The sequence below is a fragment of the Lissotriton helveticus genome, chromosome 9 (assembly GCF_964261635.1).
Source record: "Lissotriton helveticus chromosome 9, aLisHel1.1, whole genome shotgun sequence".
Taxonomy (NCBI): domain Eukaryota; kingdom Metazoa; phylum Chordata; class Amphibia; order Caudata; family Salamandridae; genus Lissotriton; species Lissotriton helveticus.
Genome location: NC_136070.1, coordinates 652,907,536 through 653,051,714, shown reverse-complemented (window position 1 = coordinate 653,051,714; position 144,179 = coordinate 652,907,536). Strand labels below are relative to the sequence as shown.

Here is a 144,179-nt window from a genome sequence, read left to right as displayed (position 1 = left end):
TAAGTTAGCATGAGCTTATTAGCAGTTTAAACGCCATTTTACCTTTCTGCTGCTTCTGCACACAACACATAATTGTTACTTTAGCTTTGAGCCTAGTATAACCCCTTCCATGCTCATGACGAGCTCAGCTCGTCATGCAGTACAGTGCTCCTGTGCTCATGATGAGCTGAGCTCGTCATGACCACACCCGTTTTTATTGCTGTCCAGCACAGCAGGGGAATCGCTCTAGCAGCGATGCGGATAATGTTTTGCTTCACACAAGAATAATATGTTATTGCTCTGATAGCAGCTTTGCTTGGTGAGCTGTGTCTGTACAGTGAGTGTTGGAACCTTCAAGGATATCTCAACACAGTAGTTGTTATGAGGTCTGATCTTCGCACGTTCCTAGACATAACATACATGCAGCTGCAGCCAAATTCTGGCTTTAGGCGCGTTGTATATTGCTTAGCATAGAGCATACACACACACTTGATGGTGCTTTGCATGCAGAGAGCAGGTGGAAGATGATGTGATCCCTTACCACTAGGATCTGAGGTATGGGCCTGCCCTGCTAAAACCCAAAGAGACCTTCTTAGATATACTATAATATACTAGCTAGGGAGGATGAGAATTAGGTGTTGTTTAACCTTCTTCACTTTAGCATTTTAACATGCTTTCACCTTTTGTATTCTATGGACTAGTAACTATGCTGATTACTTTGTTCCTTATAATATGTTTGCTTGTATTATCTAAGATACTGCGTTTGAGAACACTGCATTAGAAAATAAACATTTCAAATGTGCACGCGTCCTGATTTACTCCTTGTTCTGGATTGAAATGATTGTATAACGAAAGAGTGTTCATGTGTTCCACGTTACCTGAGGTGTACTAAGTCCATGTTCTGGTTTGTCTAAACATTGGGAGTTTGTAATAACCAATGAGACACTGTAGCTAGTCTGATAGGGGATTTTGGGTACTAAGGTGAGTTTTGGCACACCCTAACTTACTGAGGTTCTAAGTCTCTATGCACAGTTCTGAAGGAGAACGGAATCATCCCTGCGACAGGAGTGCCAAGGTACATACATCAATGAGAGACAACTTCAAATGTGTCAGTCCACACAGGGACATCTATCACCAGATCATATAGTTGCTCGCACATAAGAACCACTGGATGCCATTTGAAGTGGACCACATATCCCAAATCTGGACAATACGTAAGGTAACGTGCCTGCAAATGTGTACTCCAAAACCATTGCTGCATCGTGGACACACTCTTATCCTAATGCTATTTTTCAACACCGTAGTGTGCACACCAAGACAAAACAGCTTGGCACCAGAAATAAAAACATGTGGTCAAAAATATTGAGGCACGATCAACTCTGGAAGCAAATGACATATCCTGTAAAGCCCCTAATGAGAGCACTGTCCACCATCACAGGGGAAGTGCCTATTTAAAAATTCTGCCACACAATTTGCATGCCAGAGGCAAAAACTGCCAAGCCCAAACAGGCCGGCCCATTACACCACTCCAGCACAACACCCACATCACTCAGTCAATGTGATTGATACAGCTCAAGAAGTGAGAACTCAGATTCAAGGTAACACAAACAGTGCAGCAACTTCACAAAAAGTACACCAAGGTCACCTTGTGGGGATGGCTATTCATATTAGTCACAACCCACCAACAACAGATTGTTGTGAATAGGCACACAGACACTGGCCAGTGTGATCATGCACAAGCCAAATCGTTTATCCATGGACATTGTGCACATGTACCTGACGCATGATAAATACAAACTATGCAAGGCACCAATGCCACAGACGCTGACCCATCCTGAACACACATTGAATGGCCACAGTGTTGGAGGACACACATTATTTGGATACCAGGGTGTCTCAGGGGACTGTAGTGGGTGCACAGATCCATGGGTCTAGAAATTGCTGACTGTCTCAGGATTACCCGTCATGACAATATGCATATCTCACAAATGATGTCTGAAAAGGCAACATGGGTCATGCAAGCTGCAAGGGTGTGCATTTTAAACCTCACACTCCTATGTTGAGACTCATTATCCGTGCAAACACATATGTAGTACAAACACAGTGCACAGGTCATGGCACAGGCAAGGTACCAACACATGTCACAGACGTCCATCACACATGATGCACTAAACAATGTGCATTCTAATTACCTTGCACCCTAGTGGAACATGAGCAAATGTGAAAACACACAGATCATGGGACACCTGTGGAGGAGGGGAAGGGATGAAAAAGAGCACCAGCTGAATATGGGGATTTGAAAATATAAAGCACAAACAGCCTGTCTGACCAGACACCCCAACTGTGGGAGTGTTTCCAGGATTCAGAGCACCTCAAGTAGCAGCTGACACACAACACTACAAACAGCCATGTACCTGGCCCCAACCAGTGATTATTTGTAGGGATTTGAATATACACCTAGAAGCGAATATAGATATTAGGGGGAATATGGGGTACTCTGGAAGGAAGTATCGGACTTTTAGGACACTGCGGGATTTAATAGTTGAGCATGGGCTTAAGGATGTTTGGAATGCATTGCATTCAGGAGTGCCTGGACATACTTTTGTTTCTGCCCCACATAAAAAATCGGTACGACTAGATTATTTTTTTGTTGCACAGCATTTGGTGGGGAAACTCAACATAGAAATTCTTCCTTTTTTGTTTTTGGTTTTCTTCCTATACCATTATTGGAAGTCTTGATGGGAAACTGGCTGTATCTCAGTGATTGGTCATCCTGATCCAGCCCTGATGTTATCGACCAATAACAGAGTTTTTGTCCTGCTCCCTCAAGTAGCCACTGCTTTCCCAATCCACTCCATTTCACACCGTAGTTAGACCCCGTGTTACTATTAAGGCAAGGGAACCGACAGGGCTCCAGATAAATCATGGGAATACCATTCACCTGTCTTGCCAAGCCACAAGGGGTGCCCAGATTCTTACAAGGCTTGTAGGGTCACATGTCATGTCAGATCTACTTGTAAAAATAATATGCTTTAAACAAGTGGAAAAAGTAGGGGGGATTGGATCCTTCCAGGCTCTACATATCTCACGCCTTACAAGAAGCATAACATAGAAAATGAATCTCGTGGATGGTTCATTTACATCATAATCCGAACCTAATCCGGAGAAAATAGTTCTTGTGGTGATTTCCAGGGATACTTGAAGGACCTCTTCCAAGAAGTCCTGGGTCTTAACCCAGTAGTCTTTTATCTCTCGGCAACCGGCAAACATATGGGTATCATCTGCCGAAGGGTGTCTGCATCTCGGGCAATGGTAATCTAAGTTGGAAAATGTAGTTCGTTTTTTAGGGGTTATATAGGCCCTATACATAGTGTAGAGATGATTCCTTTGTAAGGTGGCAGGCTTAACCACCACCTGCAGAATGGTAAACGAGTCATTCCATAGATCTTTAATGTTTTCTCTGTTCAAGTTTAAAACATTATCCCAGAGTTTTTGGAGCTCTGATTCCATAACACTCTCTACCTGCCCCTTCTAGATACTAAATCAAACTTTGGGTTAGGGTCGTTGGAATTCCAAGATCTAATCGACCACCATCCAGACAGCTGGTAATATTTGAATCTAGTAAGTGTTCCCCCCGTCAGATTGAAGAGAACCTCCCAACTTAAAAGCTGTGTGCCTTCCTGAAGATCCCCCCCAATATTCTAACCCTGCCACACTCAGAGGCCAAGACAGTTGATCATTAAGACAAGCTGGTGTCCCAGGAGAATCCCAAATCAGGGCCTGTACTGCATTGTATGGGATGTCCAGCCTTTTCCTGATGTATACCCAGTTTCTTAGTGCTGCCCCCAGGACCTTAAGTCTGACTTTGTATAAAAATTTCGGGTCCCCGAATTTATAGAGGAAGAAATCTTGTCCCTGTGGAACGTCTTGCAATAATGCTTTAAAAAGTATGCCTAGGAAGGATAAATCAATTTTATCATCCAATATTCTAAAGTTTTTGCAATGAAATGCGTGACAATATACAAATAGATCTGGAAAGGCTAGCCCTCCTGTTTTTAAACTTCTCCTAAGCTTTTTCCAGGAGATTCTTAAAGATTTTGAATTCCAAATAAAGGATCCTAATTTCCCTTGTAGTTTATTAATTGCTGGTGTGTAAAAAGATAGAGGAATAGAGTTGAATAGAAACGTTATTTTGGGCAGGATGATCATCTTAATTAAATTTACTCTCCCGAAGATGTTTAAGGGGAGAGATGACCATCGCTGGAGAAGGGCACAGACCTCCTTTGAGACTTTATCTAGATTAATTTTTTATATATCCTCAATCTTTTTGGCCAGGTGTACCCCCAGGTATCTCATTCTAGTCTTTGTTCCCACTGTCCCTGCTTCTTGGTTCCATTCCATGATCTCAGTTGTGTCTTTATTAATAGTATACCCTGAGATCTCTCCAAAAGCTTCCGCTGTTTCTATTAATTTTGGCAGTGCTTCAGCTGGATTTGAGGTGAACATAAGTAGATCATCAGCGTACAGTGCACGTTTTTATTCTAAATTGGAGATCTTAAAGGGCTTAATTAATAGGTCAGACCTGAGCAGACAAACAAAAGGCTCTATGTATAAATTAAACAAAAGGGGGGACAAAGGGCAGCCCTGTCTAGTACCACGGGCAATGGGTATCCAATCTGTGAGAGACCCATTGACTACAATATTTACACATGGAGAGCAGTAAAGAGACTTTATGGCTGTTATAAAATTATTTGGGAATCCAAAACCGGCCAGTGCTTTCCACAGATATGACCTGTGGTTCCCAAACTGTGCGCCGCGGCTCCCCGGTGCGCCGTTAATAGCAGCCAGGGGCGCCGTGCACGTCTTTGGAATGTGCTAAACACCTGTAAAATCCGGTGTCATGTTTTGGCCCAAGAGTGCACGGCCTTCCGCACGTACATGTTCACAAAGCCTCCTCATACACAGGATGACTGTCAAGAGTTATTGCTGGCTGTTTTGCCGCGCCTCTGGGGACCCTTTTCACAAGTTACTTGATTGAAGAACTGCAAAGACAAACTCGTAATCACTAAGCCCGTGTATTTTTAAAGAGGCAATTATATTTACTGCTTTCCAGGGGAGAAAAATTAAAAATGAAAATATGACAGGGTAAATATGTTAACTGTAAAAATATCCAAAATGTTGACCATATAATAAGGCTCTTATATTTCTCTACATTTGTTTTTAAGATGTACTTGTTATTTGGGCCAAAAGGCAGCGCAGTGTCTTGTCCTTTTCACCTGGTAAAAGTGGACATAACACGACCAGTCTTACTAGGTCTTGGTATGTTAACTTCTGCTAAAAGCTGAGCTCAAAGCTGACATATGCCTATTTTGTTTGAATGGTTAACATACAAGTGATATATAAAACGAGGAGGGCAAGGATGTTGATTCGGTATTTCCGCTCCAAAATAAAATAATTGTGTAATTTTTGGAAATACTGATATTTTGACATTGATCTTGAAAAATGGGGATTTACTTCAGGAATTGCTATTATTGCGGTGCACACATTTGTGTGGCAATTCTCCATTTTCATCCGATTTCTAACCCAGAGACTTCACCTTTTTTTGTGCGTAAAAATGCTCGGGGTGGGTAAACACCAACAGGAGATTATTCTGTGTAAATTGTAATCTCCATTCAGCCGGTAACTTGTGATGGCCGAATCCTGATTACCACAGCAGTGAAAAACAGGAGCGTCTTTTACCCCTCCATGTACTGACATGAAGACAGGCACAGCAGCCCCATCTCTGTAGCACTCTGAGCCCTCACCCACCCAGCACCTCTCTGGCGTTGCAGGATTTCATGCCCTTATTTGCCCAGGTTCTGTATGGGCCTCTGGGCTTGCAGCACTCCTAGCCCTCCTAGTCCTCGGCCCGGCGTGGCCCTGGTCTGATTGAAGCTATGGCACCCCTAGTTCTCACCCCAGCCATCATCTCTCTACCACTGGAGAAACCTAACCAGACCTAAAACCGGACCCTCAACATCTGTAGCACTGAAGAACCCCTGATAAAACACCCACACAGGCTGGCACCTCTTGCACTGCTATATCCTCACCTGAACTCTCAACCGGGCCAGGACTTCTCCAGCGCTGCAGTCCCCTAGAAATCATCTTGTGTGGCACCTCCCAGGCACTAAAGCACCCTTAACTTTCGCCCAAGCCAGCACCTCCCTATATCACTTTAGCAACCCTACTCATCACCTTATGCGGGTCCTCTCTAGCACTGCAGAACCCCAAACCCTCATCCGGGTCAGCAGTTCTCAGGCACTGCAGCATATACATAAATTGTAAATCCAGTACTTGTATAGCACACAAATCACCCCAGAAGGTGTCTCAAGGCGCTGGGGGCCGTTGGGAAGATTAAGCGAGCTATTGCCCAGAGTCGCATGGTGCTGGGCAGACCCCTGCCGCCTGAGCCGCCGGATCGAACCGTGTTCCCCAGCATCCAGCGTCAGTCGCCCTGGCCGTGGCGCCACACCTCTCCCCTCCCAAAACCCAAAACCGTCACCTAAGCCTGCACTGCTGTACACAGCTTCAGCACTCTGAGGTTCCGCCTAATCCAGCACAGCAGAATCTCTCTTCTCTAGTATTTCAGCAGCCATGGCCACCATCAAGGGTGGCACCTCTCTAGCTTGGCAGTATTCTGAGCTTCGACATCAACCACCCCTCTAGTGCCCCAGCACCTCTGGATACTGCCGCCCTTCTGGCAGAAAACTGGAAGTACTCCGGAGATCAAGCATACCCCCCACCGCCCCCCGCCCCCTCCCCCACTGGTAAAGAAAAAGTGTCATGATGGGGAGCCACGGTCAACTGGCTATTTTTTCAAGGGAGCCACAGGTCCAAAAAGTTTGGGAACCACTGGATATGACCAATTAACTTGGTCAAATGCCTTAGCGGCATCAACCGCTACCAGAGTCAGAGGGAGCTTTCTATCGATAGCGACATCGATTGCAGCAATGACTTGAAATGTTAGCTCATTAAGTTGTCTTCCGGGGATAAAACCCCTCTGATCACAAAGGATAATGGTTTTTACTACTTTACCCAGTCTCGCCGCCAACACTCCCGCAAATACCTTATAATCTGAATTTAATAAGGAAATCGGTCTGTAAGACTCAATTTTTGATGGGTCTTTGTTTGGCTTCAATATTAAACTAACAGTGGCCTCTGACCATGAATTAGGGGCCCACGCCCAATACTGGAGAATTTCATTGAACAATAACGTTAAAACAGATATTATCTGATCTAGAACTATCCTGTATAGGTCCACAGGAAGCCCATCTGGACCGGCGGCTTTCCCTTTGGCCATTTTCATAATCTAAGTTCTCACCTCGCATTCTCGGATGTCGGAGGTAAGAGAAGTTCTATCGTCTTCAGACAGGTTCGGGAGCTGTACTTTTCTTAACCAGCTTTCTACATTTTGTGTAGAGTGACAGGTGTTAACTTTATATAAGTTTTGCATGAAAGATTTGGCCTCTTCCCTGATTAGATCGTCATCATAGGTAATTTCACTTGAACCAGAGAGAGATAAACTATTGATCTGATTTCTAGTTTTATCTGCTCGGGTTTTCCATGCAAGAAGGCGACAGCATTTCTCTCCATATGAAAATGTTTGGAGCTTACTGGCATCCCATCTATCTTTTAGGACCTTGTCTAGACCTGCTTGATACTGTGCTCGTAGACCGTCCAACTCTCTTTGTAAGCGGAGTTTAGTATCTGACTGGTCAGCTGAAGCCCTCTGAAGTTCCTGTTCTTTCAATTTAAGCCTCAGGAGATGCTCTTCCTTGTTTTCTCTAATCTGTTTGTTTCTTCTTATCATCAAGGTACTCAAAGAGCCTCTGATAAAGGCTTTGAATGTCTCCCAAATCACCTGTTGACTCGTTGAGCCATTATTATGCCTAAAGAATTCTTCTGTTTGAGCCACTAAGTCTAAGCTCACCCCCTCTTGAAGTAGCAAGGCTCTATTTAGCGTCCACCTCCTCTGCTGTTCCTTCTGTTTGAGGTGGATTACGAGCTCAACTGTTGAGTGATCAGACAATATAGCCAGGATGTATGATATATGTTCTACCGCCGAGAAGAGCGATTGATCTAAAAGAAAAAAGTCGATTCTGGAATGGTGTCCATACCTTCGACTATAAAAGGAATAATCTCTTTTCGCACCATTTTTAGCCCTCCAGATATCTATAAGGTTGAGATCTTTCATGATGTTCTTAAGCTGCGTTCGGGATCTTGGGGGGGGGGGGGGGGGGGGGGGGGGTAAATCTAACCCTAGATGTACGGTCCAGTTTTTCATCAAAAATCAGATCGAAATCGCCACCTAATATGACAGGTCCAATGTTCTCAGCCAGGCTAGCATTTAACTTCATAAGAGACCCCGGGACATCTTGATTAGGCCCGTAGTAGACTGCACAAGTAAAGGGAGTATGACCTAATGTTAATGAGGCCACCAGCCATCTCCCGGAATGATCTGTCTCAGATTTCACCAGCCTGATCCCAGCATTTGATCTAATCACTATTGCCACCCCTCTTTTACTACCACTCTGGTCTGAACAGAGGATATTTTGAACCCACCCACGTTTACCAAACGCTAACTTACATTGTACAATCTCTAAATGGGTCTCCTCGAGAAGGCAAACATGAGCTACAGAATTATATAGATATTCATTAACCCTCTGCATCTTTCTCTTATCCCTCAAGCCATTACATTCCAACTAATGATTTTTATCTTACAGGTCATATTGGCCATGTCTACCTTACCTTAAATAAATCACTACTCATCCCCCATTCAAAAGCTCCATGTTTCTTCATGAATATATGAGGATTTTTTTTCCCTTTTTACCCCTACCCCCCAACTAACTGCCCACCTCCCATGAGGAACCCCCCATACCTGCTTTGGCGATCTTGTCGCCTCTTGGGGCCTCTAAGTCTGATCGTGATCTCCCCTCTTTTATAAAGTAAAGTAGGCAACTAAATGTGATCTCAGCTATTTATTTATTTATTTATTTATTTATTTTTTAAAGCTCTAGCTTCTATTTTTTATTTTAATTCGCCCGACACATTTGTTCTTTTTTTTTTTTTTCTTTTTTTCCCTTATGATCTTTATATATTTTGTGGAAAAAGAAAAACACATTCTGAACATCAGTTCTACAGTCCTACAATAGATCTCCTCTAACAATATAAGAGATAATCATTAGAAGAGGATTATAGGGAGGCAGACAACACTCTACTGAGAACTCTCTCTCATTAGAGTGAGAAACGAGTCAACTTCTTGAGGTGATAAAAAATTATCAGCCTGATTCATCAAGCTGATTTGCGCTCGCAAAGGGCCAGATTCTGAGAATCTGGCCCTTTGCGAGTGCGATTTTTGCATTTGGTATTCATCATCCCAAATGCAAAAATCACTATTAGCGAAATCGCATATTTGCGAGGAATTGGATTTGAGGAATCTCTAATAGAGATTCCTTAAATGCAATTCATCAACCAAATAGAAATAGCGAAATCGCTATATTTGGTCTCAATTTACCACCAGGTCTGACTTGGTGGTAAATTGCGTAAATAGTGTAAAAAACACTTTAGTGCATTTTTTTCTTTTGTATGTTACACACACACATGTCCTTTGGACATGTGTGTGCGCAACACCTGTTCAAATGTGCATTTTAGGGGTGCTACAGGTTGTCCTTTGGACACCCCTGGCACCCTTAAAATCGCTATCTGATTTGCGAGTAGCAAATTGCTACTCGCAAATAAGGGATACTCCCCATTCATTCCTATGGGCCTTTTGGCCCATAGGAATGAATGGGGAGTTATTCCTTTTTTTGCGAGTAGCAAATTGCTACTCGCAATTAGAGAACATGTAGGAATCGCTATTTATTTAGCAATTCCTACATGAATACCGTTTTGCGTGTCCTCAATAGCGAGTCGCTATGATTCGCTATTAGGGCCACGCAAAACGGCCCCTTGATGAATCAGGCTGTATGTGTTTTGTTCCTCCAAACCACTTTTAAGAATGCCGGAAATTTCATCTGGACCTGTGCGCCCATACTTCTCAGATCCGGCATCCTGCTCCCTAGCTCCCACTGCCTCTGTGCCGTAGCTTTCCCCACATCAGAACAAATAAGATATTTAGCTGAATCTATTCGAAGTGAAGTGTCTGACAATGTTCTTCCCAAAATTAGCTCTTTAATTGTGTAGGTGTGAAAATTCACCAAGATCTTCCTAGGGGTCTTCCTCTCAGTGTGCAATCTAAAAGGGTCTCTGTGTGCTCTCTGAATTTCAGATTCGGGATCAATGTCAGGGACAACGCCGCGAAGACTCACCTGCTGAAGGGTTGCCAGCCACTCGTTCTGCCACACACGTCTGGGGCCCTGACGCTGTCGGTCTTCCCTGCCGCCACCGCAAGTTCCATCGCGGGGCCACAGCGGGGGAAGACTACAGCTCCCAGACTCCTCGGCGGACACGCCCACTTCCGGCCAACAGCGCGCACGGAGGCGCATAAAGGCGAGGAGCTCCCACTGAGGAGCGGGGGACAACGCCGCGAAGCCTCATCTGCTGGAGGGTTGCCAGCCACTCGTTCTGCCACACACGTCTGGGGCCCTGACGCTGTTGGTCTTCCCTGCCGCCACCGCAAGTTCCATTGCGGGGCCGCAGCGGGGGAAGACTACAGCTCCCAGACTCCTCGGCGGACATGCCCACTTCCGGCCAACAGCACGCACGGAGGCGCATAAAGGCGAGGAGTTCCCACTGAGGAGCGGGGGACAACGCCGCGAAGACTCACCTGCTGGAGGGTTGCCAGCCACACACGTCTGGGGCCCTGACGCTGTCGGTCTTCCCTGCCGCCACCGCAAGTTCCATCGCGGGGCTGCAGCGGGGGAAGACTACAGCTCCCAGACTCCTCGGCGGACACGCCCACTTCCGGCCAACAGCCCGCACGGAGGCGCATAAAGGCGAGGAGCTCCCACTGAGGAGCGGGGGACAACGCCGCGAAGACTCACCTGCTGGAGGGTTGCCAGCCACTCGTTCTGCCACACACGTCTGGGGCCCTGACGCTGTCGGTCTTCCCTGCCGCCACCGCAAGTTCCATCGCGGGGCCGCAGCGGGGAAAGACTACAGCTCCCAGACTCCTCGGCGGGCACGACAACTTCCGGCCAACAGCGCCCACGGAGGCGCATAAAGGCGAGGAGCTCCCACTGAGGAGTGGGGGACAACGCCGCAAAGACTCACCTGCTGGAGGGTTGCCAGCCACTCGTTCTGCCACACACGTGTGGGGCCCTGATGCTGTCGGTCTTCCCTGCCGCCACCGCAAGTTCCATCGCGGGGCCGCAGCGGGGGAAGACTACAGCTCCCAGACTCCTCGGCGGACACGCCCACTTCCGGCCAACAGCCCGCACAGAGGCGCATAAAGGCGAGGAGCTCCCACTGAGGAGCGGGGGACAACGCCGCGAAGACTCACCTGCTGGAGGGTTGCCAGCCACTCGTTCTGCCACACACGTCTGGGGCCCTGACGCTGTCGGTCTTCCCCGCCACCACCGCAAGTTCCTTCGCGGGGCCGCAGCGGGGGAAGACTACAGCTCCCAGACTCCTCGGCGGACACACCCACTTCCAGCCAACAGCGCGCACGGAGGCGCATAAAGGCGAGGAGGTCCCACTGAGGAGCGGGGGACAACGCCGCGAAGACTCACCTGCTGGAGGGTTGCCAGCCACTCATTCTGCCACACACGTCTGGGGCCCTGACGCTGTCGGTCTTCCCTGCCGCCACCGCAAGTTCCATCGCGGGGCCGCAGTGGGGGAAGACTACAGCTCCCAGACTCCTTGGCGGACACGCCCACTTCCGGCCAACGGCGCGCACGGAGGCGCATAAAGGCGAGGTGCTCCCTCCGCGTCGCGGATGCGCGCGGGCGGCGCCGGGCTAAGCCCGGGCAAAGGGCGGGCCGTCAGTGGCCTTCCGGGGCAGGAGGAGGCAGGGCAGGGCTAGCCCTCTGACAACGAAAGATGGGTAAGCGTAAGAAAGTCACCGATGTAGAGGAGGGGGGAAGCAAAGCAAAGGTACCTAAACATTCGAACTCCATCCTGATGTACCTCTCCTCTGCTGTGGGGGCACTCACAAAGGAGATTGCGAATGCTGAACATGCTTGACATCTTCATCTTTACCCACTACCCCCAACACCCAGAATCCTGCTGAAGCTTCCCACATCCCCCTCGAACCGGAGGTGATCATCGCTAACCCCATTCCACCGGTTATTTCCAGTGTTGACTTACTCCCAGATTGCTCGGTCACGCTCCCCGCGTCCCCTAGCGTCCAGCAGCGCAAACCAACACTTAAGCGGAAACGGGGAAAACCCAAGAACGCCCCGGTTGTGCCACCTGGGGCATCAGATTCATTGGGAGACAAGATGGAGTCCCTTTTTACCGCCTGGATTGAGCCCCTACTTATAGGTATTTCAAAGGACATCGTGGACACATTGAATACCTGCCTGGAAGGACTTTTAAAGAAGTGCTCACTCCTGGATACACTTGTACACCATCACACTTTGCATTTAAAAGCGCACAATGTGGGGTTCAAAGGGAACGGTAATAGTCGTAATGAGGGGGCCAAAACAGGGGAATCGGGACCACTTTATAGTGAGGTGGTGCAAGCCAAAGCTAGCGACAGGACAAGGGACCCTATAACCACCCACACAGGTTTGGAGGAAACTTCACCATACCCCAATATTCCCGCCCGCCCAATTGAACAATCTAAGGTTCCCATTAACAAAAGGGTAAGACCTAGCCAGGTCAACTTGGATTTACCACCGGAAGCTGCCCCACTTGTTGCCATCTTTACCGGGGTTCCTCCACTTATTGAGGGAGAGCTTGAATCCGTCCCAGACCTCATGGCAACGGCTCGATCCTGGTGTGATGATGTTTGTAGTGGGGCTGTCATCTCCGACTGGATCATCTTTGCAAGGAGGGTGGGCTGGATAGGGAGGCGTGCGAAGACCGTCCAGGGGGGACTGTGTCTTAATTAACTGTGACAGGGCCAATTTGGCAGACAGACTGTTCTGGGACGGTTCTCATATCTCAGTAAAAGACCAGTTGAGACCTGTCCCCTTGGGTTACTTTTATCCCCCCCTAGTAAAGTCTCATGGTGACCTCCGACTATCCACACGGTGGTGGGAGTTAATCCCAGTATCGGGAGGGATATGTCCAGATGTGCATGAGCGCACCAATACCTTAAGGACAGACACTGTAACCCTGGTACCTGTTCCCCACTCAGTATCCGGCCCCGCTGTGGGTTGCGGGCCGGTCCTGAGCAATCGGTTTGCCCCCCTGTCGGGTCTAGAAGAAATCGATTGACTGGCGGATACGAGGCCTGCTCCCACGGTTGAGGCCCCCACTTCCGATGAGGGTTCAGCTTGTAAAATCCTTAGTTGGAACGTGGCTGGGGTTAGAGCAATAAGAGGAAATGACGCGTGGGTTAGCTTTATCATTAGCCACGACATTATAGCATTACAGGAAACATGGGACACCTTGCCTCGTTTTTGGTTGGACGGTTTTGTAAGCTTTGCCATTCCAGCAGTACTGGTAGAGCCAAGGGAGGTCTTATTCTCCTTTTTTCATTGAAACTTAAGGGGGCTTTAAAGATAATCAATAGTAGCTCACCAAATCTTTTAATTGTGGAAAGGGAGGTTTCCCCTAGCAGGAAAACCTTCTTTATCAATTTTTATAACTCTTGGAACAGGGAAAATGATAATGACCATATTGCCACCCTGGAATCCTTTTTATTTTCAGTCGGTCAAGATAAAAATACCAATGACGAGTGCGTCTTATTGGGCGATTTTAACATTCACCCCTGCCATAACATATGTAGCATAGGCGACCCCACGGGCCCCCCTAGCTCAGGGGCCACCCATTTTCAGCACACCAAGGCTGGAGAGGCACTGGAAGAGTTGCTGGCTAATTTTAACTTATCTGAACCTATGACCCCGGATGGGAAGATGAGACTTAATACCTACTCGGGTTCAGACCCTGGGTCCATCATAGACTACATTTCTGTGACCTCGGGGACTTTATATAGGGTTGTTTTCTATACCACAGTCGTTTCCCCGTTCAGTGATCATAATCCCGTCCTACTTGAAGTAAAATGGGGGGATTCCATGGGACCCATGTCACGCCCTGTTAAGATTAGGCCAGCGCTACGCCCCGTGGACCAGGGGAGAAGGATAAAGTGGGCAAACGTGGTCCCTGAAACCTTTTACGCAGACCTCCTCCCAAAAATCGAGGGTTATATGGCCACTTGTGGGGACCTGAGTGCAACAAACTATAAAATTATGGGGGCATTTGAATCCATATGCACACACATCTCCACAGATCTGACGGTCAAATCAAGGCAGGTAGTAAATAATCACCGTCGATGGTTCGACTCCAAGTGTTCAAAAACACATAGAGCACTTATGTCAGCCCTAAAACACAACCCGAGGGACAAGGCAGTAATTACAGTGCTAAGGAGAGAGTACAAGCAAGCTACTAAACAACGGAAGGACGATATCAAGGCAGCAGCTTGGGATAATTTACTCTCAGTAGACGTTCTTCGTAATAGCAGCAAATTTTGAACAATAATTAATGAGCCTTTTTTCTCGGATTCGGACAATTGTGCTATGGACTGTGTTATCCCTGATGACAAATGGCTGAGCCACTTTAGAGCAGTCTACGGTGACATGGACTCAGAAGCCTCAGGCTATATATGTACAGTCCCCGAGGCTGGACCAGTAACCTTCAACGAAGTAGAGGTGGAGCTAGCTATCTTAGAGTCAACTAAAAACAAAGCCTCTGGGCCGTATGGGGTGCCAGTGGATTTTTATAAACATTCCCGAAGCTTTGGGCCAGTATATTGTCTAATATCTGTAATGCTGCCAACGGCAATCTCTTGCCTGCCTCCTGGGCTACCTCAATCATAGTGCCGATCTTTAAAAAAGGCCGGCGCGACGACCCAGGGTGTTATAGACCCATTTCTCTCCTAGATTCTGCTATAAAGATCTTAGGCAGAGTCCTCCTGGTTAAGTTAAGGGACAGTATTGAGGGATGCAGTGGGCTATCAAACATCCAGTATGGGTTCAGGGAGAACAGAGGTACCCAGGAGCATTGCTCCAATCTGCACATGCTGATTGCCAAGTATACGGTAGCCAAGGAGGGGTCGCTGTTTTTGGCCTTTATGGACCTCTCCTCGGCCTTCGATTTGGTGAATAGGGCCAAACTATGGGCAATCCTCCTGGAATTTGGCATAGATGGGGCATTAGTTAAATTCATGGCATCCCTCCATCACGAGCTGTTCTCCCAAATCTGGGTCACAAATGAGGGAAGGTGCACTACCAGCTTTAAATCTATGCGTGGAGTGCGCCAGGGCTGTATCTTGGCCCCCCTCCTTTTTACCATCTACATCAACGGTCTGGGTCAACATCTGGAGGAGGTGGACGGGGACGTCCCGCGTATAGGAGATGCAAAGATCCCTGCTCTCCTATACGCGGATGACGCAGTCCTCATAGCCCGGACTGGTAATGGCCTGCAGCTCCTACTCGATGCATTTGGGGCATTTATGGACAGGCTGGACCTAAAGATAAATGCTAATAAATCTCATACCATGGTGGTCGGTTTTCATAGGAACAGGGGTAAATCAAAACTTTTTAAATGTAAGGGCGAGGTGGTTACTAGGGTAGCAGTGTTCCCATACCTGGGGGTGCTCTTTGATGAGAGGGGCTCTTGGGGCCCCCAGGTAAGAGCAAAGAGCCTATCCGTGGCTTGATCAACCACGGCTTTCATGGGTTTCACAAAAAGGTTGGGTGCAAGGCCCATGGAGGCCTTGCTTAAGGTCTATAATGCTAAATGCATTTCGATCGCGATGTATGGGTCGGCCCTATGGGGATATGTACACCTAGAGAATCCAGAGGGTCAGAAACAGGTTTTTGCGTTCCTTGTTGTCCGTGCCCCAGTCGACTCCGACTTTTTCGACTCATGCGGAGCTGGGCCTGAATTATGTCACTGACAGGCTTAACCTGGCACCGTTAACATTCTGGCTTAAGACCTGGCTCAACAAGGAACTAACCCTTAATCACGCGATCTTAGCAGACGTAATGTCCTTAGACCACTCCCACAAAGTGCCCTGGTAGGCGTATCCGAGAAAATCCTTTGAATATCTGGGACGCCCAGACCTTTTCCTGTCTCCATCCTGTATCAGGAAGGCGAATGAGAATTTGGTCAAAAGACTCTTTATGGAAAGGGCCAGACAAGCCAGGGAGGAAAGGGAAACGTTGAAACCCACTGTGCGATCCCACTATATGCTTTTAGGCTCTTTTTCACTTGAGCAATACCTTATAACTGTCACAAAGCCATTTCATAGGTTTTTATTGATAAAGTTTAGATTTAATTTTCAATTTGATTAATTTTTATTTGGGCAATTATCCTCCTCGGGTCAAACCAGATTTAGCCACCCCTTGCACTTGTGATCAATTTTCAACCCAAGACACAATGCACTTTGTAATGTTTTGCGGGCATTTCTCGGACATCAGAAAAAAATACCTGCGGCCTATTCTGAGGGAGGCTGGCTTTGCACAAGTGAGGCCGGCACTAGTTTTCCTTCAGTCTTTGAGCAGCATCCGCATTACATTCTGTGTGGCCAATTTTTTAGTGGCGGCTTCCAGGATCAAATTACATATTGCCCCACGGCCTGTGACATAATGAACTTTTAACCATGTCATTTGTGTGTTTTTATCCTTTTGACCCATTGTATTGCTTGAGTTGACTATGAAAATGTATCAAATTATTTTATATGTGTACAAAAAATGTTTTTATGCCTTTTATGATTTTATAAATCGAATAAAGAGTATTTGACTGACTGACTGACTCCCTCTCTAATGAGTTTTCAGATCAGTGCCTTAACGTCCCCATTTTCTACCCCCTCGGGAATCTTTAGAAATGTCTAATTATTTCTTCTGGACTGAATCTCTAGTCTCTCGATGTCCATCTGGAGAGTTCTATTCTGGGCCTTAAGGGTCTCTAAGCCCTTCTCGTGTCGCTGTCTAGCCCCCGAGAGCAAAGTTACGTCCTCTTCCAATATGGTAGTCCGTTTACAAACATCATCAAGTTTAGCCTCTAGATTGGAACATTTTTCGTGGATGCTTTTTTGGTTTGCTTCCGAGATTTCGAATTTAGATAGAATATCCTCTCTCAGGTTATGTAAAAATGCCTCCACCTGCGAGATGTTTCCATCTGAGCCAGCTAACACTCCCTCCTGGCAGCTACCACCACTATTCTCAGCTGCTTCAGCATCCATAGAAGCGGACAAATCATGCACTGTTGGTAGAGGGCTTTGATGAATTAATATCTCCTTTTCGGGCAGTGTTTGGTCCTCATCTTCTGGGCCACTTGTTAAAACAGTGTATCTGTTTTTCACGGGTACTGTAGCAGATACCGATACCGATTGTGGTGCCGTATCCAGAGTTATAGGTTGTTTAACAGGAGCAGAGGTAGAGGTAGAGGTAGAGGAGAGGGAGGGAGACTTAAGATCGGCCATCTTCTCCATGATTTTAAAATATGATTTTAATGAGGGAGTGGGTTTTGGTTGAGATAGAATAACATTTTGGCAACCCCGTTTTTTTGGCTCCCCTACTCTAGGAGTGAGAGCAACTACCTCTGGACCCACCGGGTTATTCAAAAGAAGTCCGTTTTTTTGTAGAACGAGATTGGACCGTAGTTGATATCTGTTCCTAGCAGATGATACTGTGGATGCCCCTTTATCACTCTCAGTGTCTGACGCCTCAATTACTTTAGGGCAAACTGATTGCGATGAGTTTGGGGCTAATTGAGTGGCTAAGTCCATTCCCCTGCGCCGCAATGGCCGGGTGGGGGCAAGGACAGAGTCAACCCCAAGTAATTCATAATGACAGCCTCCTAAATATTTATCGCCTTCCAATCTTCCAATATCAAACGTATACACAGCTCTTTCTGCGACCTGTGTAATGCAGCCCCGCTCTTCCCTGACTGACCGTAGAGAGTTGCAGTTATAACTGGAAGGTGCGCGGAGATTAATCCTAGCAAGCACCGACCTCGTCCTCCGCCATAAACTTGCCCGACATCCTCATTGACACAGCGGTTCCTCCCCAACGACGATTCTATTCACCGCCTCGACCTCCAGAGACTCCGGAACAAACGCCACTCCCATTGGGAGAGAGCAACACACCACAGGGTCCTAACGCCATGCACACTCGATCGCAGTTGCAGTAGCAGCGGGGAAAAGGTAAAAAAACTGGAAAAAGCATTAGAAATAAGCCGCTAAAGCCATAATGAAAGTTTCACGCATCCGCTCACCGATTAGTTGCCGTCATTGCACCGCGCTGAGATCGGGAATCCACAAACAGACCTGAGCTCCCCGCAGCCGGCGTCAGCCTGCCGCCATGTTCCTCCCGCTCGCAGTCTGTGTAGAAATTCTTCCTAAGCTGGTTTCAGACCACAACCCCTTAATATTGGAATTAACTCTTGGTATTCACACAATGGAGAAGAAACAATTATGGTCTTTTGAGAGGAATTTATTGATGGATGAAAAGTATTGCCAACACATCGTTAAAGTAATACAGGAATTTTTTTAATTTAATAAAAAGACCGCTTCGAATCAGATTGTATGGGACGCTTTTAAGGCGATAGTCAGGGGGGAGACCATTAGTTGTTCTAATGGTAGATGGAAGGAAAGGATAGCTAAGCATAAGGATGACTATGATTTGGTTATGGAGGCAGAACATAATTTATCTAAAGCCATTAGACTAGGCCAAGATATCGGTACCGCCCAGAGAGACCTAACAGTTAAAAGAGCTATTGCCTATTCTAATATTGCAGACCATTTGCCCTTAAATATAATCAATATAAGGAGCAAGCGTACGAATTTAGTGAAAATACGGGGAGAATTTTAGCAAAAAGGCTGCGGCAGAAAACAGTCTTCAAAGAGATTGAAAAAGTGGTGGATTCAAATGGTATTTTGCAAGACACAAAGGGAGGTGTTTTGGAAGCCTTCCATAAATTCTATCAAGATTTATATACAGCTTCCTTAGAAATGACTTCAGTTGGACCCCGGGTCACAAATTATTTGAGCAATTTGGAATCTACTAGACTTACAGAAACGGAAAGAGAACTGTTATCCACACCCATAACTTGGGATGAAATTGAAAAAGCTTTATTAGGTTTGTCCCTTGGTAAAGCTATGGGGCCGGATAACATTCCGCTTGAATTTTACCGTACTTTTAGAAAGTTACTTAATAAAGAGTTTCTTGAGGTATTTCAACAGGCATTTTAAAGTAATCCTCCAGACTCATGGTCTGAAGCGATTATTGTTATATTTAAAAAGAAGGGAAAGAAAGAAACTGAGATGGGGTCATATAGAACAATTTCACTTTTAAATGTGGACAGTAAAGTCTACTCAAAAGTGTTAGCTAATAGACTGAATACTATGATGTCAAATCTAGTTTCAAAAAGACAACATGGTTTTATATCTAAGTGTGACACCACAGATCATGTAAAAAGAATTATCTCTCTCCTCGATTGGTCTCAAGAAACTAACTCCCCTGTCGCGGTTGCCCTGCTAGACGCGGAAAAAGCCTTTGATAGGGTTTCTGGGTATTTTTTATGGCTTATCTTAGCTTGGAAGGGATTTTCAAGGGACTCTATCAAAGCAATTCAGGCGTTATACTCTAGACCGATGGCGTCAATTCGGATAGCTGGGGATCTCTCTAAGAATATTGTAACAAAACGAGGGACGAGGCAAGGGAGCCCTTGCTCCCCCTCCTATTTTCTTTATATATTGAACACTTTTTAAATAAGCTAGAGGCAGAAGTTGGAATTACTCCAGTTCAGATACATCGGGTAGAGTATAAAATATTCGTATACGCGGATGATATCGCCATAGTAACATCAGATATAAAAGCTTCACTACCAAAAATAGTGGAGGCAGCTGAGAAATTTGGTGAGTACTCTGGCTATAAATTAAATATCTCTAAAACGCAGCTAATTCATTCAGAAGCTGGTCGTCCAATTGATATGAGTTTTGCATCTGAAGCTCTTTATTTGGGCATTAAAATTTCTGCAAAAGTGGATGAAATAGTACGGCTAAATGTAGACCCTATTTTAGGCTCGGTGAATAAAATGCTGGAGAGGTTGAATAATCTTCATTTGTCGTTATGTGGCCAGAGTGATGTTTTAAAAATGTTAATTTTTCCTAAGTTTTAGTATTTATTTCGCACAATCCCTCTCTTCTTTCCCACATCTTTTTTTGTTAAGGCTGATAGAATGTGCTCAAGGTTTCTCTGGAGCTATCGTAGATCGAGGAGAGCGATGAAGTGGTGCATATTACCTAGAGAGAGAGGGGGATGAGGGATTCCTAGCTTCCGTTTGTATTACTGGGCAGCCTTACTAAAACATATGGGCATTCTGATTAATCAAGATATCATAATAGAAGAAGCAGTCAGGCCATCAATGTATGAAATGGTATTTGGTGAAGAGGCCAAGCAATGCTTGGTTCGAGAAATTGAGCCCAGCTATTATAAAAAGACAAAATTCAAAATTCTGTGGGCTGAATATGAAAACTGGAAGAAAATTAAAAGTAGGTTAGGTTTGAGTCTAAATTTGAATTATTATACACCTCTTAATAGTTGCCTCTTATTACCAAGTATTTTAAGGGATCAGGTAATGACCAGGTGGCGTATAGCAAGAATACGTATATTAGGAGACCTATTTCAGGGAAATCAGATGGTTTCTTTTTTGTATTTACAGCAGAACTATAATTTGGCAAGGACAGACTTTTTAAATATCTTCAACTAAGAAGTTTTCTGGATCAAAGGAAAATACAAAAGCAAATAATGATTGAAAAAGTTAGCATCATTGAAGCAATTAGAACAAAAACTAAAATTGATACAATCTATCAACTCCTTGTCAAAGAGTCAGATGATGATTTAGTTGTATGGGAGGATAAATGGCAAAGAAAATTGTCTATCGTAGGTTTGGACTTGGCAAGAGAAATTGAACTATCGAAAGTTTTATTTAATGGGCCTTTAAAAAGTCAGCACTTTATGTCATTATTTGACCTATATTATACGCCGGCGAAGCTGGCCAAATGGAAGTCTGTAAAAGGGGATAAAGGCAGCCGGTGTAGTCTTAGTGCTGCAGATTAGGCTCATATGGTTTTTTTGTGCCCTAAGCTGAATAAGTTCATTATTGATGTGGAATATTTTTTTAATGTCAGTTCGGGGATACAGGTTCAGTTATCAGTGGAATTGGTAATCATGGGTCGTCAGACAAACGTAACTAGAAATAGGACAGTAGCAGTGGAGGGATTTTTATTTATTTGTATGTCAATTTTCCGTTTGTGTGTTACAACTCAATGGTTAGATGTCGAACCGCCAATTTTTAGTAATTGGCAATCTAGGCTACTTTCTATATTTTATTTAGAGACTGCTGTATACAAAACAAAGGGAATAAGTAAAAAGCTATTCGGCCAGAAAGTATGGTCTCTTTTGGCCAATTGGCTGTGAATCTATGTATTAATGTATTTTGATGTACTCTTATCAAAGTGGGAATTTATGTTGTAAATGATGAGATTTGGCTGTCTGCTGACCTAAATAAAAAAATATTTAAAAAACAAAAAACAAACAGCCATGTACCTACCCCCTCCTTGCTGCTGTCCCTCCTGCACCTGCCTATGGAGGTCTGGAAAGACCACTGCCAGGACCCGGAGCATCTGGGGGGTGAGGTGGCCTCTTCCACCATGCCGGCGTGGTGCCTCCATCTTCAGTTGGACCCAGGCGATATGACGGGTCCAGCACCGGATGTCTTGCCACCTCTCCCGGATGTTCCTCAGCTTCCGGCGATGGCCCCCCGCACTATTGACAGCCCTGATGATCTCCATCCATATCTCTCCCTTCTCATAGGCAGATACCTGTCATGAAGACCAAGTGAAACAACATCAGTACACCTGCTCCATGTCCCAGAGACACACACTTGCACATCATTGACAATGTGAATAGGGCATAGGATCCTGACAGGACTTGCATCATTGTCCATGTGAATTAGGCATATGGGCAAACCCCAAACACAACATGCCTTTGAAAGGCAACATATGGGCTTTGTAGGATGGGGGAATCTGTTTTCTTGGTTCAAGGCTGCCCGTAAATACTGTATTTTGGGGGTTTATTTGGGATCTCCAAGTCAGTATCCAATGAGCTACTGACCTTAGGGTGACTACACCCTTGGTGTGCTCACCGCATGTGGGGGAGTGGGCACAATCCCTGATCCTGAATAGAGAATGCCTACCATCTACAAGATGACAGGAACTGAAGCTTGGACTTCACTTCAACTCCTCCAACTGAGGGGTGGAGTTGACATAGGTGTGCACACCCTCTGGACTGTTCTAATTTTTCCCACCTCTCTTACTGCCGAAAAGGCGGGGAGATTGAAAAGGCGGCCGGGCCTGCTACTGATAGCAGAATAGGCTGGTGGTCAAGTTACAAATGCGACTAGGCCTGTAAAGCTCTCCTGCCATGAATGGCTCTTCTTGACCTGGGGGAGGTGTGACCACCTCTGCCCAGGAAAGCCTTTGTTTCTGGGCTCTGTGGTCAAAGGCTCCCACCCCAGGGGTCCAGAAACACGTCTAGCAGTGGGAGGCTGGTGTTTACTAGGATGCCCTCTGAGTACATGGTATAATAAATTCCACACTGGCATCGGTGTGGGTTTTTATGCTATGAAGTTTGCTACCACACTTCCCAGAATTCAGTAAAGCCATTATGGTGCTGTGGAGTTCGTAACGAAAAACTACCAGCCCATATACTCTTTATGACTTTCCTGCACTTATAATGTCTAAGAATGGACTTAGACACTGTATGGGGTACAGTGCTCATGCAACTGTACCCTCACCAGTGTTATAGTGCACCCGCTAGAGGGGTGTCTGACCTATACCATAGGCAGTGGGTTGCCGGCATGGAACCCAGAAATGTGTGCCATGTCGACTCTTCACTTTCACCAAAACATGCAGCCTGCAATTTCAGTGTGTGTGTGTGTGTGTGTTAAGGTACAGGACCTCTAAGGATGGCACAATATGTGCTGCAGACCTTCGAAGTCTTTCCTGGTCATAGTGGCCTTAGTACCCATGGTTCCGTTAACAAGGAACTTACATTTGGCTGGAGAGGTGCCAATTGGGGGTACAAAGGTACGGTTTTGGAAAAGAACACAGGCCTTGGGAACCTGATTGGCAGTGACCCAGGGCACATCAAGTCAAAGTGCATCAGAAATCTGGCAACAAGTGAGAGGTTACTGCAACAGAAACCCAGCTTCTTACACAAGCCCCCACCTGCCCAAAGGCCAGGAGACTCAGCCAAACTGGGGAGAGTCTTCCCAGTCTTTTTTTCAGGCAAGGAAGAGTAGAGAAACCCAACTTCCTATAGTAGGAAAATGTATAAATTTTTTCTATACTCAAGAAAAAAAATAGTTTACAGAGTGCCACAGTAATGCCTACAAAGTACCATGGTACTTACCGGAAAAATAAAAAAATAAATATGTGAAAATAAAGAATACACAGGATTTTTCTTACACAATTTTTTAAATAAAATTCAGTAGTGCAGCACGTTATAAGTAGTATTGCAATGCTGAATTATTATTCTTTTTTGAAGTAAAAAAAGAAATGTTAATTGCACAACCAGTTTGGAACACTGTAAAATATAGTGTAGTACAGTGTATTTTTCAATTTTTTACATATGTATTTGTTTGTAATTTCTTTCAAGTTCCACTGTATTTCCAAGATGGTACCTTAGTACTCTGTGATTTTTTTTAAATATCCAGAAACGTATAATTTGCCATACCTAGTACCACTTTTTTAAACTGGTAGTAGATTACCCAGAACATCATGCAATCATATACTGCTTTGTCATTAACAAGTACCGCAAAATTACTGTGAAATTTAGTTGTGTTTCACGGCCTTATATATCACTAAGTTTAAATGATTTATAACTTTTAAAATGTATTCACTACTTACCTACAAACAAGTAAAAAGTGTATTGAAAAGGAATGTTTCAGGAAGAAACAGTTTTTGGACCCCCTGATTTCTTTGCACACCCTTGACCAAACAACATGAAACTGCATCATCTGCCAATGTAGAAAAAGCAATAGGTCTGCAAAGGTTCGTGGAGAATCATCAAAAAGGCATACATTTATTAATGCTCAAATATCTATGAAGTCCCTAACTCAGGGGATCCTAACTATAACTACAGGGTGTCTACCACCACTCTGTAATACATCTCATGAAATGTCGGTATTGAAAGTATTTCATGACAAAAGAAACAGTCCATGTGTGCACCAAAAAAGAGTGGACCAAAATGATAACAACACACAAAAAGAGTACAAATTGATAGCCCTAGTTAAGACTCATCAGACAGGTATAGCTTGGTTCCCATGACAAAGAGAATGTCCATGTCAGAAATGGGGTTACCAATTCTACAGGGGGTAGCATGGAGCAGAGCGGGCAGGCCAAACTTCAGAGGACACATGTGAAGCATCCACGCAGTACCCACAGACGACACACCAGGCACACTACAAAAGAGACACGACACTGCTTCTGGTTGGAAAAAGAATACGTTTTGTATTATCTCCAACCTGCAAAGGTAAACACAATAATAGCAGTAATCACAAAAGGGCGCTAACTGGCGCTAGGGCAATGAATGCAAGGGAGAATATTTACAAGGAAAAATGGGAGAAATAAGATAAAGGGTTCAGGAAGTCCATTAGTGTCCAGCTGAAATAAAAAGAATGTTATCAAATGCATAAAACATAGGGTCAATATTGCAGGGCAAACACAGGCCTTAATCCTTAGTAGTAGGCTTTTAGCATACAAGGAAACATTAGGCATAAACATAAACACAGCCGGCCTGGCATTAGCACCTCCTGCAAAAGAAAAATGCGACACCTAGCGTCAACATCAGGCCTCAACATGCCATAGACCCAAATCATGAGGCCGGGAACACTGCTCATAAAAATGGCATAGAACATCAGCAATATCACTGTGAGGGGAAGAAACACTAGGCATCAGCCTTTGGGCATGTCAGCATGAAATAAAACATTAGGCAGGAAGGCACATCATGCATGAATTCATTAGGCCAGTAACACTGTGCGTATAAACATAGCCTAAACACCTTGGGGCAGATTTATGAGGCACTTGCGCCACGTTTACGCCGCTGTTGCGTCACGCAAGGCGGCGTAAACGTGGCGCATCCCTACGAACGATTTACAACGTGACACATCTAGGCAGATGCGTCACGTTGTAAAGCCCTGCGCCACTTGTGGGCGTTCCGGCGCAGGGTGGGCGTTCCGGGGCAGGTGCGCCTCGCAAAAGTGGCTGAGTGAAATCTATAAGATTTCACTCAGTCACTTTCAGGCCAATGCTGCGTCAAAAGCCTGCGCCTGCTTGAAGCAGGCGTAGGTCTTGACGCAACATTGTGGAGATGGGGCACCCCCGAGCCTTGCTGGAGCTGCGTCGCGCTTGCGACGCAACTCCAGCAATGCGTCACCTTTACGGCACAGATGCGTCACGCATCTGTGCCGTTTTTGCCCCATGGTGCGCCGCATCATAAATGCGGCGCACCAAGGGTGGCGGAGCTGTGGCGCACTGTGGCGCATGTTAACTGGCGCATCCCTGGGGATGCGCCAGTTAACATAAATCTGCCCCCTTGGGCTTAAACTCATGCAGGTAAGTACACCAAAGGCCTAGAAATGTAAGAGGCATAAACTACACAGGTACGCAGTAGACTCAGGGACTGTAACATTTCCTAAATCCGTGCGCCAGAGACAACCTTTCCTATGCACCCGGTCAGCATCAACCACGTTTCCGGCTCAAGGACAGGCTGCAAAGAACACTCCCCTAGCCAGGGGTTAACTTTAGCACCAAAAGAAAATAGTATGAAGGACACCGGCCACTGCAGGGGGCTAAACAGAGCTTGTAGACGCTGGCTGTAAGAGACAGCAGTCCTGGCATAAGACAGTTCTTCCCAATAAAACAGTTCCTTCAGGCCAAGCAGCACTTCTGCCGCACAGCGCTTGGGGGCACAGTCCTCCTAATACAGCGCTTAGGAACCAACAGTTCAGGCAGTAACACTTCCAGCAGTGCAGCGCTTTGCAGGGCAACAGCGTCTTCACGGCACAGCGCTTTAGGGTTCTAGCGCTTAGAGTACACAGCAGCGCTCACAGCGCTTGTGCCAGCAGCAGTTCCCAGGGTAATACAGCGCTTCATAGGCCTTCACCATCCCCACTGCAGCGTGGCCCTCCTCCTACACAGCAGCCTGAACTCCTGGAGTGGGGCTTCCACTAGCCCTGGGGACAGTAGAGGGGTTCTAGATGGGTGCAGGGTCCAGCACACAGGCCCAAGTGGTGGTATCCCCTGGCAGCAGGTCCCCTCACATGTCCTTGCTCTGTCTCTGCCCATGACATCTCTACTGCTCTCCCTATACCAGAAAGGCTGGAAGCTTCTAGAAGGTCCCTCAAAATGCTGGGATTGCTGCGTACCAGACAACTAGACCGCTTACCCACCTCAGACAGGCAAACTAGTTCTAACTGGCTCAGGGGGAGAATTAGAGCACCCTGGGTGCAAGGCTTTCCCTCCAAATGCAGGGGTGGCTGGGTACCTAACAACTAGACTGCTAACCTCCTGCAGTCAGGTGGCACAACGCATAGCCTTGGCAGCCATTTTAAATGCAAAACACAAATGCAGCATTTCACCAGGGTACATGTTTACAATGGGGGAAAATAAATGTACACACCGTTGCATTGCATTTAATATTACACAGGGCTTCTCATACTTTACATGGCCTATTCAGTAACCTTTACCATGGGGGAGACATCCTACATGTTGGGGGGTGAAAGCGAATAATTTGGGGAAAAGGGCCAAGTCCAACAGTCCAGATATGGTTTCTATGACACTTTGTAACTGGAACAAATCTTTACCTGTATTGGAAAGCTTCTTGGCAGTCCCTTATTAAGGAACTATGACCTCTTCTGCATTTTATTTAAGGCTAATCCTGCTTCTTTTGTTTGTTGGAAATTCCCACACACCAGGATTCTCAACCTAGTCTTCCACCCCATACAGATTCTGTGTCTGTGACATCATCAGACATTGCCAGGTAGCAGAAATGGAAACATAACAAGCAGATGATTGTTTACAGTGTCATGATGGCTCCATTGCTGTTGCCTAGGAACTGGGGATGAGAGTTCTAGATCTCAGGCACAGTGGTCACTTTCCTTGGAAACTTGGAAAGAGGCGGTTGGAGCTGTGCTAGCTTGTGAGAACTGCAATTTCTTTCAACACTGACATTTATTAGTGTGTTTGGATACTACTACTACTGGTAAGTTCATTTGTGTATAGATTGTTTAACTGAGGGTCCTATTAAGAGTACATGGATTATATACTCAGTCAAAATGGGACAGATACTTCTTCCGCCATATTACATGTGCCTTAGACTACTATACACTTGGAATATGATGGCTGGGACTTCTGTTACATTTTGACTCTAAATCATTATGTTCATATTTAACTAAAATAGAATTTAGACACTGTTCTACTTCTGAAGGCCTATGTATTTTCAGAATCCATGCGCACTTACACACACACATACTGGGGACAAAAGATGAGACTTTATGTTAAAGTTCAGGGATGAGGGATTATGCAATAGGGGAATAGATGTGAGGGTATGGGGTTTGACATTTGTGGTTTTAGGTAATGGGTATAACAGTTAAGGTGCTGAGGTACAGGTTTAAATTGTAAGGGCTTTGGGTATAATGTTAAGGAGTTAAAGGGTAGGAGTTAGAGTGATGACAGTTACAGACGATACAGTTTGATATTGTTTGATGTATGGTATAATTATTGACAATTCTGGGTGTAGAGTTAGTGGGTTAAGGGAATAGAGTGAAAAAAATCGGAAAATTAGGTATAGGGACAGAAGTATGGCTTAAGTATTTAGGGGATCTTTTTAAGGTTATCAGGGAGAGGATTCAGGGTGTGGGTTACGGGATTAAAGAAACCCTGCTTTTATATTTCTTTAATAATAAAGATGGAAATGTTTTAGATATGAAGTACGCTATGAGTGTTTAGTGAATGTATTGCCCATCTGTAAGAAAAATATGCAGGTTCACTATTCACAAGTAACATTGCACTCAATTCATCTCAATGTGAAACACATGACTTTACTGGTAATTCAATTAGAAGTGTTGCAAAATAACTGGACCTATTTCGCAGTAAACAATGTGAATATCAAGGTACAAACACTCACACACACACCCCTTGAGTACAGAGTTTTATTGTTATCTAAAATAGTTTCTATGACAAATGTGTACGTCTCTCCAATCTTCTTCTTTCTCAGCTTTCAATTAAGTACCCAAAGATATTTGGGTACTTAATTATTAGATGATTTCTCACTTCGTAAAAAGATTATGATTTATGTTTCCATGTTTAATTTTGTGATTGATTATATATATTCTTTTGTATTTTTAAAACATCTAAACATGCATTAATTGAGCGTGAAGTGTTGTAAGTGTTAGGGGCTGAAGGCTGTAAATGGTATGCTTTACCTAATTTGGGAAATTCTTTTATCATCAAACATTCCCTTAGTGATTTAGAGTTGTTGTTTTTTTTTAAATGAAAACATATTTTTGGTGATTTATTGCCCACAAAATTCTATAGGCATCTATTCTTGCATTGCTATTGCACACATTTAGGTTTTCTGATTAGTTTTGTTTTTTGCTGCTCAGTTGGGCTGAATTGTTGTTAATAAACTCTGCTCCTCCTTCTGTTCATGTGAGTCTAGTCCTTGAGGACTCCCAAGTTGTACATACTTGGTATGAACCTGGGTAGTGTTACAGAACAAGAGGAAAACCTACAGGCTGTGGTGAAGTGGAAGAAGGATTACTTGTGTTCTGTTCAAATACTATTTACCATCTAGAGCTATCTAATAAATGGTTACAATAGGGCTGGGCTTGTATACCTATCAAAGAGAAAAAAAGAATAGATGCTTTTGAGGTATTTTTGCAGCTAATCAATGTCAGTGGTGATGGTTTCATATCTGTTCTTCAGCCTTACAACCTGCCAAAATATTAATATTCAGTGAGCCGGTAATATTTCTTCTAGATGTTATGACCAGGAACAGAATGAGGTGGTGTTCAACTTGGCCCTGTATGCAAGGTCAACCCAGATTTTTTCCTTCATTTGCTGAACCCGTTTTTTGTTAGATTTTAGGACTCTGCGCACTTTGCTCCTGCTAATCAGTGGTAAAGTGATTTTGCTCTCACATCAAAACAGGGTAAAACTGGCCTAAGCCTGATTAATTACATTTACTTTACATGTGGGACCCACGTTTATTGGACTAAATGTACACAGGGCTTGGATATTATATGCTACTAGTGGGCTGTAGAAGTTTTTGTGCCCCCCCACATCAAAAACATTTTTGGATAGGCAATGTTGATGTTGCCTCACCACGTTTTGTGCCCTTGCATGTCACGGGTACTTGGGCCTCCCACACAAGTGGGGAACGCTGGGTGGTAGGAAATATGTGTGAGCCCGGTGATGCCACCCGTTCCCACACAAAAATGTATGAACAAACTTTTTCAGCTAAAATTTGGGTTTGCAAGGGATTCTGGGTAAGGGAAGGCTGGGGGATCCACGCAAGCCATATCTTCTTGGAAGCCCCCGGGTGTCTACTTTTTAAAAAATATGTGGCTTGGTAGGTTTCCCTAGATGGCCGCAGAGCACGGGGCCAAAAGCCCCAGTGACCCCCTTTGCAAAAGCAGGTGTTTTTGAGATAGGCATTTTTGATGTCGTCTCACTACGTTTGGGGCCCTTGCCTCTCGCAGGTACTTGCGCCTTCCACAACAGTGAGGCACCATTTTTATTGGGAGACCTGGGGAAACACTGGGTGGTAGGAAATTTGTGTGAGCCTGGTGATGCCACACTTTCCCACACAAAAATGTGTGAAAAACAGTTTTTTTTTCAGCTAAAATTGAGGTTTGCAAGGGATTTTGGGTAAGGGAACGTTGGGGGATCCACGCAAGCTATACCTCCTTGGAAGCCCCCGGGTGTCTGGTTTTCAAAAATATGTGGGCATGGTAGGTTTCCCTAGATGGCCGCTGAGCACGGGGCCAAAAACCCAGGTGACCCCCCCTTACAAAACTAGGTGGTTTTGAAATAGGCAATTTTGATGTCGCCTCACTACGCTTGGGGCCCTTGCCTGTCACAGGTACTAGGGCCTCCCACACAAGTGAGGCACCATTTTTATCGGGAGACCTGGGGGAATGCTGGGTGGTAGGAGATTGGTGTGAGCCTGGTGATGTCACACTTTCTCACACAAAAATGTGTGAAAAGGCAGATGTTTTCAGCTAAAATTGAGGTTTGCAAGGGATTCTGGGTAAGGGAACATTGGGGGATCCACGCAAGCCATACCTCATTGGACTCCCCCGGGTGTCTAGTTATCAAACATTTTTGGGTTTGGTACTTTCCTAAGATGGCAGACGAGCCTGGAGGATTCAGGGTAGGAGAATGATGGGGACCCAGGCAAGCCGTACCTCGCTATACTCACCCGGGTGTCTAGTTTCAAGAAATGTGCGGGTTTGGTAGCTTTCCCTAGATTGCCACCGAGCCCTGGACCAAAAAATCATGGGACCCCCCCTTGCAAAACCAGGTTGGTTTGTGATAGGTAATTTTGATGTCGCCTCAATAGGTTTTGGACCCTTGCCTGTCGCGGGCACTAGGCCTGCCCACGCAAGTGGGTACCATTTTTCTCTGAAGACTTTGGAGAATGCAGGGTAGGTGGAGGTGGAATTTTGTGGACCCACGCAGATTCCAGTACTTTCCACCACAGAAATGTGAGGAAAATGTGTTTTTTTGACAAATGTTTAAGTTTTGCAAGGGATTCTGGGTAATAGAACCTGGTGGGAGCCAGTCAAGTCACCCCATCCTGGATTCCCCTGGGTGTCTACTTTTCAAAAATGTACACGTTTGCTAGGTTTCCATATGTGCCACTTGGGCCCAAAATCCACAGGTAGGCATATTGCTATAAACAACTAGTCGGCTTTCTGCTGCCCGGGAGGGGATATTGGGGGGGTTGCCCCATTATGCCCCCAAGGGTGGCAGAAAGACTGTGGATATTTTTTTTGGGGGGTGGGGGCATTGGTATGCCCATTCTGGGCAGCCACCACCCCCATGCACAAAAAAAGCCAGCATAATCGTTGGTGACTAGTGGCTTTTTGCCCCCTGCCCCCAGATGGGGCAAATTAGGGGCTAATGCCCCCATCTGCCCCCCCCCCCCAGGGGGGCAGAAAGCCTACTATATGCAAGGGATTTTTTCGGGCAAATTTTAATTAGGGTGGGGGCTGCCCAAAACAGCATGTGTGTTCAGTCGGCTTTCTGCCCAAAGGGGCAGATTAGAGGACAATGCCTGCCTCATCTGCCCCCCAGGGGGGCAGAAAGACTGTAATAATTGCGGGGGTGGGGGCATGGGCATGCCCATTTTGGGCAGCTCCACCCTTATTTTCACTTTCTAAAAAAAAAACTAGTGTCTAGTGGGCTTTCCGCCCCCCTTAATGGGTAGATTAGGGGCCAATACCCCATCTGCCCCCCGGGGGGCAGAAAGACTGTAATAATTGCAGGGTTGGGGGCATCGGCATGCCTGTTTTGGGCAGCCCCCACCCTAATTAAAATTTGCCCCAAAAAAATCCCTGGCGACTAGTGATCTTCCCCCCCGGGGGTGCAGAAAGCCTACTAGGCACCAGTGATTTTTTGGGGCAAATTTTAATTAGGGTGGGGTCTGTCCAAAACTGTATGCCAATGCCCCCACCCTAAAAAAAACTTCAAAAAACAAATCCCTAGTGTTTAGTGGGCTTTCTGCTTCCGCGAAGGGGCAGGTTAGGGGCTGATGCCCCATATGCCCCCCAGGGGGGGCAGAAAGACTGTAATAATTGTGGGGGTGGGGGCATGGGCATGCCTGTTTTGAGCAGCCCCCACCCTTATTTTAAATATATTTAAAAATCCCTGGTGTCCAGTGGGGCAGATTAGGGGCTCCTGCCACCCAGGGGGGGGGCAAAAAGACTCTGGGCCAGATGTAGGAGAGCAAATACCGGTCAGTAACGGCCGAATTCGGCCGTTACCGACCGGTATTTGGTGTTTGACATGTAGGGGCCATTATTTTACAGATTCGGTAAATTTACCGAATCGGTAAATTTACCGATTCTGTAAAATACCGAAACGGTATTTTTACCGATTCGATAAATCCACATGTAGGTGACACTCCTAAGAGTGCCACAGGCCCTTAAGAGTCGGTATTTTACCACCCAATCCTAATGGCTGGTAAAATACCGAATTCAGGTGTGCATGCACATCTGTGCATGCACACCTGTGCCATGTGACACACAGATATGCCCTTAGGGCATGTATGTGTGCCACATGTCACACCTGCCTGTACTTGGGGTGCTAGAGGGTGTCAAAGTGACACCCCCTGCACCCTTGCAGGATTCGGTATTTACCGATTGGGTAAATACCGAATCGGTATTTACCATTGATTCCTATGGGCTTCACAGCCCATAGGAATCAATGGGAAATACCGATTCGGTATTTACCGAATCGGTAAATACCGAATGTTACCGATTCGGTAAATCAAATTTAAAATTTACCTACATCTCCCACCTTCATATTTACCGATTCCTTAAATACCGAATCGGTAAAATTCGGTATTTATGAGTCGGTAAATTGAAGTTACCTACATCTGGCCCTTAATTGTGCCAAATAACATTGGGGGGAGCAAAGGCCCTTGCCCAAGGGGCCGCTCCCCCCTCCCTGGTGTCTAGTGGGTGGATTCCTGCTTTGGGATCGCACTCCTGTAGCAATCCCCAAGGAGGGATCCACTGGGGAGGGGTACCATTGGAAAGGGGAGATTCTCCCCTTTCCAGCGATACCTCTCCTGTCTTTCTACATTCTCAGTGGGCTGAGATAGCCCCCTGAGCACCTAGAAAGGGAAACTGAAACAAGCCTTTTGGCAAAAGGGTAGGTCTTGGTTCAGAAAGCGTGCTTTTTGTAAATGGTGTAAATCCGTTCAGTAGTTGCTGAGAAATTAAAAAAATTTGAATGTCGACACCTGAGCACGAGGAGTAATTGCGACTCCTCCCGAGCACAAGCTTCATTCTAATTGGCTGCCAACACTCCAAACCATGAAGTGTTGGTAGCCATCTTGTGACTCGGTAACTGAGACACAAGAAAACATTAAAAAAGGTAAAAAACAAGAAAAGGGGCTGGGTAGAAACACCTTAACCGCCTAGGCCTGCTCAGGGCGTCCAGGGCCAAAAAAAGCATTTTTTTAAATGAAATCGGCAGAATTCGCACTGGGTGCAGGAATCAGGCCGAAAATTTTAAAAAGTCATTTCAATTTCGGTTTCACTGAAATTACGTCAGCGTGATCGTCATTTCAGGGAAACCGGGGGAGCCTCGGGAGCTAGGGAAGCTCTTCCCCAGCTCCTGAGGCTTTGGGGGCTCTCCCCATGGTCCCCATCAAAGAGGCCATGCCCCAAGGGATGGAATCCCTGGGGCCATGGAAGGGGGGCCACACGGCCCCCCTCCCTTTTGTATCTCTTGCTTCTTTCTTCACCTCTCTTGCTAATTTCTGTACCCCTCTTGCCTCTTTCTGCACACCCGTTCCCTCTTTCTACACCCCTTTGCCTGTTTCTGCAACTCTCTTGCCTCTTTTTGCAGTTCTCTTGCCTCCTTCTGTACCTCACTTGCCTCTTTCTGCACATCTCTTACTCTTTCAGCACCTCTGTTGCTTCTTTCTGTACTTTTCTTCCTTCTTTCTGCACCCCTCCTGCCTCTTTCTGTATCTCTCCTGCCCCTTTGTGCACCTCTCTTCCCTTTTTCTGCACCCCTCTTGTATCCTTTTGCACCTCTGTTGGTTCTTTCTGCACTGCTGTTGCTTCTTTCTGTACCTCACTTGCATCTTTCTTTGTGATAGGTAATTTTGATGTTGCCTCAATAGGTTTTGGGCCCTTGTCTGTGGCCGGTACTTGACCCACACACACACGTGAGGTACCATTTTTCTCGGAAGTCTTTGGGGAATGCAGGGTGAGCGGAATTTTGTGGATCCACACACATTCCAGAACTTTCCACCACAGAAATGTGAGGAAAATGTATTTTTTGGTGCAAATTTTGAGGTTTGCAAGGGATTCTGGGTAACAGACCCTAGTGAGAGCCATACAAGTCACACCATCCTGAATTCCCTTGGGTTTCAATTTTTTCAAAAATGTATAGGTTTGCCTAGGTGCTGGCAGAGCTAGAGTTCAAAATCTACAGCTAGCAAAATCTTTGCAAAATAGTGTCAGCTTTCATTGGAAAATTTGCTGTGTCCACGTTACGTGTGGCCGTTTCCTGTTGCGGGCACTAGGCCTACCCACACAAGTGAGGTATAATTTTTCTCGTAAGACTTTAGGGAATGCGGGTAAGTGGACCCACCCACACAAGTGAGGTACCATTTCTCTCCGCAGACTTTGGGGAATGCGGGGTGGGTGGAATTTTATGGATCCACGCAGATTCCAGAACTTTCTACCACAGAAATGTTAGGAAAATGTGCTTTTTTTTAACCAAATTTTGGGGTTTGCAAGGGATTCAGGGTAACAGACCCAGGTGAGAGCTAGTCAAGTCACCCCATCCTGGATTCCCCTGGGTGTCTAGTTTTCAAAAATGTATAGGTTTGCTAGGTTTCCCTAGGTGCCGGCAGAGCTAGGTTCAAAATCTGCAGCTAGGCACTTTGCCAAAAAAGGGTCCATTTTCATTGGGAGAATGTGGAGTGTCCACGTTGCGTTTTGGGCCATTTCGTGCCGCGAGCACTAGGCCTACCCACACAAGTGAGATACCATTTTTCTTGGAAGACTTTAGGGAACGCATGGTGGGTGGAATTTTGTGGATCCACACAGATTCCAGAACTTTCCACCACAGAGCTGTGAGGAAAATGTGTTTTTTACAAAGTTTTAAGTTTGCAAGAGATTCTGCGTAATAGAACCTGGTGGGAGCCAATCAAGTTACTCCATCCTGGATTTCCCTGGGTGTCTAGTTTACAATAGATATAGGTTTTCTAGGTTTCCCTAGGTGCCCGCAGAGCTAGGTTTCAAAATCTACAGCTAGGCACTTTGCAAAAAAGGGTCAGTTTTCACTGTAAAAATAAAGCGTAAAAATAAAGTGTATCCACGTTGCGTTTAGAGTTGTTTCCTGTTGTGGGCACTAGGCCTACCCACACAAGTGAGGTATCATTTTTCTCAGGAGACCTAGGGTAACACAGAATTGTAGAGCGACTGCTATTACCTATTGACTTTCGATGCATTTCTGCCTTGAAATTTGAAAGACAATGTGTAAAAAATAAGTCATTTTGAAAAATGAGCTATAATTCTCATGCTGGTATGGGTACTCACAATTTCGAAAATGTGCAAATATCTACTGTTTCTAAACTCTATATTGTGTTCCAATTTCAGAAATTCATAGGTGTTTCTCATACTGATTTTTTAATGTATATATTTTCCCAAATTAATTGCCATATACCGGGTACATAATAAAAAACTATTGCAAGATGCTGCTCAGTTATTGGCTGTGGGTTCGTTGGGTTCTTGATGAACCTACAAGTCCCATATATCCCCACAACCAGAAAGGCCCAGCAGATGTAACAGCATATTGTTTTTAAACTGCTGTCATAATTAAAAGAAGTTACAAGTGAAAATGTTGACACAAATGGCTGTTTTTTTCAACTAATTTACAATTTTTCCGATATTCAACTGTAAAGAAACCTCAACTGATCTACACACATGACCCCTTGCTGAATTCAGATTGTTGTCTACTTTTCTAAAATATATAGCTTTCCAGGATCCATTATTGCTTTCATACCCATTTCTACCATTAACGGGAAGGAGGTTGAAAGCACAAAAATAGCAAAAATAGGCTATGTCCCAGAAAAATGCCAAAACTGTGTAAAAAATGTTGGTTTTCTGACAAAAGTCTGCTTGTGCCTGAAATCTGGGAAGATGGTGATTTCATCACCATGCCCCCTTTTTTGATACCATTTGCAGGGGAAAAAACAGACGCTTTCGTCTGTAGCCCTTTTTCCCATTTTTCCCCCCAAAAAAACAAATGTAGCTGTATTTGGCTAATTTCTGGGTCTCCTCCAAAGGAATCCACAAACCACGGGTACCTTTAGAATTGACATGCTGTTGGAAGAAAAGGACGCAAATTTGGCGTGTGTACCTTATGTGGTCAAAAAGTTACAGGGACCTAAGCGCAAACTATCCCAAATAGCCCAAAAAAGGCTTAGCATAGGGGAGGAAAAGGTCAAGCAGTAAAGGGATTAATGAATATGTATACATATATATATTTCTTGGCATTGCTTGTGTAGCAGCCACTGCAAACTCCTGACGGGAGGGCGCGTTGTCACGCCAGACCACCCAAGCTCGGTCCGTATTCATGAAATTTACACTCCTCTGCAAACAAGGATTGACGACAGGCTAGTGTCCAATCAGCCAACAAATAAAACCTTATATTTGTCAAAACATGGCAATGTCAATCCTTGTTTGCAGAGCAGTGTAAATTTCATACATATAAATATATATATATATATATATATATATATATATATATATATATATATATATATATATATATATATATATATATATATATTTACATATATATACATTATATATGTATATATATGTGTGTGTGTGTGTGTGTGTGTGTGTGTGTGTGTATATATATTACCTACTGGTGGTCACCAGTAGGTAGTTATAGTTAGGACCTAGTTTCCATAGGAAATTCGCAACATTCTATTTGGAATAATTAGGCGCCGGTTGATGAATCTTCACGAAATTCTCAAAGAAGATGGGGCGCTCTGCTCCTTCCCTGAAAGTTTCGGGGTGATTCGTGAAGCGGGGACCGAGAAAAAAGGGGGTCCCAAAACGTGTTTTACCCATGCCATTTTCCCATAGGGTTCTTTAAGTGTGGCTACAGCCCGAACTACTGAACGGAATTACACCAAATTTGGCAAAAAGGTAGAGTTTGGTTCGCAGGTTATGCTTTTTGTTAAATGGTGTAAATCCATTCAATAGTTCCTTAGAAAATCAAAAGTAAAATCATAGATATAGCTATAGATGAAGTACCGTACGTGTACCATCCGAGGACAGTACGCGTACCATTACGAGCACGAGCTGCATGCTAATTGGCTAAAAACTGTCTGTCAACACTCCAAACCAGGAAGTGTTGGCAGCCATCTTGTGCCTCTGTAGAACCGAGGCACAAGAAAACAGAAAAAGAAACACGAAAAGGGGGCAGTGTAGAAACACCCTGACCCTCTAGGCCTGCTTAGGGGGTCCCAAAAGGACCCCCAAGGCCCCACAACATTTTTTATTTTTTTTAAAAAATCATGGGATACGGATATGGTACGCGTACCCTGCCGATCCCCCCCCCCCCCCGAAATTTAAGGCACCACTCTGCAAACGCGCCCCCTGGCGTGTTTGCAGAGGGGGAAATAATTCCCCTTGAATACTGGGGGTCCCTGGGTGCCAAGTAGCCCACCAGGAACCTCCAGTTTGCGCCAGGGGACTGCCTTGCAGAGACGTGTAAAGAGGCTATGCCCCTTTTTACAACTCTCTGTAACGCAGCCCCCTCGCGAATACTGGAGGTTCCTGGTGGGCTAGTTGGCCCCCAGGGACACCCAGTATTCAAGGGGAATTAGTTCCCCCTCTGATTACGCACCAGGGGGCTTGCCTTGCAGAGACGTGAAAAGAGGCCACGCCCCTTTTTACACCTCTCTGCAACGCAGCCCCCTGGTGCATACTGGAGGATGTATGATGTTACAACACACACTTTTACAACACATGCCTTTACAACGCATTTTTTACAATGCAAAATCCTTTACAACGCATACCATTACAACGCATACCATTACATTGCATGTATGGTAAGTATTGGATAGTATAGGGGTAACAATTACCATTCTAACACCAGGGGGTGCAACAGTAGGGTAAGTTTTGGATAGTGTAAGGGTACCATGCGTTGTAATGGTATGCGTTGTAATGGTATGCGTTGTAATGACTGCATTGTAATGAAATGCGTTGTAATGGTATGCGTTGTAGTGTCATGCATTGTAATGGTTGCGTTGTAATGGCATGCAATGTAATGGATCTTGCGTTGTAAAAGTTCCGTTGTAATGGTAGTGCGTTGTAAAAGTTGTGCTGTAAAGGTTGTTTCCCATACTGGAGGTTCCTGGTGGGCTAGTTGGCCCCCAGGGATCCCCAGTATTCAAGGGGAATTAGTTCCCCCTCTGCAAACGCAGTGGTGGGCTGCCTTGCAGAGATGTGTAAAGAGGCCACGCCCCTTTTTACACCTCTCTGAGACACAGCCCCCTGGCGCATACTGGAGGTTCCTGGTGGGCTAGTTGGCCCCCAAGGACCCCTAGTATTCAAGGGGAATTAGTTCCCCCTCTGCAAACCCACCAGGGGTCTGTGTTGCAGAGAGGTGTAATGAGGCCACACCCCTTTTTACACCTCTCTGCAATGCAATCCCCTGGCGCATACTGGAGGTTCCTGGTGGGCTAGTTGGCTCCCAGGGACCCCCAATATGCAAGGGGAATTAGTTCCCCCTCTGCAAACGCGCCAGGGAGCTGCATTGCAGAGAGGTGTAAAAAGGGGCATGGCCTCAGAACACCTCTCTGCAACACAGCCCCCTGGTGCATACTTGAGGTTCCTGGTGGGCTAGTTGGCCCCCAGGGACCCCCAGTATGCAAGGGCAATTAGTTCCCCCTCTGCAAACAGGCCTGGGGCTGCCTTGCAAAGAGGTGTAAAAAGGGGCGTGGCCTTATTACACCTCTCTGCAACGCAGCCCCCTGGCACATACTGGAGGTTCCTGGTGGGCTAGTTGGCCCCCAGGGACCCCCCAATATGCAAGGGGAATTAGTTCCCCCTCTGCAAACGCGCCAGGGGGCTGCATTGCAGGGAGGTGTAAAAAGGAGCATGGCCTCAGAACACCTCTCTGCAACACATATTTATGTTCAGTGACATCACACATGACATCACTGATGACATCTCAAATGTATGTATGTATGTATGTATAAACCATTTTATAGCGCGCTCCGTTACTGGAGAGTATCCTGGCGTGGGAACAAATGACATCACTGATGACATCACTGATGACATCACTGATGACATCATCCTTGTGAAAGAGTGGCAGACCTCCTCTCGGCATAATATAACCTTTGATACACACATTCAAAAATAGAAACTAAAATTTTCAAAAAAATGGAGATACCAATACCAGTTACAACAACCTATTCAGTAATTCCACCACCTACTTACACATCCACTCATTCATCAACAGTTCTATATAGTCACTCAAACATGTACTCACTCATCATTTGTGCTCATACACTTATACATCCTGTTACACACCGACACTCATCCATAGAGTTACTCACACACATACTCACACATGCAAATAAACTATCAAACATCCATTTATTTCCATATACAGCTATACACACACAACTACAGTTACTTTTACAGAAACGTACACATACTTACTCTCTTAAACAATAACTTATAGAAACACATACTTTTTTATATAGGAACTCTTCCAATCTCTCACTCTCACATATAATCACTTATATACATCAATACTCACATATACTAGATGAAAACATATGTAGTTACTCATAAAGATACTATTGAGACAGTCATTCAATCACTAACACACCCATACACACACTCATCCACCCATACAGTCCTGCACACATGCTGTCTTCAAAACACATACACAAAATCAATCAAAGGGCTGTCCCTGTATAGATACAACAAATATTCTAATTCCAGCACGAGGGGCGTATTATAACCTCATCCACAACTCCCTCTAGGACCTACTGGTCGCTATACTGTGGTGTATTCTAATTCAAGAATAAAGTACCATCAAAGACCCATCCATTACCTGAAAAAAGTGTGGGAAGGAAAGAAAGCACCTCACGGTTGCAACACCAAGGGGGATGCTGACTGGTACTCGCCAGCAAACCCACAGGCTGAGTGAGAAATTGCTCACTGAGATACTTGAACTCGAGAGACTATTAAAAGAGACAGCATAATCACAGACGCTAAAGAACAACTAGCGAGAATACAGGGTGATTTACTGGAATATAAGACCTACACGGTAAACCAGAAAATCAAAGGCTTAACAAGGAATTTGGACGTTTCACACACGAGTGGGCATGCCCGTATGTAGAAGACAGATACTACCAGACAACAACTGAGCAGGTTCACCATCAGAACCAACAGAGGGGTGGTCGTAGACAGACAAGACAAACCCTGTCCAATTGGACATTTGACCACACCAGTAGCGAAGAGAAAGAGCAAGGAGAACAACAGGCTACAACATCCAATCAGAATAGAGTCAGATTGACCCCGGACACAAGATCTAACGAGGACCTTGGCGATTTGTTGAGGTCTTTGTTAGGGCAACCCCACAGGGGGAATCTGGGTGGATAGTGCCCAGCTCTGAGAGGCAGAGGCAGGTGCAGAGCAACCCACATACCAACATGGCAGACATACTCTCCCCGCAACACGCGCAGCCGAGGCAGAACACATCAGTAGAACCTTCTGGAGCTGCTGCGCGCTGTGCCCAGCACTATGACAATGATATTGTGGTGAATCTGTCTAGTTACACACTGTCCTGGGATGACTCTAGAGTGCTGAACAAGGGTTTGAGCTTTGTTCCGACTCCACGCCATGATTTGTTTAATTGTCGGACAGAAATTTATGAGTTAATGGGAAAGTTAAAATTCATAAATTTTTCACTGGCAAAGACAGGGAAACCCAGTCCATGTTTTCCACTGATTTGCGGAGACCGTCGAGCTTTTGTCCGCCCAGTACTTCAGTTGGCCCTGAGGTCGCGGTGTATCAGCATCGGATACTACGTGACATAGAGGCCTTGAGCAGTCTTCGGCACAGGCCCATCAAAATAATATGAGCAAAGATGATTGGTTAGCTATAAAATCTCTACAGGACAATAAGCTCATTACAATTAAATCAGCTGATAAGGGCGGTGCTTAACGGCTGATTTATGGGTGGGTCTTTGATGGAAGTTTATTCTTGAATTAGGATACACCACAGCATAGCGACCAGTAGGTCCTAGAGGGAGTCGTGGAAGAGGTTATAATACCCCCCTTGTGCTGTAATTAGAATTTTTGTTGTATCTATCCAGGGACAGCCCTTTGATTGATTTTAAGTGCAGTGAGTGGGGGGCTGGTTGTCCTTTTGTTCCCCCTTTAGCTCCTATGGTGTTGATGTTTCAAAACACATACAAACAGTGAGTCACTCTTTCATGCATTTATGCGCTAAGTTATACTACCCACCGAACCATACAGAGACTCATACTAATACTCAAAAAACCAACTAATAACCCACATAGACACTCATGTAGCTACTCACCACCCATGCAGCCACTTATAGACAAAGTGAGACACTGATACCGATATCTACATATTTAAACATTACTTGCTAATACATGTAGTCACTAAGATACACTTAATAAGTTATGTTAAGTTATGTTATGTTATGTTAATTTGAATTTGTTGAGCGCTTAATACCAAAGGTCTCTGAGCGCTATAAGAAGATTGGCGATGGAACCAGGCAGATTAGCAGGACTATTATGTCCAAGCTTCTGTGAACAGGATGGTTTTTAGTTATTTTCTGAAGGGAAGAAGGCGGCTTTCCGCATGGAGATGGCTCGGCAGCTTGTTCCAGAGAGTGGGTAGGAGGCTAGAGAAGGCTTGTCCTCCTTTGGTGACGTAGTTGGAGCGTGGGCATTTTAAAAGGCTCAAAGTGGAGGACCTTAGTGAGCGGCCTGGTACATATTTCTGAAGACGTTGTTTAATATACACGGGGACCTGACCGTGAATAGCTTTGTGAACGATGCAGAGGCCCTTAAATTTTGCTCTTTGTTTAAGAGGCAGCCAGTGAAGGCGTTGAAGGAGGGGTGATGCTTGCGTGTGCCTCGGTAGTTTGAAGATGAGTCTGGCGGCATCGTTCATAACTCAGTTATGCAATAAAACAGTTATGCAACCATTTTTACAAAAAAAATCCATTTAGACACTTATTTACCCATTTATTCTTCCATCAACCTTTAGATATACATACATAAAAAATATGTATTTTTCAGAAAGACACACATTCACTGGATGATGTCATCAGTGATGTCATCAGTGATGTCATTTGAGATGTCATCAGTGATGTCATCAGTGATGTCATTGACCATGTCATGAGTGATGTAATATGTCACGTCATCAGCAGTGCATTGCGGGCGCGCAAGTTATAGTTAGCTGAACTAACTATAAAGGGGGAATTTCAATGGTTATGTATGAGTGAAATGTCCAGCTAACTATAACATGTGTAAAACCTATTGTTTTTTCCAGTAAATTTCTAAGGTTTTTTAAATGCTAATTCCTAACTATAACGTGGCTGCAACCTATGTTTTTTTCAGTGAATATATATATCCATTACGGAGCGGCGTCTACAAGCGGATCCCCGTCCTCACCTACACATAAATAAAGCTGCTGCTCGCGTGCTACTCACATGGTGGACAACCTTGGAGCGTGAATCTATATGCGGCAGTCCAGCCGCAGAGTATGCACCACCCCGTTAACGTGGGGGTCACGGCAGTGAAGTAGCAGCCGTACATGGAATCGAGGACGGGCCCACTTGTGGAGTCCATACAGGACTTGATTGTGTGCTTTCCGTACTACACTTCCCAGAAGTCTCACTGGAGCCTCCCATCAACGGGCGAGTTATATAATTGGAGAAGTGTAGCGGGTGCGCACACCGCTTCCGTTAAAGCCCCTGAAGAGAAGCAGATGGAGCTTTGAAACGCGTCAGGCAGATCCATTACGGAGCGGCGTCTACAAGCGGATCCCCGTCCTCACCTACACATAAATAAAGCTGCTGCTCGCGTGCTACTCACATGGTGGACAACCTTGGAGCGTGAATCTATATGCGGCAGTCCAGCCGCAGAGTATGCACCACCCCGTTAACGTGGGGGTCACGGCAGTGAAGTAGCAGCCGTACATGGAATCGAGGACGGGCCCACTTGTGGAGTCCATACAGGACTTGATTGTGTGCTTTCCGTACTACACTTCCCAGAAGTCTCACTGGAGCCTCCCATCAACGGGCGAGTTATATAATTGGAGAAGTGTAGCGGGTGCGCACACCGCTTCCGTTAAAGCCCCTGAAGAGAAGCAGATGGAGCTTCGAAACGCGTCGGGCAGATCCATTACGGAGCGGCGTCTACAAGCGGATCCCCGTCCTCACCTACACATAAATAAAGCTGCTGCTCGCGTGCTACTCACATGGTGGACAACCTTGGAGCGTGAATCTATATGCGGCAGTCCAGCCGCAGAGTATGCACCACCCCGTTAACGTGGGGGTCACGGCAGTGAAGTAGCAGCCGTACATGGAATCGAGGACGGGCCCACTTGTGGAGTCCATACAGGACTTGATTGTGTGCTTTCCGTACTACACTTCCCAGAAGTCTCACTGGAGCCTCCCATCAACGGGCGAGTTATATAATTGGAGAAGTGTAGCGGGTGCGCACACCGCTTCCGTTAAAGCCCCTGAAGAGAAGCAGATGGAGCTTCGAAACGCGTCGGGCAGATCCATTACGGAGCGGCGTCTACAAGCGGATCCCCGTCCTCACCTACACATAAATAAAGCTGCTGCTCGCGTGCTACTCACATGGTGTGTGGTAAATAAATAAATAATACCCTATTTTTGACTAAGCATATAGTATAACAGATAGCTCAATAAATAAGAGTCAAGATTCGAGGTAGTAGGAGTTTCTGCAGGTTTATTACAGCATAAGGACAGGATCAGGACAACCTGCATAGGATGACCCAGCAGCTGCTGGGGCTTGGTCTGGGATGAGCGCGCTAACTTTTAATAACAATACATTGACTTATATACATAGCGCAAACACATAGCATTACATTGCAGTAGGCGTAGCAGTGGGTGGAGCAGAAGGCGTGACGCGTAGCAGTCGCGAGAGATAACAGTAAAGGTAGGTGTAACTGGGCGTGTACATAGACATGTGGTGCAAACGTAACAGAATATGTCATGAATGGGCGGAAACATAGGAGGGGGCTACCTAAGGAGCCGGGACCTCTAACCTAATGGTGCGCGAAAACTGGCAATGACGTGTTACTAGGAGAAGCTGGGGGCTACGAACTCTGTGCTAGGAGCAGAGACTAGAGTCTGGAGGGTCGGAGCGACATGTACCTAAACCCTATCTGGTATCTGATGTTTAGGGAACATGTTGATATAAACTAGGAGTCATGAGGGGAAAAGCTAACTTGACTCTAAGACTGGACCATGCATTATTCTACATGTAGTGCGTGATGAAGAATACTAAATGACCATTAAATACAGTATCTCTCTAACATGGAGACGAGAAGGCTAGACAATGACGGAAACTATTGATGCAGTTCAGTAGCTCAGGAATGCAGAAGAGGAGGACTGAACTGATAACTGGAACTATAACATACTTTTGGCAGACTCAGAGGCAGAGCCAAGCTGCACCGGGCACTGCGAGGCAGGAAGTAAGTGAAGGGTCGAGGATACAGGTGGGGGCTGTATCGCTCCTCAGCGAGGCTTTCAGGAGACAGGAGCTGAATCTGATGTCCGGGCCCTTTTGAGGCCTGGAAACGGGGACTTTATTATGGAATAACGTGCATACTGAGAAACGTGGCAACATAACTTTACATAGGCCTGATATTCGTAGTATTCACGAGGACTGGAAAATGACATACCAGAGGTGGACACAACCGTAATTGCGTCATTAATCGGACATGGGGAATAACATATGCATATTGGTCATGCACACATAACATATGATGGATGAGGCGTAGGGACACAGAACATGGCAAAATTTACTTTTCCACATTCCCTCCTTGTTACTACGTTTCCATCAGGAAACATCAATTTTCATGATACCATCTATCATTTCATACAGTACCATTTGCTCGTCTCGAATTGTCTTGGAACGGGATTTAGAACGGGGCTTGGGACTAGGAATACAAGAGGTAGCACACATGCTGCAAATCGCAGGGCCACATTGTATACAGAGGCAGCAGCTAAATATGATCGCTACTGCAATACCTAGAAAGGACAGGACTTTCCATCCCCATGCGGAAATTATATTCCAGAACCAACCGGACCATGTCCAGGTGCCTGGATCTTGATGTAACAGATGGGCAATTTTATGGAGTCTGGTTATAGCTGAATAAACAGACGGCGCGTTATTTGGAATGAAAATGCAGCAACTAGATCCGATGACTCTACAGGCCCCGCCCCTATCGGCCAGTATGACGTCAAGGACGAGACGATTTTGCAAAACGACAAATCTCATAGCAGATTGTTCTTCGGTTAGGTTACCTAGAGCAGAGGCAGTCTCATTTACTACAGCTTCAAGGGTTCTTGTTAACCTACGGATCAGTTTACTATTCTGGACAGGTCCTACAAAGAAGAAGAAACCTTTATTGAAATCTGTATACTGTTCTAGAGTAGTTTCAGTATAATCGACAATTGTGGACTCCCTTCTATGTCTAATGTGTACTAGATGTGTGTTTCTGTGATAATCAGATGGGGCTAGGAAAACAGGTGGCAGTAGGAAGGCAATGTAACAGGTTCCCTCCCAATCGAGGGGCAGACGGACATATGCAGTTTGACCACAAATAAAATAAGAATGACGTGAAGCTTTGAAAACAGATTTCCCACTGTCACTATACTGGATAACAGTAGTACAATCACTATGTCCTACGTGTACGGAACCATAACTACGGACACATAATTCGCCTTTGACTGGTAATACTGAAATAGCAGGTAAGTCTGGAGTAGTATCAGACTGAACATTCAGGACCATGAAATTCGACGAATAATTACCTAAATTATAAACTTCATTTTCTAGATCTAAACCTGTTCTGTGGGGGAAACCTTGCTTGTCTGGAAAACATGTACTGTTAAGAAAAGACATATCTGTTGAGGATGACGTTAACGTGGACCATGCTCCACATGAACCATTATGTGAAAAAGGATAAGGAAAGAGTGGCAGAACTCCCTTCGGTGTCTGAAAAGGGGGGAGTCGACCACACACCCAACAATTAGTGGCATTGCTGGTCTGGTGTGAATAATGTAACATGCGGATAAATGTGTTGTTGCGCATAGCAAGGCGGTAGGAATATTCGTGAGGAGGCAGATCACCAAACGTGTGCTCTACTGTAGCATTAGCAGACATATTTACATGAGGAACTGGAAAATACAGATAGAATGCATAGCTGGTGCAGGAAATCATTATGCTGATGAATAATACGAAACTCAGAAAAACGATACATCGGTTTGCGTTTAGACTGACTCTCTCACTATGGGGGTCTATTTTATACATGTCAGAAACAGTCTAACCGTTTCACCTAGGGGAGGACTTATACAATCAAACTGACTGACTTATTTTACTAGACCTGAGCTTTAACTTATACTCCTGTTGCGGAGTTTTCTCTAACAAGGGAGGGGTTGTAGTAATGTCTTGTGCGGGACAGTCCTTAAGAGCAATATTCTGGCAGTCCTTCAAATCCTGGGAAATGTTTTTAGAAACGGGTTTCAATCCATTGAAAAGTTTAATATGAGAAAGATGGACCCATCCTTTTCTGCCTTCCAACTTGACGGCAGTACGGGTGGTCAAGAGGACCTGACGTGGCTCCTTCCAACGTGGTTCCAGCGGACTTGATCTGTCGAAATTCCGGACCATCACTAGGGAGCCTGGAACGATTTCATGTGGTGCCACCTCGGTATTGTCTGGAAAGGCGGCAGCAACCTGTGAACGACATGAGTTGAGGGCAGACATCAAGGAAGCTAGGTAATCTGTCAGCATATTACATGAAACATCAGTAATACTTCGGGGTCTAGGAGTACCCCACATGTTAGGGGGGCGGCCGAATACGACCTCATACGGGGACAGACCTGATCTGGAATGTGCGACCATGCGCATATAAAATAAAGCGACTGGCAGAGCTACTAACCAGTCCACACCTTTTTCTTTACAGACTTTTGCAATGCGGATTTTCAGAGTCTGATTATGTCTCTCTACGAGACCGGCTGCTTCAGGATGGCGTACACAATGGAACTTCCACTGGTACCCTAACAAAAGGGAAATGTGCTTCATTAACTCTGAGGAGAATGGCTGACCGTTATCAGAATATACGACTCTAGGGAGTCCGTATCTAGGGAAAAATTCACGAACCAACTGCTTGGCAGTGGTCGCGGCTGTGTAATCTGGGACTGGATATGCTTCTGTCCACCTGGACAAAGCGCATACTACTACAAGGACATACTTGAAACCTCGACATCGCTCCATCTGAATATAATCCATCTGGAGGACCTCAAAAGGGTGGTCAGGGGGCTGGAAACCACCTTGTTCCACCGGGACACTTTTACCTGGATTAAACTGACAACATATCATACAGGTACGGACTTTCTGCTTGGCTGCAGCTCGTAAATGCTTGTTGAACCAAATGTTCTGGATACTGTCTAACATAGCTTTTTCTCCTAAATGTGCTGGACTATGTGCGGTATTGATAATGACTTGAACCATAGAATCGGGGAGAAACCATGTGGCTCTACCCTTCGTTAACCATCCTTGATCTGTCTGGACCCCTCCTTGTTCAGACCATTTCTTGATTTCATCGGGAGTAGCATGTAACTGGATATCTATGACATCTTGTGTAGGGTCCTTAACTGTCATGCATGTAATCGGATCTGGAGTATGTGTCTGATTAACTGGAATGTCTGGAGTCTGTGCTGTAAGCTTGGCTGTGCGGTCTGCTAGATCATTACCTTGGGAAATAATGTCAGTAACTTTCGTATGTGCTTTGCATTTCATGATAGCAATGGATGTCGGTAAATGTATGGCATCTAACAGGGCTTGAATAAGGAGACCATGCTGAATCTTGGTTCCATGAGAAGTCATGAAACCTCTCTCCTGCCAGAGCACTCCGAAGTCGTGTACAACTCCGAATGCGTAACGTGAATCTGTGTAAACATTAACTTTCAAGTTCTTGGCGTGTATACAGGCTTGTGTCAGAGCGACTAGCTCTGCTGCTTGAGCGGACAGGGTATCAATACGGTGTGTTTCAATAACGTCGGTGTCAGTAGTCACTGCATACGCGGCGACTAGTTCTCCTGTACTAGTTCTCATACATGAACCATCCACATAAAGTGTCAGGTCAGGATCTGGTAACGGAATGTCTGTCAGGTCTTGTCTTGGCTTTGTCGTAATGTTAACTACTTCCACACAGTCATGTGTGTCTGGATTTGAATTAACTGATGGTAACAGTGTAGCAGGATTCAGGACGTTGCAGCGTCTAATTTCTATGTGTGGCTGGAACAGTGTCAATTCATAACCTGTTAAACGTGCAATTGTCAAGTGCTGTGTTTGTGTTCGGTTTAAAAGAACTTCTACTGAATGTGGGACTTGTACTGTCAGGGAGTGCCCTAAAACTATGGAATCACTTTGTCTGATAGCTAGTGCTGTGGCTGCAACTGACTTGAGGCACACAGGCAACGCCTGGGCGACTGGATCTAATGTGCTCGAAAAATAAGCACAGGGCTTGTATTGTCCTGCTTGATCTTGTGTGAGAACAGATAATGCTGTACCTTCACGTTCAGTAACGAAAAGTGTAAAAGGCTTACTGTAGTTCGGTGTAGCTAGAACTGGAGCTTGACATAGGGCTTTCTTTAACTCGTTGAAACTAAGTGTATGTTCAGATGTCCAAGGGAGGACAGTCGATACGGCTGCCTCCTGTGTCGTTAACTGTATCAGTGGCTTGGCTAGAAATGCATACTGGGAATCCATTGTCTACAATAAGAAGTAAGGCCGATAAAAGCACGTACCTCCTTCTGGGTTCTGGGCTGGGGAAGACTCGCTATTAACTGGATACGGTCTGGTGTCAACTGCCTACCCCTCTTGGACAGCAAGTGTCCTAAGTATACCACTTGCTGAACACAGAATTGAAGCTTTGAAGGTGACACCTTGTGCCCCATCTCGGCTAGAAAATACAAAACTGTAAGTGATGCTCGCTCGCAGTCACGTTCAGAACGGGCTGTGATCAGTAGATCATCGACATACTGGAGCAGGGCAGTGTCAGTTGGCATGTGAATGTTGTCTAGTTGTCTCTTGAGTGCTTGACTGTAAATACTAGGACTTTCTGTGAAACTTTGAGGAGCGCGTGTAAACATATAGCTCCTTCCATTTAAACAAAATCCGAAAAGAAACTGGCTATCTGGATGAATTGGAACACTAAAAAATGCATTCTTGAGGTCTATGACAGTGAAAAACGTGGCTTCGGAATCAATGGCAGTTAACAAGGAAGAGATGTCTGGAACAACTGGGTACTGAGGAATAATACATTTATTAAGCTCTCGTAAATCAATCACTAATCGATATACTGGGGGTGCATTTGGATCAGTACGTTTCATGACTGGAATGATCGGAGAATTGCATACATTGGAGTCAGTTTCTACAACTACTCCCTGGGCCATGAGCTCGTCAATAATTTTGGATAAGGCTGCTACAGCCTCAGGTGGCAATCTGTACTGTCTGATTCGGGGTAACACTACGCCTGGTTTGAGAGTCACACGATGGGGTGTGATTTGCATATAACCTACATCAGTTGGACCTTGCGCCCATAAATGCTGCGGAACATTAGACAATCTGGAATCAAAATCTCGTAATACATAGTGACCCTTAAAGTCACGTAGGAACAGACGTATTCCCTCTGGGGAACAGCAAATAACTGCACCTAATTCTTTCAGTGTCTTAATGCCTAATAGATTTTCTGGACATGACTTAGTGAGTAACAGATCAGTAGTGCGGGACAATGGACCTACTTCTAGAGTGACTGGCTTTGATATCTCATTAACTATTGGCTTTCCTGAAAATCCAAGGGAAACATTTCTTGAGCCTGAGAGCGGAGCCCCTGGAACTTCGGCGTGACTAATTGTGGTCCTACTTGCCCCTGTATCGATCAAAAACTTTCTGTCTTTCCCTAATACTTGACTGTGAACATAGGGACCTTCTTGATCTACAGGTATCTCGATGAGAGGCAAGCCTACCTCCCTCTCTAGGCTGTTTCATGAATATGGCTGGTACTCTGGATACTCAGACTGTGCATACTGATACATCTGCGATGTAACGTGCTGTGTTGCAGCAATAGGCTGCGGTGCGGGAACTGTCTGTTGTGCATTCTGTGGCTGAGGAATCTGTGAAACTTGTTCTTGTCTAAGCGGACGTGGTCTTTCTTTAGTCTTACCAGTAGCTATGTTATGTTTCAGAACTGCACACTCGTTTATAAAATGACCTGGCTGTTTACAATAATTGCAGTTCCCTTTAACGGGAGCTGCAGGATGACTGGCTTGATTTGGACCCCTCTTCTGACTGTCTTGAGGAACAGTTTGTGCAACTAGCACTTTCATTTTCGTGTCTTTCATACGTTTTCTTTCGTGTTCATGCTCTTCCCTGATTCTATTCTGGTGATACTGGAGCATCTGGAGCATCTGGGACGGGGTATTTGCTTGCCAGGTGCTTTCGACTTTCAAAACTCGGTTTTTAATTTGTGGACTTGAATTCTCGACTAATTTAGTTACGAAAAGGTGAGGGTATGACTCACTACTTGTCTTGAGACCACTATTGATACTGAAACATTTTTCAAATCTAGAATAAAAATCACTAATATCTTCATCTTGTTTCTGTTTACAGGCTGAGATTGCATCCCAGTCTTCTTTTCTCGTTGTCAATAATCTGGGTAAAACTTGAATCAATAATTCTGGTAATTCTTTACATTTATCTCCAAGACCGGTACCTGGTACTCGTGCCTTGTCTTCAGCTTCTAGAGCTGTCCAATCGATCTTTTTCTCTCCCACCTCCCATTCCTTTTCCTTTAGCTTTTCATACACCCCTGCGGGTAACAGGACCTTTAACATTTTAATGATGTCTGGGTAAGTGTATTCTCCCATACGGAGCATGTCTTTTAATTCTCTATGGAACCCTGCTGGATCTTTGTCATGACAGGGAATTAATTTCTTCATTTCAAGAAGTTCCATCTTTGAAATCGGAGTGTATACAAACACTCGTTGCATTACGCCACCCGCCCCTTGGACTGGGTGGACTTCTCGTAACGGATTCTGTCTGTCTATGTAAAATGATTTACTTTCTGGGGGTGAGACATGAACAAAATGCGGGTTCAGGAACGTTCTATATTTGTGGCGCTGTTCTAGGATGACACTAATTAAATCGGTACCTAGACCTCTCCATCTATACTGGAGTAACTCGTTCAGGATATCATGCAACGGACCTGGATCAGAATGTTGACCCTCATACAGAGTAATGAGGTGCTGGATCATATACATACCCACCAGTCGTTGCTCGGCTGGGGGCAGTTTCAGAAACATTTGTGCCACTATTTCGTCTGGAAAAGTGGTAGAATCAGTAATCCATCGGACTGCTGATCGGGCTAGTTCTTGTTCATGCATGGTACTTAACTCACTGTAACCGACTCGTGATTTCAGAATGTGATCGGTAGCTTGAAGTACTTGTTCTAGAGAACCTTGTTCTGGTGCTGGATGATGAAAAATAGACTTGTGTTCTAGACGTAAATGGCGATCTGGAAATCTAGATTTTCCTACATACGCTATTCTGGCGGAATTCTCGTCTTCCTCTTCAGGATCAGAGATACTTTCTTTCTCGCTTACTTGTGCTGCTTTACGCTGTTCGTGTAACCTTATTATTTCTTTACGAATTTTCTTGTACATACTCTCCATGGCACCGACGGTCTTGTGCTTACCCTCGGCTATATTATCACTCCACCTTGTCAGGATTCTCATTTCGGCGGGATCTTTAGACGGGTAGTCTTGTTCTCTTATTAGACAATTGATCAGGAACTTTAATATCATGAGCTGAATCTCGGCTTTCCTTTGAGACATAATCTCGCCAATACTTTCTGGATCATCCCCTGTACGGATGAAACGATATATTCTGTCTAGATCTTCTTTCATATTCGGCAAGGTGACTAGATACTCGGTCACCCTCCTTACACGTACGGAATATAAAACCATATTATACTCGCCTGGGACTGGATCATAGACACATTCGTTAAGGGTTTGCCTGATTTCTGTAACAGACTGATGTTTAGGCGTGCGTTGTAACGCTTGAGCATGTAATTCGAGTAATGTTAAACGCTTGTGTGACGGCGGGGTTTGAGGAAGACCTCCTCCTGCGGCCCCTAAACTGGAGTCGTCTACTGAGGCTCTACGTCCTGGCAGAGTGGGAAATGGAAATGCAGGCTGGACTTGTATGACGGGCTGGACCGGGGGTACCGTAACAGGTACTCCGGTGTCTGGAGAAGCGGGAAGTGCCTGATTTACAGGGACTGGCGGAGCGCGAACAGGATTTGCATATTCTGGGACTGTGTCGTCCAAATAGGACGAAATAAAAATATCAGCTGCGGTCGGTTTGTGACGTAGCTTGGTCGGAATTAATGGTGGCGGGAAATTACTGGATGCCTCTGGGGTCGCTTTTGGCACACCTTCGGCAAGAAGAGGATACATACCCTTAATGAGGGCATGCCTCTGTCTGTCTGACTGTTCGGCTTTGACTTGTTCACCTATCTCGATTAATTCTCTTTCTTGGGCTCGTTCCTGGGATTCTCTACTTAACTCTGACTTTCTGACTTCCTTTTCGGTTCTTTTATGAGCTTCTTTACGCCATAACTCGATGGCATCTTTCTGTGACTGTCTGGCTTTCTTTTTCCATAATGCTTCTTCTACTCGCATGATACATTCGGCATCCCATGTACCTGATACGGGCCATCTATACTTTTCTTCTAACTGTTTGGTATACTCTACCCATAAATCTAGATACATTATGGCGCTTATGCCATGTTTCTGATACATAAAGTGACCTGGACTGTCCCTAGGCGGGACAGGAACTGCTTCCTCTAACAGACCCTTTCTAGTTTTTATCTGACGTAACTTGGAAAAGAGCGGCATGACTGAACTGTAATCTGGACACAATACAATACACAATGAAAACACAAAATCACGTCGCACTCATACCACAACATTAAAATACATGAAGAACATTATAAATAAATACTGAGAACAGAAACAGAACAGAATTTCTCGAGAACGGAACAGACTAGAGTTACTGGATGCACTGCTGTAACAGTACGGAACATACCGGTCCCATAAAGGGACGCATCAAGACCCGTATCCACCTAGGTGAACACTTCGTTTGTGAGTCTGGGCACCACCAACCCACGGACCAGGAGTCAATTTAGATTGGTCCTGTCTAGATACTACCCCAGCAATGGTACTCACCGGGCAGCACGGAACGGAAGGCCTCGGACTGGACTGGACGACGGACGACGAACTTCGGACTTCAGTTACAGGTGGGCCTCCGGATACCTCGGACCTTGGACTCTCGGCTTGGGCTCTGGTCGGGACTCGCCGCGTTCCTCCACCGTCTCGTTCGGATGCTGGACCGCCTCCTCCGTCTCCTCCGTGGGCCTGAGGGATACTTGAGCAGAAATATCTGCCAGTGCACGGTATGGTTCCGTCACGACTGCAGAGGGTCAGGGGGTCGGCGTGGCTTCACCGACGCGTGGGGAAAGGGCAAGTCCCTGTTCGGGCACCATTATGTGGTAAATAAATAAATAATACCCTATTTTTGACTAAGCATATAGTATAACAGATAGCTCAATAAATAAGAGTCAAGATTCGAGGTAGTAGGAGTTTCTGCAGGTTTATTACAGCATAAGGACAGGATCAGGACAACCTGCATAGGATGACCCAGCAGCTGCTGGGGCTTGGTCTGGGATGAGCGCGCTAACTTTTAATAACAATACATTGACTTATATACATAGCGCAAACACATAGCATTACATTGCAGTAGGCGTAGCAGTGGGTGGAGCAGAAGGCGTGACGCGTAGCAGTCGCGAGAGATAACAGTAAAGGTAGGTGTAACTGGGCGTGTACATAGACATGTGGTGCAAACGTAACAGAATATGTCATGAATGGGCGGAAACATAGGAGGGGGCTACCTAAGGAGCCGGGACCTCTAACCTAATGGTGCGCGAAAACTGGCAATGACGTGTTACTAGGAGAAGCTGGGGGCTACGAACTCTGTGCTAGGAGCAGAGACTAGAGTCTGGAGGGTCGGAGCGACATGTACCTAAACCCTATCTGGTATCTGATGTTTAGGGAACATGTTGATATAAACTAGGAGTCATGAGGGGAAAAGCTAACTTGACTCTAAGACTGGACCATGCATTATTCTACATGTAGTGCGTGATGAAGAATACTAAATGACCATTAAATACAGTATCTCTCTAACATGGAGACGAGAAGGCTAGACAATGACGGAAACTATTGATGCAGTTCAGTAGCTCAGGAATGCAGAAGAGGAGGACTGAACTGATAACTGGAACTATAACATACTTTTGGCAGACTCAGAGGCAGAGCCAAGCTGCACCGGGCACTGCGAGGCAGGAAGTAAGTGAAGGGTCGAGGATACAGGTGGGGGCTGTATCGCTCCTCAGCGAGGCTTTCAGGAGACAGGAGCTGAATCTGATGTCCGGGCCCTTTTGAGGCCTGGAAACGGGGACTTTATTATGGAATAACGTGCATACTGAGAAACGTGGCAACATAACTTTACATAGGCCTGATATTCGTAGTATTCACGAGGACTGGAAAATGACATACCAGAGGTGGACACAACCGTAATTGCGTCATTAATCGGACATGGGGAATAACATATGCATATTGGTCATGCACACATAACATATGATGGATGAGGCGTAGGGACACAGAACATGGCAAAATTTACTTTTCCACAGGTGGACAACCTTGGAGCGTGAATCTATATGCGGCAGTCCAGCCGCAGAGTATGCACCACCCCGTTAACGTGGGGGTCACGGCAGTGAAGTAGCAGCCGTACATGGAATCGAGGACGGGCCCACTTGTGGAGTCCATACAGGACTTGATTGTGTGCTTTCCGTACTACACTTCCCAGAAGTCTCACTGGAGCCTCCCATCAACGGGCGAGTTATATAATTGGAGAAGTGTAGCGGGTGCGCACACCGCTTCCGTTAAAGCCCCTGAAGAGAAGCAGATGGAGCTTCGAAACGCGTCGGGCAGATCCATTACGGAGCGGCGTCTACAAGCGGATCCCCGTCCTCACCTACACATAAATAAAGCTGCTGCTCGCGTGCTACTCACATGGTGGACAACCTTGGAGCGTGAATCTATATGCGGCAGTCCAGCCGCAGAGTATGCACCACCCCGTTAACGTGGGGGTCACGGCAGTGAAGTAGCAGCCGTACATGGAATCGAGGACGTCCCACTTGTGGAGTCCATACAGGACTTGATTGTGTGCTTTCCGTACTACACTTCCCAGAAGTCTCACTGGAGCCTCCCATCAACGGGCGAGTTATATAATTGGAGAAGTGTAGCGGGTGCGCACACCGCTTCCGTTAAAGCCCCTGAAGAGAAGCAGATGGAGCTTCGAAACGCGTCGGGCAGATCCATTACGGAGCGGCGTCTACAAGCGGATCCCCGTCCTCACCTACACATAAATAAAGCTGCTGCTCGCGTGCTACTCACATGGTGGACAACCTTGGAGCGTGAATATATATATATATATATATATATATATATATATATATATATATATTACCTACTGGCGGTCGCCAGTAGGTATATATAGTTAGGAGTTTTTTCTCTATGGGTTTTTTGAAAATTCTATGTCTAATAACTTTGGCGTTTGTGGACGGAATTGGCTGAAATTTTCTGGAAAATGGCACATTTTGTTTCTGAGCAGCCCCTGAAAATTGGGGGGGGGGTTCGTCCAGGGGGGGTCGAGAAAAAAGGGGGGTCCCAAAACGTGTTTTTAACATTGAGTTTTCCATAGGGCGGTTGGCCTCACTTTTAGCCCGAACGGCTGAATGGATTTGCACGAAACTTGGCAAAATTGTAGGGACTGGTAGCCCGATGTGCCTTTTGTAGGTCTCAATATATGTGCTACAGTGGATTTTGAGAAATTAACGTTTAAAAAAAGATATATATCTGTAACAGCGGACCGGGCAGCGCTCCAGGACGCGTACTTTTCGCGCAACGGAGCTTTGTGAAGCGAAGCTGATTGGTTCTCCGGCGTCTGTCAACATTCCAAACAGTCCGTAGCGGCCGCCATCTTGTCTCTCGGTAGGATCGAGAGACAAGAGGAGGCCAAAGCGAAGGGGCAAATGACCATAAGGGGGAATAGTAGATCCTCGCTGACCCCCTAGGTTTGATGTGGAGGTTTTAAAAGGGCCCCGCGGGGCAAAAAAAAAAAAAAATAATAATAATCGAACGGCTGAATGGATTTGCACGAAACTTGGCAAAATTGTAGGGACTGGTAGCCCGATGTGCCTTTGCTAGGTCTCAATATATGTGCTTCAGTGGATTTTGAGAAATTAACGTTCAAAAAAAGATATATATCTGTAACAGCGCACCGCTTCGCGTACTTTTCGCGTTACGGAGCTTTGCGAAGCGAAGCTGATTGGCTCTCCGGTGTCTGTAAACATTCCAAACAGTACGTAGCGGCCGCCATCTTGTCTCTCGGTAGGATCGAGAGACAAGAGGAGGCCAAAGCGAAGGGGCAAATGACCATAAGGGGGCATAGTAGATCCTCGCTGACCCCCTAGGTTTGATGTGGAGGTTTTAAAAGGGCCCCGCGGGGCAAAAAAAAAAAATAATAATAATAATCGAACGGCTGAATGGATTTGCATGAAACTTGGTAAAATATTAGGGACTGGTAGCCCGATGTGCCTTTGCTAGGTCTCAATATATGTGCTTCAGTGCATTTTGAGAAATTAACGTTCAAAAACAAGATATATATCTGTAACAGCGCTCCGCTTCGCGGAGATAAAATTATATCTGTATTACCTAGCTGTTGCTAACACCAGTTAGCGACGGCTAGTAGGAGATAGCGACCATCTTGGGCCCCACTTTGCATGTGAGTGATATTTATCACTAATGACATGCAAAGTGGGCATGCCAAGATGTTAGCGACTGGAAACAGTCGCTAACATCGCTATCTCCTATTATCAACTTTTGGAAATATTCGAGATAAGCGCGAATATCTCCAAAAAGTAACAGCTGCCCTGAGCAGTTCTTAGCCATGTTATCCAATGGGAGGTGGATAACATGGCTAAGAGCATTAGCTCGGTAATGCATGAATATCGCTGAGTTTTCAGCAATATTAATGCATTGCGGTCGTTTTTTATCGTATTTGCGATAAACCTTGATAATAGCAAGGTTTATCTGCGATAATTTCTGACGGTAAAAAAATCTTTGCAATGCATCGTTAGGGATAAATATCGCTTAACTTTGGTAATATGCCCCAACGTCTGTTAACGTTCGATTCGAAGGAAATCAGGAAGTGTTGAAAAACATTGTCTGCGCCATCTTGTCTTTTTTCAAATGCCACACTTTTGTCGTGCACGGCAGCCATTTTAGATGCCTTGACCAGACCCACTCTGTGCACGCTGTCGATCCTTAGCATGGCTCCCCACCCTCGCAAGCATCTCACCCAGGCAGTGGTCACCCCCGCTCTCTGTCTTATGCATGGGTAATAAACCTCCCCCCATCTGCGCTGCTCTTCCCTGAGATTCACACCCTGTGCCCGCCCGACACCTCCCTTTCGCCCTATTCACTACCGCACCCTCTGACACTTCTTTTCCTCTGTGTCCGATTGTCCAGGCCGGTCCTAGGCTATCAGCTAGCCCTGCAGATGTAGTTTATGGCCACAGCTGTAAAGAATCACCCCTCTTCAAAGGAGTTATAGTAGATCAAGGCCCACACTCGATGAGATCCGTCACAGCAGAAGCGTTGCTATTATCTGAAAACCATCCTGTATTGTGATTGGGGAGGGGACCGAGCGTGAAGCGGAAGATTCCAGGGATGACTCTTTGTACATCAAAGTTTTTACAATTATGTGTCACATTAAAAATATATAGCACTCCGACAAAGTAGTAAGATTATAAAACTTTAATAATTTATAAATATATACAAGAAAACAAAAATAGTAATAACATATAAACATTTTTAGGGAAAAACAACGAAGTAGCGGTCGGCTGTGCGAATAGTCCCAACGCAGCACAACGTCCAGATTTCCGGCGTGGGGCGTCGCGGGGGGTGGGTCATCAGTAGCAAACTGTTGTGCGAATAGTTCCAAGGCAGCAGAACGCGCCGAAATCTAGATGACACGAAAGTGATGTCTAGTAAGTTGCCACCCAGCAAATAACGGCGTGGGGCGTCGCGGGGGTGGGTCATCAGTAGCAAACTGTTGTGCGAATAGTTCCAAGGCAGCAGAACGATGGCACCAAGGTGATGTCCAGTAAGTTGCCGCACTGGTTTTGGTATCCTACAATGCTGCTCCGAATAACGGCGTGGGGCGCCCCGGGGGAGGCGGCGTGAACGGGCCTCTCCAGGTGGAGTGTCATCTGTTGTAGTGGGGCGCCCCTTTACCGTTTCAGTTGCCATTCCGTCCGTTTTTGGTCCACTGTGTCAAAAGCCGCAATTCAGCTGAGTTGCGCCCACTCTTGCGGTGCAGCGATAGGCGGCTGTCACAGGACTCTCAAAATGGCGGCAGGCTCTTTCCTTTTTGGGCCTGGTCCACTGAAATGGCCCTGGGACACCTTGGAAATCGGACGCTTGTCTGCTAGGTCTTGGACCCCATTCTCGAAAGCGTCCCCTCCGCCTTGAGAATTCATCAAAAGTTTTGGGGGCCCCGACTCCTGCAGGCTTCTGGTGGGGAGCGGCTGCCATGATTGCTCGCGGAATGACCACGACGGAGCTACGAGATGGTGGTGCTCTCATGCTGACGCCAGTTTAGTCTGAAACATCCAGAAACAAGGTGGGGCTTTCATCGTTTGGGAAAAAAAAAGTTTTCATCCAATGAAAAGTGTTGTTTTTAGGTCATATGATCAAGCCTTCCATCATTAGGAAACCAAAAGTAAAATGAACCAATGAAAAGTTTTATAAACAAGTCACATGACCTGTTATGCGGCATAGGGTATAAAATGCGTAGAAAATACGTTGGCACGTGAGGCGGCGTCAGTAGCGGACCGATGTGCGAATAGGCCGAAGGCAATACAACGCGCCAAGATCCGGATGGCACCGAGGTGGTGTCCAGCAAGTTGCAGCACTGGTGTGGCCATCCTACAATGCTGAAAGTCGGCGTGGGGCGCCCCGTTGGCCTGTGAGTTTGCGTCAGTAGCGGACCGATGTGCGAATAGGCCGAAGGCAGCACAACGCGCCAAGATCCGGATGGCACCGAGGTGGTGTCTAGTAAGTTGCCGCACTGGTGTGGCCATCCAACAATGCTGAAAGTCGGCGTGGGGTGCCCCGTTGGCGTGTGAGATGGCGTCAGTAGCGGACCGATGTGCGAATAGGCCGAAGGCAGCACAACGCGCCAAGATCCGGATGGCACCGAGGTGGTGTCTAGTAAGTTGTCGCACTTCTGTGGCCATCCTACAATGTTGAAAGTCGGCGTGGGGCGCCCCGTTGGCCTGTGAGATGGCGTTAGTAGCGGACCGATGTGCGAATGGGGCCAAAGGCAGCGCAACAATATTTTCTGACTGACACCACAAGGCGCTGAGATGCCAAGATCCGGATGGCACCGAGGTGATGTCTAAGTTGCGGACTGATGTGCGAATGGGGCCAAAGGCAGCGTAACAATATTTTTTGTATGGAAGATACCACTAGGCGTTGAGATGCCAAGATTCGGATGGCACCGAGGTGATGTCTAGCAAGTTGCTGTACTGGTGTGGTCATCCTACAATGCTGAAACTCGGCGTGGGTCGCCCCATTAGCCTGTGAGATGGCGTCAGTAGCGGACCGATGTGCGAATAGGCCGAAGGCAGCACAACGCGCCAAGATCCGGATGTCACCGTGGTGGTTTCATAGTTGAGAGGCACTTCATCTGCAGTGGGGCGCCGAGATCCGGATGGCACCGAGGTGATGTCTAGCAAGTTGCTGTACTGGTGTGGTCATTCTACAATGCTGAAAGTCGGCGTGGGGTGCCCCATTAGCCTGTGAGATGGCGTCAGTAGCGGACTGATGTGCGAATGGGGCCAAAGGCAGCGCAACAATATTTTCTGAAGAGAAGACACCAAAAGGTGCTGACATTCCAAGATCCGGATGGCACCGAGGTGGTGTCGAGCAAGCTATGCAGTTGAGTTGTGTGCGCACTTGCGGCGAATAGGTCGAAGGCAGCATAACAATGTTTTTTGAATAGAAGACACCACAAGGCGTTGAGATTCGGTTACCACCGAGGTGATGTCTAGCAAGTTGCCGCACTGGTGTGGCCATCCTACAATACTGCTCCGAATAACGGCGTGGGGTGCCCGAAGGGGGGGGGAGCCGGCGTGAATGGGCCTTCCTAGGTGGAGGCTCGTCTGCTGTAGTGGGGCGCCCCTTTACCGTTTCAGTTGCCATTCAGCTGAGTTTCGGCTGCTCTTGATGCTACAGCGACAGGCGGCTGCAAGAGGACTCTCAAAATGGCGGCCTGTTCTTTGGATTTGGGCCTGGTCCACTAAAATGGCCCTGGGACACCTTAGAACTCGGACGCTCGATTTTTTTTTCCTTTCCTGTACATGCAAAAAAAGGTAAATGCCCGGTACGTTACACGCTTCATCTGCCACGATGAACTCTCCAGAGGAACCGAAAAAAAATATAGTTGTGGTAACTATACCATGCATCGTCATATGGAGAGGTGGCACCAATTAATTATAGTGCTGCATAAAAGAGAGATTTGGAGGAGAACCCCTGACCTGCTAGTACATTCATCAAAGAAGTGGCACTGAGAGCTTCAGAGGCAAGGGAAACGGTCCCAAATATTTAGAAGAACTTTGGAAAGATTAAAATGACATGTTTAGATTGTGGCAAATTAATTTCATGTGGACAGATGAGTGTTACTCTAATAAATACAGCATATGAACATCATCATAGTCGATGGTTGGTAGAGACATTTTGACTATATCCTGGACCTGCCCGTCCTCGCCCAAAATGGCGCCGGAATAAATGGGACTCGTAACTCCTTGTTGTGTACTGGTTGCAGAACCTTGAAATCACGAGATACGTATGCAGTTTTGAAGTACATGGCGGGCGGGGACGAGAATTGATTGACTATTTCGACATCCCTATTGATATTAAGTTCTGATGTGTTATTGATTACTGTACTGTTGAAAGTTCGAATTAACGTCACCCATGGTACTTGCCCGCAAATGTATATCTAGATAATTTTATTGTAACTGGCCCTGTCGTATTTTAATTATAAAATGTACGTCCACCGATTCCGTAACTGTTAGACACCTTAGTTCTTGCAACCTAATGGCCCGCCCGTTACGTTCCTCTACAGTGTAAATGTCTATTCATCATATACGATTACAGTTTGCTCTGTGGCAGGCCCACGTGGTTATAGGCTCGTATTTGTATAATGACATTTTCACAATAAAGGTTTTTAAAAGAAAACATGGTAGTAGTATATACATTGGTAAAGTTTTTAATAATAGTGACTGTTTTAGAATCATTAAAAGGCAAATGAAATAAAGCAGACCAATTACATGAAGGGTAAAAGGTATAATACGAAGGAACGCAGTAAAGATAAATGGTCAAGGGCTGTTGTGTTTTCTATTCCTGCAACATAAAGTGATCGATAAGAATCTCATATTCAGGCGTATTGGCGACTAAGACAGCAGGTCGACCCTCTTTTGCTCAACGGCTCCGTCATGGGACGAAGAAACGCTCTTTTTCTCGAAAAAAGAATATATTTTACTTGCAGGACAGTTGTAAAATTTCCGGGAAAGTACATTAGCCTGGAACATTATAACATATATTTAAGAAAAAATAATGTTCGGAAGTAATGAAAAGCGTAATTTTTAGGTCATATGACCAAGCCTTTCATCATTACAATAAGAAAAGTAAAATTAACCAATGAAAAGTTTTATTAACAAGTCACATGACTTGTTATGCTTACGTTACGCGCTGCGCGCCCCGGATGACTTCCGGATGCGCTAACGCGGCGCGTCATATGACGCATTATGCGACAACGCAGGTACAGAATATAGTCAAAATGTCTCCACCAACCAGCGGTCGGAACACAACCCCTTTCAGCAGGCTAAATAGTTCTGTTAAATGGCAACAGAAGGGACAGGCAACAAGAACCATCAGTCAAAGAGGGGAGGGCTAGTTCTTCTCTACCGGGTTACATTGGGGCGCTACCGGAACTGATCGAATTGGTAGTCTACAGTGTTTCTGGATGTTTCAGACTGAAGCTGGGGTTAGCATGAGAGCAGCACCATTTCGTAGCTCCGTCGTGGTCATTCCGCAACCAATCATGGCAGCCGTTCTTTATCGTTATTTTGGGCGGGGTGGGTGGCGGAGCCGAGCTGTTTTGCAGCCATCATTGTGTGGAGTTCAGTTCATCTCACTAGTTTTGTATTTGTCATGAGGGGTTGTTCCTAATGTTTCTATTTTAGCGAGGTCAAAAAGAGATCCCATTAGTGGCCTACTGATTTTGCTCGATTCCTTTTCTTTTTTTTTACACGATTTTTCGTTATCTGCAAAGACTAAACAGAGTATTGCGACTCTGTGTTTGTTTGTAAATAGAGAATGAACCAAAGAGAACTTATTCTAAAACAGTAAATACTTGGATAACAATCAATCAAATGGAGAGAGAAGCAGGCACGACGGATTACAACGGGGGCAAACGCCTGCGTTAACTACCTTTCACTATCTGCAAAGAGAGAGTACTCCTAATAGAAATGAGGGGGGGGGGGCACCATTCAAAGCAGATCAGTGTGCATAAACACGAAAATGTTTTCACTTACCACGTACTTGACATTCGACAGCTTATGATATTTGCTATTAAAAAAACATTGAAATTCACTGAAAAAACCATAGGTTATAGACCATATATAGTTAGGAATTAGCATTTACAAAACCTTGAAAATTCACTGAAAAAACCATAGGTTATAGACCATATATAGTTAGGAATTAGCATTTAAAAAACCTTATTTTACTCACACAAAACCATTGAAATTCCATATATAGTTAGTTGCACTAACTATGTATCGCGCACCCGCAATCCACTGCTGATCATGTCACATATTACATCATTCATGACATGGTCAGTGACATCACTGATGACATCACTGATGACATCTCAAATGACATCACTGATGACATCACTGATGACATCTCATTTGACATCATTCTTGTGCTAATACGATAAACCTCTTCAGACTCTAATATAACCTTAGATACACTCAGTGTATACAGACACTCACACACTGCCACTCATCCATGGAGTTACTCACACACCCAGTCAGTCATGCAAAGAAACAATCTCACCTCCATTTCTTCAACTATACAGTTAAACACACCTTACTTATTGAAACATATACTAACACATATTTACTCTCTTATACAATCCCTGATACAAGTTCACAATGATCGATACAACCACTCACTCATTCAGTGGCTCTCATGCACAGTTATTTATATATGCCAACTCTCACATGTACTGTGTTTTACATATGTACTTACTATGACATGTAGCATTGAGATATCCATTCACTCATCAATACACTCATGCACACAGTCAACTGCCCATGTAGCTGTTTCCACATGCACTCTTGAACTCATACACCTAGTGAATAAACTGCTCACACATCTATGCATAGAGTCACACACCTTCCAGCCACCCCCACACAAACTCAATCTCCCATAGAAATACTTGGGCAACCAATTAATAACACATATAGCCTCTCGTATAGCTAATGATCAACACATGCAGCAGTTTACAGAACAACAGACATAATGATGCACAAATTAAGACAGTTTAGTCACTAACCCATGCATTCAGTGAGACACATTTAATCACTCACTCATACAGTCAGTCATGCACCTACTAAATCCTTCATCCAGACACTTATACATCCACTCAAGACATATTTTAACTTTACAGAAAAATACAGTCACTGGATGTTGTCATTAGTGATGTCATCAGTGATGTCATTTGTGATGTCATCAGTGATGTCATCAGTGATGTCACTGACCATGTCATGAATGATGTAATATGTGACATGATCAGCAGTGGATTGCGGGTGCGCGATATATAGTTAGTGCAACTAACTATATATGGAATTTCAATGGTTTTGTGTGAGTAAAATAAGGTTTTTTAAATGCTAATTCCTAACTATATATGGTCTATAACCTATGGTTTTTTCAGTGAATTTTCAAGGTTTTGTAAATGCTAATTCCTAACTATATATGGTCTATAACCTATGGTTTTTTCAGTGAATATATATATATATATATATAAATATATATATATATATATATATATATATATATATATATATATATATATATATATATATATATTCACTGAAAAAACCATAGGTTATAGACCATATATAGTTAGGAATTTGCATTTACAAAACCTTGAAAATTCACTGAAAAAACCATAGGTTAGAGACCATATATAGTTAGCTGGACATTTTATTGACATAAAACCAATGAAATTCCATATATAGTTAGTTGCACTAACTATATATCGCGCACCCGCAATCCACTGCTGATGATGTCACATATTACATCATTCATGACATGGTCAGTGACATCACTGATGACATCACTGATGACATCTCAAATGACATCACTGATGACATCACTGATGACATCTCAAATGACATCACTGATGACATCATCTAGTGTCTGTGTGTTTTTGTAAAGTTTAAATATGTTTTACATATTGAAGAATGAGTGGATGTATGGAAGACTGAGTGTGTGTGTGGCTGGCTGGGAGGTGTGTGACTATGTGCATATCAATGTGTACTTGAATCAGTGATTGTATAAGAGAGTAAGTATGTGTTAGTATATGTGTGAAAAGTATGGTGTTCTGTGTTTAACTGTATAGATGAGGAAATCGAAGTGTGATTGATTCTTCACAGGACTGACTAGGTGTATGAGTGCATATGATAGTGTTGTAATAATGAGTGACTGTATGTATGAGTGATTGTATGGGTGAATGAGTGAATGTGTGTGTAGACGTAGGAATCAGTGAGTGCGTATGTAGTAACTGGTATTGGTGTGTCATGATGTCATCAGTGATGTCATTTGAGATGTCATCAGTGATGTCATTTGAGATGTCATCAGTGATGTCATCAGTGATGTCACTGAAGTATGGTGTTCTGTGTTTAACTGTATAGATGAGGAAATGGAAGTGTGATTGATTCTTTACAGGACTGACTAGGTGTGTGAGTAACTCCATGGATGAGTGGCAGTGTGTGAGTGTCTGCATAGGTGTATGAGTGCATATGATAGTGTTGTAATAATGAGTGACTGTATGTATGAGTGATTGTATGGGTGAATGAGTGAATGTGTGTGTAGACGTAGGAATCAGTGAGTGCGTATGTAGTAACTGGTATTGGTGTGTCATGATGTCATCAGTGATGTCATTTGAGATGTCATTTGAGATGTCATCAGTGATGTCATCAGTGATGTCACTGACCATGTCATGAATGATGTAATATGTGACATCATCAGCAGTGGATTGCGGGTGCGCGATATATAGTTAGTGCAACTAACTATATATGGAATTTCATTGGTTTTATGTCAATAAAATGTCCAGCTAACTATATATGGTCTCTAACCTATGGTTTTTTCAGTGAATTTTCAAGGTTTTGTAAATGCAAATTCCTAACTATATATGGTCTATAACCTATGGTTTTTTCAGTGAATTTCATTGTTTTTTTAAAAGCTAATATCTATAGCTGTAAAATATATTCTTTATTACGTGACGTATCACGTAGCCAAGTGAGACGCCTCATGACGCGTCGCATAACCGTGACGTATCGGCTCTGCAGCGCAAACAAAACCCGTAACGTAAGCGTGCCGGAGGACGCTTACAGATATATATATTTTTTTTAACCTTAATTAGACAAAATCCACACGTGCACATATCTTGAGGCCTTGCAAAGGCACATCAAACAAACAGTCCCTACAATTTTGCCAAGTTTGCTGGAAATCTATTCCCTTAATTTTTTTTTTTACTGTTTCTCTTGGTTTTCCCCTTGTTACGCTTACCGGGACACTACCCGGTACGCGAACCGGACGCTCCAAAAACACAAGATGGCGGACTCCCGTTACGCTGCCGGTTAGCTGCCCGGTTCGCGTACCGGGAAGCGCCTCTACCGCGAAAAATCGTGGGGGACTTTAATATCCCCCTCATCAATCCTAGGGGTTTACCTTGCCCCCTTTCCTTCATTTCCCCTTTCTTTTTTCACCACATCTTGTCTCTCGAACCTTCCGAGAGACAAGATGGCGGCCGCTCCGGACTGTTTACAATGTTGACAGCTACGCTGCCGGTTAGCTGCCCGGTTAGCTGCCCGGTGAGCTGCCCGGTGAGCTGCCCGGTGAGCGTACCGGGACGCGCCTCTACGGCGTAAAATCGCAAAAAAATTTTTTTTTTTATTTTGTGCCCCGCGGGGCACTTTAATATCCCCCTCATCAATCCTAGGGGGTCAGGAGTGGTCTACCTTGCCCCCTTTCCTTCATTTCCCCCTTCGTTTTTCACCACATCTTGTCTCTCGATCGTACCGAGAGACAAGATGGTGGCCGCTCCGGACTGTTTAGAATGTTGACAGACACCGGAGAGCCAATCAGCTTCGCTTCGTGAAGTTCCGTTACGCGTCAGGTACGCGAACCGGGGCGCTAACCGGAGCGCTGTCACAGATATATATATTTTTTTAAACGTTAATTTCTCAAAATCCACTGGAGCACATATATTGAGACATAGCAAAGGCACGTCGGGCAAACCATATCTACAATTTTGCCAAGTTTCATGTAAATCTATTCAGCCGTTCGAGCTAAAAGTGAGTCCAACCGCCCTATGGAAAAATGAATGGGAAAAACGCGTTTTGGGACCCCCCTTTTTTCTCGGCCCCCCCTTGACGAAACCCCCCCAAACTTTAAGGGGCTGCTCAGAAACAAAATGTGCCATTTTCCTGAAAATTTCAGCCAATTCCGTCCACAAACGCCAAAGTTATTAGACATAGAATTTTCAGAAATCCCATAGAGAAAAAATCCTAACTATATATACCCCTGGCTATCGCCAGTAGGTAATATACATATATAAACATATATAATCTGCATATCTATATAAATATAAATGCATGCATACATATACATATATGCATACATATGCATGTTATTTACATGAAAGTTTTAAAAACACTAATAAAAGCAAAGCTAAAAAGCCACCTCATTACAAACAGAATGGCTTTAACTTAAACGAGGGCGAGATCTATTGCATTTTCAATGCTTGTTTACTTTGGTTCTATCAAGAAGGCATTCAGATGTGTCACACATTTGCCATAAATTCTGAATGTTAGTACTCTAGTTGCTCATTAGATCACTGTAGTAAAGCTAGTGCTCACCAGGGAAGTCTGCTGCTAATCATGGTTTGCAGCCATTTTCCCGCATTTTTTATCCCGCGGACTTTCAGTCCGCATACCATTATCCCGCAAGGTCATTGACCTCGCATACCATTATCCCGCATTGTTTCAAAACGCATGTGCATTTATCGCGCATGCCTTTACAAAGAATTACGTTTTAAAGGCATGTATGGTAAATGCATTTGCGTTGTGAAAACCACGATGACGAGAGAGGTAAGTGGGTTTGTGTTAATTTTTTCGTGGGTTAGTGATTGTGTAGTGTAGTGTAGTGTTGTGTAGTGTAGTGTTGTGTTAGTGTAGTGTAGAGTTGTGGTGGTTGTTTAGTGTAGGGTCATGCTGGGGGTAGTGTTTTAGGGTTTAGGGTTGTGTTGTAGTGTTTGCGTAGTGTAGGGTCATGCTGGGGCTAGTGTTTTAGGGTTTAGGGTAGTGTTGTAATGTTTGCGTAGTGTAGGGTCATGCTGGGGGTAGTGTTTTAGGGTTTAGGGTTGTGTTGTAGTGTTTGCGTAGTGTAGGGTCATGCTGGGGCTAGTGTTTTAGGGTTTAGGGTAGTGTTGTATTGTTTGCGTAGTGTAGGGTCATGCTGGGCGTAGTGTTTTAGTGTTTAGGATAGTGTTGTAGTGTTTGCGTAGTGTAGGGTCATGCTGGGGGTAGTGTTTTAGGGTTTTGGGTAGTGTTGTAGTGTTTGCGTAGTGTAGGGTCATGCTGGGGTGTAGTATTTTAGGGTTTAGGGTAGTGTTGTAGTGTTTGCGTAGTGTAGGGTCATGCTGGGGGTAGTGTTTTAGTGTTTTGGGTAGTGTTGTAGTGTTTGCGTAGTGTAGGGTCATGCTGGGGTGTAGTGTTTTAGGGTTTTGGGTAGTGTTGTAGTGTTTGCGTAGTGTAGGGTCATGCTGGGGGTAGTGTTTTAGGGTTTTGGGTAGTGTTGTAGTGTTTGCGTAGTGTAGGGTCATGCTGGGGGTAGTGTTTTAGGGTTTAGGGTAGTGTTGTAGTGTTTGCGTAGTGTAGGGTCATGCTGGGCGTAGTGTTTTAGGGTTTAGGATAGTGTTGTAGTGTTTGCGTAGTGTAGGGTCATGCTGGGGGTAGTGTTTTAGGGTTTTGGGTAGTGTTGTAGTGTTTGCGTAGTGTAGGGTCATGCTGGGGTGTAGTATTTTAGGGTTTAGGGTAGTGTTGTAGTGTTTGCGTAGTGTAGGGTCATGCTGGGGCTAGTGTTTTAGGGTTTAGGGTAGTGTTGTAATGTTTGCGTAGTGTAGGGTCATGCTGGGGGTAGTGTTTTAGGGTTTTGGGTAGTGTTGTAGTGTTTGCGTAGTGTAGGGTCATGCTGGGGTGTAGTGTTTTAGGGTTTTGGGTAGTGTTGTAGTGTTTGCGTAGGGTAGGGTCATGCTGGGGGTAGTGTTTTAGGGTTTTGGGTAGTGTTGTAGTGTTTGCGTAGTGTAGGGTCATGCTGGGGGTAGTGTTTTAGGGTTTTGGGTAGTGTTGTAGTGTTTGCGTAGTGTAGGGTCATGCTGGGGGGTAGTGTTTTAGGGTTTTGGGTAGTGTTGTAGTGTTTGCGTAGTGTAGGGTCATGCTGGGGGTAGTGTTTTAGGGTTTTGGGTAGTGTTGTAGTGTTTGCGTAGTGTAGGGTCATGCTGGGGGTAGTGTTTTAGGGTTTAGGGTAGTGTTGTAGTGTTTGCGTAGTGTAGGGTCATGCTGGGGGTAGTGTTTTAGGGTTTAGGGTAGTGTTGTAGTGTTTGCGTAGTGTAGGGTCATGCTGGGGGTAGTGTTTTAGGGTTTAGGGTAGTGTTGTAGTGTTTGCGTAGTGCAGGGTCATGCTGGGGGTAGTGTTTTAGGGTTTAGGGTAGTGTTGTAGTGTTTGCGTAGTGTAGGGTCATGCTGGGGGTAGTGGATTAGGGTTTAGGTAGTGTTGTAGTGTTTGCGTAGTGTAGGGTCATGCTGGGGTGTAGTGTTTTAGGGTTTTGGGTAGTGTTGTAGTGTTTGCGTAGTGTAGGGTCATACTGGGGGTAGTGTTTTAGGGTTTAGGGTAGTGTTGTAGTGTTTGCGTAGTGTAGGGTCATGCTGGGGTGTAGTGTTTTAGGGTTTTGGGTAGTGTTGTAGTGTTTGCGTAGTGTAGGGTCATGCTGGGGGTAGTGTTTTAGGGTTTAGGGTAGTGTTGTAGTGTTTGCGTAGTGTAGGGTCATGCTGGGGGTAGTGTTTTAGGGTTTAGGGTTGTGTTGTAGTGTTTGCGTAGTGTAGGGTCATGCTGGGGGTAGTGTTTTAGGGTTTAGGGTTGTGTTGTAGTGTTTGTGTAGTGTCGGGTCATGCTGGGGGTAGAGTTTTAGGGTTTAGGGTAGTGTTGTAGTGTTTGCGTAGTGTAGGGTCATGCTGGGGTGTAGTGTTTTAGGGTTTTGGGTAGTGTTGTAGTGTTTGCGTAGTGTAGGGTCATGCTGGGGGTAGTGTTTTAGGGTTTAGGGTAGTGTTGTAGTGTTTGTGTAGTGTAGGGTCATGCTGGGGGTAGTGTTTTAGGGTTTAGGGTAGTGTTGTACTGTTTGTGTAGTGTAGGGTCATGCTGGGGGTAGTGTTTTAGGGTTTAGGGTAGTTTAGTTGTTTAGTGTATGCTAAAGGCATATTCATTCTAAAAGTTTTTGTTATTTTAATTTGCGGCCTAATAGTACATGCAGGATTTTTTTTGCGGACTGATGGTATGCGGGATTTCGTCATATATTCGCTAATCATACTTTCTATGGCAAAATGAACCCCCTCATTTTGTTCCTTTTTAAATTAAATGTTTTAAGAGTTACCACTTTATTCCAATCAAGATGGCTTCAGGTGTGCCATTCCTTTGTAATAAGTAGGACTGTTAGCACTCTAGTTGTTCTTTAGAACACTCTGGGACATTCTGTCATTGGGCTATAGTTGGGCTACATCTGGCTGATATTTGGGCTACATTTGTTTTTTTTGTCTCTGGTGGCCATCTTTGGGCTACATTGGGCTACATTGGGCTACATTTGGGCTCCAACATATATATAGCCCAATGTAGCCCAATATATATTTTTCAAAGTTAATTGTCGTAAAAACCACTGTAGCCTATATCTTGAGACATAGCAAAGGCACATCGGGCTACCAGTCCCTACAATTTTGCCAAGTTTGGTGTAAATCCATTCAGCCGTTCAGGCTAAAAGTGAGGCCAACCGCCCTATGGAAAATTGCATGGGAAAAACACGTTTTGGGACCCCCCTTTTTTCTCGGCCCCCCTTGACGAAACCCCCCCAAATTTTCAGGGGCTGCTCTGAAACAAAATGTTCCATTTTCCTGAAAATTTCAGCCAATTCTGTCCTCAATCGCCAAAGTTATTCGACATAGAATTTTCAAAAATCCCATAGGAAAAAAATCCTAACTATATATACCTACTGGCTATCGCCAGTAGGTAATATATAAATATATATATATATATATATATATATATATATATATATATATATATATACATATATATATATAGATTAATAGATAGATCAACACGGTTACAGTGTTGTTTTAGTTAGGCTTAGATTGCACTTGTAAAAAACCAGTACAGGTTTTGCAGAGATTTTTAAAGATCTTTTACATTTTATTTCCCAAACATAACGTCCCTCTAACCTGGTTGTGAGTGGTTGTGTGGGTGTGCAAGTAGGTGTTAGAGTTCATGTGTGACTGGATGTGTGGATCTGTGAGTGGGTATGGAAGTGGCTATCTGGGTGAATGAGTATGTGTGTGTGGCTGTGTGGGTGTGTCAGTGGTTTTGTGGGTCTGTGAGGGGATGTGCTATTGGCTGTATGGGTGTGTGAGTAGGTGTTTGAGTGGTTGTGTGCGTGTGTAAGTGGGTGTGTGAGTGGCTGTATGGGCCTTTGAGTGGGTATGTGACTGGTTTTGTGAGTTGGTGTGGGAGTGTTTTGGGGGTTTTGGAGTAGGTCTGTGAGAGTTAGGTGGGTGTGTAAGTGAGTTGTGGGTGTGTGAGTGAGTATGTGAGTAGGAGTGTGGATCTGTGAAAGGGGTGGGTGAAAAATTCCCTTCCACCAGTGGAGTTCAGAGTGTTGCCCAAACAAACTTGCAAAGTGATGTGGAGCAGAGTTTTTACTCTTGAGCGGTTCACTCACATTAAATGTTTGTGTGCTAGACCTCCTCCTGGCGAGATTTCTCAACATGGGCGGTCGACACCATGTTGATAGAAAATCTTTAACCACAGATATCTCTATTATGGTTCACACAAACCTTTCCCTATGTCTATATTTTAAGAAATGTCACAATTTTTATGAGACTTTTTGTAATATAGTGTACAGCACAAAAACACACTACAGGATGAAAGAGCGTATGTTTGATCAGTCCACTTATAATAAATGACAGCAGCGGTGTTCAAGCCCATTGTTTCAAGCCATAGAACCAGATTTACCACTGTTTGTACATAATGTTGACATTTTGATATATATATGTAATCAGTGCGCTTTAACTCCAGATCATGTATTTTTCTTGCTTCGTAGTATTCACTGGTAAAAGAAAAATCCTGAAGAAGGCATTTGCCGAAACGCGTTGGTGGTATTCTGCAAATCACTACCAGTGTTTTTTTGTCTTTTTTTGTTTCTATGTTCACAATATGTTCAAATTTACTGTATAAAATGAGATAAAATGCAAAAAATCTGTCATATAATCCTAATTGTGATACCCAAATCAAATTTGTGTTTGAACTTATTGAAGTAATATATACAACAATGTGTATTTATTCATGTGCATAATAGAAAAGTGAATGTAGATATATTGTATGTTTTTGATACTAAACAAAAAACAAAGATTAATAAAACTATAAATATTTTACTAACTGGATTGATACAGAGTTTATTATGTTAGAAAGTATCTACAGTTAGCGCGCAGATTCTTTGTATAAACAGCACTGAGCCCGGTGCTATTGCTTTTTTCTAAAAAAAGTTTATTTCCCTGTTAGGGTTTATCCTTGTTTCAGGGGCCCCGTGTGTTTGTCATAGTAAATTTGGTGTAACACCACGCTCCAGCATTGATTTGTAAATATGCCCCTTATCTTATACTGTTTCCTAATTGGGAGGATATGTCATTGATCTCAGAATTTCCCAACTTGTGGAATGTGTGGCAACTGAAGTTCTTTTATTTCACACACTAACTTTTTTTTAAATTCCTAGCTGTTTGCCTACCGTCCAGTTGGGTGAGCACCAACAACCACATCTGACATTTGGATTTTACTCAATTCAGGATGTCCATCAATGTGAGTTTTTATTTCATGCCTGTAAGTGTAAATAAGGTATCATGCTTAGTTGTCATTATCAGGGTTTGAGTTTCTGAAATACAAAAGCGTACTCTTAATTAGTGTGAAAGCTTACAGCTTAAGGGACCAAGACAATAGCAGAAAATATAGCAAAAAGAGCTAAAGTGAGCAAGGGAAAAGCATGAGACATGTACGTGTTTTTAAAATAGGAGAGGTATACCATGTAGTGTCACTAAAAACACAGGGATCAGTAACAGATTTTGGAGTAACCTTTAAACTTTGTTTTTGTTTGGTAACTGAGAAATTATTGGAGCTAGACATATGGGGCCAGATGTAGGAAGGCCTTTACCGACCGGTATTTGGGTTTTGAAATGTATTACAGAATCTGTAAATTTACCGATTCGGTAAATATACAGAGTCGGTAAATTACTGAATCGGTAAATATACCGATTCTGTAATTCTAGATGTAGCTGGCACTTCAAAGAGCGCCACAGGCCCTTTAGGAGTCGGTATTTACCACCCAATCCTATTGGGTGGTAAAATACCGAATTCCAGTGTACATGCACATCTGTGCATGTACACCTATGCCGTGTGACACACAGACATGCCCTAAGTGCATGTATGTGTGTCACATGGCACACAAAGCAAAAACTGGGGTGCTACAGGGTGTCAAAGTGACACTCTGTCCCCCTTGGCAATTCGGTATTTTTACCGATTCTGTAATTACAGAATCGGTATTTGCCATTGAATCCTATGGGCCTCAAGGCCCATAGGAATCAATGACAAATACCGATTCTGTATTTACAGAATCGGTGAATACCGAATCCTACCGATTCGGTATTTTTTACCGAAAAATTACCTACATTAGATTTACCGATTCATGAATACCGAATCGGTAAAATTCGGTATTTATGAAGCGGTAAATCTGACTTACCTACATCTAGCCCATGGTTCCTTCCCAACTCACAGCATGATTATAAAGGATTGGGAGAATAAGTAGTGAGTAAATTATAGCGCTCACTTTAAAGTTAACTCCTTGATGAAAAGAGTTTGTCGATTGGGATGTTCTCAGATTTGTTCACAATTGATTCAGTGTCTCCAAAAAAGTGTCGGAGATTGATCTTTTTACCAAAGTTGCACAAACATCATGTTTAGTTCTCACCCCACTACAGGCCTTCAATGTGAAGTGAAAGAGTTACACAGAACTAAACAATTTACTTCCCCTTCAAGGCATGGGTGAAATATAGGGCAGCACACCAAGGAGGCTCAAAGAATGTGGTGAGGCCAGTAACATGGAGACCATGGCAGTTGAATATGTAGGTGTTCCTTTGAGTAGTTAGCTACTACATTTCAACAAGAAGGTGGCTGCACAGGGCGTAACACCGTATAACAACATGACTTAATGGCGAAATCTAGTTTTAGAGAGAATGAGCTCATGATTTTTTCTGCTTCTCCTGTAGTTGCAAATACGAGCCCGCCTGGGGTCAGTAATCCGCTGCTGTAGACCATATGCAGTGCCTGAGGGAGGTAAGTGGTCAAAACCAAAACCCCTCATTACCTCATGGTACTAGACATAAATGTACTCTGGGTGGTCTCCTTTTGTGTGCCCTTTTTGATTGTTTATAGTTGTATGTAAACAACTGAATGCAGTTTCTGAAACAAGTACAATTTCAGCACAGTACAAGCTGTCCTTGAAGCTATTGTGTAATATTATAGTACATGAAATGCAGGGGGAATCAACCACTCAATTTTGAAGTACATGGGGGTTTGGAGGCAGCAGTCACTCAATATGTGTGGTGGATGTATTGGCGGCATCAATCATTCAGTATTTCAACTTTGGATTGCAGTCAACCCTGGGAGAACCATACAACTGCTAATGTTTATAATTGTACTGCATACTCCCTTCCCAACTGGTTTTTCATAATGCCCATGGGGCTTTTAGAAAACCAATTAAAGTCAGTTTAAAAAAAACCAAAATCAATCATTCAGTATTTCAGTTCTGGGCATATGGGGCCATCAGCCATTGAGGTGGGAGGTACTTACTGGGTTTCAAATCCTGGCCCCACCCCAGCAGAATGCTCAAAAGACAGCCAAACGCGGCACTGACAAATTATTAGAGCCCTATGGCATGTGGGTGGTGGACTTGGGGGCCACAGGATGGATAGGCAAGATGGCCCCCCTACCTCCCAAGAGACCCCATGGGAAAGTGAACTTTCTCTCTATTTGATCTCTGGCTATTCTAATTCTGTATCTATACTCTTTGCCTACTGCTGCAACTGACAATTTTTTCCCTGTGTCATTTTAAAGACTTTTGACATCCTGTTCAAGACATGTTTCAACTAGTTATGTGACGCTGTTAACATATAATTTAGTACTGTTTGGCATCATGTGGGCTTGAATTACCAGGAAATGGGTAATGCAATTCAAATTTGTACCGTACAGGGGCCTTTATATTATGTTTTGCCCAGGACCCACAAAATCCTTAAGATGACACTGAAAATGATCACAGGTAGTGTGGCCTTTGAATGCATGCTGCCAAATGTTGGTGATGGCCGCAGAGCTACGTTACACAACAGGGGTCCCTTGGAAGTACCTAGTCTACAGAGTCCAAAGGGACAATGTATGCTGATGGGAAATGGAGAAGTTTGCTCACCTCAGCATTCCTCACTCTCAAATTACACTTTTCTTCAGTGTGGCAAAATTAGCACAGCACTCCTCGTATTTGGATAGGAGTTCCGTGGCCCTAGAATTCCAAAGCAAAATTACCAATTGTAGATGTAGCAGTTTCAGGGTTGCCGTAAGTAGATTCATTAGTGCCTGCCTAAAACAGTGACCAAGAGACAATACATTTGGGAAACTGCCACTACAATGCAGCAGTTTCCACGTGTAACCATAACCATGCATCCACGCATGCATTACAACGCATTTGTGGTTACAACGAATAGCCTTTACCATGCATACCTTTATTACGAGATACATAGTAAAGGCATGTGTGCAAAAGGTACCAAAAAAAGGGGGGCTTGGAGGGGTCTCCCCCCTAAAAAAAAACAACAACATGGGTTTAGAAAAGGGGGCTTGGGGAGTCTCCACCCTCCCCAAAAAAAAGAAACGCACCTGATTCCGTACAATTATGAATCTGAAGAGAAAAAATCGGGAGGCGATAGGCGTCGTTAGAGGAAACAGAAAGACACTTCTGTTTCCTCCTAACGATGTGAAACATCACCTCGGAAGTGCTTGGAGTGGAGAGGATGTGGAGAGGTAAGGGAGAATGAGGGGGTGGTGTTGCGAAGGGGAAAATTAAAAGGGTTAATTTTTAGGGTTCATAAATAGTGATCGGAGGTATCCTTTAACATAAAAATGCCGTTAACATGCATACAACGAAAATCGTAGTAAAAGTGTGTGTGTTAAAGGCATTTTCGTGGTAAAGGATATGCGTGGGGAAGGCAATTGTGTTGTAAAGCATGAGTGGCAAAGGCATGCGTTGCAACGAATGCGTTGTAACATCATACTAAAGAATTCCAATGGGGTGCATGAGAACAGGCACGCCACTTGTAAACCCTCTCTCAAAAAATGTGATACTTCGCTGTAAAGGCAAATTAGAAGAACCTTCTAAATTAATATATAATTAATGCAACAATCAGAAATATGTATTGTGTTTTGTTGTGTTATGTTATAATTTGGTATGTCACGTTGTTATGTTTTGTTATGTTGTGATATGTCATGTTATGTTATGTTACATTTTGTTATGTTGTTATGTTATGTTATGTTATTTTATTGTTTCAAGCACCAGCAACTTGGGCCATGAAAAGAGGACCATCTGTGATCTACTATCTTTAGGTTGTGCAGTTATATGGGACTCTGTAATTGAAATTCACATTGAATCTAGTGATACTAATGCCCTTTATCTAACCCTAATTTTTGACCATAGGCTCTATGTGATTAACAAATACCAAAGGTGTCCAATATGATGAACTCCAATCAAGGCCCTTTTATATAGGTTAGAGAGCTCATGGGGTCTGTTGTCTTGTATGCTGGAGGGCTTTTGCATAACATAACAATTGAGGAGTCTGACTATAGAAATTAAGAGTAACAGTGCCAAAACCTCTGGAAGAGGGCCACAGGGCATGAAGGGACTATTGGAGTCAACTGTTGTGGTTGAGGTCTTCTTCTCCTGATCTCCCAGGGTCCGACCTACTATGGGTCCTGAGCAAGTGGATCTAGTACCCCTGCTGCACTTGACTCTCAGTGATAGCTGTGGATAACCAGTTAAAGGATCCCTTGTGGGGGAAGTGTAGATAAACACGACTCATAACTCGAAGTGCACTCAGTAATGTCAATAAACCAATGACCAGTGAAGTATTTGTTTTTATATTAAAAAAAGTATTTCAGCCTTCGAAAGCAATAACACAATCCCCTTGAGGTTGGGGCTGTAGTGTTTAATTGGCAAATCCCGGTCTCACACTTTTTCTTGTAATGTGGTTGGAGGTCGAAGGGCTGGTCTTAGTGCTTCTTTCTGACCTGCAGGTCGCAGCTTCAGTATACTCAGGCTATATCCCAAACATTTATAGTACTGGGTACTGGTAATCCCTCCTGGCACACGGGGTTGCTGCAGTACCTGCTGGCAAGACATCAGTTTGTATTTCGCAGGAACATATACCACAACAGCCCCTCCTGGCATACGATGTCACCGCTAAGGCCCGCACAGGTCTTGGCACTTTGTTGGCAACAATTACTGACATGGTGGCCCCTCCTGGCATACAGAGTCATTGCAACCAAGTGATACAGGCTGGGTTTAACACTCTTGACACAGCTCTTGATTCACTGCTGAGTCCACAGCGGCCCTCTCTTGGCATCCAGGAGTCGCTGATTTGATCCTGCACATAGACAAGGACTCCTCAAATCTCACACTGGGAGTTTGTGTCAGAGCTCCCTTCTGGGCCTCGCTCCCTTCAACGTGCTCCTCTTCCTCACAGGGCACACTGATCTTGGCAAGCAGGCAGGCGATGATGCTCCAGGCTCCAGAGCAGCTGGCCTTGGTTTCAATGGGTGATGCCCCCCTCTTACCCAGCAGGAAAACTAGCAGGCCTTGGCCCCCAGTCCAGGTCACAGGCAGAAGTCTTGCAGAGCTTCCCTTCCTCACGCAGCCAGACGGGCTGCTTGGCAGAAGACACATTTGGGGTCTCAACCAACCTTTCTTATACTCTTTTTTCAGACGCCAAATGTTATTTAGGGTCTGAGTCTTTTAACTTTTATGTTGGAGTTCTGCTTCTTTTAGAAGTGTACTCTTTCCTCTCTCTGTTTTCTCTTGAAAGGCTGTCTATTATAGCAGGAGAGACTCTGAAGCTGATAGTCACACAACAGAGGCCATAGGAGTGACTAGAGTTCACACCTCAATGCCAACCACAGCAACATGTGCATCAAAAGGATAATCCCAGGCTACCAGCTCTAGTCTTTCTGAGACATTGCCTTAGCCCCATCGCCTTCCTGAGATGTATCCCGGCCCTTTCCTTTGTGATTTATTACTGAATGAAAGTGCACCCATTGAAGTGTCCCACCCAGCTCACAGGAATGCAACCATACACAAAGCTCTCTGAGGGGAATCCCCAACTCCTAATGTCTTCATTAGGCAGGCCAAACTTCCCAAAATAGAACCCAGGGTCTTCTATATAATGTCCCATTGCGGGCACATTTGCACTGAGTGTATGGACACAGTACACACTCTATGCAGTACTGTTACTTTCATGCATAGTGCCCTCACAGGCACACATGCATTCAGCACACTCATTCACTACATACTCTCTACACTCTACATACACTCATTACTGTAGCGTGTCTGTGTTGTGCCATGATGGGCTACTTGAAAACACACACGCTTCCAGTACACATATTCATCAGGCACGTATTGCACAACACTTAACCTTTCATGTATTGTACTTTTTGCAAGCATCTATATATCCAGTACATGCTTCCACTGTGCTCAAACTGAACAACACTACATCTCTCATATCCTGTATTCCTCACAGGCATACATACAGACGGTACTGCACTAACCATGCATGTACTGCACAGCACTGCTCTACTATTCCCAGGCACACATACAACCAGTGCATAGTCACCACTTCTGTGCAGCACTTTAGGCATGAAGGCCAAGGGTGAGCTAGGCACACAGCAGTGAAACTTTTAAAATGGTGAGTGAGCCTTTAGGCCAAACTCCAGTGACACCGGTTAAAAAGGACCTGTCCACTCATATAATCACTACACAGTATGCTGCCACCACAGCACTCGAGCTGCTTAATGTCTGGTGGAGGTAGTGGCCTTCCAGAACTTTTATGTTCCATATAGACACTCAATATAGACTCAGGTAGCAACCTAACCCCTCACCTATATTTCCATGCCATTACACTACATACCAGTTCTTGGGACTGACCTTTTACCTAGTTATGATGCTGCTAACAGGTTGTGGGGTTTTACCTGAAACCTAGCCTCATTTATTATGCATAAGGATTCTTGGAAACTCAGCAGGACTACCATCTCCTGCATAATAACTATGTAAAAGGGCCATTCCTTCCGTCATTCTAAGTCTGACATGACACAGCAAGGTAGATCCCCTGAGGGTACCACGTTGGGTATATAAACACCATAACTTTGGAGAGGAAGGGAGAGGATAAAAAAGACTACCATGCTGACACACTGACACAAGACGCTGATATTCCTGCACGCAGACACTCCAGCTCACAGCGGTCTAACATCTCTCGCGGGGTGTCCATCTCGAGACCAAGAAGGGGTCCCACAGCCTCCCACTTCATGTAATGGGGTTGTTTTTATCCAAGCAGGATTCTTGGCTTTACACCTGCATGCATGCTAGGTACATCTAGTTACGGTTGCATCGTAGGAGTACGCATTATTACTGTGATGTATTTTTATACCTGCCTGTATTCATTGTTTTAGCACTATGGTAGAAATCTACCATCCTTTTACTCTGTCGGTGCCTATAATCATGTATATCTGTTTCTGTCAAATGGTTGTTTTAGCATACCTATTTTACACTAGAATGACACTGGTTCAATAAATGCTTATTGAAAACGTTCCCACCATTTATTCTGTGTATCTCTCTGAGACAAAGTGAGCACGAGTGACTGAGCAAAAAGTACTGTAGCCACGATCCCCGATGGGACAGAGTTGTCATGTTCGATAGATGCCAAGAACTATTCTCTCCTTGGTAAGAGGAGTTTACAGTGGCACTGTGAGCAATCTAGTATACAGGGTAACGTACCCGGTGGGGGTGTCTGGAATCAGTCTGGACACCAATCCCACATTCTATGTTGTCTAAACACGCTGACCCTATAAAGGTTTATAGGAACCACACAACAGCACAATGAGGGTAGTGCTTTGGGCGCCCCTCCCGGCCCAACAAGTATGCAATGTGTGAGTCAGATCTATGTCATGGAGCAAACGCATGATATGCAATTGCTGATAACAACCAGCATTAGGGATCCAGGCAACAGTACAGTTGGGCCCTCAGGGCAGGGGTACAGGTCCTTTACCATGCAGAGGACTTTTCCGTTCCAACAAACAGCTCTAGCAGTATACCCTTATGGGTACTTTCAGTACATCTGCATATTTATGGAAGTTTTGTTGTAGTTGTCAACCAATTAAACAAATACATAAATAATGTGTAGTTTGGTTAAAAAGCCATGACTGAAAATGTAAAGGAATACATTATCACATTTATGGGTTTTTAGATGCCAACACCATGGAGGAGCAATTCTCATTGCAATTCTCTTCGTAGGCTTCCTCAGGTGGAAGTTATAGTTCAAACAGTCAGCTGTAAACAAAAGTAAGATAAGGGAATTATCCAAAGTTGAGCATTTACCATCTGCATTTCTCCCAAAGAATGCTCCAAAGTAAAATCAAATACTCTATACAGAACATATCACATAAATACAACACACACTCATGATGAATCTATGATCAGCTATCATGGAGGTCACAACTGCACTTAGGTAACACCTTACACAATTCCAACACAACACATAAGAAAGAACATATTTCACAAACCCAACTCATACAAGATATGTAATTTAGCTGGCTAGCATGTGACTCACAGCAGCACTACCGATTATGAAACACACCAAGTTCCAGAACATAATAAATAGAATACTACAAACATATTCAACATGCAAAGTAGTAAAGGTATGCAGTATAGATGGCTATCACAATAGCCATTCAACATAAAACATTAATACTCTCAACATTTTCGGTGTGTCAGATGGCCTCCGGCCATATGATGTCGCGGTGGGCGTCATTTCTTTCAGCACGGCGGTGGAATATCCGCCGCTGCGAAGCGGTTAGCATACATTGAACACAGATTCAGATACACTATATAGTAGGCTATTGCAGTACCCAAAAGCACCAATGTTAAAAAATACTACACACACAAGGCATACACAGGATTCAAACTCATGCACATGTATGTTTAGCAATGCCGATAATGTATGAACAGTTGGGGAAGACTTACAGCCGTAACTATCCAGCTAACCAAAAGCATGACCAGCACACAAATGCAATAACATATCTTATTTTTTGGCAAATGACACAGGTCTGCATTATTACCACCAGCACCATGTAGAAAGCCACCAAACTGTGGAAAGCCCCATAAGACCAGCCAAAGGCAAAATGTGCACTATGCAAATGCCTGAAATATATTTAAAAATGCAGCTACATTCAGCGGTAGCTGATGCATTTACTTAAATATGAGACAACCTACAGTTGCAATGCAAAATATCAATTATTTAGCTTTGTACCCCAATATTTAGGTTTTGAATTTAGAAAATGTGAAATTTATGATGAGATGCTTTTAAGTCAATCATTGGAGTATTCACAGGTTTTTCATCAAAATATATATGAAGTGAACAAATCATTCCACCATTATTTTGCTATAACATTCTCTCCCCTTCCCACACTTATGTTTAATTTTTTACGCATTTCCTCATTATTTTGGTGCCGGTCCTCTGTTATGTTAAGCGGCTAAATTTTTTTCCGTGGCCTAATGTTCAGTTTTCAGACAGGAACTACTGTCCCCCCGCCTGACCTACTTGTTGCTTCCTTCTTAATGAAATATTGGTCATTTGGAAACCTGGGTATGCATGATCCTCAGGGAGCCACACCTACCTGCACATTGTCTAATGCTGCTTAATCTAACTGTTCCTATTTACAGCATCTATTACATCTTACACTGCTTATCTTAAGTTCTGAAAATGTAACTCAACTTTTCTTCAGGATGAAATATCACACCACTTTCATCTTACAATCCTACTCTAAATGTACCCTTTACACTTGATGTTAAGTTACCAAGACAAAATGAGCACTGTGCACAACCTTCCAAACAGATTGAAGAAAGGGTAAATTGCCAAACACCACATGCAAGACTAAAGGCTCCATGGCATCTATATTTATTGATTTATTTGTTTTGTGTTTTATATAGCACAAACGTGACCCTTCAGTGTGTCAGAGCGATTAACAGAGATTTAGCGGTCCCAAATGCGACCAATAGCAAGAAACATACACTTACGCATACAGATAACATAAAACTATAAAACCAGTGGACGGTAAAAGTTTTCATGACTTACAATAATATCTGAGACTGAACGAATACATCAAATTACAAATGATCTTTTACCATCAAAAGACCCTCTGATTTATAAATCTATAGTGAACGGAAGGTGATTCGATCCACAGATGAATTAGTTGATTCTTTGTATAGAGCTATGGCAGGAATTTCCCCATTAGGAAGATCTTAGCTTCCTTCTTGAATTTTGAATAGAATGGTATTCTTCTAATGTTTGGCGGGAGCGAGTTCCTGATTCTGGGTGCAGTGCCTGAGAAAGCGTTCTTCTACTGGAAGCACGGCGGTTCCAGCACAAGATCTTTTGCGCCTCTGGATTACCTGCCTCTTCCGAATATCATCACTTTCTGGGCAAGGTATGCCGGTGTTTTTGAGTGTAGCGACTTATGTGTGATACATTCAGGTTTGAGTTGTACTCTGGCATCGTATGGTAGCCAGGTCAGAGCTTTTAAGTGTGGATAGATGTGATCAAAATTTCTAGATCTAGTTATGAGTCTGTGGCTGCGTTGAGACAAGCTTTTAGCGGCGCTGTTGAGGTCTTGGGCAGGCCAGATAAAGTTGAATAACTGTATTCGATACTCGTGATGACCAACGCCTGAACCGCCATTTTGAGGTCTGACGTTTATAGGCCAACTCAGGTGGTACCAGGTGTTTTTAGCCATCAAGTTGATGTGGCTTTGCATGTTAAGGTTCTTGTCCAACATGATTCCTAGTGATTTGGCTGAGTCCACTAAGGTCTGGGTGCAGTTAAGCACGGTGATCAGTGTGGTCCATTCCTTTACTTCAGAAGAGAATTTGCGGGGGGATTCATTAGAATTCAGTTATTTGCTTGTTTTGTTTACATTAATTACTTATTAGCAATTAAATGGTCATCGTTAGCGCTTCATTCATTGACTTGATCTCCTCCAGTGATAAGACTTTAATGTAGATCTGTGCGTCGTCAGCATACATATGAAACAAGATGTTGGCTGTCATAGAATCTCAGCCAGCCGTTCCATGTAGAGGTTAAAAAGACTTGGGGAAAGAGTTAATCCTTGTGGTACACCAATTGTAATAGGGGATAGCGATGATAGCTTTCGATTACCTAAATTACCTAAATATCTTTGTGATGTATTCTCCAATAATCTATATGATAACATGCCATTTGCCAGCCACTGACTGGTACATCACTCAAAAATTAAATCAGTTGTTCCACCTGCCCCGATAACCTAGAAAAAGGAGTCTATCTGACTCTCTTGTTTTGGGGTTATTTTTAGGCCTCTTTAGTTTTAGATGTCTATTGTAGAAGACCTATTGAGCAATACAAAACAAACAGTAGTCTTTGTGTTTTTTGTCAGTTCTTTGCTCATGATTGGATGGTTTTCTTGTCTCTCTCACTTCTCTGCTACTGTTTTGATGGCTTTCCGCCCTATTCTTGTGCTTGTCGCTCATTTGAGCCTTTTCTACTAACTCAGTTTTGATTGTATGGCATGACTCCTTCCACTACAGGCATCAGATATTGCACTGCAGTGCATATGAAGTATTATTTTCTCTTCTTTTCTCCTGCTCCTAGATCCCAGATCTTCTACTACCACCCTCTCTTTGTTAAGACTGCCCCCTCAACATTCCCTTGACCCTCCAGAGACTTCAGGTTCTTAGCTCAGCAAACTGTTGTATTGGGAGAGAGTAATCATAAAATGTTTTTTAAACATTCCAAGATGTCTGCCGGTGCTTCCACATGCACAAGTAAACATGACAGACATTTCCCAATGCATTTTTATCAGCTTTAAGAAAATCCATTCTAAGATGGCTGACATGGCTGTATGTTCATGTGCAGGGATCATCTTTGAATGGATTTTTTTAAAGTATAAGAAAATCCATTCAAAGCTGACAACTGTGAATGTGTGTACATCCTCTATCAAGGATATACCATCCGACAACGCAGGTTCTCAAATTGTAAAACCAAGAACGTTATTTATCTTTTGGTTTGTCCCTGCGGATTAGGTTATGTGGGTGAGACAGCTAGATCTTTTTGCACCAGGTTAACTGAACACCCATCAGCGATACATACTTCGAAAATCAATGCTCCCCTAGTAAAACACTATGGAGACTGCCAACATAAACCAAATAACTTACGTTGGTTTATTATTGAAAATGTTGAGAATAATAGCAGTCCCAAAACAGAAGACTACCATAAAAAACGGGAGGTCTTTTGGATTTTTTCTTTGGCAGCAAACATCAAGGGATTAAATAACGACATCCCTTGGGAAAATGCAAATAAGTATAATACCTGACATTTGAGCAACTAATTATTTCGACATAGCAGAATCTTTTTTGGAATTTCCCAATTATTGAGCCCTCAGTCACACATTGACATAATAGTACTCTGTTCTGACTTTTCCTAGCAATCACATTAATATTGGCATCCTCTTTTCTTTTCGTATTATTAATTTTAGTATCTGTTTTAATCTTTTTATTCAGTATTATTCCCTTTTATATATTAATATCGATACATTTTTTATCTCAGCCGATACTTGAAATATTCGTTATGAATAATTCCTCTATTGCCTATTTTCATCATTATGCGCATCTGTTTGTTTAAATTCTTTTGTTTAAATCCCTTTTCTTATTTTTATTATTACATTGCTTGGCGCTAGTCCTTCCTTAGGCCAGCGCACCAGTTATTTGATGTTTGTATTCTCTATCCGCTTTTTAAAGTCTTACTTTTCTTTTTATTATTATATTTGATTGGTGCCAGTCTTTCAGTAGGTTAGCGTACCAGTCATCCTACGCTCGTATCCTTAATCACGTGGTTTCATGTTGCGTCTATTATTCGTGCGCTTTCTTCTCAGATGCCAAACAAGATTTGTGGCTTTAAATACCGTGCTACTAAGAACCGCAAACCATTTATCCTGGCAGCCGATTCCAGGCTGGTCCACATACGCGAGGCTCTAAGTAAGTACCACGTGATTTGATTGCTGTTTGAAGTCTGACTGCATTGGGTAATTTTTGGACATTGAATTAGGACCCGTTCCAATATCATGTTTTTGGCAACTTTAAGTTATTTCCGGCCTTGCCCCTTTTGTGAGATACTCTGGCAATAATTTCGGCAGCTGACTTCAGGCAGGTCCAATTTCGGGAGGTCCTTCTTTAATATTCCTGCTATGTGGTCTACTGTTTCTTCCACTGGGTCCTCTCTGACATTTTAAGGGGACTTTCTGTAGGTTGTTTTGACATCGTTCTGTAGTTTTACATAACTGACACCACCACGGAACTTTCGACCTAAGATAGATGTGTTTGGGAGTATCGAGACCCACATTCATCTTCTTTAGATTAGAGTCGGCCCACCCTCATTCATGTTATTTTTCACATGGGGTGAGCAAAGATAGTCTCTACTCACCCTGTACATTATAATCTTGTTATTAGTTGGCAATTTAGTGACAACGCATTATCCTTTATTGCAGATTATCATAAGTAGGTGCCTTTGACGTGTGTTCATATTTAACAAATCCACTGACGAGTTATCCAGGACTCCGAATTTTCATTTGGTCTGTCGTCATACAGGTAATCACAGCATAGTACATATAGGATGGCAGTCTACTTTAGACATATAAATGCAAGTGCTTATGTGGATTTACTTATTCATTGCAGCTTTTTTGTGCCCGATCATCCGGCTATCTAGTCTTTTTACTTGAAATCTACTATACTGAATCTCCTGTTGGAGTACCTCAGAACAGAACAGGTATTTATATGACTCTGCCTGTCCCTTCCTCCACTTTGAGATCCTTTTTTTGGGCAATTGGAGTGAGCAATTCATATCATTTTATAGAGGTTCCAGGTTGCTTTATTGAGATCCATCTGGTGCGTTGACGTCTATCTTTGACTTCGCACCTTCATTGCCATTATTAGGTACCTTTGCATGATCTTTTTTATTCTTCACAGTTGGTACTGCGGTAGTACACCTCAGTGAATCATTTAATTCTTTCTCTGTTTTAATAGCGACGTATATCAGTCAGAGCACGCTGCCCAGCACTTTCTAGTACATAGACTGCGATCATTGTTAGGTAAAGCTCCATGCCTTCCTGTTTCTTGGGTATCTGGGGTGCACCGCGCTTCATTGCACTTTTTGTGCACGAGCATCTATTTCACGTATCTTTTTTCTTTCTGAACACTACCTATACTCCAACCTTGTCACTGGTAATTCTTTTCTCCTTCTAAATTCAACTTCTATTGCACATGTATAACTTTAATGTCGCTTATTCCATTGTGTTGTTAACACTACATGTTGCAATGTTAATTTATAGTCACTTTTTAGTCCATCACCTCGCTCTCTTGCACCACGTTTATCCTAGTAGCCTCAGTATATTGCATTGTGTTATACAACTATGTATGTTCATGTGTATATATTTTTGTTTATATTTCGAATCTCAAGAGGTTCTCCTGAAGAAGGCGTTGTTACGCCGAAACGCTCGTAGAGAGTGTCATCGTATCTACTTTAATTCTTGAAAAACCCTTGTAATTTTTTATCTTTAGAAACACACGTTTTTTAATGTAATATTGATATATGTATTATTTGGTATGATTGCATGCTGATGTTTTAGTTTTAATAATTGATTTTTATGCACTGAAACAAAAAAAATATATACATATTTTCTTTAAAATGTTTTTGCTGTGTTAGTATACTGAGGCTTTGTTTATTAGCAGTTTGTGTGAAACCTTATCTTTAATATGTATTTTGTTGTCTAGGAACTGTTATTATTGAATTTACTGTTACCCTGTCCTAGGAACATTATCCAGACTCAGGGGATCCCTTTTTATTACACTGAATGTACATCCACAGAAGTCATCTAAAAAAAAGTTGGGAAAAAAATATGGTTCAGGGGTAGGGTTGCCACCTAACTTCTTTCCTATCAGCACCACTGTCATTTTAATGTTTCAGTCGGAACAAAAATAAGCGAAATCACCTAATGCAGGAATTTTTAGGCCTTATCTGTGGATACTTCAAAGAGCAAATATTAATAGAAAACCAATTTAAATGTGTTCTATGCGTGAGTTAATGATCCATGACAAATGATTAAAGTAAACAAAGAAAGAAGAGTCATTTTGCGAATTAATACATACAATTGTTTTTAAAGTCCTATTTTGGGCCTCTGCAGACTCTTGAAACATCAACATATTACTGCATTTTTCTCTTGGAAGGAAAGGTGGCAACCGAATTTAGGGGTTGAGATCTATTGTCTATGCCAATGCTAGTTTTACCAGTAGTTCATAAGCAAATATATATAGAGAGCATAACACTTACATTCCATATGTAATCAAGCCGTAAAAAAATAACATACAACATAAATTGCACAAGCACAAATGAATCTTGGACATTTATCCTACCTTTAAAAATTCATTCAGATTGCGCTGTGAGTTACAAATGTCTTGTGATACGTTTTTCTAAATGACTAAAGAGCAACATCTGCCTAGACATTATTCATACATGTGTCTGTTTCTTGGGTTGTCATTACAGTTCGACTGATGGAATCGGTCCGGCGCTTGGACATAGAAAGCCTTATGGGCTTTTTGGATACGTCTGCTTCTGTCAAACCAGATGAGACCATTTTATTAGGTTGTAAAATCCTGGAACATCGAAAAAAGGTATCTGTGAGTCTCCATTGCTTTACATGACACTCAAGGCAATGAGAGGCAGTGAGCTTTAGCTACATATGTGGTTACCTAACATTGTATTATATTGTGTAGTGCTGTAGTGTGACATACTAGGCTTTACTGTACTGTGAAGGACTGTGTGGTGTGAAGTACAGCTGTAATAGGTTAGGTTGTATTGGGTTGTAGTGCAGTGTGTTGCTATAATGTACAGTATAAATAAGTTAGTGTGCGATATTGCAGTGTTATATCACATTTCTGCAAACACAAGGAGATGACGAACAGAGCTCTGAAACCCTCAGTCACTCAGCCCTGTCACAGATTTGGGTTGAATCCATCATAGTTCTTTAGCTTACTTCGCAAACCAAGTTCAAACCCAGCCATATGCAAATTAGTCTTGACCCTGTGCCTCATAGTAACAGTCCAGACCAAACTGCCAAGCCAGGTCTTCCCTGCACCCGAAAAAAGAATCCTGGGACCCGTTAATGTTGAGTGTCATATAAAGGAGAGATTTCTGAGAGAGCAAGCATTCATTGCTTGTTCCTCCTCTGGGTATGGATAGTTGAGAAAAATGAAGCACCAGAAAAAGGTCAATGATTACCAGTACAAAAGGACACACACACACACACACACACACATGTATACATTTACTCTTAGACTTTGTAGTAACTTTACTGCTTTTGTCACTTCACCATTTCCAAGCATATATACATGTACAAATATTCTCCAAAGATTGGCCTGAGTCAGTGTTTTTGATTAAAATCTGCTGACAAGGTTTGCTACAACTTAGGTTCAATGGGACAACACAGAGCACTCAAGGGATCACAGTTTGTTCTTAAATTAATGAGTAGACGCATTTCGGCATTGCCTGTTTCAGGCCTTGCTTAAGAGTGAAAGGAACATCTTAAAAGAGTGTATTTTTATATGTGAACACCATCATATATCCCAATAGGGGTATTTGAAAAGAGCAAAGGGGTAAAGAGGGCTGCTCCAAAAGAATCACCCGGGAAGGCACTCCGTGAAACAAAATGAAGTGTAATGAAACGTAGCAAGTGGCAGACAAACCGTCTATGCGTTCGGCTTGTGAAACCTTGATCTATATATAGATAGATATATATATAGATATATCTTTTTTTAAATTCAAAATAAGTTCATGTATTTCTAACATTTATCTCTATTGGGTTTTATTTTACGTCCTTATCTCCATTATTTGTTATGGAATGGTGTTGCAGTTTCAGTGGTTTGCCTTGTGTGATTCTGCACTTACTCCAGATCTGGGCTGAAAAACATTTGTAATTGTTTTATGACCTTTATGGCTTAAGTAATAAAATAAGTACAGTTTGTGAATATCAACAAGCTTACCTTGTTGTGGGTAGGTGTTTGTCCCCCCCTAAACACCTCTTTAATCCTTCCTTTACCCCCTTACCTTTTCCAAAATCCCTCCCATTTTACAATAAATGTTCCCCATTTTCCAGCCACTCACCCCTATCCTTCCTACAGATAGAAAAAAACGGTAGGTATTCATGAGGGGCATAGATCTCCTCATAGAATAGGTAGGAGAGTTGGAGGCAGAAGGCTTCAGATATAGGTTTTGTGAAAAGCATTTTATAGTATGTTACAGTTTGTGAATAAATCCCTGATTGACCATGTTGCTTAGATGCATAAAATGTGCTTTTTACCCAGTTAACACCCCTGCAGGAACTAGCTATTGTACATTGTATGTACACTACCATCACTCAAAGGGATTTGACAGAGAGCAACATGTTGGTGACTTCTGACACTCTGGACAGCATCCTGAAGCACTCGGTAAGCAACAGGTTCTCACCGAAAGATGGTAATTATTCACTCAATCTTGGGAAACCTCAGGAGCTTCAGGGCAGGAGCTGCAAAACACTGCATCTTTACTGGTGTGGCAAAGCAGAATTACTCCTGATCATTCAGTCAGACATTTAGTATCCCAAATAGTTCTCTTGTGATCTGTAGCCAGTATGGAAACCAGCAGATGTGCCATTGTATTGTTAACAGGGTTATACAGATGGCTCTCCCAGAGGTTCTGAAATAATTTACAAAGGATGATTATCTTGATCCCACAATGGATATGAGTAGAGAGCCCAGCTGAAGAAATGCATGGGAGATCCAATGGGGCACTAACAAATAGCAAGATATTCCTGACATGAAAAAGTTTAATTAATTACCCAGTGGCAATAGAAGGGATTTTGTAGGATGTACCACAGGATTGGTGATATTGTGGGAGCTGCAGGAAATATAACAGCTCTTGAAAAGAGAGCACCAACTTAGTTTAACAGTGGGTGGGAATGTAATAATTAATAGGATTATATATTGGAATATTACGTATAGAATATCATTTGACATCAATATCCTGACCTAAATGTGGTGATAACTTCTATCAACAGTGTTTAGTACAGAATATGTATGCCAGACAATATACTGACAAAGATATTCTAGTAAAACAAACAAGATGATGGACGGAATGTGGCACAATGGCAAAACATTCACGCCCAGTCACAGATCTGGGTTTAATCCATCGTTATTATGCTCACCAAGCCACCCCAGTTCAGACATGGCCATATGCAAATCAGTCTTGACCCTGTGCCTCATGGGAACAGTCCAGCCCGAACTGCCAAGCCATGTCTTCCCTGGACCGGAATCAAGCATCCTAGGACCGGTTTCTGGCTATCAGCCGTCTTCAGCCAGGATAGCTTGACTCCAGTGGCTTTGTGAGCACGGGACCCACGTCTGGGCATACCCTTCCCACATAGGGTGAACAGCAAAACACACAAGATGATGGACGGAATGTTGCACAATGGCAAAACATTCACCCCCAGTAACAGATCTGGGTTTAATCCATCGTTATTTTGCTCACCAAGCCACCCCAGTTCAGACATGGCCATATGCAAATCAGTCTGGACCCTGTGCCTCATGGGAACAATCCATCCCGAACTGCCAAGCCATGTCTTCCCTGGTCCGGAATCAAGAAACCTAGGACCAGTTTCTGGCTATCAGCCGTCTTCAGCCAGGATAGCTTGACTCCAGTGGCTTAGTGACCACGGGACCCACGTCTGGGCATACCTTTCCCACATAGGGTGAACAGCAAAACAAACAAGATGACGGACGGAATGTTGCACAATGGCAAAACATTCACCCCCAGTCACAGATCTGGGTTTAATCCATCGTTATTTTGCTCACTAAGCCACCCCAGTTCAGACATGGCCATATGCTAATCAGTCTTGACCCTGTCCATCATCTTGTTTATTTTGCTGTTCACCTTATGTGGGAAGGGTATGCCCAGACGTGGGTCCCATGCTCACTAAGACTCTGGAGTCAAGCTATCCTGGCTGAAGACGGCTGATAGCCAGAAACCGGTCCTAGGATGCTTGATTCCGGTCCCTGTGAAGACATGGCTTAGCAGTTTGGGCTGGACTGTTCCCATGAGGCACAGGGTCAAGACTGATTTGCATATGGCCATGTCTGAACTGGGGTGGCTTGGTGAGAAAAATAACTATGGATTAAACCCAGATCTGTGACAGGGGGTGAATGTTTTGCCATTGTGCAACATTCCGTCCATCATCTTGTGTGTTTTGCTGTTCACCCTATGTGGGAATGGTATGCCCAGACGTGGGTCCCGAGCTCACTAAGCCACTGGAGTCAAGCTATCCTGGCTGAAGACAGCTGATAGCCAGAAACCGGTCCTAGGATGCTTGATTCCGGTCCAGGGAAGACATGGCTTGGCAGTTCGGCTGGACTGTTCCCATAAGGCACAGGGTCAAGACTGATTTGCATATGGCCATGTCTGAACTGGGGTGGCTTGGTGAGCAAAATAACGATGGATTAAACCCAGATCTGTGACTGGGGCGAATGTTTTGCCATTGTGCAACATTCTGTCCATCATCTTGTGTGTAAAGATATTTTAGTACCAGACCGTAAAGGAATGTGGCACAGGATGTCAGATTCAAGAAAATAAGTGGAGATAGCGGGTAAAATCAGAAGTGCTTGACAGGCACCATATGAAAATCCAGTATGTATGACCATATGTTGATCTTGTGCATGGGCCCGTTTTTGAAGGCAGAGCGGAATAACTATGTAAAATACCGCATTGACACCGGCTGCTACTGCGTCATTAGATTTTGCCAGGAGGACCTATCTAATATTTCTGATAGATACATCTGCCGTGTGGATTCCTCACCTTGTGAATATCCCCTTGCGTCAGCAACATTCGGAAATTCTTTTGTAGCTTCGCGCCGACATGGATCCGGACGTCACAGAGGCACGGCATCGCACGCGACTCCGCTGACGTCACCGACGCCTATAATAGGCCCACGCCGGCGTGATGACATCAGTTCCCTTTTTTCCGCGTCGTCGACGCTAACGGTTTTCAGGGATCGTACTGTAGCTTACAGTAACTTTGTTACTATTTTCATTGTATTGTCTCTCTCTTCATACTTTTCGAGATGTCGTCGAAGAAGACTGGGTTTAAAGCTTGTGGCGAGTGTGGCAAGACTATGTCTATCACCGATCCTCACGAATGCTGTGTCTGGTGTTTAAGCTCTGACCATTATGTCAAGGACTGTCTTTGCTGCAAGAAGATGACGCCGAAAGCTTTGAGAGAGAGAGAGGCGAAACTCCTTGTGGCAAAGCTTAAAAGTAAGAAGGTTAAGAAATCTTCGAAGTCTCGATCTCGTCGGTCGAGGTCGAGGTCGAGATCGAGGTCTCGTTCGAGGTCGCACTCGGAGTCGTCTTCGGCTCACGCTTCGAAGTCTTCGAGGAAGAAACACATGAAGAAGAGCCATGAGTCGCGTCATCATTCTGGGAAGGACTCTAGTTCAAGACCGAAGTCCCAGGTCAAGCTTCTGAGTAAAGAAGTGGAGATTTCAGAATCGGAACATGATGAGGCTTCGCATCCGGGTTCACCCGAATCTCAGAAACAGGTCCATTCTCCGTGTCCAATCCTTCTGGTCAGGAGGATGAAGGTGAGGAGCAGGGGGCTGGTGGAGCCGAAGTTCCGGTACCTGAGGGTTCGTCGACTCCGGTTCCGGCACCCGAAGGAAGAGGTCGACGTCGTATCGACTCCGCCTCCTCAGGAACAGCCACGAGGTCCATATCCTGAGTTTCCGACTGCAGGTCAGGATCCTTCTCAGTTCCTGAATGCCATGTTTGGTGTCTATTCCAGGGCAATGTTCCCGTCTGGTGCACCTGTTGGTCCCACGGGTCCTATGGCCTTTAACTTAGGTGTTCCTCAGGCTTACGCCCCTGCACCTTTCATGCCTTTTATGCCGGCCCTACCACCGCATTGGCATTTTCCGACACCGCCGGTGTCGTCGACGCCAAAGCGCACGACGCCGGTGCCATCGACGCCGATCCCATCAACGCCGATACCTACGACTCCGATGCAGGATTCTGCCCGACCTCGTATGGATAGACCCCGTCCGACTTCGGGTTCGACGCCGGCACTGACCCCGTCGGAGTCGATTCCGGATCCATTGGCTTCGGTGGTGAAGGAAAGATCTCGGAGAAAGGCCCAGAGACTTCTGGAAGAAGAAACATATGGGTATTCAGATACTGAAGAAGGAGAGTTGCAGGATTCTGAGGATCCGTTTGAGGATTTGTGTGAAGCCAGTGGGCTTGAACTATCACCTGAATGGGAATTGGCTTCTGTGTCAAATGTTCCATCAAAGGATGTGATACCTTATCACACTATCATTAAGAAAGCAGCGAGTCTATTGAATATTACTCTGCCCACTGCTGATTATAAGCCTAATATTTTGACTGAGGTGCTTCATTCACCCTCATCTATCATTGAACCTATGTTGCCCTTCAACGAGGCCTTGTCTGAGCCTATTTATGAGGTCTGGAAGAAACCCTTATCTGCTCCTGCAGTTTCTAGAACAGTGGCCAGGAGATATAGAGCTGCACCAGAGGACCCTGCATTTTTATCTTCACATCCTCTTCCTGAGAGTTTGGTGATACAGGCTGCTTGCTCAAAGAAATCTGCTGGTGCTTTTCCACAAGTTCCTGGAGATAAGGAATCCAGGAAGCAAGACCAAAGTGCCAAGAAGGTTTTCTCATCAGCCAGTATGGCATTAAAGTCAACCAATGCTACGTGTCTGATGGGAAGGTATATCCATGCTTTGATGGATTCTGTCAAGCAGTTGATTCCGAAAGTCCCTGAGGATGACAGGAAGGATTTTCAGGAAGTGGTATTGGACACTCAAGCAGCTGCGAGACAGGTCATTCAGAGTGGTCTGGACACTGCTGATTCAGTGGCAAGGGTCATGGGTTCCTCCGTGGGCACTAGGGGGGCTGCCTGGCTCAAATCTTCAGAATTCTCTGCAGACGTCCAATCTGCCTTGATGGACTTGCCTTTTGATGGATCAGGGTTGTTTGGTAAGAAGGCTGATACTGCCTTGGAACGTTTTAAGGACAGTAGGGCCACTGCAAAATCTTTGGGTCTTCAGTCCAGGGGTACTACCGGAAGACGTTTCAGGGGATTTGGTCGTTCTTCCTTTCGGTCTTACAGATCATCCCAGCAGCAGCCTCAGCAGCAGCAGAATACACAGTACAAGTCGTACAGGGGCAGACAAAGATCCCGCCCTAGAGGTCGTCAAGCTTCCTCCTCTTCCTCCTCCTCTCCTTCCCAACCCCCTGCCAACGCAGCAAAGCAGCCCTAGATCCGCCATTCCGGATCATGTGGGCCCAGTGGGGGGTCGGCTTACACATTTTCTACAAGATTGGGAATTAATAACATCGGATCTTTGGGTTCTCAATCTTGTAGAGAATGGGTATGCACTTCCTTTCCAGGAATTCCCTCCCAATTACCCTCCTTGCCAAGGTTATTGTTTGGAAGACCACCTGCTTCTCCTGCAGGAAGAAGTCCTGGCACTGTTCCGAAAAGGTGCGATAGAGGTGGTTCCAGAGCAGGAAAGGGGTCAGGGGTGCTACTCCCGGTATTTCCTGATCCCCAAGAAAGATGGCAGGCTTCGGCCAATCCTGGACCTCAGGATTTTGAACCTTTACCTGAAGCAGGAAAAGTTCAAAATGCTCACTCTTGCACAGGTTCTTCAAGCGCTGCTGGAAGAAGACTGGATGGTGTCGATCGACTTGCAGGATGCGTATTTTCATATTCCCATCTTGAAGTCGCACAGAAAGTATCTCCGTTTCACGGTTGGGTCACAGCACTACCAGTTTGTGGTCCTTCCGTTTGGTCTTACTACTGCACCTCGAGTCTTCACCAAGGTGATGGCAGTGGTGGCAGCTCATCTCAGGAGATCGGGGATTCATGTGTTTCCGTATCTAGACGACTGGCTGATCAAAGCGGAGTCGCCGGAAAAGGTGCTCCATCATCTGCAAGAGACAACTCTGTTGTTGCACAGGTTGGGTTTTTCGATAAATGTACCTAAGTCTCACCTGGTGCCCTCACAGCGCAACCTGTTCATAGGTGCGGTACTGGACACTACTGTGTGTCGCGCATTCCCTCCTCCTCAAAGGATTCGCGACATACAGGAGATGATTCCTTTATTTTTCAATGGAGCGGTCGTTCCAGTCCTGAAGGTTCTTCGCCTGCTCGGTCTGATGGCTTCATGCATTCTGTTGGTCAACCATGCACGCTGGCACATGAGGGCACTCCAGTGGTGCCTCCGCAGGCAGTGGTATCAACACAATGGACATCTCAGGGAGTCAGTGAAGATCTCCAGAGAAACTGTGGCGGATCTATCTTGGTGGAGCGTGGAAGGCAATCTGTCTCAAGGGAAGCCTTTCCAACTGCCTCCATCGGTGGCCACAGTGATATCGGATGCATCCACCCTAGGGTGGGGTGCTCATCTGGGGGATCTGGAGGTCAAAGGTCTTTGGTCTCCAGAGGAAAGGTTGCTTCACATCAACCTTCTAGAATTGCGGGCGATACATTTGGCGCTCAAGGCCTTCCTCCCTTCCCTTCGCGGTCAGTCAGTCCAGGTCCTGACGGACAACACAACCGCGATGTGGTACATCAACAAGCAGGGAGGAGTAGGGTCGCAGTGTCTCTGCAAGGAGGCTCTGCGCCTCTGGTCCTGGGTTCAGAACCATCGGATTTGTCTGATGGCAAGTCATCTGGCCGGGGTTCTGAACGTTCGTGCAGACAGTCTCAGTCGGCAGTTCTCTGCCGATCACGAGTGGAGGCTTCATTCAGAGGTAGTTCACGACATCTTTCGGATGTGGGGGACTCCTCGGGTGGACCTGTTTGCCACTCGCGAGAATGCTCACTGCCTGTCATTCTGCAGTCTCCAGTATCCGTTGCAAGGAGCCTTGGGGGACGCGTTTCAGTTGAGTTGGGGAAATCAACTCCTTTACGCGTTTCCTCCCATACCCTTGATTCCTCGGGTTCTGAGGAAGATTCGCCAAGACCGGGCCCAAGTCATATTGATCGCCCCGGATTGGCCAAGAAGGGTGTGGTATTCAGACCTTCTCCACCTCTCCTCTCACCCGCCGCTCCGTCTCCCTCACAGGGCAGATCTCCTCTCTCAGATGGAGGGGCAGGTTCTACACCCCCACCTCCAGACCTTACACCTTCATGCCTGGAGATTGAGCGGGGCAACCTGATTTCTTTTTCTCTCCCTCACGATGTGGTGGATGTCATTTTGTCAGCCAGGCGTGACTCCACTAAGTCCATCTATTCTTATAGGTGGTCTAAATTTGTTGCTTGGTGCAGGGAGAAATCTATAGACCCTTTGAGGTCCCATTTATCTGATGTGCTCCAGTTTGCCCTTTCTCTGGCTCAGCAGGGGCTTGCTGTTGCCACGGTGAAGGGTTATCTTTCTGCGCTGTCGGACTTTTATATGTTTGCCTGACCAGCCTTCTCTTTTTAAGTCTCCCATTGTTTTAAGGTTTTTGAAGGGCCTCACTAATAGGTTCCCTCCTACACCTTTTATTGTGCCTCAGTGGGATTTGAATCTAGTTTTGACATTTTTAATGGGTGCTCCTTTTGAGCCTCTTCACAAAGGTCACATGAGGCTTCTGACTTTCAAAACGGTTTTTCTCGTTGCAATCACCTCGGCAAGGAGGGTAAGTGAGCTTCAAGCTCTTAGTTCCAAGCCCCCATTCCTGACCATTCATGCTGAACAAATGGTTCTTAGGACCAGGGCTGCTTTTCTGCCAAAGGTGGTGACTCCTTTCCACCTTGGTCAATCCATTACCCTTCCTACTTTTTATCCTCCCCCTCACCCTTCCAAGGAGGAGGAGAGATTACACCGTCTTGACCCCAAGAGGGCGGTGTCTTTTTACTTGGACAGGACTAAAGACTGTCGAGTGGACGACCAGCTCTTCGTTGGCTTTGCTGGCTGCAAGAAAGGAAGAGCGGTCCATAAGAGGACTTTGTCGAGATGGATCGTCCTCTGCATTAAGATCTGCTACTCTTTGGCCGGTAAGGACCCACCAGAGGGTATAAGGGCTCATTCAACTAGAGCTAAGTCTTCGACCTCAGCATTGGCTAGAGGTGTGCCTGTTGAGGATATTTGTAGAGCGGCAACTTGGTCTTCCCTCCACACTTTCGCGAAGTATTACTGCTTGGATTCCGAAGTGAGGAGGGAGGGTCACTTTGCGCGCTCTGTCCTTCAGGATTTCCTGGTTTAGAAGAGTGGACACCCTCCTCCGGGAGTGGGGACTGCTGTGGGACTCTATTCACAAGGTGAGGAATCCACACGGCAGATGTATCTATCAGAAGAACAAGTTACTTACCTTCGGTAACACTTTTTCTGGTAGATACTATATCAAGTCAAGTCAAAAAGCTTTATTTCGATAAAATATCATTATCATAAAAGCAGTTTAAAAGTAATAAAATTAATAATACATATCCAGTTGATAACAAGAAATACAGCATTTACTTTGAATAAATATTATTTAAGAAAAAATTAAACAGAATATTTAAGCTTTCTGGCTCGAATGGCCCAAGCCCAAAATAAGAATTTTGCTAGGGCACAAGCATAGGGTACATAACTATCCGAAACAAGTATCCTGGTTGCCTCAGCATGGCTCCTAGTTCCGAGTTGCCGACACAAATTCTTCAGCCACACCCTTCTTGGATTGACATATTCCTTACAAACGAATAAAAAATGAGCCAATGTCTCTGGGTGGGCTGAACATGATGGACACAGGTCAGTTTTGTCTGTACAGGATTTCCATGTTTTGGTAAAAGTGTTCAGTGGAAGAGTACCCGTTCTGAATTTAAAATACAAGGACCGGGCAAAAGGTTTCCCGATTGTATCTAAATAGGGTTCACGCCTGGGACAATCTTTGAACATCAAAAAATCCTCTGTGAGTCTGCCAATGGATGGACTAGAATGCCTTTGGGAACAAGCCCAATCCCGAAAGAGGTTTTTGAGAACTTGTTTTGGAGGAGAAGTTCTGCTGGACCAAGAGTCTGATAGGCCCAAACTTATCAGTAGATTTTTCATATCCGTTAACCATTTGACTCTGGCCCAATGCGGTGACTCCATTATTTCTTCCAGACTTCTCGCATAGGCACTAAGTTCCTCTACCCGCCAAATGCGGGCCCATAATAAGAGGGGGCGAAATTTCGCAATTTCGCCAATCTGGGTACAGCCGAGGTCCATAAATAAGGGCAAAAGGGGGGTACTTTGAGGGAGGGACATTATTTGCCTACAGAATTTATTCTCAGATTTCTGCAGTGCTTGAGAAGATGCAAAGCCCCAAAGTTCAGCTCCATAGAGCGCAGAGCTGACACCTTTGGCGGCATAGATCTCTAGGACTGTTCCTATGGGTTTGAACGAACTGGAACGTTGCTCCCTTAATAGGGCACCTGTGATCCTTTTGTGATTCAGCAGCATCTTATCTAGATGGGGAGTCCAATCCATTTTGTCAGAAATGCGAATCCCTAAATAATCAAATTCTTTCACCCTTTCCAGGGATTCGGTGTTTAAAGTAGGGGGGCGCACTTTCTGTTTAGGGGGATTAAGGACGAGGTATTTAGTTTTGTTGGTATTTATGACCAAGCCTCGGTCGGAACAAAAGGATTGGAAATTATCCAAGAGTTTCTGTAGTCCCATAGGGGTTTTGGAGATTAGGAGCGTGTCGTCCGCGAAGAGGAGGGTCGGTATACGTACCCCCCCCAGGGATGGTTCGTCAGATGGAGATTTAAGTAGGTGCTCCACCACCCCATTAATGTACAGGGAGAAAAGGGTGGGAGCCAGAACACATCCCTGGCGGACCCCTCTCTCGACCGGAATGCAGCCTGTTTTCTCTCCTCCTGAACCCCACCTAATTTGGGCAAAGCTGTCTTGATGGAGCCTAACTAATAGGGACAATAGGTACTGTGGGAGCCCCATGTTGGCCAGAACCCTCCATAGCGAATCCCTGGGGACGAGGTCAAAGGCAGTCTTTAAATCGATGAATGCGAGATAAAGACTGCCCTTGCCTATCACTACCACCTTCCAGTGGATCATCATAAGCCTAAAGGCCTGCTCTATTGTTCCAGTGCCTACTCTAAAGCCGGCCTGAAAATCGGTAAGTATTTTGTTTTCATCCACCCAGTTGAGTATCCTGAGTAGAATAACTTTACCGACAACCTTTTGGCTTACATCCAATAAGCTAATTGGCCTATAATTGGACGGATCGTCCCTGGGGCCTTTCTTGTGGATGGGAACCACCTCTGCCCCCTTCCAAGAGGCAGGAACGGGGGCACCCCTACAAATGGCAAGAAGGAGGGAGTGGATTACTTTACCCCAATTAACACCATCGGATTTTAACAGATCCCCAGGGATACCATCTGGTCCTGCAGCTTTTTGTGGAATAATGGAGTTGATAGCGTACTCTACTTCCTTTAGTGTAAAATCGGGATCACCAGGGAAAAGGGAGTAGTCGACATGGGGAAAGGAATGAACAGACCCTCTTCCATTCATATCGTCAAGACAAGAATACAGTTTAGAAAAATGAGCCTCCCATACCTGACCCGGAATATTGCAGGTTACAAGGTCAATATCCGGTCTGTTACGCGCCCTTATGATGTCCCAGAAGGATTTAGAATCTCTTTCCATGCTAGCTTCCTTAAGTGTTAGCCAATAGTTATCCTCCCACTCCCTTTTGGCTACCAGTAAAGCCTTTTTATGGTCTCTCCTGGCAATTTGAATTAGAGGGAGAGACTTCCCTTTAACTGCCTCTATTAGGCGTGATTTGGCCTTCCTGCAATTTGCCGAATACCAATCATGCTTGCCTTTTGGTTTGGGTTTATGTTTCCCCACTGGCAATTGTACCCAAAAGAGGTCCCCAATAGTTTTTATAGCAGCTTCAAAAACAGCGGTGACCTTGTCTGCTGCTATGGTCAGATTGATAGAGCCAATTTCAGCTTGCATACCCTTGACCACTACGTCTATTGTGGATAGTTTGTCGGTGTTACACATAAACTTACTCCACTTTAGACGCCTACCACAAGTAGCGACGGTAATCCCCTGCAGACGGCCAAGAGAGACTGGCAGTGCTTCAATGTTCCAGGGATTTTTTAAAGATAAGGAGAGTGGGTTATACTATATCTGCCCGTGGATTCCTCACTGACCCACCCGCCTCCCCGTTGTCCACTCTTCTATGCCAGTGGTTTATATGATGTATTATTTTATGGTCAAGGATTTGTCTATTTCAAATGTTTTATTGCATTTGCTTCACACTGTGTGTGTTACCTTGATTTCTATACTGCGTATACTGTGTATATGTCTACTGTCATCGGTCCGTCCGTGTGCCTCGAAGGCACGGAAAAAAAGGCGGAACTGATGTCATCACGCCGGCATGGGCCTATTATAGGTGTCGGTGACGTCAGCGGAGTCGCGTGCGATGCCGTGCCTCTGTGACGTCCGGATCCACGTCGGCGCGAAGCTACAAAAGAATTTCCGAATGTTGCTGACGCAAGGGGATATTCACAAGGTGAGGAATCCACAGGCAGATATAGTATCTACCAGAAAAAGCGTTACCGAAGGTAAGTAACTTGTTCATTAGGTGCTAGTCCAGAATTAAGTGCAGCAAGAAAGTATAACTTGTTTCACACTGTGTGAATTGCGGTCGTAGTATTTAATTTTCAATAAAAATATAAAAACTTAATGTGACACTGTATCCACACAATATATTTTAAACAATGGCCTTTTTAACTAAGTAAGCTTAAGCAAGTAAGTTTGATTTGTAAAATTCATGGTTAATTAAAACCATTGCACGGATAATAAAATCGGAAAAGTTATTAACTATAAAACATGGCATTTTTTAAACAATTATTTTCATTTACACACCAGTTTCTAATTTATTTCCATTAAGAAGTCTTTAAGTAGGAATATAATACAAGTGCTGGATTTTTTTAACTACCATCACTGATACTTTTATTCAGTAGTGACTGCTGCTGAATAGTGGTGGTGGGGCGGGGCACAGTGGGAGGTGGTGGGAAATAATAAAAATAATTAAAAAGCACTTACTTATACCACCGACTGCAGCCTGCCGCCTCTTCTTCCTCCCTCCTCCTTCCACTGGAAGCACATAGCCTCCCAGAACCCCTGATCAATCACAAGGCTGCCTTACAGCAGCATTGTGATTGATTGGATCGCCGTGGTTCAGCGCTCAGACAGGGGCTGGTAGGCTGTGCATGTTCTCCACGCAGGCTGTAATACAGCTTCCGTGGAGAACATGCAGTGTGCACATGACGCTTTGGCTGGCCTGAGATGGCCGGCCAAGCCATCATGCGCACTTTAGGTGCTGCCACGACTCCTCCCCCTGTGACATGCGGAGCCCAGCTCCACCCTCCTGGCTTCAGCTGCAAGCTGAATACAGAAAACAAAATGATAATTACAAACATTATTAAATTTTATTTTTTGTATTCAGCTTGCAATTCAAACAGTGGGGTGATGCTCATCCACCTTAACGGAGGAGCCGCCAATGCTATTGTGGGTGCAATATTCAATTATTCCCTTTTAAGGGTTTTAGTTACGAGTCTCCCTACTGTTAGCACTCACAAGACAACAGTCAATTTTTTTGTTACCTAGTGTTTGCACGTTATTTGTTTTATCATTCCGGGCCATTTAGTTTGGTGTAGTGGTATTTTAGAGTTCAAAGGGATGAATTATTTTATTGATATTAAAGAGTGTCCCTCGGAAGGAACCATGGAAAATGATCTGCCTCTATAAAATGAGCGTACTGACCGCCATGATGCAATGCAAATTTTAGGGACATTTGACACCACCAGGTAAACTCTACCCCGCACCAACACTGCACTTACATACCGCACGTTCAATACCTACAACATACATGAAACCTATATCCCAATCTTTGCTGTTCTACACACCTGCAACACAAACTACATCAGGTATGACTAGCTAGCATATAGTTCCTTCACCACCACATGCAGTCTACACTGCCATCAACACTCGTTAATTCAAGTGACTTCACCCTTTTCTGAGCTTCTGTCTAATATAGGAGTGATAAAGGCACACAGAGGCCAAATAACGTAAACACTGCACCTAGATACCCTAGAGTAACTCATTCCAGAAACAGGGACCACAAAGTGTTAATAGAATAGGAGATGTATCACAAAGGTTTACATTTGGCGTCCCTGTGGGTAAGTTGTGTCCCTTTGCTCTTGAAACGCCAAAAGTATGAAATAGAGAGATAGGGAAAAAAGAGAAGAACTACTCTGGATGTATCTAAACCAGAAAACATTCATCCCATGTCCCTTCTCCCTTCCTGGCTAAAACTATTGAATTTTACATCAATTCTATTTTAACCAAATTTGTGGAGTCCATCGAAATATTGGACTCTCAATGGTTTTAGATCCCAGCACAATACCGAATATGCCCTGTTGGGGGGTACTGAACATCTGCGGGACTCCCTAGATGAAGGCAACACTTCTACTCTGTTCCTTCTTGATCTAAGTGCCACGTTTGACACAGTAGTACTTGAGATCTTTTTATGGAGCTTACAAGAGATAGGTTTTGGAGGGAAACATCCTTTACAACGCAACTTTTACCACGCAGTGCCTTTACGACGCATCTTTTACAACGCAAACCATTACAACGCATTGCGCTGGGGGGCGCTCTAGGATAGGTAATACGTTTAATTTACTGTCCAACACCTTCCCTAGTGTCCACGGGGACTGGAGTTGGAATAGTAGATTAAACTATTCACTATCCAGCACCCCAAAGCGCTATGCGTTGTAAAGGTATGCGATGTAAAAACCGCGTTGTAAAGGCATGCGATGTAAAAGTATGCGTTGTAATGTCATACATCCGGTTTTGGAGGTTCGACTCTAACCTGGCTTACGTCATTTCATTCAGAGAGCATTTCAGGTTGTTTCTTCCCCTTTTTGCTTTCAGGTGCACACTGTATGTCATGGAGTATACCCCAGGGACAGCTCTTAGCCCCAGGCTATTTAACATTTATAATCAACCTCATGTGGTGGTAGCAAAAGACAGGGGGCTCTCATTAGTATCCTATGCTGATGTTACTCAGCTGGTGATCTCCTTCTCCAACAACTCTAATTAGAGTCTGATCAAATTCCATGATGATATGGTGGTCGTTGCGGATTGGATGTCAGCCAACTGTCTGCAGCTAAATGTTTCAAGTGTGTTTTCATGGTGATCACCATGAAAACACACGACTTTCAGCAAAACATGAATTAATACATTGTAACATTGTGAATCATTCTGATTTTCTTGAATACAATGGTTGTTCAGCACACTTAATTACGTACTTGTTTAGTTTGCAGGCCCCTGAGGAAGAGCTTTTTTCAAGCTCGAAATGCATTGGGCATTGAGGAAATTCTTCATTGAAGTTTACAAGAATATGATGTATTTTGAAATTTAGTTAAATTCTGCAACTGTAATTTTGCAATTGTATGTTGGGTTTTGGCCCAGTTAAGAAATGTAGTAACATACTTTTTTGTTGAAATTTTGAAAATATATGTGGTTATCACAAGAAAAGTTTGTGTATTGAACTTGTTAATTTAGAATAAATTGCAAGTGGTTTTTGAGTATTAGAACCACCCCAGCAACAGTGCGCGGAGGTTAAGTGTTCTGTACACTTAAGATAGGAGGTTATGACGTAGGCAAGTTAGGGGCATACGTGCCACCCTCGCCGCACGCTTGGAAATTATAAGGTTAAATTACGTTAATTCATAGAAGTCCTTCATATTAAGCAGAGGACTGCTTCTCCAATCTTTGATTCATTCAATCTGAAACTTTTGCCAAAAAGAAATAGAACTGTAATAGAATGCACAACAAAAGAGGGAAAGGAAGAAATAATGCAAACAAATAGTAAGAAAGTGAGAAAGAATGAGAAATTAAGAGAAAGCAAGAAAGAGGGAATACAATACATTAAGGAACAAGAGACATGAAAGCAAGGAAAAAAGAAAGAAAAGGAAAGAAAGGCTAGAAAGAAAGTAGAAAAAGAAGAAATTATTTTTCAGAAAAGGGTATTCTGCATCATCCAGCACTCTCAGCTTTTGAGTAAATCATAGAAACCGGCACAGTGTTTTAAATAGCTTTGTCATCTGTATGGCACCTGCATATCCTCAAGCTTGTTGACAGGCAATTATCATATGTGAGCTACTCAGAAGCAGCCTGCGAGCTACTAGTAACTTGGCGATCAACCAGTTGGAGACCCCTGTTTTTAATCCACCAATAAGAAACATGCCTTTGTAAACTTTTAAATAGCATACATTCCATCACCTACAATTCTTCTCCTTCTATGCCTTACACTAACACCTACACCAGATATCCTATAAATCTTACACTATTTTCTCCTTATCAACCAATGCCACCAACATTTCAAACTCACATTATTTAACTCACATTATTACCTGTACCCCACATACTGACTAACAACCGTTGCACCACCACAGTCATTCTCACCACCCTCCAAATCATATGTCTCACAAAATTTGGTAAATGGCTGTCAAACCGAGGATGGCCATCAACCAACCATTTTGTACCTAGAAGGAAACTCTAGGTACCAAAATAAATGTAACAACTCAAGTAACGTCCACTGACATCCTAGCGAACCAAAATGAGTAAGTGCCTTCTGTGAGTACCAAAATGGTAGTAAGTTTAGGATTTTGTCTTACGTTATTTCTGTGAATCGGGCCCTAAGTGTTTGGTAGTTAGCGATATTCTGTTACAAACGTGAGGGACATCTTGTCCTCCATATTACAATTCCATTATATCCTATGGAACTTGTAATATGGCGGACAGCATATCCATCACATTTATGACGGAGTATCCCATCCGCCAAACTTATAATCAGGGCCTTAATTATGTGTTTAGGCATCTCCTGTTTCACAATATTGTCTGCATACCTGATACTTTGTACTTAATTCTTGTTTTGGATTTGTTTATCTCGTCTGATGTTTTTGTCATAAATCATTTAAATGACTAATATTTCATATTTCTACATATTTAGGAGAATTCTGCTGAACTTGAAAGGATGGCTTTAATGTGTCAAATTGCTCTTACCAAGTGGATACCAATGTCAATATCTTCTAGGATTGTAAATCTGTTTATGGTGCCATCTATTCAAGAGGAGATTGTGTTTTGGGCCATCCATCAAATGACAATTCAATACGGTAATTTCAAAAATGCTATGTTGTTGTGGAACACTGTGATCTGTGGCAATCTAACGGATTCTACATTGCTTTTAGGTATGGCTGCAGATAGTATTATCTGACTTTGGCTCATGTCATCACACCACTCAAATACACAGATAGTTGGCTTTGAAGCATGTCCTGACAGATGTTGGCTTCTTCTTTCGGGTCCCTTAATAAAGTGTTTCACATTTTGTATTAGCCCATGGTGGATTAATACATTTTACAGTGGTGTTTGAAAGTGGGTCAATCACTAGCATTGCATTTCTATGCAAATTGAAAGTGGAAAGAAGCCACACAGGGTATATTTAAGTTATTTTCTACATATGTTTCAAACAAATAGTGGCATTGAGAATAGAAGGCCATGACTTTGTCTTTTCAACCCACATAGTTGAAACACTTAATTTGTGAGGAAATTGACAATGAACAGGAAAAAAATATAACAGCAACACTATCTGTTGCGACCCCATGTCATAATGGTTATGCAAATCAACTCTAAGATGATTACTTTCCAGACAGTGCTCATTAAAGAAACAAACATCTCAGTGCTAATTCTATCAGGAGGCTTCAAATATGGAGCTCCAGCAATAGGCCTTTAAAGTGAATGGTTGTATCTTAAATATAGGTCCACCGACAGCAATTCTTGTAGGACAAACATGGATTGCTGCTATTTTGGTTATTATGTTAAAATGATACATATTGTTTTAGATTTATTGTCGTTCGTAGTCCTTTCACTTTGCACATTCACATTTTAGCACCATATACCCGCACCAGATGTTCCTTACAGGTGTTGTTTCATTATGTCTCTTGCTAAAAAACAGTTAAAAACTAAACAGCTCTACACAAACTAACTACATAACTATGAAGCCTTTCTTCTTACAAGGGTTTTGGATTTCTGTAAAAATGCAGCAACCCTGCTATAATTCCGCTCTCCTTCATCACCATTATAAAAAAGGTGCAAGTGAATCCAGGGAATCCAGGGTAAAGACAACGTGAAACTTTCTTTTCCACTTACTGATGGGGGCTGATTGCCTTAATTGAGCTGTAAAAAGTTGCTTTGCCTGGAGCATGTTTTGGCTAAACGCCCTACTTGCTTTCTCCTGCAAAGTTAGTATAAACTTTGCTGTAGATGCAGAAATGCATCAACTGCACCAAGATGCAAAAATTGTAGTTAGGTCTTACTTGTGGGAGCCATGTTAAAAAGGAGTTGCAGTCATTTTGTCAAAAAAGAAAGGTGCCCATTTTCCTGGTAAACAGTCAAAATATTGACTACAAAATATCGAATGGACATAATATCGAGTTTTAAAAATAGATTGGACAAAATATCGACTGCACAGAATATAGACATCAAAAATATCGTTTTTAAGGTAAGTAATGTAATATCGAATGTTAAAAATATAGAGAGTTAAAATATCGAAGTATATAATATAGGTTATTAAAATTATCGAATTTTTAATAATATCTAATTTTTTATAGTGTTTTTTATGTTATTATATGTGTGAAAAGTGTGTATTTACGTTATTATTTATTTTAATTAATGAAATGTGTTTTTGAATTTTTGCGTAATTTCATTCTGTAGCGGGTTGTGGGTTTATAGGGGAATAGGGTGCGAAGTAATTTAATTATAATTAATTAAATATGTAAATTTATTTATTGGTATTAATTTTTTATTAATTGTTAATTATTTATATTTGGTAATTAATCAAATTTTAATTGGCAATTAATTTTAATTAATTGATTAATTGTTAATTATGTTAATTTTACTAATTTATTTTCTGTAGTGGGTTTATAGGGGAATAGCGTGAGAAGATATTAATTTATAATTAATTAAAAAAATTAATTTATTTAATTGTATTTAATTAGAATTAATTGTTAATTAATTTTTAAATGTTAAATTATTAATTGTTAATTTGTAATTGATTTGTATTAATAGGTAAATATTCGTAATAATTATTTTTAATTTGTAATTTTAATTGATTAATTATTATATTATATTAAATTGGTGATTACGTTTAATTAATTTTTTATAGATATTAATTTATATTTATTGAAATAATATATGAAGTATTTAATTTCACTACTATTGCACTCTCTGGAGTGGGAATAGTATTTTTTACCACTATGCTATCCAACGCTTTCCCTACTGTTGCAGTCATTGGAGTGGGAATAGTAATTTTTACCCCTACACTAGCCAACGCTTTCCCTACTGTTGCACTCACTGGAGTGGGAATAGTAATTTTAACCCCTACGCTATCCAACGCTTTCCCTACTGTTGCACTCTTTGGAGTTGGAATAGTAATGTTTACCCCTACGCTATCCAACGCTTTCCCTACTGTTGCACCCACTGGAGTGGGAATAGTAATTTTTACACCTACGCTATCCAACGCTTTCCCTACTATTGTACTCACTAGAGTGGGAATTGTAATTTTAACCCCTACGCTATCCAACGCTTTCCCTACTGTTGCACTCTTTGGAGTTGGAATAGTAATTTTTACCCCTACGCTATCCAACACTTTCCCTACTGTGGCACCCACTGGAGTGGGAATAGTAATTTTTACCACTACGCTATCCAACGCTTTCCCCACTGTTGCACTCACTGGAGTGGGAATAGTAATTTTAACCCCTACGCTATCCAACGCTTTCCCTACTGTTGCACTCTTTGGAGTTGGAATAGTAATGTTTACCCCTACGCTATCCAACGCTTTCCCTACTGTTGCACCCACTGGAGTGGGAATAGTAATTTTTACACCTACGCTATCCAACGCTTTCCCTACTATTGTACTCACTAGAGTGGGAATTGTAATTTTAACCCCTACGCTATCCAACGCTTTCCCTACTGTTGCACTCTTTGGAGTTGGAATAGTAATTTTTACCCCTACGCTATCCAACGCTTTCCCTACTGTTGCACCCACTGGAGTGGGAATAGTAATTTTTACCACTACGCTATCCAACGCTTTCCCTACTGTTGCACTCTTTGGAGTTGGAATAGTAATTTTTACCCCTACGCTATCCAACGCTTTCCCTACTGTTGCACCCACTGGAGTGGGAATAGTAATTTTTACCCCTACGCTATCCAACGCTTTCTCTACTATTGCACCCACTGGAGTGGAAATAGTAATTTTTCCCCTACGCTATCCAACGCTTTCTCTACTGTTGCACCCACTGGAGTGGGAATAGTAATTTTTACCCCTACGCTATCCAACGCTTTCCTTACTATTGCACCCCCTCGAGTGGGAATAGTAATTTAAACCCTACGCTATCCAATGCTTTCCCTAATGTTGCACCCACTGGAGTGGGAATAGTAATTTTAACCCCTACGCTATCCAACGCTTTCCCTACTGTTGCACCCACTGGAGTTGGAATAGTAATTTTTACCCCTACGCTACCCAACGCTTTCCCTACTGTTGCACTCACTGGAGTGGGAATAGTAATTTTTACCCCTACGCTATCCAACGCTTTCTCTACTGTTGCACTCTTTGGAGTGGGAATAGTAATTTTAACCCCTACGCTATCCAATGCTTTCCCTACTGTTGCACTATTTGGAGTGGGAATAGTAATTTTTACCCCTACGCTATCCAACGCTTTCCCTACTGTTGCACTCCCTGGAGTGGGAATAGTAATTTTAACCCCTATGCTATCCAACGCTTTCCCTACTCTTGCACTCCCTGGAATGGGAATAGTAATTTTAACCCCTACGCTATCCAACGCTTTCCCTACTGTTGCACTCTTTGGAGTTGGAATAGTAATTTTACCCCTACACTATCCAACGCTTTCCCCACTGTTGCACCCACTAGAGTGGGAATAGTAATTTTTACCTCTACGCTATCCAACGCTTTCCCTACTGTTGCACTCACTGGAGTGGGAATAGTCATTTTTACCCCTACGCTATCCAACGCTTTCCCTACTGTTGCACTCTTTGGAGTTGGAATAGTAATTTTTACCCCTACACTATCCAACGCTTTCCCCACTGTTGCACCCACTGGAGTGGGAATAGTAATTTTTACCTCTACGCTATCCAACGCTTTCCCTACTGTTGCACTCACTGGAGTGGGAATAGTCATTTTTAACCCTACGCTATCCAACGCTTACCCTACTGTTGCACTCTCTGCAGTGGGAATAGTATTTTGTTACACTTCTGCTCTCGTACGGTAATAATATTGGATAATATTTAATTATATTATGTTACTATATATATATGTTTTACCAAATATGATTGTAATTTGTTTTTTTATAACTTTAATTAATTATTTAATTATTATAAGTTAATTTAAGTATTTTTAAGTATATTTTAGTAATTAATTTTAACTATCAATTTAATTTAACACTGTTTTTAATAAAGTCGACATTTTAATAAACTATATTTTTGTAAGCGATATTTTGGACTCGATATTTTTGTACTTACCTGTTTGTAGATACAAACTCGATATTCTGTCTGTCGATATTTTGGCATCTATATTTTTGCTAGTCGATATTCTGTCCGTCGATATTATGTCAGGGATCCCATTTTCCTATATCAAATCTGGTGAAATTTGGTTCCCCTTTACCTCGGAGGTTTGAAGTTTAATTTGCTGCTGAGTGGAAAATTTAGAAAGCCATGCATCAAGTTATTTTCAATATGTATCATAACAAACACATGAGCTTTGTAGCACACTCATCATTTTAAGTTTGTATTCGTCTTTCTTTTCATTAATAATGTTTTTTTTATTTTCTCTTGCAGGACCAGAAATTGAATCACACCTGGGTCTGATTCTCAGAACCTTCTATCCTGTAATGAAGACTGCTTCTACAGTCAACCAGAAATATTGGTTTAGCCTTGGTGTGTACCTGCACTGGTGGAAGGGTGCGGTTCTGTATGATGGTTGGGGGAGTGTGGGGAAAGGACACCTTTATTAAGTTCCCTTTTGTAACATTTGCAGAGAATACCCTTCATGCAAAGAGATGCAATTTCTTATGTCTGATTGGTGCAGAGAATAATAGTCCATAGTCATCCCATAGTTTTGAACAACTGATAACTTATCTCCATTGAATTCTCATTTGTGGCCCAAATCAGAATTCAACTGCAACATTGGTATGCATAAAGTGTAACTCCACTACTTTCTAGTACATCTGCCAATTGAACTTGCATGCTGAGCTGCTGTGTCAAGTTTGCCATGTCAGAAGGGGAACACATCTCATGTCTGAAGAGCACACCTCCAGTAAAAACCTATTATTTTTAGCAACAAAATATAAGGGCCTGATTTAGAGTTTGGTGGACAAATTGCTCCATAGCAAACTTTACTTCCGTTCCAGCGGACTTATTACAAGTCCTTTATATCCTATTGTACCTATAATTAGACAGACCGGTTCTCCATCACGTGTGTGATGGGATACCCATCTGACAAACCCAGATTCTGATAGATACATCTGCCAGTGGATTCCTTACCTTGTGAATATCCCCCTTGCGTCAGCAACATTCAGAAATTCTTTTGTAGCTTCACGCCGACGTGGACAACGTCATAGAGGCACGGCATCGCACGCGACTCCGCTGATGTCACTGACACTACAATAGGCCCACGCCGGCGTGATGACGTCAGTTCCCTTTTTTCCGCTTCGTAGACGCTAACGGTTTCGGGGAATCTCTGTAGCCTCTTAGTAACTTTGTTGCTATATTCTTCACTTTTCTGTTTCCTTCACGATGTCATCAAAGAAGACCGGTTTTAAGCCTTGCAGAGAGTGTGGGAAAATAATGTCCATCACTGACCCGCAAGAAGATTGCATCTGGTGTCTTAGCTCGGATCATGATGTGTATGGATGTTCATCATGTCGGAAGATGAACCAAAAGGCTCTGCGGGAGAGAGAGACCAAACGTCTGGTGGCGAAGCTGAGAGGTGACAAGGGTAAAAGGTCATTGAAGTCTCGTTCGAGAAGGGCGAGGTCGAGGTCGGCGTCGTAATCAAGGCCTCGAGCGGAGTCGACTTCGAGATCGTCATCAGATCATGCTTCGAAGTCGAGGAAGAAGCATAAGAAGAGAAGAAATGAGTCCCGGCATCACTCCGGTAGGGATTCGGACTCGAGGTCGAAGTCACCCAAGAAGGTACGTTCGAAAGTGGTTCCACCAGAGGAGGACTTGAATCCGGAAGGTGAGGCTTCGCCTTCGGAGTCGCAGGTCCCGGCTCCATCTCTGGTTCAATCTCCGGCGCCGTCTCCGGCCCGTGAGGATGAGGAAGAAGTTCCGGAAGGTGAGAATTCTGCGCCTGTGGAAGAGCCGAATTCTGAACCTCCTCAAGGCCAGCCTGAAGGTCTTCAGCCACCTTTTGCGGCCCGGGCCAAGACCCATCAGCTTTTTTTGAACGCTATGTATGGTGTGTTTCCAAGGGCCTGGTACCCCTCTGGTGCGCCTTCGGGTCCCATGGGTCCACTAGCCTTCAATTCAGGAGTTCCGCACTCCTATGCTCCGGCTCCATTTATGCCATTCATGCCGGCTCAGACACCGCCATGGCAATACCCGCCTCCGCCGAGGTCGTCGACGCCGATACCGACGTCGTCTGCTCCGAGTCGACCTCGAGACCAAGCCACTATGCCATTGGATTCAATACCGACATCGGTTCCGGCTCCGTCGGAGTCGTTGATGGATCCGGTGGCATTGCGTGTGAAGGAAAGGTCCAGGAGGGAGGCTCAGCGCCTCATGGAAGAACAAAGGTATACAGAAGCTCAAGCTGAAGTGGAAGAAGGAGAGCTTGAGGATGACTGTTTTGATAGTCTGGCAGAGGGTAGTGGTCTGGAGTTTTCTCCCGAGTTGGAGTTACCTTCCGTGTCTGATGCCCCTTCGAAAGATGTTCAGCCTTATCATTTGGTTATGAGGAAGGCGGCGGAACTTTTGAATTTGACCCTTCCAACAGTAGAGTTTAAGTCCAATCTTCTGACTGAGGTTCTGCATTCACCCAGTTCTGTGGTGGAACCGTTGCTCCCCTTTAATGAAGCTTTAACGGAGCCAATTATGGAAGTTTGGAAAAAGCCGCTTTCGGCACCAGCTGTTTCCAAGAGTGTGGTAAGAAGGTACAGGGTTGCTCCTGAAGACCCTGTTTTCTGACTTCTCATCCTTTACCTGAAAGCTTGGTAATCCAGGCAGCTTGTTCCAAAAAGACTGTGAGTGCATTTCCTCAAGTGCCTGGGGATAAGGATGCTAAGAAACAAGATCAAGTTGCAAAAAAGACCTTTTCTTCTGCGAGCATGGCATTAAAGTCAACTAATGGCACTTGCCTTATGGGGAGATATGTACATGCTCTCATGGAGTCACTCCGTCTTCTGGCACCTAAGATCCCTGTTGAAAACAGGAAGGATTTTGAAGAGGTGTTGACGGATGCGCAGTCAGCGGCTCGTCAGGCAATTCAGAGTGGCTGGACACTGCGAATTCGGTGGCACGCATCATGGGTACTGCGGTTGCTTCAAGAAGGTCAGCATGGCTGAAATCTTCAGACTTTTCAGCCGATGTTCAGGCCGCTTTGATAGATCTGCCGTTTGATGGTGCTGGACTCTTTGGTAAAAAGGCTGACACTGCCTTAGAAAGATTTAAGGACAGTAGGGCTACTGCCAAATCTTTAGGGCTTCAGACCAGGGGTTCTTCTACCAGAAAGTTCAGAGGATTCGGACGCTCTTCCTTTCGCTCCTATCAGCAAGGTCAGCAGCAGCAGCAGCAGCAGAATCCTTTGTACAAGTCGTACTGGGGAAGACAAAGAGCTCGTCCTAGAGGACGTCAAGCCTCTTCCTCCTCCACCTCCTCCAAGCCCCCAGCCACAGAAAATCAGCCCTAGATCTGCCATTCAGAATCATGTGGGTCCGGTGGGGGGTCGGCTTACCCACTTTCTACGGGATTGGGAATCGGTTACATCAGATCTTTGGGTTCTCAATCTCGTAGAAAAAGGGTATGCTCTTCCCTTTCGAGAGTTTCCTCCAAATTACCCTCCTTGCCAAGGTTTTTGCACGGAGGAACACCTCTTACTTCTGCAGGAGGAAGTGCAGACTCTTTTAAGTAAGGGTGCGATAGAGGTGGTTCCAGAGCAGGAAAGGGGTCAGGGATGCTACTCCCGGTATTTCCTTATTCCCAAGAAGGATGGCAGACTTCGTCCAATCCTGGATCCTAGGATCTTGAATCTTTATCTGAAAGAAGAGAAGTTCAAGATGCTCACCCTTGCGCAGTTTCTTCAGGCGCTGCTGGAAGAAGACTGGATGGTGTCGCTCGACTTTCAGGATGCGTATTTTCACATCCCAATCCTGAAGTCGCAAAGGAAGTATCTCCGTTTTACAGTGGGATCGCAACATTATCAGTTTGTGGTCCTTCCTTTTGGAATTACTACTGCGCCTCGAGTCTTCACCAAGGTGATGGCGGTGGTGGCAGCACATCTCAGAAGATCGGGGGTACCAGTATTCCCCTATTTGGATGACTGGCTGATCAAGGCAGAGTCTTCAGAGAAAGTGCTCCAGCATCTGCAGGAGACAACTCGGTTGTTGTTCCGGTTGGGTTTTTCAATATATGTACCCAAGTCTCACCTGGTGCCCTCCCAGCGCATCCTGTTCATAGGTGCTGTACTGGACACAACTGTATGTCGTGCATTCCCTCCTCCACAAAGGATTTGCGACATACAGGAAATGATTCCTTTATTTTACAATGGAGCGGTCGTTCCAGTCCTGAAGGTCGTTAGCCTGCTCGGTCTGATGGCTTCTTGCATTCTGTTGGTCAACCATGCATGCTGGCACATGAGGGCGCTCCAGTGGTGCCTCCGCAGGCAGTGGTATCAGCACAGCGGAGATCTCAGGGAGTCAGTGAGGATCTCAAGAGAAACTGCAGCGGATCTGTCTTGGTGGGGCGTGGAAGGCAATCTGTCACAAGGAAAGCCTTTTCAACTACCTCCATCGGTTACCACAGTGATAACGGATGCATCCACTCTAGGGTGGGGTGCTCATCTGGGGGATCTGGAGGTCAAGGGTCTTTGGTCTCCAGAGGAAAGGTTGCTTCACATCAACCTCTTAGAGTTGCGGGCCATACGTTTGGCACTCAAGGCCTTCCTCCCTTCCCTTCGCGGTCGGTTGGTTCAGGTCCTGATGGACAACACCACCGCGATGTGGTATGTCAAAAAGCAGGGAGGGGTGGGGTCGCAGTGTCTCTGAAGAGAGGCTCTGCGCCTCTGGTCCTGGGTTCAGGACCACCAGATTTGTCTGTTGGCAAATCATCTGGCCGGAGTTCTGAACGTGCGTACAGACAGTCTCAGTCGGCAGTTCTCGGCAGACCACGAGTGGAGGCTTCACCCGGAGGTGGTCCGGCACGTATTTCAGATGTGGGGGACTCCTCGTGTGGACCTGTTTGCTAAGCGCGAGAATGCTCACTGCCCGTCATTCTGCAGTCTCCAGTATCCGATGCAAGGAGCCTTGGGGGACGCGTTTCAGTTGAGTTGGGGAAGTCAACTCCTTTACGCGTTTCCTCCCACACCTTTAATTCCTCAGGTTCTGAGGAAGATTCGCCAAGACCGGGCGCAAGTTATTCTGGTCACCCCGGATTGGCCAAGAAGGGTGTGGTACACGGATCTTCTCCACCTCTCCTCTCGCCCGCCGCTCCGTCTCCCGTTCAGGACAGATCTCCTCTCCCAGATGGAGGGGCAGGTTCTACACCCCCACCTCCAGTCATTACACCTTCATGCCTGGAGATTGAACGGTGCAACCTGAGCTCCTTTTCTCTCCCACACGATGTGGTGGATGTCATTCTTTCGGCTAGGCGTGACTCCACTAAATCCATTTATTCATACAGATGGTCTAAATTTGTCTCTTGGTGCAGAGAGAAATCTGTTGACCCTTTGAGGGCTCATTTGTCCGATATTTTACAATTTGCTCTTTCTTTGGCACAGCAGGGATTTGCTGTTGCCACAATCAAGGGCTATCTTTCGGCATTGTCGGCATTTATCTGTTTGCCGGATCAGCCGTCTCTTTTCAAGTCTCCTGTGGTTTTATGGTTTTTGAAGGGCCTCACAAATAAGTTCCCTCCTACTCCCTTTATTGTACCTCAATGGGATTTAAATCTTGTTTTAACCTTCTTGATGGGTTCTCGCTTCGAACCTTCACACAAGTGTCCCATGAGGCTTTTGTCTTTTAAGACAGTCTTCCTCATTGCGATCACCTCGGCAAGGAGGGAAAGTGAGCTTCAAGCTCTTAGTTCCAAGCCCCCATTCTTGACCATTCATGCTGATCGAATGGTTCTTAGGACCAGGGCTGCTTTTCTCTCTAGGGTGGTAACTCCTTTCCATCTAGGACAATCTATTACCCTTCCTACCTTGTATCCTCCCCCTCACCCTTCCAAGGAGAAGAGACTACACCGTCTGGACCCTAAGAGGGCGGTGAGCGTTTACCTTGATAGGATTAGAGACTATCGAATGGATGACCAGCTCTTCATTGGTTTTGCTGGCTGCAAGAAAGGAAGAGCGGTGCACAAGCGCACTCTTTCAAGATGGATCATCCTCTGTATAAAGATCTGCTACTCTTTGGCCGGTAAGGAACCTCCACAGGGTATAAGAGCCCACTCTACTAGAGCTAAGTCGTCAACTACTGCTCTGTCTAGGGTGTACCTGTAGAGGATATTTGTAGGGCCGTGACTTGGACCTCCCTCCACACTTTCGCAAAGCATTACTGCTTGGATGCCGAGGTGAGGAAGGAAGGTCACTTCGCGCGCTCTGTCCTTCAGGATTTTTTGGTATAGATGAGTGGACTCCCTCCTCCGGGAGTGGGGACTGCTGTGGGACTCTATTCACAAGGTGAGGAATCCACTGGCAGATGTATCTATCAGAAGAACAAGTTACTTACCTTCGGTAACGCTTTTTCTGGTAGATACAGTATCTGCCTGTGGATTCCTCACTGACCCACCCGCCTCCCCATTGTCCACTCGTCTATACCGAAGTTGTTGTAATTCATTTACTTTATTGTCAAAGAGTTGTTTATTTCAAATGTTTTATTGCATTTGCTTCACACTATGTGTGTTATCTTGACATTTGTGTACTGTGTATACTATGTATATTTCTTCTGTCGTTGGTCCGTCCGTGAGCCTCGAAGGCACAGAAAAAAGGGCGGAACTGACGTCATCACGCCGGCGTGGGCCTATTGTAGTGTCGGTGACGTCAGCGGAGTCGCGGGCGATGCCGTGCCTCTGTGACGTCGGCATGAAGCTACAAAATAATTTCCAAATGTTGCTGACGCAAGGGGGATATTCAAAAGGTGAGGAATCCTCAGGCAGATACTGTATCTACCGGAAAAAAGCGTTACCGAAGGTAAGTAACTTGTTCATCCGGTCTTAAGTTATGAAATTACCTCCATAGGAAGAGGAGCATTAAAACCTGTAGAAACCGCGCATCATTTTCAAGAGGTATTTGTTCATTTCATTGGCACAGGCATCTCGCTGCAACCTACAGCTCACACAATTGCAAACTATGCACCATATTAAGTAAAAGTTTTGACTGGTGCAAATCATGGAGTTAATATATTTTAACCATTTTTACCACTTAAAAAATAGAGAATGCAGGAAGCAAGTTTTGCTCCCAACTAAAAATTTACAATAATAGGACAGGAAATTTAAGTCCACACTTTTTGCAATGTTTAAAATAGAAAATTGAGTGAATCAGTGTTTATTCAGATGTATGAGATTAAATTGGTTCAGTTTCTTCCTTCCTGAGGAGCAAAATAGTGCAAAATCATTATACCACTTTTTTTACTCTGGTGATACCCGAACAAGCACTTCTTTGTTAACCACATACAATTTTAAGTAGAAACCACCCTTGTGATACATATTCATCCTTTCATTCTTTTGAGTTCAATACAGTGAGTTGCAGTAATGTGGAATTATTACCATGTAATGTCTAGTTTCTAGAATGCTACAAAAGTACAATAGGATGTAGGATTGAAATGGATGCAATTACATGACCCATGAGAGTCAGAGAAAACCTATGTGAATTGAGTCTAATTCATGCAAAAAATCATTTGCTGTCAGCAAACATATTGGAGTGTTTTTGTTCAGTATGTCCTACCAGGCAAGGTGGTGAATGTGCAGAAAAATGCAACATTTAAGCCTTTGATCTTTAACTGTGATTTTTTAATGTTTCTGCAGTCATTGAGATGTTAGCAGGCCAGTTTGCTGCCACTGTAGATGCTCCCCTAGTCACACTTTTATTTGAAGCCTACTCAGCCTGCAAGGTCTTTCTTCTTGAAACCATCCCCAGTCTGCAGGAGGTGAGTTGGAAAAGTTGGGAAATAACAGAGCGCAGAGGGTGATTTATTAGAGCTGTACCGTTTTGTGAGAAGACTGATCTATGCACAAGCCTCCCTCTGCCTTTGCATATGCACTTCATTTGATGAAATACAAACAAAATGTAATTCCTTCTCTTGATCCAGACTTGCAATCTCTATTCTTGTAGATTACTAAATGTGTAAAAACCTGTATTGTACCATACCAAGTATCCAATGCATATCAGGAAGCTATGTAAAACACAATTAAAGCTAAACCATGTTATAATACTAAAGTACTACGGAACAGTAAGTGTAATAAGTATTTTTGAAAAAGAAAGGGACAGAGTGAGATACTAGGGTAATTTAATAAAATCGGAGTTGCAGGAATCTCTGTTTTACGTCTACCACAATCTTAACAGGTAGAGGTGGCAAGGAAAACAATGGGTATTGGGATAAAATGATGGTACAGATTTAAAATGGTATTGAGGATTAATGGCAGGAGTGGTAGTGAGGGGCTTCAGGGAAGAGATGACTTAAGTAGGGGAGTAGGAATTGTTGAGAACAGGTGAGAGACGTGGTGGGTGGCAGGGAAAATATATATAATACAAAAGCGGAGGAGGGGAGTTAACAGAGAGAGTGGATGTAGAACTCTCATCCAAATAACACAAGAGAGGCTTGTGAGGGATACGGAATAGGAAGGGTATGGCGGCGAACCCAAGGATCTATGCAATTTTAAAAATGGAATTGGAGGTAATTACACCTATATTAAATTCATTAATCAGGATAAATATAACAACTTGGGATTATAATATTTGAAGTATTTGTGGAAACAAATTCATGGATAAGATTTCTATTTTCCAGAATCAGTCTTGTCTAGTTTTTTATACTGCCAGTAAAAACAAGCCTCTGCCTTTGTATGGCAAAACCACTTCCTGGAGAACAGGTGTCAGGTGCAGCTGCCTCTACAGGGAACCACCTACTTCCACATGTGGCTCATGTTTTTTAGTAGTTAATGTGTAGTGTGGGGTACTGAAAACCAGGTGTAATTTAGATGTAATGCTTGCCAATAATTCTACCCTCACTTACGCTAATAACCAATGCCCCCAAACTCATAACCCCATTTCTAACACCCAAACCACCTGTGCCCTCCATATTGCTCTTCCCTCTATTCGCCCATTTTCCCCTACTCTTCATCCTCTTAACACACTTCTCCCCCAAACTCTGATGGTACCCCTCCTCACACCCCTCTCGTCCGCTCCTCTCCTCCTCTTCCCCTTCCCAAGCCTCTACTTCTAATCAATCGCTCTCTCCTGAATCTCCCCTTGACATCCCCAACTCACTCTGCATCTCCCCAAATCTCTTGCTCATGAACAAACCAAATCCCACGCCCTCTAATAACACTCCCGCCAACTCCCATTCTTACCTCTCCAACTCCCAACCCCACCTCCTGCCCCTGCTATACTACTAAAATACCCCTCATTGCCCCTCACTCTATTACACACCCTTCTCTGACCCTCCCTTTTCTTAACTACACTCCTTCTCCCAACATTGATGTTATTTCTCCCCACACTCATCTCGACCTCTTACCCTCTACTCAAAACTTTCTCCTTCCTCTCTCAGTGCCCCGCCCTCCTCCACACCCCCTCCATGCCTCGACATGATTTTCCGTCCCTCGCCTACTCCCGACACCCTTCCCTCCCTGAACATTAACTTCCTCCTACCAACCAATACTGAAAATACACCCTGCCCCGCCCCTGCCCCTTCTGTTCCCCCGCTTACCCTCCTTACCCAAACACTCATCAACATTGACCAAAATATTACTACCTTAGTGACCAAACTCTCTCTACTTAGAGAGGATTATAATCAACTTATATCCCTCATCCCCTCGGCCCCCCACTTTACTTCTACTTCTCCCTACTCTGGCTTTCAATAGGTCACTAATCCCAAACACTGGAGAACTACTCCCCTCCGCTGCCGTACTCATAGGCCTCATCGCACATTGAACGGTCTCTCGAACTCCGACCTCTCTGTCATTTGCAAATCTTACCTCCCTTCAACACCGCCTAAGCATCTCCCCCCTCACTCTCTCATCCCAGTTATCCTGGGGACTAGCGGAATCACCCCTCTCCCTGCTCCCCCAGACTCCCACTTCAACATACCACCATCCACTCCCGCTCTCCCCCCAAAACTTACCCTAACCCCCTCACCTGTATGCCTGCTAATGGCCACTCGCACATTTGCCATACACCTGAAATCTCTCACCTTCCTTCAATACCGCCTAAAGATCTCTCCCCCTCACTCTCTCATTACAGTTATCCTGGGGGCTAGTGGAATCCCCCTCTCTCCTAGCTCCCCCAGACTCCCCCGCAACATACCACCATCTTCTCCCACCCCCTCAAAACTAACCCTTATCCCCTAACCTGTATGCTTGTCAACTGCCGCTCGGCTGGTTGCCATGCATCCGAAATCTCTGAAAATATCTTGAGTGAAGTTATTGATATCACCTTCCTCACTGAAACATGGCTGAATGATCACTCATCACCCATCCTTGACCTACTCTGCCCCCCTGGCTACTCTATCATAAGAAAGGACAGACCGGTGGGGAAAGGAGGGGGAATAGCTATAATCTTTAAAGACCAACTCCAACTCTCTCTTGCCAAGAATACTGACTACTCAACTTTGGAATACCTAGGTGCTGAACTCAAAGTCCAAGGTGCTCCCCGATTCGCCTACACAATATCTACCAACCTCTTGGTGACACTCCTCACTTTGTAGACAAATTATCCAACCTTCTTACTCAATCCTCTCTATCTAACTCCAAAAATCTCTTCCTTGGAGATCTCAATCTCCACTGGAATGAACAAGATAACCCCTCATTTACACTTCTTTGCAATCTCCTAGAGATTAATGACCTCAAACAACTCTGCCTCTCCCCAACTCACTCTAAAGGCGCCATTCTTGATGTCATCATCTCTAACAATGACCTGGCCTCCCTTTCCAACATCATCCCTATTGACTGGTCAGACCACTACCGCATTCATTTCACAATCTCCCCCCCTCGGCCCCGATCCCCCCACCGAAAAACACCATAACTGTGAAATTAATTTGAAACTTTGATCTCATCCCCCCAGGAGTATTAGAGTCCAAACTCCAAGCTCAACTTCGCCTCACCCCTCTTTCTCTTAACACCAATGAGCTCACCGAGCATTTCAATAAATCGGTCTCTGAGGTTCTAGACCAAATAGCTCCGTCTAAACTTAAAACTAAAAAAATAAATCCCCTCTAAATCTTGGTTTAACTCAGACCTCAACATAGAAAGACGTGCTCTCAGAATGACTGAAAGAACCTGGAAACTATACCCTTCTCCCTCCCATCTTGCCCTCCTCAGAGCAGCCAGATCCTCCTACGAGAAACACATCTTTAATGAAAAGGTATCTTTTTTCTGTTCGCAACTCTCAAGTGCCAAATATAGACCCAGAGAACTGTTCAACAAACCTCTGCTACCCCCTTTAAGCTTACAGCTTCCACTACCAAATGTGAAGAAATCGCCAACTACTTCTCTGAAAAAATTGGCAAGATTGATCAATCTTTTGCTCAAATTCAGACCCCTCCCAACCGACAGAGTACCCCGGAAGCCGCCCCTGTACTCCCCGCCTTAGCCACACTGCCCCCTGTTTCATCCCCACTCCTTCCTGCTGCAATCATACCTGAAACCAACCCCGCCCACCAACAACTTAAAAACAAAGGCTCGTGGCATAATTTCCTCCCTGTCTCCAAACTTGTAGCCTCTAATATCTTGTCTAAACTAAAACCATCTTCTCACACAAAAGACCCTCTCCCTTCTAACCTTGTCCAAGATCTTAAACATGTCATTGTCCCATACTGGACCATTATCATTAACTCCTCCCTTACCTCGGGGTGTGTCGTAGCCTGCCTCCAACTTGGTCAAATCACCCTCATTCTCAAAAACCCTAAAGCTGATCCTGACGATCCTAACAACCTCCGTCCTATCTCCAACCTCCCCCTCTTCTCCAAAGCCCTTGATAAATATGCCCTACTCCAACTGGACAAACACATTGATACTTTCAACCTTCTTGACCCTCTACAATCCGGCTTTCATAAAGGCTGTAGCACTGAAACCGCATTGCTAATAATCGTTGATGACATCCACCACGCCCTGGATACGGGTGTGTCCTCCCTAATCATTCTCCTCGACCTCTCAGCTGCATTTGACACTGTCAACCACACAACCCTACTTAACACACTCAAATGTCGGTTTGGCCTTAATGGCCCTGTCCTTAATTTGTTCACTTCTATTCTCAACATAGAACTCAACAAGTCAAAATCAAAAATTATCTCTCAAACCCTTCTCAAGCCTCTCGTGGTGTTCCCTAAGGTTCTATTCTCTCTCCAGCACTTTTCAAACTCTTCATGGAACCCCTCACTGCCATACTAAAACAAGCCAGAATTAACTACCACCTATTCGCCGATGACACTCAACTATACTGTAAAATTAAATCCCATTCTGATGTCCTGCACCTAAATAACACCTTGATTTTGATCCAATCCAGGTTCCACTCCAACCATCTCAAACTCAACCCTAATAAAACTGAAATTATTCTTTTCTCCCCTGAAAAGAACTCACTCCCTATGCAATCATGGATCTCCGATCTCAATGCCCTCAACTGCCCAGTTTCATTTTCCAAAACAGTTAAAACTATGGGCATTACCTTTGACAATAAGCTTACACTCAATTCCCATATAAAAAAACTAGGCTAAAGGAGCACTCTGCACTCTCTGCCAGCTCAAAAAAATTAAACAATTCATCCCAGATGGAGATTTCAAATCCGTACTCCAATCCCTAGTCCTCTCGAAAATTGACTACTGCAACGAAATCCTTTCCCGAACCCCCAAAGTCCACCTTGCCCCCCTCAAAACCATAATCAACCTGGTGGCCAGACTTATAACGGACACTAGACGTTTCAACCACATCTCTCCTGCCCTTAAAGTCCTTAAATGGCTTCCTCTTGAAGGCAGATCTGCCTACAAAACTGCCTGCATTACACACAAAGCCCCTCACCTTAAGTCCCGGATCTACCACTCAAGCAAACTCAAAATAGCAGGCTGCTCTCATCAGTTGAGAAGCACCAACACACTCCTCCTCGTCCCCCCTCTTCAAAAAAAGAAAGCCTCTAAATCTCGTTCCTTCTCCAACATATGGAACACCCTCCCTATTGATTTATGCTGGAACCTTTCTTACTTCAGCTTCAAAAAAGACCTCAAACTCTACCTGGTTCACAAATATTGGGACCCTTAAATCGTCTCTCTTCCCGCCTACTCCTCCCTCTCCCCAAACTATCCACCCCTCCTTCTCCCCCCTGACTTTTCTTCCCCCTCTCCCCTACCCTTTCTCCCCCTCCCCATCTCCGTGACCCCTTCCTTCCACCTCTTCACCCCTCCGCGAACATCAAACCTGCTTCCTATATACACTAACCAAGTAGTTAATCCTCTTGTTGCTGTAAATAATTGTATGTACGCACTATATCTTTTCCTTCAAGCAGTTCCCTCTGTCGCTTATTTACCAACGCAAAATGTTACATTTACGTTGTTCCCTATACTGATCTTAACTTAACACCGCACTTTATTACTGTATTTTTTACTTTATGATGTGTATTTCTTCGGATACTTTCCGACTGTATTATCTTCATACTTATGTAAAGCGCTCTGATACCCATGGATGTAGCCAGCGCTATAGAAAACCTTTCTAAATAAATACATAAATACATTTATCTTAACAGGTCTGGGGGCAGGTTATTACCACTCTGGGACATTTGGCCTCCGTCCTGCCAGAGGAGCAACTAGATAAAGAGCTTCCATGGTTGGTTAAAGAGGTTGAAAGCCTCCAACCCCAGCTGCCTGCTGATATGGCATTTCGTTTGCTCAAGGTGAGTGTGACCTCGATTTGCTGTCCATGCCTGCCACTGCAACCATTCCCAAGTGATCCGCTCATAATGAACACCCTATCCCATAGTGAGAAATTAGCTTCAATGAAATAATAAATTATTGAGAAATGAGGACTAAATACAGAATTAAAGAATTCCATTGGTGAGTCACTTACACCACAGGTGGAGGTGTCCAATGGTTCAGGCCTCCATCATGTGCACTTTGGGTCAACATATTGGTATTCCGCACCTGACACTACCAATGTTCTGAGTATCAGTAATTTTGAGTTACAGGAAAAATGTATGATTCCAAGTTTGCCCCTAAGGTAACCATGAGAAACGGAAATACCACATCAATTCAGACTGTAATTCCCCACTATTTGACACACTCACCCCTGATCATTTCTTCGGCTTTGAGCTGGTGTATTGAGTGGGGAGATGAAGGGATTAAGGAGAATATAGTTTTTCAAGCATTCATTCTAAATACTGAACCAGCTAAATTCTGATTTGTACACAATGTGTGAAGACAGCTTGAGAAGCAAAACTGGTATTTTTATTTGTTACATATGAAATCGGGATAAATAAAGGAAATATGTGAACCCAAACAATTGTGCTAGAATTAAAAAAGAACATCAACCTTGCTGCAATTTTTCCACTTGTTGTGATACTGGGTAAGTCAACTTTGGTTATTTAAGTGAAATCAAGCATACTGGCGTCCCATATTGGTGCGTTAATCACAACAGAACAGCAAATCTTCAGTGCCTAGAGCCCAGCGATAGGTCCTGAGCAGCTATGAGGCATCCTGAAGCCTCAGTGACCGCTTAGAACATACAGAGGGACATTGTATCTTCTCTAGTCTGAGGGGCTGCTTACAACCTTTGAAATGGATGTATGACGTTACAACGCATACTTTTACAACGCCTACCTTTACATCGCAAGTTTTACAACGCATACCATTACAACGCATAGTGCTTTTAGGCGCTGGATAGTGAATAGTTTAATTTACTATTCCAACTCCCGTCCCCGTGGATAGTAGGGAAGGTGTTGGATAGTACATTAAACCTATTCCCTATCTTAGAGCGCCCCCCAGCGCAATGCGTTGTAATGGTTTGCATTGTAAAAGTTGCGTCGTAAAGGCACTGCGTGGTAAAAGTTGCGTTGTAAAGGATGTTTAACTTTGAAATACAAGTTGGATACCACAAGTACATTTTTAAAGGACCTTCACTAAAGAGCACAATGACTTTGCATTACACTCCTGGTGACCAAACATACAGGTAAAACAAGGTAATTTTAAAAGGGGCCCTGGAATTATATCATGTTGGTAATCAATAATTTGTTGGCATAATTGAATACTACTTTTGGTTGCTATGTGAAATAAAAAAAAAACATTAGCAAAGGAAATAGTCCACATATACTGGGGTTCATACTGTATTTGCTGAAAAAGCAAGAGACACGTAGAGCTTGGGGAAAACATTATTGGGATCATTACTTCTTGAATCTTCCAATTTTCATTTCCACAGAAATATTGTTTGGAGAGGCTTTAAAATAAAAGATTAGTGCTGAGGCTCTAAGTGGGCCAGTTTCTGCAGGGTCTGATCACTTACAGTTCCAAGGACAAGATGTTCAAATTTACTTACCAGGCCTTCTTTTGACAGACTCCACATGGAATAAACATTTGAAAGCCAGCTAAAAACCAAAAACAAATCACAAAAGTTTGGTGTAAGACATACTGACCATGCACTTACTTTGCACCATTTTTCCGATGATTCTTCTGAGTCTTCACTGTAGGTGAGAAAGAGAATTCTCCTCATTAGCATCGGTGAATCTAAATGTGTTCCTAAAACAGTTTTTAGGCACACATCGTTTGTCCTGCAGCTCCTGCCTCCAAGTTACCGGAGATTCTCATAAGCAAATGCTCCCACATTTAGGCACCTCTGTACTCCCTTGGTACACAGTCTGCATGGCTGCAAGGGGGACATTAAGGAACCTTGGTCCACAAATGTTAAAAGTGAAACAGGTGCAGTGGCACTGGGATCCAGGGCTTAGAAGAACACCCAAATTAACACTGTATTGTACTATCTAACAGAAAACAAGAGGCTGATTTCCTTTCAGTAGTGCCCATCTACCTGTGCTACATCTCAGTGTGCCCTCTAGCTGGAGGTGTATCTGGTTGACTCTGTATGAGGATATATTGTGGGGTTGGAGCACTTGGAGAAGCAGGCAGATACCTAAAGGTCCTCTGGGATGAAGAGGGATAACCAGGGGAATAAATAGGAGGTCACAGAGATGAGGAGGAATTAATTGAGGCGGAGGATCAGGTCCACCAGCAGGATTAAGAACACAAGGAACTGGATGTCCAGGAAAATGAAGAGAAATCTATAGCAGGAGGACCATGAGAAAGACCTGGAGGATCATACAGCAAAAAGGCCAGGATGACTGGGACCACCAGGACATGAGGATCAGTGAGCCCAAGAAAAAGAGGAGGCTCAGTAAAACTAGGTTGAGAAGTAGAATGAGGAAGACCAGAAGGACCAGAACCAGAAGGCGAAAAAAGGGGAGAAGGATGGCCAAGTAGAAAAGGAAGACTATCAGGAGGACAAAGACCACCAGAAGAAGAAAAAAGATGACCATATCCACAAGGAGAACCTAGACCTCCACGAATACCGCACACAGGATGAGGAGAAGGAAGATGACCATGAGGATGACTAGCAGGGCGTCAAGCGGGGAGAGGAGTTGGCCTAATGACTAGGGCGGTTGACCTTGAATCTGGGGAACCGGGTTTGAGTATCGGCAATGACGCTGAACATCCTGTGATTCTGGGCAAATCACTTAATCTCCCGTGCCTAAAAAAAGGAATGTGACCTCATGTAATGCAACTGGTGCAATGTAAAGCGCTCTGACACCCGATACCGGGTCAAGTTCATGCTGTATAAAACTCCATACATATTTTTTACAAAGATGCCCATAAAGTTTTGGGATTTCAAGACCACCAGAAGGATTTTGAACACTAGAACCAACAGGGGACCAATACCATGCCCCAGAACTAGGAAAACCAAAAGGAGCAAGACCAGGAGGACAAGGAAAAGGACTTCCAAGAGGTAGGAGAAAAAAGAAAAAAAAACAGGAGGAGGAAGACCAGAAAGAGGAGGAGGACCAAGAAGAGAAATAGGAGGCCCAGAACAACAGTCACCACCATGACCATCCTGAAGGCCAACACCAAGACCGCTAGGAGGAATAATGTAAATTGTAAATTGATACTTGTATAGCGCACTACTCACCCGCAAGGGTCTCAAGGCACTTGTACGAATACCGCTGTGGAACCCCTCCTGGCTTTCCCTGTGAGGTGTCCACTCCTGGGCACCCCCAAGGTGGAGGCCAGGCATCCTTAGCATTGTGGGGCCATTGTGGAGATTAAGCAAGCTATTGCCCAGAGTTGCAGAGTGGGACTCCATGATTGGAATAGGCACCGAGGCGAGAATTATCAGGTCCGTGGAATTTTTGAGCCCAAGACCTGCCGAGGCGGGGAATTGAACCCTGGTCCCGGGCTAGACCTCTGCATCAGTGTCTGCCGCTCTAACCATTGAGCCACAATTCTCCACTCAATAGCACCAGAAGATTCGGAGTACCAGGATGAGGATGACCAGGACTAGCAGGACCACAAGCATAAGGACAAGGAAGATCATGAGGACCAATAGGACTCAGACCAAAAGGAAGAACAACTAGGACAGGCACAGCAAGAAGCACCATGGTGAAGATAATATTTACCAACAGAAGGATGGACTCATGAGGATGAGGGCCACTTATGAACAATGAACAATACCCAGGAGGCTAGGACCAAGAATATGTAGATGAAGACCAGGAGGATGAAATTGAGGAAAACTACGAGGTGGCAGAAGAGAAAGAAGAGTAAGAGGATGTTCAGGAGGAGAGATCTAGAAAAAAGAAGAGCATTAAAATCAACACAAAGATTAGGGGAACTAGGAAAAGGAAGACTTGGTAAACCAGGAGCATGAAGATGAAACCCTACAGGTGGGATACCAGGAAGAGGAGAATGACCAGGAGTAGAGGGAAAAGGCAACTAATAAGACCAGGAGCACTAGGATTACCAGGTTCACCAAGAGGATTGGTGGACCATGACCAGGAGGATCAGGACACAACCATCAAGAGATTCACAAGAAGAAACATCAGTTGGGCTAGGTACAGGAGTAGCAAAGGCAGAATGAGGATTTGAAAAAAGGAAAGGGAGAGCAAGAAAGCTGATTAGTGCCATCAAGACCAAGACCAGCATGAGGACCAGGAACAGGAAGACCAAGACCAGGAGGAAGGGACTAAGATGGCTAAGAGGATCTAGACAACAGTACCATAAGAAGCAGGAGCAGCAGACAACCAAAAGAACTCGAACCACCAAGAGAATTAGGACAACCGAGACAAGGGCCATCAGCAAGAGTGGCTAGGAATACAGGGCCTACAATGACAAGTAGTGATTCTGAGCTACGTTTTAGGGCATACCCCAGTTAAATGCTGCATATGTTCGGTTGTGGTTCCTTGATAGACCACAATCCAACATCTGATGCCAACAGAGAACACTACTATATGAAGCACAGCGAGTCAAGAAAACAGACAAACCAGTGAAGAAATAATTAAACCTATGAATTGTCATCTGTCAACATGTACTTGTGGTAATGTCTATTAAGAATTAGAACACATGAGAGCTCATTCAGACACAAACTCACTCTGGCATTCATACAGAATTTACACTTTAAAGTTTGTAACTCACCACTGACCATCACCATTTCCTCAAATTGCCCTTTGGCCTCATCCCAGTTTTCTTATCTCCTTACAGACCCTTGAGTTATGCATGGAGGCAGCTGTTACTAAGAGTTGCAGAGGCCTGAATGGAACTGTGCCAAATGTTCTTGCAGCCCTGCATCACCTGGTAAGTATAAACATGAGGATATACAAAGTATCTCAGCGGGAAACTACCGTCATTTCCTATGTAACATATTGTAACAAATAAAAGAACCACATTGTTCCCATTTATAGCAAGAGGGTTTTTAAAGGAGAACATTTGGGAAAAATATTAAATTATAATCCATAAAAAACCTTGTTAAGTGCAATCTCAGCAACTGAAAAAAGAGCATATGCCATTTGCATTTTTCGATGTAACCAGGGCAGTAGTCATGCCTCTCGAAAGCAATCAGAGCAGGTTGTCTTCACACCGCTACTTGATAGTGTGGGATCTTCACTTATTCACCACCAGGTATTCCCTACTGTGAACTAGATCCCCACATGTAGACCCAGGATCACCAAATGGTAGCAAATGTACAAAATGATACATGAAAATCTGCTCATGCGTACAACCCAGATGTGAGCTTCCATATTATATTGGTTTGGGTCATCCTGTAGTCAGAGATGGTGAAAGTTCTAATGGCCTTGTACTTTTCCTTCCCACTATATCATTTTTAAACATTTTCCCGACACATGACAAATTTCAGTGTGATTCATGCCAGACCAACACACAGAGTCTCATCAACATGAACCAATTATCATCAAGAATGCAAAGAAAGAAGATTGTAAAAACTATGTCAGAACTGTCAGCGTAGTGAGGTACTAGGCAGAAGCCACCCATAAATCCACCTCTCTGCAACTATGGCTCTCATAATAGGTAACAGAGAAGGATACCGACCTGAAAGAAAAATGTCTTACCAAATAACAATGGTTTACAACAGAGACATTATCGCTAACAAAGCTTATCTCGGAGGATCAATTGTCCATCTAGACTTTTCTATATAACATTTTACTGGACTGTCTGTGACATTCCCAACAACAGGAAACCCAATGCTTATACGGTTGATACAAAGAGGTTTAAAAACATCACATGTCATAAATCGATAGGTTTAATAATAAATAGTATATATCATATACATCTGATTAATAACATCAATTGAAGGAAATTCATTAGTTACCCAACATAAAAGGGTCCTAATGTAGGCACCCACAGAAAGACACGCTCCCCCCTCTGCCGACCAGAAACCTGGGATGCAAAAGGAGCAGAAAGTGCACAAAAGATGCCCGCTCTGAAAAGCATGCAACCCACCTTACCTGCCAGACACCTCGGGATGGAAAACGACAACTCACTGTCCCCAAAGATAAAAAAAAGTTGAAGTGCAACAACAGGGTCCTCCTTTATTTCCTTGAATAGCTGAAACCGTCCCTAGTGCCAGCTGTGTTAAATAGCACTCTGAACGACTGTCTGCTGCAATCTTGTGAGACTTCAGAGTCTCTAAACCATACAAAAAACCATTTGAAACTAAGTTGCCCATCTTAGAGTGGTACCTGAGGATTTGCCATTCCACCAATATTGGACTCCCAGATAATGCTGTTTTCCACGCAATTGAATTTGCTGTAGCGCTGTATGGATCATGCCCCCACAAGGCCTCACAAACTCTTATGCTGTCATTCCCCCACTGAAATTTATTTGCTGTCTGAATGTACGGGATTGGCTTTCAGATAGCCTAGCTTCCATTATTGTTTATTATTGCTTTGGTATTGACAGATCTGCACACCCTCAAGGGGAGTTGCCGATGAAAGGGAAGAGCCACACAAGGTGTCCACAGCCATTATCCTGTCACTGGGTAAGTTGGTAAAAAATGCATGTATGTATATATTTGTGATGCTGCAAGTATAGTATGGTCTTTACTAGGGATCAGGTCCTCAGAAACATTAATTTCTGTTCACTGCCCTGCATATAACTTGATCTTACTAAAAACTAATATTGCTTCAGTTTTTATCTCCCTTCCCAGTGCATTGGTTGACTTTTACTGGAACATGGAGTCCACTTTACTATATACAGCTATAGTAATCACATGAGTACTATGTACTCCTAAGATCATCATTAAATGTTGTAGACCAGTGTTTCCCAAACTGTGGTCCGCGGACCCCCAGGGGTCCGTGACACATTCCCAGGGGGTCGCAGGCAACAGTTTTAAAAGCACAGAAAAGTTTCTTGTATAATTAGCAGCTTTCCAGCAGCAATAAAAGTGTCAAGATAAAGCCAGTGATTAATGTACCTGCTGCAGCGTGAGGAGAGTTTTGTTTAGTGGCAGCTTTGACTTAACTAATGTAGCACAGAGGGTTAATGTGCCTACTGCAAAGAACGTGTAACATGCATTTTAAAAAGCAGCATTTTATGTGCATAGGTTTGTGATTACTGCTTTTGTCACAGATTCTTTTGTTACTGTGCACTTCATAAGTGACAATCGTAATGTAGCAGAGGGACCTATAAACTGTCATCAAAGAGCTGCTTGCAAACTGCATGGTACCAGTTACTAACTTTTGTTTTTCCCCAGTTATTCATTATCCTGATGCTGCTAAAAAGGTTTATTTGGGTGGAAATACATTTTTAATGTTAAAGTCAGTGCTAGCCACTGTGTATGTTCTGAATCCTGAGTTTGTGCTTTTCCAGACCAAGCACTCTTTAAACATTTTATATACACACTGATTTACATGTACGATTCAATGTCTCTATATGTGTGTGATGTAAAGTGCTCTGACATCCTACTATGGTATGAGAGATGCTATAAAACAAATGAAATACATGTGACAGAGGGGCTATTACTTCAATATAAAATACTAAGGGCCAGATGTACGATCCGTTTTTATATGCGGGAACAGGTTCGTGAACCCGCTTTCACATGCAAAAACGTATTGGGCCATGTACATTGCCTATTTCGCGAGTCGCAATTTGTTTGGGACTCGCTAAATAGGTTTTGCAACTTGCTATTTGGAAGGGGCATTCTCTTCCAAATAGCGAGTCTTAAATCCATGTACAAAGGTTTTGCGGTCGCAAAACACTCGCAATTACCACTTCCTTCAAGTAGATGGTAATGCATTTGCAATTGGGAAGGGGTCCCCAGGGGACCCCTTCCCATTTGGGTCCCCTTTGCAAATGCATGCAAAATTATTTTTTAAGGAAAGGCAGTGGTCCCAGGGACCTTTGCCTGCCCTTAGAAAATGAAACGAAAACGTTTCATTTTCTTTTTTTTTTTTTTAAATGCATGGTAAATGGGCTGCATTTTTTTTTAAACTGCTTTATTTAAAAGCAGTCCCAGACATGGTGGCCTACAGAGCCCAGCAGGCACCATACCTAGGAGGGCTGGCATTCCCAAAAGGCTCGCAAATTGCGAGAGGCTCATTAATATTAATGAACCTCGCAATTTGCGACCCCATTGGGAATCCGAAACAGTGTTAAACCCACTGTTGTACATTTCATTCAGCGACTCGCAATTTGCCACTCGCAATGTGTCGCCAATTGCGAGGCACTAAATGAAATGGCCGTACATATGGCCCCAAAATCCTTAGGGGCAGATTTACAAGCCCCTTGCGCCCCTTTTACGCCACCGTTGCGTCACTTTCATGATGCAGCGGCGACACAAAATATGCGCCATGGTGCAGGGTATTTACAACGTGACGCATCTGGGAGATGCGCCACGTTGTAAAGCCCTGCGCCAGAAGGAGGCGTTCCGGCACAGGAACGCCTCCTAAAAGTGGCTGAGTGAAATCTACTTTGGGGCCCATGCTCCGTCAAAACCCTGCGCCTGCTTGAAGCAGGCGTAAGGATTGACGCAGCATTAACAAGATTCGGCCCCCCAGAGCATTGCTGGAGCTGTGTCGCGCCTGCAACGCAACTCCAGCAATGCACCACCTTTACGGCCCAGATGCATCATGCATCTGTACTTTTTTGCCCCATGAGGCGTAGCATTGTAAATGCGGCACATCCATGGTGGTGGAGCCTCGGCGCACAATAAGTGGCGCATCCCTGCTGATATGCATGGATGCGTCACTTATTGTAAATCTGCCCCCAAGTACTTTGAGTATTTGTTTTGTGTGCACACGTGTGTATTTTTTTCGAATTACTGTTTTAATATTTGAAATTTAACTCATACAAATTGCTTGGGGGTCCCCGGCTTCCAGTGGTGACTCAATGGGGGTCCTCAGGAGTCAAAAGTTTGGGAACCACTGTTGTAGACCATTGATATCGTACCTCCTGAATATGAGTTGAAGAATATCCGTATATTTGGCCTTGATGACCTGCTCCCCTGCATTGAGTTTCTACTTGCATGATTTTATGTTGTGTTATTTTTCATTTGTCTATTTTTTCTCTTCACTTTACTCTTGCAGCCCATTCTCACTCTAGTGAGGTCCTTAAATATTTTGAAAGTAGCTTGATCCAGATGGGTGCAGAGTCCCGTGCAGTAACAATGCAGCTGCTCTGCAAGCTTCTTGCTGAAACTGGTAAGACTGTCAGTGGGTAGGTGGCAGTGTGTGATTTAGGTAGACATCGAGTATAGTGAAAGGACTAAAATTTGTGTCATGGAATCTGGAGCCCTAAATTATAGTCCCAACGTACTCCCTTACTTAACCAATATGGTGCAGCTCTGAGCAAATCAGTTCAATTTCATATTCCTCAGCTATATTAACTGCAAATAGTTTCTGGTAGAGCACTGTAATTTAAGATCAAGCCTCACTTCCATCATCTTCAATAACATGAATTGTGGTGAAAAAATAAAGTAGTGGTCAAACAATGCCACCTCTGTCTTTTCCGTTAATTGTTCTCATTGTGAGCCATTAATGGGACATGAACACTGTGAACAGATCTCCTGACATAGATACTGGACAGGAATAAAAAGGGACATAAAATGTGGAGCAGGAAGACAAAGACACGCTCTGTGGGACATGATGACACAGACATGTACAGTGGAAGAGGAAAGCATTGATAGGCCCATGGGACTCACAGTCACAGACTCGCAAACCAAAACTAAAAGACAGGACCCTCAGGGTGGTCAGCACAGTTGATAGCGGAAACTTCTTCTACTTATCTATTAATCTTGATCTTACTAGACAAAGACAATATCTATGTGTTATGAATATTTGGTGTATGGCTTTATTTCATAGATTCAGAAGGTGCCTCTTATCTGGATGCTGTCTGTCACGTGCTTGAGGATGACAATCGCAAGGTACCATCAAGCTATTATGTGTAAAGCAATCTGTGTTAAAGCAGTTTTATACCCAACATCTCAATCTAATTAAAGTTTTGCACTTTTTGGATAGTGCAGTATGCTCTACTTATAAGGACCCATAGCAGTGGTATGCATACCACAGTCTGTTGATTTTCTCCTAGGTAAATCTTCCTGGAGTCATTGGGTCATGGAACCTCCATTCATGTGTGTCTGTTCAGTGCATCCTGTGTACCATTGTTTCCCTGTCCAAGTGGACATATCCCAGTTTTCCTGTCCTACACGCTGGTCCCTAATTATTGAATAAATGTGTGTTAAGAAACAATTCTTTTGTGCTGTCCACGTGTTTGGTCTGTATTTCACATTGAGTTGGTCTGTAATACCCTTCACTGAAGAGGAGAGTGTATGATCAAATTAGGGGGTTTGAAATTTAGAATATTAGTATCTGCTCAAACCTTTAATAACCGGGGAGTAGGATATTTTGCTGATGAGTCAAAGGTCTCTTCCAAGAATGTTATTTGGGCTATGTCTCAGCAAAATCTCACCAAACGTGGATCAATAGTGCAGAATAATATTCAGTGTGCACATTTGAAAAGTCAAATTGTGATATAAAAGATGTATTGTCTGTAGAGATTGGAATATATGTAACTTTCTTGACGCCATATACGTCCACAATGTGCCCAACTTCAGTGACATTGAGAAAGCCGGTAACTTCAACAGCATCACCATGGTCAGCATGTAAGAAAGTACAGAACATAGGCATAAAGGAAAATCTAAAAAGTAATTTTCTTTTGATAATCAACAAAACCTGTATTCCCATAACTGGCTCTCTATTCTATTCTCTTTGGGGGGGTGTAATGGGTTTGCCATTGTTAACCTCATGATATAAACCCAGTTGACTTTAGATACTTGACAGACTAAACCAGAAACATGAGAGACAGGACCCTACGAGGAACGTTAGAATCACAGAAATCAAACATGGATGTATTCTTTGGTGGTTGAAGCCATTGGGGCCAGCTTGTGCAAATATGCAGCATACAGAGCCATATTAGGGACGTGAATTTTAACCCAGATACGTGGGTATAGGAGACTATGACTATTTACGGTCTTGAGACCAAATGACTTCTTGAAAGTGATATGGACCAACCAAACATCAAGGTGTGGGATAATGGACTTTCAGTACTTTAACCCATTTGTTAACTGATGGCAGAGTGGGGATGGTATAGGTTTGCTATATCCTGTGGGTGGAGTTAGAAAGTGGCCATCATTCTTCCCACAGACTACTATTGGTTGTTTTCATTCCCACAGTAGTGAAATCCACAGCCTATTTTTCAGTCTCATTTTTTATAATCAATTCCAGGTCCTGAGAGGTTCTTTGTTGATTGTAACCTACCTGGACATATTTTGCAATCTTTTACCATGTCCCAGGCACCTATTGAAGGTGTAGTCTACCTGGAATGTTTGAATATTCCCTCAATTGCACTTCGGTCCGACACTCTGTAAAAACAGTTAAATTAAGTTGACTCTAGTCTCATTCTCAGAGTGTCTTAATAACGCTTTTCCAATATTTTTTATAAAGGTTTCATCAGTTACTAGCTTTCCACACATAACACATGTATCTTTCTATCCTCTGTGAACAAAAGGGAAGGAGAGATTGTATGGTTTCCTTACACTCCCTTGCTGCTCCCTCACCAGAATGTGGGATTTGATCCTATTTATATGCCAGAAGGGTTTCTCACTAAACATGCTTACCATTTTTTTTATTATAGGTTATTCGTGCTACTTTAAGTTTAATATCCAGTTTAACATCCAAAGGATATTATGATATGAACGGAAGGGCTGTGATTGAATATGTGCTCAAAAAGTACAACCTCCTCACCAAAGAGAAAGTAAGTGGTAGATGTACATATTTGTTTAAGTGAATGTGTTAGGGAACATCAACCGTAGTCAGTCAAAAATAAATAAGGGTATCTTTTAGCCCCCTTGTGCCCAATGAAGCTCCTATGTCATATAATATAGATCTGCAGTGTTCCATATTTGTCCCGGGTGGTGGAATATAGACCTTGTGTCCCTCTATTTAGTTCCCATAGACCCGCCTTGACATTCCATGTTCTCCATTTGAGCCTAATGTTTCCCCACTACCACTCCAGTATGTCTTTCACCCTCCCTCGCTTTAAAGGTCTCCCTTGCTCCATCTATCTGCTTACATTTACACCTCAAATAAAAATGCTCAGACACCGTGGGAATGGCACAGGATCCACAGCAGTTCTCACAGGCAGTGCAGCGGCCTCCCACACAATCCAGCCTATGAAAGGCAACTGACCATTAGACTTTACCAGAGCTTCTAGGGTGACTGGGCAAGGCACAAGGGCATTCCGCTACTGCACTTAAATGATGTCACTGGCAGTGTATTTTCTTGTTGCATACCCTTCTTTACTGTTCAAATGCCTGACAGGACAAACTACCAAATCCTGCACAAAGTAGCACAAATATACTTCAAATCAATGTTTCATATCAACATTGTCTCCCAAAAATGTAGTTCCTGGTATTCTTTTGTCCTTATTGAGAGTAAAAAGTCCCATAATATAGCACATACTTCCCCATCAAGCGGTGGGGGCAGGGTGCATGAGCAGCCCAATCCTGTGGTAAGCATGAGAGACTACCTAGGGGTGCCAGAGGTGCAATGTCTCAGGTGTAGTGTCCCATGTATCAGACGCTTACATAGTATAAGTGAGTCCACCAATATATCTTCAGTATATGAATGCTATACCCTTCCCTGCCAAATTACTGAATAATAATACAGAGCAGAGCATGAGAGCATAACCTCATTTATACATTTTTTATTTACATGTTTGAGGTGATTGTTTTTGTTTTCACATTTGAATTTAAGCCAAGAGATTCTCTTTGGCTTGCAACTTGGATTAGGAAGTTGTAATGTTTTGACTCTCACATCTCTTGTCCCTCCGTAAGGAGAGAAGACATAGTGAAAATTATGTGAAAATACATGTTACTTTACTTCTCTTGCTTTCCATATTTTCACAGTGTACTAGTCACATGGATCATGAGTCTGATGTTGAGGAAGAGACTATCTGCATCCAAATCGCTCAGTTCCTCAATAAAATTGCATTACGCCATAGAAATACTGATGAGGTAAGTGAGAAGGATGTGGGACAAGGTGGGACATTTAACTAGGAGTGTGGAAAATATAAATTGCAAAACATCCAGAGAGTCCTGATTTCCCAGGTGATCTTAATTATCCTCCACCTCACATACAAGCATGTTTTAGTAAAGCTCCCTCTGCTACAGGGATGTATGTGGGAACCATGCAGGCATTCATCACGCCTGCCTTAACAACGTGGTCTGAACCACAAATGCGTGTTTAAAATGCATTCCTTTACCACACAAGTTGTTACGATGACTTGCCTTAGGGAAAGCGCTGGACTTTGGAATAGTACAATCTACTATTCCAACTTCAGTCTGCGCAAAAGTAGGGAAAGTGTTAGATTTAGAGTCCAACACTTGTTGTAATGATTTGCATTTTTAAAAGGAAGCGTTGTAAAGATGCATTTGTGGTTTGGACCACATTTTTCAGCACGGCGTTGTTCGAGACGCGATGTAAAGGCTGTTTCCTCTGCTGCTGGGATGGAGGTCAGCTGTCCCATGCGGTCCTCATTCCCAGTGTTTGCAGCATTCGGGGAAGATTGCTAATCAAATCCTACCTCATTCATTGAAATGAGACTGAATGGTACATGAGAGATATTGCAAAACATTGCTACTCAATTTGCATCTAATATTTGCTATCTGCCCCATGATGCATCAGTCACCAATATTTCACATCAACAGGGTCCTGCATTCCCAGCAATGGCTTTGCATACTCTGGCACATTGATAAAGATAATTATATGAAGATAACAGCAGATAATGAGATCATTTACAAAGTTCAGCTCACTTGCAGGGTTTTTGGAGAGTAAATGTTGCACACATTTTCTGCAAATAATGTCTTCATTCTCCTTGGATGCAGAGCCACAGATTATAGCATTAAACAGGATTGGTGCTACTTGAGTGTAATACTAGGCATCTGCCTTGGACACCATCAGCAAGGAATGGTATAAGGAAGGGTAAGAATTAAATGTAGCCCCATCTCCAGGAGAGGTGGACTTAGAAAATGACACATGACCTTAGGTGCCAAAAACCCTCCCACCGGGAATGACTGTTTATCTGTGGAAATAAAGCCTTATTAAATGCTAATGATACAAATAACGCATTTGCCGGTCTTTCTTGCAGGAATTTTGGAAAGAGATTTTGAGCTACATGCTGGAGGAGGACTATACTTCATCTGTGCCAGCACTGTGCCAGATGCTACTTGTTGTGGATAAACGAGCAAGCATCAACTTTCAGAAATGTGGTGAGTCTTATGCATCCCACTCATTGATACTGTGGGATTGATCATTGAAGGTGGTTAATGCTTCCTCCTAAGCTCCACAGATCACCTCTTACATAGTCATGATATGGCATGAGGTGAAAAATACGTCCATTAGCTCAGGAGTTGTGGTTGATCTATTATAGCATGTGGGTGTCCTTCTTTCAAATAACCGTTTTTGCTCTCCTTTTAGAGTTATATGTACCTGTGCCAATGTTGCTGCTCTCTGCATACTTTTTGCAGTTTGCCAGCCATAAAGTTACTTTCCTGTTGGTTTCGTCTCTTCATCTGGTTAATGCTCTCAACCCCTGTCAACTGTCCCAGGTTTCCACACTCTGTGAGGCTACTCAGTCCTCTAATGCTCCACTGCATACCTTGGAGTGTTTTTGCTCTCTTTCGAATTACTTCTGTCTGGTATGCTGATCAGACCCTTCTGGGTATGGTACCTATTTATACTCGTTTCATTTTGTTGACAGCAACAGGGGTGCATTTTATTCCTCCATGGAGTTACTTTTAGTTATTATATTTTTCTCCGCAATGTTTCTGGTTCAACATTTTGGACCTCAGATCCAGTCTAGAATACAAGTATTTGGCCCCCACTTGACTAATCGGCCTGGTACACAAGGATGCCTGCTCAATGAGGATAAGTGAAAATAATTATTTTGACTGACTCCAAGGTTAGGAGGAAGATTTGCATCTGTGGGTGAGTACCTGTAATCGAAGACTGCATTTCCAGGGTTCAAATTAGCTCTCCTCACTCAGTTTTCCATTGGCTGTGTTGCTAAAGTTCAAGTGACCTGGACAGATGGTATCATAGTCTATTTCTTTGTCACCTGTGTTACGGGGTCGTAAGCAGAATAGAACAGGCAATATGTGCACCTATATTGCCTGCCTCACAGGTCATTAACATTATTAGAAAATGGATATGCAAGAACATGTTCTGGAGTCCTATCTTCTTACGGGTATCCGCTGTCACAGAATGACATGGTCCATTCAGGATGCAAAGCAGGTCCACAGCTCATGCGGCATCCTCTCTTAACCCAATGAAGACTTTTGCCCCGCAATAACAGCTGCAGGGGGGATCTGTGCATGACAGCTTAGGTCATTCCTTGACAGCAACTGCTGGAGGTGGTAGGGGGAGCATTGTAACATAGGACATCGAGGCACCTTACAACTCTAGCAGCAACCTTAGTGGTAGGGGACCTTTGCCAGTATCTGCAGTGATCTCAAAGTATCCTCATGACCTCTAGAGCATCAATGAAATGTCACCCATCACCCTACCCTCTTCTTTGCAGGTACAGCTATGTGTCATAAGTGTGTGTATCAGCCATATATCTTTCTTTAGCAAGTGTTACTCAGTATTTTATGACCTGAAAATAACACAGCCTCTTTCTTGTGTATCTAAACAGCTAAAGGCCTTCCAATGCGAAGCCTGTTCATCAGACTACTAGTGAGTATCACATACCACCCCCACCATATTCCACCAGATCCCTTTTCCCAAGTTATTTGCTGGCATTTCTATACAACTTGCCCATGAAGATCTTGAATTCAACTCAGCTTTTATCCATATGAATTTGATGGTTTTATTTCCAGTCAATTGGTTATCAGTACAACATACTGCTTACATTGTACATAAACAGCCAAAATGTGGATTGTATAGAAAACAAGATAGCATTTACAGATACTCTAAAGCCCAGAGAGTAAGACCTGATGAAATTATCACGTTTTGAATACTTTGTTGTGGATTTTCAGGTAATTTCTTCTAATCCCCACTGGGATGTCGAAAGGGGAACCTCGGTGTTGGCTCTTCTCGAGCACCTGATTCCTGCAAACTACCCATTTCTAGTGGGACTCGCAAAAATGAAGATCCCCCCCCTGATAGCATATTTAGAAGGTAAGACACCAAAGCATGAGCTAGTGAGCACACAAATTGAACAAGCACTAATGGCATTTAAACAAGCATTGACAAAGCCAATAATTCTGGTGTTCCCTGCTAGCTTTTAGGCTTTGTCACGCTTTTTTTTTAATGGTTTTTGTAAAACTTTTTTTGCGGGAGGAGACGTCAGGTACTAACCAAGATAAAAAACATATTGTCTAAAGCATAAAATATAGTTTTGGTCTTGAAAAGTCCACATTCCCATAGTAGTCCCAGGAACTAAAGAAAAATACTTTGGGTGTGAATATACTCCTTGTGTAAAAGTAGAATGTCATCACTCAGTGAAATTAGCCTAGGGCTGATTGGGCCATTGTGAATGCTGTGGAGGACAGAAGAGAATGTGTTTGATATGACACATTAGATCCGCAAATGAGGAGGTCTGTATAAGTAAGCAACAAAAAAAATAGAAAGAAATATACACAGTCATTTTTTGTAGCCGGCTGCTGCCATACTCCAAACCGCATAGACAGAAGCTTCATGCAAGTTCTGGGTTCCTTCCTCATGTTGACAGCATTGGTTTGCTGAAATTTGGTTAGTGACAAAGCTTCTGCAATGAAGTGCTTCAGCTGTCAGACGCAAGCTTGATCACATAAAGAAGCGGTATCTTGAATCCATGTTTTAAAGTGCACATTTGCTCAAAGATTCCCTGAACATAGAAAAAATATTTCTTCAATATATCCAAGGCCATCATTATTATTACACTTCTCAGATCCGCAACAGGTCTTATATTTCAATTGTGACTTATTTTAACAATGTAATATCACCACTTCTTCGAAATTTTTGAGCTTGAAAAAAGATCACAGGTGGCTTCAATACAAAACACATTTATTAACACCATACGTTGTCTCTACTTTTATATTAGAAGCAGGTATTAGACAGGGTACATGGGAGGGTAGATTAGCCTACTTGGGCATAACATTGTTTGTATGAAGAGTAAGGCTGAACAGGGTATTTCACCGCAAGTAATATGTAGGAAAATGTTATTTATTATTTTTATTTATTTATTGCATTTCTAGAATGCACTATCACCTGTCAGGCATCCTGGTGCTAAATGTGAATTGACCTGGCCTACCTGCTTCAGAAACCTACTGAGATCCTAGATCTTAGGAAATAACCATGTTTTCAACTTCCTTCTAAATGGCAAGAGCTCATTAATTTGTCTCAGCTCAAAAGGAAGGATGTTCCAGAGCTTAGCAGCTGCTACCTCAAAGGATATACCACCAGCTCTAACTTTTTTAAATCTAGGGATTTTTATCAGTTTTGCCCCAGAGGAGCGTAATGTTCTAGCAGGAACATACCACTCAAATTTGCGTTGCAAGGAGATATAACCCATTCCATGCAAGGCCTTAAATACAAGGCAGAGTGATTTAAACTGGATTCTTTGTTTCACTGGCAGCCAGTGCAACTCCGCCAAGGCCAAAGAGGCAGAGGACCGTCGAGACCAGCCTAGTGCTAGTATAGCTGCAGTTGACTGTAACCTCTGCATCCTAGCAAGTAAAAACTTTGGTGACTCAAGGAGGAGGGCATTGCAGTAATCAACTCTGTTAAGTACCGTGCTCCGAACTATCAAAGAGCGCGCCAGAGGGGGCAGCAGAGGTAGGATCTTCCGTAGAGAGCGGATAATAGCCAGACAGCAACCTACTACTTTCGTCACATGCGCCTCCAAGGTGAGATTACAGTCAAATCTCACCCCTAAGTTGCGGACTGACTTCACAGGCTGAACCAGGACACTGGTTCAACCATTAGTTGCAGTTAAAATAAATGTTTTAAATGTTGCATAACTGAATTCTACTATGTGAGAATTTCAAAGTGAGGGACATTAAGAAGAGTTGGTGATATTACGTTGGTAGTAATGAATTGATATGTATTACTGTTAGGTTGCACACCCTTGTTTTCTGATAGAAACATCTGCCAGTGGATTCCTCAGCTTGTGAATATCCCCCTGCATCAGCAACGTTCGGAAAACTCTCTTGTAGCACGCCGGCGTGGACGACGTCACAGGAGCACGGCATCGCACGCGACTCCGGCTGACGTCACCGACCCCTTATTAGGCTTATGTCGGCGTGATGACATCAGTTCCCTTTTTTCCGCGTCGTCGACGCTAACGGTTTCTTGGGATCTCTTGTGTTGCGAATGGTAACTTTGTTGCTATTTGTGTGTTTCTGTATCTTTGTCAAGCTGTTGTCTTTCGTCGAAGATGTCGTCGAAGAAGACAGGGTTTAAGCAGTGCGGATCGTGTGCCAGGATGATGTCCATTACCGATCCACATAATGATTGCTTGTGGTGTCTGGGCTTGGACCACGATGTCGGAGGCTGTCGTTCCTGTTCTAAGATGAACCCGAAGGCTCTGCGTAAACGAGAGGCTAAACTCCTTCTAGCCAAGGTAAAAGGGAAGGATGCCAAGGGGTCTTCGAGGTCAAGATCCAGACGCTCGAGGTCGAAGCCGAAATCGAAGTCGAGGTCGAAGACGAGATCGAGGTCGAGGTCGAGATCGAGGTCGAGGTCGAGGTCTCGATCTGAGTCGGCGTCAAAGTCGGCTTCGGGACATGCTTCGAGTTCCTCGAAGAAAAAACATAAGAGGAAGAAGCATAGCTTGAGGCACCATTCCGGCAGGGAGTCGGACTAGAAGAAGAGGTCTTCGTCTCGTAAGCATCATAAAGATGGGGGCCTTAGCACTTTGGGGGCATACCTTGACTGAAATCGGCTGTCATCCACTGCCTTCCCTGATTCCCGCATTTGCCGCAGTTGCTGTGTGTCTCCCTGCATGTCTCCCTCCCGCCGCCGCAGCCCACATCTAACAGGGGCCGCAGTGCGGAGGGGGGCTCACGGACACACGGACATCCAGACTGCATTCCCAGACGCCTCCGGGGCTGAAGCCGCCGACACCCACATTTCTCGCACCAGGAGGCGCATAAAAAGGAGCACAGCCCTCGCGTCGCGGGACCGCGCGTGGGTCTGCGCCGGGTTAAGCCCGGGCAAAGGGTGGGCCGTCTGTGGCCATCCGAGGACGTAAGAGGACGGGCCGGGCCACACCACCAGCATTTCCATCCTTCTACTAAACCATTTGGGGATTCCAAGCTTTTGGGTGAGACTGAGACCGCAGGGGAACACAGGGGTTTTGAAGGAGTTCACTTCCATTCCTTGTAATTGAATGGGGAGGGTAGTGGTCTTGTCCATCTAGACCATGCTGAAATCCTGATGAATATAACATTACGGAAGTACTTGCTTTTTATACTTAACTAAATTCTGTTAATATCAATCTTTCAATTCAGTTTCAGTGAAATCTAAGTGTTTTTAAAAGTTGGTTGAGACATGGGTAAGCGGAAATCAATGGAAGCAGGGAAGGGGTGAATATATTGGCGAAGTCATCAAAACTGAGCAAAAGAAAGAAATTGAAGGGGGGACCAAAACATGCAGCCATGAATTGTGTTATTGACAGGATCGATTCTGTCGTTGACGAATGCCACGCAATTTTGACCAATGAAATGGGGGCCTCTGGGATGACGGGCTCTGCCCCTGTGGTGGGAAGGGTGAAGGCTGTAGTGCAAGAGCCAGCAGGTCCATCTATTATGATCCCTGACATGTTTCGAGCAAAGAATAAATCTGTTGAAGTAAAACTATCGGGTCAAAGAGAGAAAGGGCTTCCCGGGCCGGGAAGGATGGAGGGTCACCCTGGTGATGAAAGCCATGGTCAAGATAGAGAAGCCCCTGCCCAAATTGTAATTAATAATGACCTAATACCATGTTCCAACAGATTTACCGTATTGGCGGATATACAGCATGAGGAGTCTAATGCTATCCCTAGTTGCGTAGCCATCCCGCCCCAAAGTATAGA

The 144,179-nt window shown here is 44.1% G+C and overlaps 1 protein-coding gene across 1 annotated transcript; it reads left to right on the top strand.

Annotated features, from left to right (window-relative positions):
* The first annotated feature begins 85,389 nt into the window (after window positions 1–85,389).
* On the top strand, window positions 85,390–110,687 carry LOC144783234 (uncharacterized). The gene is made up of 5 exons (XM_078662318.1): window positions 85,390–85,492; window positions 88,053–88,180; window positions 89,870–89,992; window positions 105,614–105,776; window positions 110,512–110,687. Exons 1-5 carry the CDS (start codon window positions 85,390–85,392, stop codon window positions 110,685–110,687), a joined length of 693 nt encoding a protein of 230 aa, XP_078518444.1.
* The last annotated feature ends 33,492 nt before the right edge of the window (window positions 110,688–144,179 follow it).

Bases quoted from the DNA above. Each gene is read 5' to 3' on its own strand.
- LOC144783234 (XM_078662318.1), top strand. From the start codon at position 85,390: ATGCCAAACAAGATTTGTGGCTTTAAATACCGTGCTACTAAGAACCGC. The intron at 85,493-88,052 runs GTAAGTACCACG...TTGTCATTACAG, and splicing joins CCACATACGCGAGGCTCTAA to TTCGACTGATGGAATCGGTC. The intron at 105,777-110,511 runs GTAATTTCAAAA...TTTCTCTTGCAG, and splicing joins TCAAATGACAATTCAATACG to GACCAGAAATTGAATCACAC.